We start from the raw sequence: 144179 nt of genomic DNA, 5'->3' as shown, positions 1-144179 counted from the left end.
CCCCTCCCCGCAGCCCCCCAATAATGTAACCCCATGGACAGGCACATTTGGGAGCTCCATGGCCCCACCCCTTGCCTGAGACACCAGAGTACCTTCACTGGCTAACATAAAACAAACACAAATTCCACCACTACCACTGCAGATGGTGCTCTTTCGCAAACACTACTTCCTGGCTGGAGGCCAACGGGTACAGCCCATTACAACATCTGCAGGCACAATAACATAGCACTCAGGAAGGAGAAAACTTTTGCGTAAATTCAGCTATCGTCATTGCCTGCATCACCCTGGCTAACCAGGAGGTCTTGAGTTGGTTCACGTGTCCAGCACATTACTATTGCAGCTGGCATTTGAGAAAGCTAACACACCAAAGCTATTTATAACCAAGGAAATATCAGAGTCTGCGTCACTCACCTATCACTCTCATCAGCTGCTGCTGGTACCCACCGCTGGAAGACTAGAGGACAGGTCACATCACTAGATCCCTTGCAAACATTCTCCAGCACCAGCATGGAGTCTGGCAGCTCCAGTGGGTAACTAGATCCAGAAAAGCAGCAGGATTCACAGTAGTCTGGCCCTGAGGGACTGCCATTCCTAGGGGAAGGGGGAGGGTACCACATTAAGGGAGCACCATGTGGGACAAAATAAACCAAAGTACAGGCCTTGAGTCCCTGAACTTTCCACTCATGGGAAGTTTCTTTCAGCAGAGACACAGGTACAGTGTTGGGATCGGTGAGGAAAGTGTGTAGCTTTAACCCAACAGTCAGGCAGCCCTGGTGCTTGTAAAGGGTATTGGAGAAGAGGACTTCTCCCTCTCACCCACCACTGCAGACAAAGCTCTGACTTCTCCCATGGGAGTTCTGCCTGGGTGCATCTGTAGACAGCCTTTCTGGAACACTGCATCCCCACAGGATGGGTGCCCTCCAGGTTCAGGCTTGCATAAGAGGTAAAGTCACAACCCCTCTCTACGCAGAACATCAGAATTCTTGGAGAGGAAAAGAGGTGACTGTCCAATCAAAATAGCCAGGACGCTGTGTCAGGAGTGTGACTGGGAAGCAGATTGTTTTCCTGCTAGCCTGGAGGGAGAACTGTGGTAGCTTCCTCCCTTCCCTCAGAAAAGACCTTAGTGCATTTCACTGAGAGCTCCCCCAACCACCTCTGTCAAGGCTGGGACCTCTGCCAACCACTGGAGTATTGCATTTACCTATTTACTTTAGCCACAGCTAGTTTTTACCCATGGGCACTTTCTACTGTCCCGAAGCCTGAATTGTTCAACCCAGTTAATAAAAGACAGAGGGAAAAAAATTTTTTAAGTGCACACCACTGGGGTATGAAATAAGCTTCTTGAGATTTCTGCCTTTCCAACCTCACAGGAGATGTGAAACTGCTCACACACCCAGCACATCACTGCTGCGACCAGCATGTGAGAAAGCTGTCACATAAAGATTTTTTTTTTTTTTTGGAAACAGAGTCTCACTCTGTCACCCAGGCTGGAGTGCAGTGGCATAATCTCAGCTCACTGCAACCTCTGCCTTCTGGATTCAAGTGATTCTCCTGCCTCAGCCTTCCAAGTAGCTGGGATTACAGGTATGTGCTACCATGCTCAGCTAACATGGTGTTTCACCATGTTAGCCAGGCTCGTCTTGAACTTCTGACCTCAGGTGACCCACCTGCCTTGGTCTCCCAAAGTGTTGGGATTACAGGTATGAGCCAAGATTCTTTATAACCAAGGAACTCATCCAGAGTCTTCATCACTGAAAGCACTCAGAGCTGAAGCTAGGTGACAATAAACTATAAACATTAAAGTCACATCTTCAAGGGGGCAAAAAAGAAATTAAAGTCTAATAAAAAAATTTAAAAAATTAGAAGAAAGAGTCCACCAAATGAGAAAGAGCCAGAAAAATAATTCTGGAACTATGAAAAAATGAGATTCTATAAAACCTCCAAAAGATCACACTAACTCTCCAGCGGTGGATCCAAAACAAGATGAAATGCTTGAAATACTAGATAAAACATTCAAAAGATTATTAAGTTACTCAAGCAGATACAAGAGAAAGGTGAAAACTAATATAAAGAAATTTAAAAAAGATTCAGGATATAAATGAAAATTTTTCTAAAAAGATAGATATTTTAAAGAAAAACCAATCAGAACATCTGGAAATGAAATATACATTTAGGGAACTACAAAATGCAGTGGAAAGTTTTTAACAATAGACTAGACCAAATAGAAGAAAGAATTTCAGAGCTTAAAGACAAGGCTTTTGATTTAACTCAATCAGACAAAAATAAAGAAAAAGAATGAAAAAAAATCCAAGAAATATGGGATTATATAAAACAGCCAAATCTAATAATTATAAGTGTTCTTTGTTCTTTGGTACAAAGTAAATAGCTACTGTTTAAACAAATTTGGATTTATTTAAACAGTTTGGAAAAGCAAACAGTTTGGGAAACCTATTTGAGGGAATAACAGAGGAAAATTTCCTGGCCCTGCTAGAGATTTAGACATTCAAATATAAGAAGCTCAAAGAACTCCTGGGATTCCTTGCAAAAAGGACATCATCAAGGCGTATAGTCATCAGGCTACCTAAAGTCAACATAAAGGAAATAATTCTAAGAGGAGTTAGACAAAAACATCAGGTAACCTGTAAAGGAAAACCTATCAGACTAACAGCAGGCTTCTCAGCAGAAATCTTATAAGCCCGAAGGGATTGGGGTTCTATCTTTAGTCTCCTTAAACAGAATTACTTTCAGCCAAGAATTTTGTATCCAGCAAAACTAAGTTTCAGAAATGAAGGAGAAATAAAGTCTTTCTCAGACAAGCAAATGCTGAGGGAATTTATCAATAGTGGACCAGCCCTATAAGAAATGCTAAAAGGACCTCTAAATCTTGAAACAAAAAGTTAATACAAACCAGAATAGAAACTCCTGAAAGCATAAAATTCATATGTATTATAAAAAATAACACAATGAAGATAACAAATTCACTAGGTAACAATCAACATAATGACTGGAACAGTACCTCACATCTCAATACTAATGTTGACTGTAAATGGTTTAAATGTTCCACTTAAAAGGTGCAGATTGGCAGAATGGATAAAAAAAAATCACAAACTAAATAGCTACTGTTTAAATAAATTTGGATTTTTTTTTCCATATCTGCCATTGTTTCTCCGTCACCCCATCCATGGTCTTACTGAATGTCTTTTTGTCCATCATGATATCCCATACAACCTTGATTTGGAGCAAGGAACTCATTTTACCACAAAAGAAAGAAGATTAAGTGGTTGAATTCCATGTGGTTTTGTTTTACTTATTTTTACCATGTATCTAATTGCTTAGAAGTAGCCAGATTTAGAGAAAGGCAGAAAGATCTATTGAAGACTCAGTTATTTTGGCAGCAGGGAAGCAACATTTTGCAAGGATGTAGTACTTTCTTACAGGATGCAATATATGTTCTGGCCATTTATCCCAGGCAGAAATAAATATGGAACAATATGTGTGTTCATAAATCTCACTACTATGCCCGCTGACCAACTAACAGATTTTTTGCTTCTTGTCCCAACAAGTCTGGGCTTTTCTGGTTTAGAAGTATTGACCTCCAAAGCAGGAATGCTTACACAGAATAACACAATAGCTCCTTTGAACTGAAAACTGAGATTGCCACATGGTCATTGCAGGTGTCTCATATCACTGGAAGAGTAAGTAAAAAAGGAGGATTAATATGTTAGCTGGGGTGATTGATCCTGACTATAAAGAGGAAATCGGTTGCTACTACACAATGGGGCAAGGATCAATATTACTAGGATGCATCAACCCAATGAACGTCTCTTAGAACTGCCAAGTTCAATGGTAAAAGGTAAAGAAAGAGTTTATCAATGCCATATATACAGGACCACCAAGGAATCAGATCTTTCAGGAAAGCAGGTTTGCATAACACCATGGCAAAGAGAAGGTGGAGTGGATAGTAGAGAAAAGCCATAAATACCTATTATACTTTGGGACAAATTGTACAAAAAAAGGGCAACAACCTCTGATTATGTTTTCTTATAGTGTCATGTTTATATTTTAATAATTTTTCCTCTTTTCTTTTTCTCCCATTGTCATACACAGAATGAGTTAATGGTAGTTTCAAGTTTAACATAGAATGTTATAGAAATTGTAGAACGTGAAAACAAGAAGACATACAAATGGATAATAAATATAGGAAAAAATGCTAAACATCACTAATCATTAGGAAAATGCAAATTAAAAGCACAGTGAGATATAATTTCACATTTGTTGGAATGGCTATTATAAAAAAGATGAAAGATGTTATCTTTTTATGAAAAACTTACTTTTATTGACTTGCTAAGTGTTGGTGAGGATGTGGAGAAAAGGGAACACTTGTATGCTGTTGGTAGGAATGTACATTATAACAGCCCCTGTGGAAATCTGTATGGAGGGTCCTCAAAAAACTAAAAGTAGAATTTTATATGATTTGGCCATCCCACTTCTGGGTATTCACCCCAAAGATTTGAAATCAGTTTCTTGAAGAGAGGTCTGCACTCCAATGTTTATTGCAGCACTGTTCACAATAGCCAAGACATGGAATCAATCTATGAGTCCATGAACAGATGAATGAGTAAAGAAAATGTGGCATGTGTACACAATGGAATACTATTCAGTGTTTTAAAAAAGAAATATATTTTGTGATTTGTAACAACATGTGGCAACATAGATTGGAGAACATTATGCTAAGTGAAATAAGCCAGGCACAGAAAGACAAATGCCACATGTTATCACTTCTATGTGGAATCTAAAATAGTCAAACTCAAATAAGCCAAAGAGTAGAGTGATGATTACAGAGGGAAGGGCGGGGGTGGTGGTGGTGGGAGAATGAGATGAGAGCCAAAGGATACAAAGCCTCATTTAGACAGGAGGAATAAGGTTTTTCTTTGAGCTCTATTGCATAGCATGGTGACCATCGTAAATAATAAATATATGGTGCATTTCAAAATCACTCAGAGTAAATGCCCGATGGTCTCACCACAAAAATGACAAGTATTTGAGGTAATGAATGTGTCAATTAGCTTGGTTTAACTATTACACATTGTATTCATAAATCATATCACTTTGCATCTCATAAATATATGCAACTATAATTTGTCAGTTTATAATTTTATGTTTTTGTTTTTTAGTTCATAATTTTAAAAATTAAAAAAAAGAGTATTAATACTCTTATAGGAAGAGAAAAGGGGCTCATTGAGAGATCTAGGACATGAAGCTGGGTGCAGTATCTGATGAGATTTGTGGTTGTTGCCTTTTTGAGAAGGGGGTGAGAAATTGCATAATTTTAGGAGAGTTGATTGCATTTTGTTAGGCAGGAGCATTTAAAGTATGAAGAAAAGTGTTAATGCTGGACAGAAAAGGGGGTGGACTGTGGTGGGCATTCACCATCTGTACTGACCAGACAGTATTGCAGACTCCTCACACATTCTGGAGCACTTGCAGTACCTAACGTCCAGCGGCTGAAGCACAGCGTCTTCACCACACCAGTCCTGAGGCATGATGTGGGGACTTGCTCTTGGCTAAGTTCTCAAACTTGTTTCTACAGCCATTCATGATTCCAAATATTGTAAATATAATTTTAATGAATTCATTTTCTACTTAAATCCACCATAGTTGTTTTCTACTCTACGTAACAAAGAATCCTAGCCAATCATCTCATTAAAACTATTACCTTCTGGCCATCATCATAAAGGAAGAGGATTCCTTGGGTAGTAGATAGAAGAATTGCTATCACTGTAAAGAGATATCTTCCACTATATATTAATAAATTGACATTCTGATTCAAGCATCGATCTCTTGTAAGTTTTGTTAGCATGAATCCATCCCTGCCAAGACTAGTGCCCCCTGGTTACACTAATACAATTCAGTAACTTTTTAACAGCTACCTACGAGGTTCTGGCTTAGTGGTTATCATTGATCCTCCATCTCTTCCCTCCTCATCTCAAAAATCCTGCCATTGTCCACCTCAAGGACTTCATATGTCTACAGTATATTCACATGCATTTCCTCATTTATTTTCCTACAAAAAATGAGGTAGGCAGGCATTTTTGTCTTCAACCCAAAAATAAAAGAACTAAAGAGAGAAGATACAGTCAACCAGCTAGTAAGAAGTGAATGAGAAACCAAAACCCAGGTCTGTGGACTCATAGACTAGCCAGCTTCAGAGTTCTCTGCCTCATTACCTAATCCAGAGGAACCACTTACACCGGGGATGCCTGTGTGTGAAGCCTGGTGCAATTGCGCCCATCAGCAAACACCTGTGGAAATCCTGGGAGAGACCCAAGTGGGTGAAATTCGTTTCTAGAATTGAGGGTTGAGGGTTTCTACGCTTTGTGTCTTCTGCTTGTTCGTGTTAGTGAACATTGTGTTTACTCCGGTGTCTGGTGTCTGGTATCTTTAATTCTCATTCTCATGTAACTTCAGGGCTGTCCTCCTCTTAGCCAGATTCAGACATATGTGAACGCAGTGTTCACACTGAGCCTATGTGTAATATGGGCGATTTAACTCTTTCCAGAACATGGGGTAGTGAGGCATACAGCCAGTTGGTTCAATGGGGTTTGTGTCAGCTGGTGAGAAAATTTTATTTGTTCACATATATAATGTATATTGCCAAGTAGATATTAGCAAGTTTTGCAGATCACTACAGGGACAAAATTCTCAGGAAAATAAACGTTTTATTGAAAAGCTCATTTTCTGAGAGGTACACAGAAAAGGGGCCTCAACCTTTTAGGCTGTTCATTTGTATGCTGTGCACATATGTAGTTTCATCTCTTTTAAGTCTGCTTTTTAATTCCTACTCTATGACTTTGTTCTGGGACCCAATTTGGTCTTCTAACCTGAAATTATCACTTAATTGACCTTTCCACCTCATCTGGAATTTACTGACAGACCCTACTGCTGATGGTGCCCTTTCAGAAACTTAGAAATCCAAAATATTTCATTTCTTATTTTGCTCTTTTCACAGCAAGTAAAAATCATTTCCAGGGTTTTGTATATTGTTGATACTTCAAAACCAAAATAAATAGGCTTCTACAATGCCTGAACTGTTAGTCATCCACTAAAGAGGACAAATCAAGGAATTGTAGTAACTTTTAACCCTTGTCACTCCCCTCACAATGGCAATGCTATGTATTCACTCATTCATTCATTCATTCATTCATTGAATAAGCATATATTAATCTACCGTCAAGTACTCAATCTGATATAAATGGCATTAATTATGTTTAAAAAGTAGACAACATGACCCCTTCTAATCAGGAGCTTGGGTTGTGAGAGACAGCTAGAGTTTATACATAATATAATGTAATTATAGAAACATGTCCGTATGTGTCCGGAGAAATACAAATTGTCTGTGGATGCTGTTTTATTATTTATTAGGTACACACTTTTTTTAGAAAAATGTAGAATTTCCTTACTTAGCAGAATTCTTGAAAGTCTAGAATAGGCTCAATTCTCTGAGCTGCATGCTGATCACTGACAACACTTGTAGTTATTATGGCCGTAAATTCTCTATCTACATGCCTGGGGATCCAAGACTTCCTTACTCAGCCGGTGATCTCTTCACATTCCTGCTAACTACTCTGTCTCTTTTCTCTTCAACTCGAATTAGTTGGGCAAACTTCCCAATGATGTGGCTGCAGATGACAGGAGAGAAAACCACAGAACCTCATCCCCATGAAATGCAGCAAAACCACATGGCTGTCTTGTTTCCAATTAGAGGGGAGTAATTTTATTTTTCCGAAAAGGAAAGGAATCATCTTTGTGAAGGAATGTACTAAAGATCTTTTTGATATCTTCTGGATGAACTGCTTTTCTCATTTACATTAAATATTAGCATTTCTCTTAGCAGCAAAAGTTACAACCTGCATTTTAGATGAACTTGATCGAGGAACACACTCTGTTAATTTGAAATCTCTGAAATCGACATGGGTGGAAGTGGAAAAACTGTGTATTCACATCTGAGGATTTTATACCACACACTTTAGGCAGAAAATTTACTAGCTTAAACAGAGCCTTAAAGAACCCTAGTACATTCTCCTCTAATATTATGGGTAATATGTTACTTTTATTTATGAGCTCATCAACCCATCTTTCCTCTCCTTAAAGTAAAAGTCAAACCATGGGGTATGTAAATGGCCTGCGGTTTACCACCTGAGTCTGTTTCTTTCCAAGGGTTGACTCATGTAGGAAGATTAAATTGTTTCAGACTTGGAATCTATGTTTTTCAAGTAAGAAAGTCTTCTGTTCATTTTTATAGTCTCCCTAAAAATGATGATCGAAGCCAGAAATCCTGGGCCTCTGCTACCAGATTTTCCATGCAGCTGTTAGAGGCTGTTATATACTACCTGGGAGAATCTCACAGCACATGCCTCAGTTCCAGCAAAGGTGAAGTCTGTCTGTCTGTCTGTCTCTATCTATCTATCTGTCTATCTATCTATCCATCCATCCATCTCCATCTTTTCATTCTCCGCTCAAACACTTACTTGCCAAGCATAGTGCTAGGCACAAAGATACATAGACGAAAACAGACGTAATAGTGTCATGTGGGAGACAGTGGTTTAAGTAGACTAATTACAATACGGCATAGGTGTATGTTTTTGGTTATATCTTCACCATTATATTTCTAGTCCTGAGAGTGGTGCCTAGCACAGAATAGGCACTCAAATACTTACTGACCAAACTGAACGAATAAACCACAGAGACCAGCATGGCTGAAGCAGAGTGAGTGAGAGAGAGAGCAGTGGATGAGGTCAACGAGATTTCAGAGTTGGGGCTGGGCAGGTGGGGTATGGACTGTGAGGCCCTGTGAGGACTGTGGCTTTTACTCTGAGAAAGATGGGAAGCCATAGGAAAGTTTGGGCAGGGAAGCGTCATGATCTGACCGAAATTTGAAAAGGATCCCCTGGCTGTGGTGGGGAGAGACCCAGCAGGGGGTACAGGCAGAAGCAGCCAGAAGTTAGGAGGCTACTGCAATCACGCAGAGGGAGATGATGAGGCTTGGACCAGAGGAGGAGGAGGAGGCAGTGAGCAGTGGTCAAATCGGGACCATTATAAAGGTCTAGCCAATGGGATTTGCTGATGGGTTGTACGTGGGTTGTGAAAGGCAGAGAAAGCGTCAAGGATGACCCTAAGCTGTTTGGGATGGGAAGCCAGAGAAATGAGTCCCATCTTCTATCTACCAGCTAACTCCTCACTCTCTCGAGGTTTCTGTTCAAATGTCTCTTTATCAGAAAGGACTTCCTTGATTATGTGTATAGCAATCATTAGGGCTATTCATACACGTTTGGTTCTCTTGCCTCTCGGGAAAATAGTAGAATTGCTCTTCCATGTCCTATTGAATGCAGGTGTGGCCATGTAACTCATTTTGGCTAAAGAAATGTGAGCAGATGTGATGTGCCATTTTCAGGTAAAACCTTTAACAGCTGGTGCATGCTTTGCTTCATTTTCTTTAGTCTCTGCTGGGGCAACTAGAAATGTTTGCTCAGGCCTATTTCTCGAGTGGGGCTAAGCCTCAGCTGACCTTCAGTGGTCATGAAGCATGAGCTAGAGGCAAATCTTTGTTGTTATAAACTACTTAGATTTTAGAGAATTGTTTGCTATTGCAACATAACCTAGTCTATTCTGCTAATACATCATAGTTTACATAAATGAGATGGCTCCCTCATCCTCTTCCCCAGATTTCCATCCTCTTCATTTTTGCCATTCCCTAACATCGTATATATTGTCTTTCTTTCATTTTTAGTCCCCTCCATTAGAATAAATACTCCATGAGGGAAGAGACTTAGTCTGATTTGTTCACTGCTATGTCCAGGACCTAGAACAGGGTCTAATTCATAGTGGGTGCAAAGGAAATACTTGTTCTATGAATAAATGCCTGGGGACATCAGGGAACACTTTCACAGCAGGAAGCATTGATGCTATACCCTGAAAGATGCATAGAACTTTTCCAGGGAGAGGAAACAGCTAGTGAAAAGACCTAGCATATCTCAGGGACTCTAAGAAGTTCAGCACCATTAGAAGATAGGATAAGTTAAGACAACTGTGGAAGAACTGGGGTTTGGGGAGATGGTGTAATGGGAGATGAGACCAGAGAGAAAGGTTGGATCCAGCTTATGAAGGACTTTCTATGCCCTACTAATGTGCTTGGGTTTTATTTTTGAGTGATGAAGAGCCTCAGAGTTTTAAAATCAGGAAGTGTCAAGATGAGTTTTGATTCTGCCTGAACAAATTACTTCCAGAGAACAATCTCTGCTCAACTAATATTCTTGTTTCTCTCTAGCTGCTGTAGCTCTGTCACCCTTCATCAAATCATTCATTCATTTTTTTCCCCCAACAAATGTTTACTGCTTGCTATAAACAATATACCATGTAGTGTGTGTGTGGGGGGAAAAAAAGCAAAAGACAGTCCTTGCCTTAGATGGATTTCTCTAATCTGCAGTTCAAAACTAACACACATAAAGGATAACTAATTACACAAGCCATGTGAGCAAAATCCTGCTTTGGGGCCTCTCTTCTGTGCACTCTTTTTTTCCTGTCAGCACAGATACCCCTGTTCCACAGCTGAACATCTGTAAAGTTCACTCACCACTTCAAACCATTTTTTCTAAAAGAAACCCGTCATTATCATTGTTATCTTTGTCATCACCATCATCAAAAAAACAGCAAAGGCTAACATTTATTATAGCACTCCACAGTTTACAAATCACTTCAATATATATTATCTCATTTAATCTTTTCAAGAACCAGATAAGTATAATCTTCACCTTTCAGATGAAAACAAAACTAAATAAAATGAAAACCAAAAAAAAAAGTTCTGAGAAGTTGTAAATTATCCAAAGTCACATACTCAGAAAGGCCTGGAATCTGGATCACACAGAATAGAGGTAAGTAAGACATGGTCCATGCTCACTTGCAGATTTTCTACCCTGTAGTTTTCCACTCCATTTGTTTCTCCTGCAGGACAACTAATATTTTCTGAGTATCTGTAATGTTTCAGATACTGTCTTGGGACTGCAGACACAGTGGTTAAACACACACACACACACACACACACACACACACACACACACACACACACACAGTCTCTGCTTTCTGGGAACTTAATAGTAGGCAGTAGAGCTTTTAGTCTAGTCTGTACCACAAGTGAGCCCTTCCTCTCCAATGTTTCATGGACAGAAGGGGTGCCTGCCACAGTGACTCTACCTCTGCAGCAGCCCCTTCTTGAGCTGATGTGTTTTCTTCTGGTTGAGCACAAACATGTCGGGCTCAGTTATTCCTGCCCAGGTCCTGCAGTTGGCCTGCCTCACTAGCTGCTGGATAGTAGCCCTTCCTTGCTGGCAGGGGACATTAAGCTGACAACCTTCAGATGTCCTGACTGTTCCAGGCAACAGACAGAAGCTCCTCAGAAAGTCTGTGTTAATTCTCCCTTTCTTCAACACAGCTTCCTCTCTGTGGTCTTGGCAACCTCCAGGGCTAATATGCATCTAGTTAAGGTGCTAAGCTCAGACAGGGACTAGAAGCACCACAGGCAGCCGATAGGCTTACTATTCACACTGGGCGCCCACCTGAATGCATGTGGCAGTTTTTACCTTACAAGTGCCTCCCTGTCAGGGCTCAATGCCTCATGTGTTCTCATTTGTAAACTCAATATGTCTTGTTCCTTAGTGTGCTTGTCCTCCTGCTCTTTCCATCTGGGCCTAGGCTTCCAGAGGGTGCTACATTCTGTAGCTGCCCAATCAACAATTCCTTGTCACTAACAGGGGTATTCTTTTTTTTTTTTTTCTGACACAACATATAGATCATTTATTTTCCTTCTAGTCCTGGGTTCAGTACATAGATGGCTTCTTTTCACCCTTTGGGTTGACAATTTTCTCCAGGTTGCTGTTGATGATATGATAAAGCTCAGCATAGAAGGCCCTCAGGTCCAGCACCATGGCCCTGAGCTCCCCATAGGCTGCCTCATCTCGCTCATGCACCAAGGCCCGGTAATCCATTACATGAGTCTCCTCGGAGGCCTTGGCCGCAGCATCCCCACGTTCTGAGAATTACTTGGAAATGGTTGTCTGGAAAGCTTCCACTTTGGTCTTGACAGCATTCACCCTCTCCAGCACCTTCTCCTGGATTGCTACCCCAAAATCATTTCCATCTTCAATCTTGGGGATTAGGTGCTGGATCCATGTAATCACCAGAATGAATTTCTCTTTGAGAGTCCAGAATTCTGGCTTAACCAGGGCAAGCAGGGACAGGACTTTCTTATTCCCAGGGAGAAATCCACACTTAGGGACTTCTTTCTTCTCCTACTTATCTGTTTCCATCTCATCATCCTTGGGTGGAGGGTCTGGGTTGGGGATGTCCAGTGGGGCCCGGAGGGAAGTCAGGTCAGCCACACTGAGGGAGCCCTCTCGCAAGAGCTGATTCAGGTATGTGATTTTCTGTGGCAAGAATCTGTAGAGGAATTCCTCAGCCTCCTGGAAAAGGAAGGAAGACCTCCACCTGTTTGCGCTCAGGCGCACCCTACATGGCTTGGCCGTGCTGCTTCAGTTGCTAGATCTCTGGTCTCTAACAGGGGTATTCTTGATACCCCTGGAGATGTCTGCCAGTGACAACACATCCTTCTGACTCTAGTTTGCAAGGAGCTCACTGCTCTGGTACTAGGATACTATAATATTTGTATTCATCAGGGTTCTCCAGAAAAACAGAACCAATAAGATATATATCTATAGATATATAGATAGATAAATAGACATAAATATAAGAGGAGATTTATCATAGGAATAGGCTCACAAAGTTATGGAGGCAGAGAATTCCTACAATCTATTGTCTGCAAGCTAGAGAACAAGGAAAGCCAGTGTGTAATTCAGTCTGGGTTCAAAGGCCTGAGAACCAGTGTGAAGTGGGGTGATGATGTAAGTCCTAACCTGAATCCAAAAACTTGAGAACCAGGAGCACTGACAGGAGAAGATGGATGTCTCAGCTCAAGCAGAGGGTGATTTTTTTCCTCCTTCCACCTTTCTGATGATTCAGGCCCTCAGTGGTTTGGATCTGCTTTACTTGGTTCATCAGTTCAAATATGAAACTCTTCTGGAAATACCCTCACACATATACCCAGAAATAATGTTTACCAGCTCTCTGGGCATCCTTTGGCTCAGTCAAGTTAATACCTAAAATTAATCGTCAAACTATGTAAACTCAAAATAGGAACACAAAATGTCTAACTATGAACTGGGATTTTGATTCAGAAAGGTCAAATTCACAATGACCAAGTAGGCATGAATTCCCAGATCGCAGTGGATCTGTCCTAGTGAACTTAAATGATAGTAGCAGAGTAGACCTGGGGGTAATAGGGGGATCCATGAGTATCCTTGAGGGGAGGCAGTCTCATAGTGATCCCAGCTCATACCATCTCACTATTTGATCTACTTAATGACTCTTGGGTGGCCTTTGAAGCTAGGAATTGGGAACTCAGCTGGATAGCACTGGATATCTCCTGACAGGGAAGGTGACATAGGTATCTGTGGGGTTCAGACCATGCTTCTGCATACAGCTCTGCTCCAAATATGCCCTCCCACCACCCACCCATGGCCTTTGGCAGTGGGGTTAACGTTGAGCACCTGAAAACCTTCCATCTCAAAGTTCTAACAGCCTGATCGTTCCCTGGTGCAGGGGTGAGGAGTGGGAGGGAAGAATCAAGCTACCCTCAACAGAAGCAAAATGACTTCAGATGTGAAGAACAAGATGGAAACAGGTAGTTGGTAACATAAATTTTTGTCTTAAAAAAGAAATCAAACTCAAACCATTGGCGTCAAAAGTAGTGGAAGATGAGGATCATGAGAAAGAAAAAGTGTGTGTGTTTCTTTTTTTTTTTTTTTTTTACTGTGCTTCTGATTATAAAAATCAGAGGAGAAACATCAGGAAAAGGGCAGGACGGAAAGCCTTAGTCTCTTCTTCTCCCACGGGACACAAAATTAGCAACAACAGTCAGACCAAATGCCTCTGTAAGAAAACCAAAAGTCAGTTAAAAGGTTCTTATACTGATCACGAAGCCAACCACATTGAAGCCCAGTAGAAAAACCTGTGGCATTCTCCATTCTTTCTCATCAGAACATCCCTCCCACTCCAACATGTGATTGGGAGGAAACCCTCAACTCTTGTCTTCTCCTTGAGGTGAGAAAGGAGTGGAAGGGGTATCAGACCTCCTGATTTTTAGAGATGCTGCCCAAGGGACTTTTGTGTGCCTGAGACTGCACTGACTGGAATAGGTCACCTAAGGATTGCCAAGAACAATGATCAACTATGCACCAGAGTCAGTAGTACCAAAGATAGACACTGGGTGGAGCTCCAGTACCACTATTTACTACAGCACCAGAGAGGCTGCAGTATCACAGACAAACACCAGGGAGAGCTCCTGAATAGATGTTGGGAAACGTCTTCAAACAGATTACACCCACAAGCCGAGGAAAGACTTATACCCAGAAAATGCTTGAGAAGTTTCCAGAATTTCTAGCCTGGCTGACTGGAGAAATTCCTGTATGTATAAAACCAGATAATAGGAGAGTTGGCTGATTCTTAAAATGCTGAAACTGCAGCAACAAAACAACAAAACATGCAAAGACAGAGAACCATGACACTTTTAAAGGAACAAGTTAAATCTCCAGAAACTGACTTTAAAGAAACAGAGATATGTAAATTACCAGACAATTCAAAATTACTATCTTCAGGATGCTCAATGAATAAAAAGAGAGCACGGACTGACAACTAAACAAACTTAGAAAAGAAATGCATGAACAATGTGAAAATATCAATAAAGAGAATTTATGAAGAAGAATAAAACAGAAATCCTGGAATACAATAATTGAATTGAAAAATTTACTAGATGGTCTCAACAGCAGGCTTGACTAGGCAGAAGAAACAATCAACAAACTTGAAGATAGAAAACTTTTAAAAGGCAGAACAACAACAACAACAACAAAAGAACAATGAAGAGAGTCTAAGAGATTTCTGAGACACCATCAGGTAGAATAACATGTGCATTATGGGAGTTCCAAAAGGATAAGAAAAAGAAAAAGGGGTAGAGAATCTATTTGAAAAAATAATGGCACCCTGTTTTCCAAATCTATGAGAGAAATGAATGTGCAAATTCAAGAAGCTCAGAGAACTCCAAACAGAATAAATCTACACTGACATGCATCACAATCAAATTTTCAAAAGTCACAGATAAAGAGAGAATTTTGAAAGCATCAGGGGAAAAGTACTCATGATGTACAAGGGAGCACCAATATTATCAGCAGATTTCCCAGCGGAAACCTTGCAAACTAGAAGAGAGTGGGGTAATATATTCAACGTACCAAAAGAAAAAAACCCTGCCAACTAAAAATACTATGTCTGGCCAAGCTGTCCTTCAAAACTGAAGGAGAAATAAAGACCTTCTCAGATAAACAAAAGCTGAGGGAATCCGTAACCACTTGCCTTACCCTATAAAAAATGCAAAAGGAAGTCCTACAAATTGATACAAAAGAGTGATAAACAGCTGCAAAAAGCCCTATGAAAATGTTAAATTCCCTGGTAATGGTAAATATATAGAGATATATAGAATCCCGTAGTATTATTATACAGTTGAGTAAATCACTTATAAATCTGGTGTGAAAGCAAACTAAATATAGCCTGAGAAGGACTCTGTACTTTACATTTGAGTCCTTGTGGATGAACTATAACCTAGCTTAATAGACAGAAACAATTGTAAACCTAAGTTAGTGGTATGTAGTTGTAACAATAGCTAAGTCTTGGCCAATCCCAGTGGCCATACTTCAGCCATTCATATACTACTGAGTGTTCAAACTGTGTTCAAATAAGGCATACGCTGAGCTGTAACAAATCCAGCCACTCTGTACCTCACTGCTGATTTCTGTACATCATTTCCTTCTTTTTTTTTGGTCTATAAATCTTCTTACACCACATGGCTGCACTGGAGTCTCTGTGAATCTCCTATGATTCTGAAAGCTGCCCAATTCACGAACTGTTCATTGCTCAATTAAACTCCTTCAAATTTAATTTGGCTGAAGTTTTTATTTTATCACTGGTATAGAATAATTTTTAGCAAGCAAAAATATAATTATAAATATGTTAATGGATATATAATATAAAAAGGTATTTTGTGTCATCCACAACATAAAAGGGGACAGAAATGTAATGCAGTAATGTTTTTTTACATGATCATATATGCAAATGAGTTTATCAATGTAAAATAGATTGTTATAACTTTAAGATGTTTTATGTAATTGCATTTGTAACCACAAAGAAAATATTTATAGAGTATACACAAAAGGTAATGAGAAGGGACTCAAACATGACACTACAGTATGAAAGGAAAATAAATCTTAAGACCCCAAAAATCACCAAGCCAAGGGAAAAGTCAAGCTGGGAATTATGTCAGGCAAACCTGCCTCCTATTTTATTTCTAAATAAGATAGCTACAAAGGTAAGAAGCTACATACCTCTCTCACAATTTGCCCATAAGGAAATTCCTTATGGACAAAGGACAGAACTCAAAGTCATCCCTCCAAGGCTCACCTGAGGCAAATGCATATCCGATTGCTTCCTCTGCCCTATTGTTTATGTAAAAATGCAGATTCACTGAGCCAGACTAAATTGGATATTCAGTGGAAGGCTGATCAAGGACTCAAAAGAATACAACCTTTTGTCTCTTATCTACATGTGACCTAGAAGCTCCCACTTCTAGTTGTCCTGCCCTAGTGGAATGAACCAATGTACATCTTATACATATTGATTGATGTCTCATGTCTCCCTGAAATGTATAAAAGCAAGTTGTACCCTGAACACCTTGGGCACTTGTCATTAGGACCTCCTGAGGCTGTGTCACAGGCACATCCTTAACCTTGGCAAAATAAACTTTCTAAATTGACTGAGACCTGTCTCAGATATTTTGGGTTAACAACAACAACAAATCAACAAAATGCAAAGGAAATAAGCAAGAGATGAAAAGAAGTACAAAAAAGCTATAAGACAGACAGAAAATGATTTAACAAAATGGTAATAGCATATCCTTCCCTATCAGTAATTACTTTAAATGTAAGCAGATTAAATGCACCGATTAAAAGACATTGACAGGCTTAATGGATAAAAAACAAGATCCCACCATATGCTGTCTAAAAGAGACTCACTTTAGATCTAAGAACACACATAGGCTAAAAGAGTGGGAAAAGATATTCCATATAATGAGAACCTAGAGAGAGCAGAGGTGGCCATACTTACACTAGACAAAATAGACTTTAAGAAAAAACTCACAAGAGATGAAGAAGGACATTATATAAAGATTAAAGGGCTGATTCACCCAGAAGATATAACAATTATTAATGTATATCCACCTAGCAGCGGAGAACCCATATGAAGCAAACATCCACAGAAATAAAGACATAAAATTATACAAAGTATTTTTCTCTTACCACAATGAAATAAAATTAATCAATAGCAGAAGGAAAACAGAAAAATCTATAAATGTGGAAATTTGGCAATACACTCTCAAACAACCAATAGATCAAAGAATAAATCAGAGGAGAATTTAGAAAATATCTGGAGCCAAATAAAAATGAAAATACAACATGCCAAAACTTACAGGATGCAGCAAAAGCTCTACTAAGAAGGGAGTTTATAGTGATAAATGTTTACATTAAAAAAAAGAGTTCAAGTTAATAACCTAAACTTCCACCTCATGAAACTAGAAAAAGAACAAACTAAACCTAAGTTAGAAGAAAGGAGATAATAAGATTACAGTAGAGATAAATGAGATAGAGAATAGCAAAACAATAGAGAAACCAATGAAACTGAGTTTTTTTAAGATCAACAAAATTGACAAATGATTAGTTGACTAAGAGAAAAGACTCAAATAGATACAACTAGAAATGAAAGAGAAGGCATTACAACTGATATTGCAAAAGTTAAAAGGATTACAAAAGACTACTATGAACAATTACACCCAATAAGTTGTATAACCTAGCAGAAATGGATAAATTGCTAGACACAACCTACCAAGACTGAATCCTGAAGAAATAAAATATCTGGACAGGCTTATAACTAGCAAGGAGATTGAAGCACTAGTCAAAAACCTCCAAACCTCCAAACAAACAAACAAACCCAGGACTAGTGGCTTCACTGAAGAATTCTACCATACATTCTTTAAAACTTATCAATCCTTCTCAAACTCTTCTAAAGAATTGAAGAGGAGGTAACACTTCCAAACTCATTATATTAGGCTAATATTACTCTGACACCGTGGACAAAGATATTAAAAACAAGAAAAGAAAATTACAGACTAACATTCTTGATGAATATCAGTGCAAAAATCCTCAAAGAAATACCGGTAAACTGAATTCAACAGCACATTAAAAGGGTCATGCACCATGACTAAGTGGCACTTATACCTGGAATGCAAGGATGGTTCACCATATAAAAATCAATCAATGAAATATACCACATTAACAAATTGAAGGACAAAATCACATTATCATCTCAATCAATTCAGAAAAAGCATTTGACAAAATTCAATGCCCTTTTATGATAATAACACTGAACAAACTAGGAAGAGAAGAAAACTACCTTCAATATATATAATAAACAATATAATAAAATCCATATATGAAAAGCCCACAGCTAACATTATACTCCCATCCAAGTACTAACCAGGCCCGACCTTTCTTAGCTTCTGAGATCAGATGAGGTCAGGCATGTTCAGGGTGGTATGGCTGTAGACCATCATACTCAATAGGAAAAGACTGAAGGCTTTTCATCTAAGATAAAGAATAAGACAAGGATACCCACTCTCACCATTACTATTCAACATAATACTGGGAGTTCTAGTCAGAGCAATTAGACAAAAATTAAATTAAACTGAAGGCATACAAATTGGAAGGAAGAAGTCACATGATCTATTCACAGATGATATAATTTTATCTGTAGAAATCCCAAAAGATTCCACCAAAAAACTGCTAGGGCTAATAAACGATTTCAAGAAAGTGGCAGGATACAAAGCTGATGCACAAAAATCAGTTGCATTTCTAGATACATTTTTAAATAACTTAAATGAATTATGAAAACAATTCACTTATAATAGCACCAAATAGATGCTTCTTTCATGGGGCTGTCTTTCAACAGGTTAGATAGAGGAGTAGCACCCTGGGGAGGATAACAGAAATGTCAGAGTTCATAAAAGTTCAAGATCTTTTGCATGGCTTCTTTCTCTTGTGTGCTTATACCATTGCAGTTTCAGATTATAGTTGACTTCATAGAGAAAGAAGTTATATAAAAATCCATGTGATTCACAATTCTATCATTTTCCTTTAACCTGATTTTATTTGGAAATTTGGCCAAAGTATTTATTGCCTGAATTATTATTGTGTGTATTGAGAGCTCAGCATGCAGCCCAACCCTTTTCTATGATAGCAAGGGGAGGGTAGAAAGCTAAAACTGACATTTCCAGACTTCCTTGTAGTTAGGCTTCTGGATATGGGTTAGAGTCTGCCAATCAGATATGCTCATGGTAGAATGAGGTTTGAAACTGAACCAGGAAGAAGAGAGGGAGAAAAGGAGGAAGGAAGCATTCATTTTGCATTACAAATAAGGCTCAAATTCCCTTTGCCCACTCCCTGCAATCCTGGTCCATTTCCTACCCCAACAATGAAGGTAACCACTGCTATTAGATTGGTCTGTATCCTTCCATTCTCTTTCCATCAATTTTGCAAATATACATATATGCATATATGCTAATGTTTTAAGATGTGGATTTTGTGTAGTATTTTATTGTATCATACTACCATCTGCTACCTCTACAGCAACATTATGTCTTTGAGAACTTGACAGGTATGCATTATTCCATAGCATGGATACAGTATCACTTTTTAAAGTGATTTTCCTTTGGAAGGACATAAACCTAAAAATTGTTTCCAGTTTTCTGCTATCACAAACAATTTTGTACACATGTGCAAGAATTTTTCTTGAGCTAACACTAAGAAGTAGAATTTTTGAGTTGTAGGGTATGCACATTTAAATTTTCATAGATGCTGACAATGTATTTTAAAAGGGCTGTCACAGTTAACACCCCCACTATTTTTACTGTCTTTTGGTGTTAGTAGAGAAGCTTAAATTTTGGTGTCAGTCTAAGACTGCAAGAGTCATTTACAAGCAGTGGGACTAAGAGAAGTCATTTAACCTCCCTAAACCCCTGCTTCTTTATACTCAAAATGAGGATAAGTGTCTATGTCATGGAGTTCTTGCAGGGAATCGAGCTGAGGCCAGTAATACTTAGCACAGTCCCTGGCATATAGTAAGTGCTGATGAAAGGTGACTCCTACTCCTCCTCACCTTCCTTCTCTAAGATCTAAGCTTATCTATAAATGGGGCTATTCTATTATAATCTTTGCTAGGTTGAGATCACTTTGTTATTATTACTGTAGGATGTTTCTCCTTTTGAGAGGTACTGACACATCCTGGGCTGCATTTCTAAACTGGTCCTCTGAAAGAAACTTACCATGACATGGATTCCTATGTAATGAAACCACTTAATACTTTTAATTTAATGATGACACTGAATATGTGCATGGGCCATACTCAAATTTTTCCTGAAAGAACCACTTCCCTGTGCACTTAAGGATACTTACACTCTTCAAAAGTTTTGCATATGAGAGACTAAAATTAAGTTAATATCTTCAGAATGGCAATTTCCAAATGAAGTGATTTGTGCTCGTTAGCATGTTCTATTTAAGGCAAATGAATATATTGTTCTTTTTTACAGGAAGCTTTTAAGGTAACTCAGCTTACCGTGGAGTGGAGAGAGAATGTGATTGGGAGTCAAAGAGATCCAGGTTTGACTTTCAGCCCTGTCTCTTATTACCTAAGGGTCTTATTAAGATCCTTACTACTTCTGAGTCCCAATAATCATATTTATATTTATCTTGGAAGGTTGTTGAGAAGATTTAATGAGATAATATGTGCAAGTGCTGGACACATGGGGCATCCTTAAGAAATGCTGATTCCTGTCTATCCCCCCAGTGTTATTTACATAGGCTTCTGAATTCACCATCTATTGATTGAGTACAAGCTATGTGTCATCAGGAACTTCTATAGGCTGTGAGAGAGGGACAAATAAGAGAGACAGTCTCACCTTAAGGGGTTTTTAGTCTAGTGAGAAAGCTAGGCCATGGCTAAGTGACCTCAAGAGAACAATAAACACAATAACATTATGTCCAGGGCTCTCATCTCCCGATATGAGAAGTCAGAGGAACCTTCACAGAAGTATCTCTTGAGCTGGACCTTGAAGGATGAGGATGAGTTCACCAGGCAGGGAAGAAGAGCAGGTGGAAAAGCAAAGATAGAAAGAGCTGGGAGTGTTCTAACACTGGTGAGCATTAATCTTTCATCTCTAAAATATTTGGCCCGACATTCTTACAGTCTCTCCTGTGGCTGACATCTCCTGTGGTTCAAATGGACATTGGACTCACTAAAGAAGGGCACTGGACTCACTAAAGAAATCAAGAATTATTAATGTTCATTGCAGACTGGAACTTGGAACGCTGTAAATAACCCCAGCTCTACAAATCTGTCTGGAAAATGCTTAGTTCATGTTTGCTCTTTGTTACTTTTTCAAGGGAGTACTGAGGAAATCACAATTGTGGTTTCTGGCTGGAAATAGGTCCTATCTGTCACTATTGATCCTAAACAATTTGTCTCTCTGGAATCAGATTAAAATAGGTCCTATCTGTCACTATTGACCCTAAACGATTTGTCTCTCCGGAATCAGATTATTTAACCTCATTTCTAAAAGTTGTACTCAGGTGCTGGGTTAGGTGGATACTGCTAATAACAGCAGATGATCAATGATTCTTCCAGCAAACAGAGGAGTAAGTCACCTAGTGGGCAGAAAAGCCTGTTCCTCTGTGCCCATTTAATAAAAAAAATTATCCAGAGCACAAATTAATTTGTCATTAAAAGTGGCCATTCTCAGATATAGTTCTTACATCTTTTGTACTATTTTATAAACTATAGGCATCTGCCAGCAGCTGCTGGAACAGGAAAGTTTATATCCAGGCAGAGGGAAAAAAACATGGTAGAAAATGAGCAGGCTGAAACCAATATGAAGAAATGCCAGAAGAAAAAATGCACAATCAACTTTTGTCGTGTATTTTAAAATAAACTCTCTGGTCCAGTTGTAGCCGAGAATGACTCATCCCATCCACAGAAGCACCAAAGGGAATGGGGCAGGAAGGATGAACAGAAACAAGATTCTGTTTTACATAATTCTTATTTTCATGCAAAAAGGTATTCAAATAGCACATGAAATTGGCCAGTAATGTACCTCACTATTTACCTCACTATTTACAATGTCAGACAAAATGCAGGAGAGTTTGCTAGATAAGAATTATGACAGCCAGTCAATTAAAAGACTGTCATAGATCATATCCTACCATCCAGAACACCACAGTGTAAGGTTCTTGTATCGGTTTGAACCCCAAGAGCACGCCAAAAGATAACACGAGGCGGTGTGGGGTAACATGCTGTTTTAATGAGCGCCTGGGTGCAGGGGGGCTGACTAGGCCTCAGCCCCAAGTGAGGACAGGGCAAAGGCTTTAGAGTCTCCTGTAAACAGGAAGTGTCCTAGTCTGAAGTAACTGCTACGTTGTACCCGGATGGCCTCTTTTTCGATCTTCAGGTGTACGTGTCTTTCCACCTGGGTAAGTGTCTTCCAGCGGCTCTTTTCCTGCTTCTGCTATCTTGCTGGGGCACGCTACTGGCAAAAGTAGCCTTGCGGCTTGGGACTGGGCCTGAGAAAGGAGGAGTTATTTATCTCTTTAAGCTTTCAGGCTCCGGGGAAAATCTTACACACAGAAGTGTCAAAGTCCCTTTGGGAAGAGTGATGCATAAGGATCTACTGGTTGCAACAGAGACCTGCTCAAATGACTTCCAAAAACGGGGAAAGGACTATCAGTGATTTTCAAACTTGGTGACACATTGACCTCACCTGAGGAGTTTCTTAAAAAACTACTGAGATCCAGTTGTCACCCCAGAGATTCTGAATTAATCAGTCTGGAATGTGACTTGGAAATCAAGACTTTTGAAAACATTCTAATGCCCAGCAAAGTTTAGCCACTGATAGAGATATATAGCAATTGGAACTGGAACAGAAAGATGCCAGGAAGCAAGACGATCAGGGCTACTGCATTGCACTGCTTCAGGACGCGCCAGTCACAGGTGTCCTATGTGAATGGCCCCCCCCTGCAGCACAACTCCAGATGTGCAATCCTGTGGCGCTGTCGATGACTGCTATTTTCTCCAACTCCTTCCATTGGGGGAACTCACAGATTGTTACTTAAATTTTAAATGCTGCCTCGTACCCTTTCATTATAGCTACGTTCCTAACCATCCAAGTGTCTTGATTTCCCAAGTTCAAATTCTTGAGAGAAGAATTTAATAGATCTAGCTCATCTTTTTGAGAGATATGAAAAAAATCTTCTGTAGTTGATTATGAATGGGTATACCTGAGGTCGGTGGCCACTGGTGGGGGCACTGATGGTCTTGACCATGGAGGGATAAGAGCTCTCAGCATGGTATATCCCCTCAGGAAGTGTGAGTAGGAAGGTGATATGGTTTGGATTTGTGTCCCTGCCCAAATCTCATGTTGAATTGTAATCCCCAGTGTTGGGGGAAGGGCCTGGTAGAAGGTGATTGGATCATAGGGGCAGACATCCCCCTTGCTGTTCTCATGATAGTGAGTGAGTTCTCCTGAGAGGTGGTTGTATAAAAGTGTATGACCCCTCCCCCAACTCACTCTTTTTTCCTCCTGCTCTAGCCTTGTAAGAAGTGCCTGCCTCCTCTTTGCCTTCTGCCATGATTGTAAGCTTCCTGAGTCCTCCCCAGTCATGCCTCCTGTACACCCTGCAAAACTGTCAGCCAATTAAACCTCTTTTCTTTAAAAATTATCCAGTCTCAGGTATTTCTTTATAGCAGTACAAGAACAAACTAATACAGAAGGTGATGACTGACATCTTAAACACAGTGAGTTTGGCAAGAGGCTGACCAAATTCATTAACAGAAGTGATCATAGAATTAATTGTCCAAATCAGGACATTTATGATAGTGAGAAGTGGGCTATTAATAAGAGCATTAGGACAGTAGGTGCAAACTGGAAGAGTCCCAGGCCAAGTGGCACATATGTCCACCCTGGACCAGCGAATTTTGATAGAAAAAGAGAGAAAAGGGCCTAGGTGAATTTCAAAACCTGATGACATGAAAATTAATCACATGTTATAGATATGGAGAGAAGAACCATAGTGAAGGTGGCTTTGAAGAAATGCACTCAGGCAACTTCTCCTACGTAGGATAGAAGTCCGTGGAGATGAGAGTCCCCTTGTCCTGGCAGTTCTACATATGCAAATTGCCAGCCTAAGACAAGTGTATTTGTTTCCTAGGGTTTCTATAAAAAATTACCACAAACTTAGTGGCTTAAAACAACAGAAATTTATTCTATCACAGTTCTGGAAGCTAGAAGTCCAAAAATCAAAGTGTCCTTCAGGCCACACTCTCTCCAGAGGCCCTGGTGGAGAAACTTTCCTTCCATCTCTTGCATCTTTTGGAGGCTGCAGGCGTTCCATGGGACATGGCTGCATAACTATAATATCTGCCTCCATTTTCATACAGAATTCCTCTCTTCTCATCCATGTCTTAACCTCTTCTGTCTCTTATAGGACATTCATCATTGGATTTAGGGTTCATCTGGTTAATTCCATATGATCTCATCTTAATTACTTAATTACCTCTGCAAAGACCCTTTTTTCCAAAGAAGGTCATATTCACAGGTTTTGGATGGACGTATCTTTTGGTGAACAATATTCAACCCACTATAATAGGTAACAATCTTAGAGCCGGCTTCACTTAGAACAATATGACCTGAAGAAGAGGGGGTGCTCAAGAATCCACTTTCAGATCCTGTGTGTTAGACTGTATGTTACAAATAACAGAAAACCTAAACTCTAAATAATAGAGGAAATGGATAGGTTCATAAGAAGTTAAGATACTGGTCTAGCTTTAGGTAAGGCTTGAGCCATCAGCTCAAGCATGTCACCAAGGATCAGATCCACTCCAGCCTCCACTGTGACCTCCACAGAATTGTTTCACTTATGGTCCTACACTGGCAATCTGTGGGCTGCAAATATTCTTGATCATGACCTTCAGGGAAAGAGTCTACTTGCCAATGATGCAAACAGAACCAATGAAATCAAAACTATTGTCTCTCATTGGTCTGACTTGGCTATGGGGATGGGATACTATGGTGGGTTTAAGTCAATTGGGACTCATTCTCAGAGCTGGTGTGGAGTCAATCCAACCCAAACCACATGCCTAGGATTTAAGATACTATTAAGAAACAAAGTGATAAGTATGCTAGAGACACAACCAACATGAGAGAACCACTGCAGCTATCATCAAATAATGAAAATGAGAAACCAATACTAGAAGTAATATTAACAGAGACTGTCCATCATGCACCTTGTGCTATGCATGAATTATCTTACATGTTTGCAGCAGCTATAAGTGATACTGGGATTATCCCATTTTACAGATCAGGAAACAGAGGCACAAGATGTTAAATAGTTTACCAAAGACACACAGCTAGCAAGTGGGATACCTGGGATTTAATTTAAACAATTTTTTTGTACTCCTAAGACTATACTGACGTGTGTGTGTGTCTGATGGAAGGGGCAGCAGTGTCTGGGGAGAAGGAGTGAGGAAAGTAGAAACATGGTTCATGGAAATAGTGGATAGTTGAGTGTGATTAGAACAAAGAGGATGCTGAGAAACCAAGCTCAAGGCTGGAGAGGTGAGCTGTGGTGGGGGAAGGGGGGCAAGAAAGACAAATATATTAACAAATCACTGTGTTTTTCTAAGGGCAATGAGGACTGTCACAATCACATTTATTTTAGAAATTTCATTCTGGCAATACCATGGAGAAAGAATCAGAAGAGAACAGGAGTACTGCCAGGAGGCCAGTAATCCAGATGAGCACTGAAGAGGACCTGAGCCCAGGCATGGGCAGCAGGGACAGGGAGAAATAACAGGAGTAAGAAATATCAAGGAAGCAGAATCAGTGGGCTTGGTGACTGCATATGGAAGGATAATATAGAAATCAATGATGAGCCCCAGGTCTCCCACTTGAATGACTCAGCTCATTAACTGCCATTAACTAAAATTGCAATAATAGCTTGCCTATGTAGAGTACTTGCTTTCTACCAAGCACTTCACAGGGACATGGTCATTTAATCTGCACAATATCTTTATAATGCTACATAGGAAACAACTACAAAAATCTCAGTAGTACTCATCAATAAGAATTTATTTAGCTAGTGTACATGTGCAACTGGGAGGCAGAAGTCAGCTGAGGAGGGCTGGCTCTGTCCCACACATCTCTCATACTCCTCTTGAAACCAGCAGGAAAAAGAGACCTGCCTTGCCAGATAACAACACTTCTTGCAAAGATGCATCTAATCTAAGAAAATGTGATATTGGCTGAGGGATAGATAAATAAATCAGTGGAATTTTTCCCCCAAAAGTGTTGGTGAGTGTATTAGTTCATTTTCATGCTGCTGAGAAGGACATACTCAAGACTGGATAATTTACAACGAAAAAGAGGTTTAATGGACTCACAGTTCCACATGGCTGGGAAGTCATCACAATCATGGTGGAAGGTGAAAGGCACATCTCACATGGTGGCAAACAAGAGAAGAGAATGTGTGCAGGGAAACTCCCCTTTATAAAACCATCAGATCTCATGAGATTTATTCACTATCATGAGAACAGCATGGGAAAGATCTGCCCCCATGATTCAATAACCTCCCACTGGGTACCTCCCACAACACGTGGGAATTATGGGAGTTATAATTCAAGTTGAGATTTGGGTGGGGACACAGCCAAACTATGTCATTCTGCTCCTGGCCCCTCCCAAATCTCATGTCCTTACATTTCAAAACAAATCATGCTTTCTCAACAGTCCCCCAAAGTCTTAACTCATTTCAGCATTAACTCAAAAATCCACAGTCCAAAGTCTCATCTTAGACAAGGCAAGTCCTTTCTGCCTATAAGCCTGTAAAATCAAAAGCAAGTTAGCTACTTCCTAGATACAATGGGGGTACAGACATTGGGTAAATATAGCCATTCCAAATGGGAAAAATTGGCCAAAACAATGGGGTTACTGGTCCCATGCAAGTCCAAAATACAGAAGGGCAGTCAAATCTTAAAGCTCCAAAATGATCTCCTTTGACTCCATGTCTCACTTCCAGGTCACACTGATGCAAGAGGTGGGTTCCTATGGTCTTGGGCAGTTCCATTCCTGTGGGTTTGCAGGGTACAGCCTCCCTCCTGGCTGCTTTCATGGGCTGGCATTGAGTGTCTGTGGCTTTTCGAGGTGCATGGTGCAAGCTGTTGGTGGAGCTACCTTTCTGGGGTCTGGAGGACAGTGGCCCTCTTCTCACAGCTCCACTAAGGCAGTGCCCCAGTGGGAACTCTGTGTGGGAGCTTCAATCCCACATTTCCCTTCCACACTGCCTTAACAGGGGCTCTCTATGAGCACCCCACCCCTGAAGCACACTTCTGCCTGAACATCAAAGCATTTCCATAAATCCTCTGAAATCTACGTGGAGGTTCCCAAACCTCAATTCTTGACTTCCATGCACCTGCAAGCTCAACACAATGTGAAGCTGCCAAGGCTTGGGGCTTGCACCCTCTGAAGCCACAGCCTGAGTTGTACCTTGGCCCCTTTTAGTCACAGCTGGAGCAACTGGGACACAGGGTACCAAGTCCCTAGACTGCACACAGCAGAGGGACCCTGGGTCTGGCCCACAAAACCATTTTTTCCTCCTAGGCTCCAGGATCTGTGATGGGAGGGGCTGCTGTGAAGACCTGAGGACATTTTCCCCATTGTCTTGGGGATTAACATTTGGCTCTTCATTACTTATGCAAATTTCTGTAGCCGGCTTGAATTTCTCCTCAGAAAATGGGATTTTCCTTTCTATCCATTGTCAGGCTGCAAATTTTCTGAACTTTTATGCTCTGCTTCCCTTATAAAACTGAATGCCTTTAACAGCACCCAAGTCACCTCTTGAATGATTTGCTGCTTAGAAATTTCTTCTGCCAGATATTCTAAATCATCTCTTTCAAGTTCAAAGTTTCACAAATCTCTAGAGCAGGGGCAAAATGCCACCAGTCTCTTTGCTAAAACATAACAAGAGTCACCTTTGCTCCAGTTCCCAACAAGTTCCTCATTTCCATCTGAGACCACCTCAGCCTGGATTTTATTGTCCATACCATTATCAGCATTTTGGTCAAAGCCATTCAACAAGTCTCTAGGGAGTTCCAAACTTTCCCACGTTTTCCTGTCTCCTTCTGAGCCCTCCGAACTGTTCCAACCTGTGCCTGTTACCCAGTTCTAAAGTCACTTCTGCATTTTCAGATATCTTTTCAGCAGCGCCCCACTCTACTAGTACCAATTTACTGTATTAGTCCATTTTCATGCTGCTGATAAAGACATACCCAAGACTGGATAATTTATAAGGAAAAAGAGGTTTAATGGACTCACAGTTCCACATGGCTAGGGAGGCCTCACAAACATGGTGGAAGGTGAAAGGCACATCTTACATGGTGACAGACAAGAGAAGAAAACTTGTGCAGGGAAACTCCCCTTTATAAACCATCAGATCTAGTGAGACTTATTCACTATCATGAGAATAGCATGGGAAAGACCCGTCCCCATGATTAAATTATCTCCCACTGGGTCCCTCCCACAACACATGGGAATTGTGGGAGCTACAATTCAAGGTGAGATTTGAATGGGGACACAGCCAAACCATATCAGTGAAGGTATGAAGAAATGGAAACTTTGTTATTGTTATTGGCAATATAAATAAATATGAACACTTTTGAGAGCAATTTGGCAATATTTAGTAAAGTTAAAGATGTCTGTAAGCTATGATCCACCAATTCCACTCTTGAGTCGAATGAGCAGAATGCTAGAATAAATATAGAAACTCAATATATGACAGAGATGGCATTATGAATCAGTGGGGAAAGAACAAACTCTTGGATAAATGGCACTAGGATATTACATATGGAAAAAGCTTAACTAGAACCCTATCACACACTATCACAAAAATAGATTTCAAGTATATTCAAGATTTAAATTATATTTATCTTTATGAGAATATCTTATGACCTTAGGGTGGAGAAGGATTTCTTACAAAGATTACAAATTATTAAGGGAAAATTAGATATATTTGAATATCAAATTAAACACCTCTGCTGTGTAGCCAAACATTACAGCTAAAATTGCCTTTAACTGGCAATTGTTTAGTATCCAGAATATATCTAGAGCTTTTATATACCTATAAAAATTGTAAACAATATAATAATAAAGCAGGCAAAAGATATTAAAGAGAAAATTTTTAAGAAGGAAATTTTAATTGCCAATATGCATATGAAAAACATCTCAACTTCACTAGTAATCAAAGGAAAACAAATTAAAGCCACGATGAGATGTTATTTCACCCTGATCAATTTGGCAAAGATTAAAATGTCTGACATTATCAAGAGATGGCAAGGATAACAAATGTCAATGTTATGAAACATTCTTTTAAAAGACTGGGGAATTTTCTAGATTAAAGAAGATTAAAGGAGACTAAAGATACATGACAATTAAATGCAACACAGTATTTGATCCCTGATTGAATTCTGGACTGGGGAAAAATCTATAAAAGGCATTATTAGGTCAGTGGAAAAATTTGAAACTGGCCTGCATAATAGTAGAATTGTATCAATGTTCAATTTCTGAGTGTGATGACTGCATTATTTTATGTAGGAGAATGTCCTTGTTTTAGGATATATATTTAATTATATATTTTATTATATGTATACATGTTGAAATATGGGATACCAAAGGCCAAGAAAATTTTTGAGAGAATAAAAAAGCAAATGTAGCAAAAGGTTAATAACATTGAATCTAGATGAAGTATATACATGTGTTCATTGTACCTTTCTGGCAACTTTTCTGTAAATTTGAAATGTTTCTCATAAAGAAGAGGCAAGAGCATGGAAAAATTAAAACTTTACCATTGTTACTGATGGTATAAATTGATACAACCATGTTAGAGAACAATTTGACAGCGTCTAGTACATTTCAAAGGTGTCTAATCCTGTAACCCACCAGGTCTACTCTTGAGACAGTTCTCAAAAGTGCACAAGTGGACATGTATAATTCTCTGTGGCATTGTTTCTACAGAGAAAAAATGGAGAATAACTAAATGTCTACCAACTACAAAATAGATAAAGAAAGCATTTACTACCATAAAGTGAATGAACTAGATCTATGTGTATCAATATTTTAAAATCTCAACAATAATACTGTTGAGTGAGGAAAAACAACGGAAGGATCAGTATAGTAGGATATCATCTCTATACTATTAAAATAGTTCAAAGCAATAACATATCTGTTTAGGAATGTATACATATGTAGTGAGTATTTTAAAATATTGGTGATGATAGGCTGGGTGCGGTGGCTCACACCTGTAATCCCAGCACTTAGGGAGGCCGAGGCAGGTGGATTACCTGAGGTCAGGAGTTCGAGACCAGCCTGGCAAACATGGTGAAACCCCATCTCTACTAAAAATACAAAAATTAGCCGGGCGTGGTGGCACACACTGTAGTCCCAGCTACTCGGGAGGCTGAAGCAGGAGAATTGCTTGAGCCCGGGAGACGGAGGTTGCAGTGAGCTCAGATCATGCCACTGCACTCCAGCCTGACTGACAGAGCAAGACTCTGTCTCAAAAAAAAAAAAAAAAAAATTGGGGATGGTAAACATCAAAATTCAATAGAGTGAAGAGAGAGAGAGAAATGTGATTGTGGGCCCCTCCCTACCCCCAACTGCAGGCATCAACTGTGCCTATGATTTACCCCTTTAAAAAAGAATCTGGGAACAATATAGCAAAATTTTCACATGTGACAAATCTGGGTGGAGAAGAACAGATTTTTGTGATATTATTCTCTCTGCTTCACTGTAAGCATAAAATATTGACAATATATATTTGAAATTTTTGGCAAGACAAGACCTGGAAATATGCATTTCACTTTAGTTTTACAGGAAGCATGCTCTAAAGTCAGGGGCTGCAGCTCTCAGCGGAGGCTGACTGCAGAAGGTATTTCTTGCAAAACAGCAAGAGCACTGCTGTGGTTTTGTGCCCAAGGAGGGCACTAAATTGACACTGTGAACATTGAGTTGACATGAAAATGCTACAGCTCTATAGTTTGAAAAATGTGTGCACCTGTATCTGCAAGGGACTTAAGACAGTGAATGCAAGCTCTAGCCTTGTAGCTGCACAGCTAAAGGAAAACAGCCCAAAAGTTCATTGTGAAAAAAAATAAAATGTGCTGTGGCCTGGTGTCCTCTTGGGAAGAACCCCTTGCTATTAGGTTGCTGCAAAAGTAATTGTGGGTTTTGCCATTAAAAGTAATGGCAAAACCACAATTAGAACCAGAGGAAGCACCAAGGCAGGGGCTGGAGGGACTGCTCCCCTGGTTCCTTGCTATAAACAGGGATCTTGAGTCAGGCACCCACAGGCTCTTGAGGAAACCCCACGGGTAATGTTTGAAGACTTCCTTTTATTTTCTATTTATTTATTTTTAAGAGACAGGGTCTCACTCTATTATCCAGGCTGGAGTGCAGTGCTGCAATCATGGCTCACTACAACCCCAAACTCCTGGGCTCAAGTGATCCTCCTGCCTTGGCCTCTCGAGCAACTAGAACTACAGGCCTGCCTAATTAAAAAAAAATTTCAGAGACCGTGTCTCGCTTTGTTGCCTAGGCTGGTCTCAAACTCCTGGCCTCAAGCGATCCTCCTGCCTCAGCCTCCCAAAGCACTGGGATCACGGGCAAGAGTCACCACGCCGGGCCAGGGCCGCAGACTTCCTTTTAATAGCCTCAGTAGTAGTGTGTCCCAGACTCTTGTCTAGCCTTGGAACATAGCTGCTCAGATTCTGACTCTAACTGGGAGTGCATAGAGCCTGCTCCTGCTTTTAAGCAGGAACTAATTTTATGGCCTAAGGTGTTGCACTGCGTAACCAGAGAGCAGACAGGGTATTTCAGAATCCATTCATTTGGTAAACATGAAATGGACCTCTCTTTCATTCCAGGCACTGGGCTGGACTGAGCAGCTAAAGGTGAACAAGAGTGAGTCCGGCCCTCAGGGAGCTCATAGTCTAGTGCTGAAGTCTGACAAATAGGTGAACAACAGTAAGAGAAGTGCTCCGTGCTGGCTTTTACAGAGTCCTCTGAGGGTGAAGAGAGCACATGGAACTCTGAGTGTGGCCGGTGTGGTTCTGCAAAGGAAGCAATGTCTGAGCTAAGTTTAAAAGGCATATCTGCCATGATAACACTGCCAAGAAGGCACGTGCCAGGCCTCAGAGTAAGAGAGAGTGTGGGGAACGCAGGGCCCTGCCCTTGAAAGAAGAAAGCTGGAGAAGAGAGATTCCCAAAGCTTTCAAGGCAAGGAGGACTGCATTTTATTAATAATAACCATGGGCTGAAGCCTGTTTAGGCTGGGAATTTCTATCTGTGGAGGCTTCTATCTTGGAATAGTGAAAGTCTTGGCTGGTACTCAGCCATGGAGGGCCCAGGGACGAATGCCTGTTTGATGGTGCTGTTTATCCTTTGGTCTCTTCTTGGTTCAGTGGAACCTCTCAGCTTCAGGAATGTTCAGCTCAACCCAGAAAGCTGCTTTTCTGCAGCTCTTTAGCTCACCAAGCGTCCAGTTGGGAGGAGTGAAGGCAAAAAGGAAGGAACATACCAGAGCACTCAGGAGTCCTGCCAAGCTCCTCGGATGTCCTTGTGATCGCTCCAATGTCAGACTGCTGAGGTCTGAATCCTGTCTCTGGATTCTAGCTATGTGCCTTTAGACAAATCATTTAATCTCTCTGAGCCTCAGTTTCCCTAGTTGTCAAGTGGGAATATTAATAATTCCTACCTCATGGGCTGATTTTAAGGACTAAATGAGATAAAGCCCGTAAGGTAGATAGCACAGTGCATATCAGGTACTTAATACATGTTAATTAACATTATTGTTATTAGTATGCCCATGTTTCTGATGCCTTTTTGAAAATCCATGTCCTTTCCATGCCTTTTCACTCTATCATCTGCATATTAGCACCAGATAGAGTCCATCAAGCTTTACTCTCTGCAGTTTGTATTATGAAAATAGGAGGTGTATTGAATGTTTCTTTTTTTATGCTCCCCTGTAGAGTCTGACACCGGTCTTACCCCCCGTGCAACCCACACAGGCAGTGATTGAGAAACCCGGTGGGGCAGTGAAGGCTTTTAAGCAGGAGAGACACACGACTAGATGAGGCTGCTCACAATATCACTTAATTATCTTGGGATCAAATTTATTACAAGCACCTAAAATGGTTTAGAAGCTTTTGTCTTCATTTGTCAACAGCCCTAATTCTTTTATTTCTGGGGAGATTACTCTTGGGCTTACTGGGTCTATTGTACTCCTCTGGGCATGGGGATGTGATATTTTACACGTTGTTGAATTAAGCCCTTGTCATTTCTGGGCTAACACTCCCCAGATGAGTCAGATGTTCGCTTCTCAGCGGTGTGGCCTCTGGTAGCGGCTCTGCCTTCAAAGGTCAGTTCGCTCTTTTCTCTGAGGGCCCCCGGCTCGGCTGCCACCTAATGGTGAGTTTTGTGATGAGTAAGAAATGACTCTTAAGAAACAGTTCGAATGCGCCCTTGGACATGAGACCCTCTGATGCTGTGAGTCATTCTGGATGACAGCGTGAGAGATATTACTCATCGTTGTGAAAGATGATTGTCTTAAGTGCTTCTGCTGGATGGGAATCTGCCTTTGAAAAACAATTCCATTTTATTTTCATCAAATCTAATAATTTTTTCTCTTCAAAATGGACTCTAGCAGAAGAACCTGGCATCGGGGGAGGAGAGGTGTATTGCTAATAGTCGCCCAGCCTTTGGAATGTGCTAAGGTCTATTTTAAGCACTTAGAATATCTCACTTAATCCTTATTTAAATCCTGAGGTAGGTAGTGCAATCATAACAAAATTAGTAAGTATTATCATTGTTGTGGTTGTTATTTTACGAATGAGAGAATTCAGCTTTGGGCTGGTCTAACAACACTTAGCTACTAAGTGGCAGAACTAGAATTGTAGCCCAGGCCTGTCTGACATCAGTAACTGTTCTTGAGCACACTGCTCCTGAATGATGCACGAGTCTGCACACCCGCTAGGTTCCAGCATGAGCTCATCCCACAAGGCATTTGTTGAGGCCCAGAATTGGGCACTGGTTATCAGCCATGACCTAGACACAGTCCCTTTCCTCCGGAGTGTACAGTCTAGTAGGAGAGAAAATAAAAGTAAACAAGCAATTGCAATAGAGCTTGATAAATCCTATAGTGAAGTGAACAGGAGGTGCTGAGGGACCACATATGTATAAATGGCCTACCCTGTAACCTTGAGGCAGGCAGACAGACTTCCCAAGGAAGGTCACCAAGGTAATTCCTATGGGATGAATGGGAATCAGGCAGGTCCAAGGAAGGAGGGGGTTAGAGCAGAGGGCAGGACATGTCCCACAGAACAAGCAGCAGGTGTGAGGGGCCAGAGGTCCCAGATGGGTGCTGAGTTCTGGGAAAACACTCTCATGACTGAATGGTGTCATGAAGGGACCATGGAGTTGACTCATTTGGCTGCTGACTTTTGCCCTCTATCCCTGGCAGGGCGCTGGCTATCCCATTTTGAAAAAAACACTGCTTTGCAGAGAAAAGGCTCTGAGAAGGAGGAGAGAAGACAGATTTTTTTTTTTATCATCCTTTCTGTGGCCTGAAACGGGCATATGACAGCTGTCCTGGGCCCTGGGGGGAAGCCTGGGTATGCAATCTGTTTTAGCTCCAGGCTCAGCCCTGCCTGGCCTGGTGAACTGGCCAGGGTGGCATGGTCAGGACATCGCAGCACCACATGTTAGATCCTGGTGCAATCTCAAAGCTAAAATTTCAGAGGATACATTGCATTTTCCTATTAAACATAACAGCAGAGAAGAAGGAAACCACTGTAATGGAACAGACTGAAGAGAAGGCTACCAGTTGTGTGCTTGCTAGTACCTTCCACAGGCGGTATGAAGGAATTAGGGGCTCTTCTCTAACCTCTATGACCTTGGGAGGGCCTCCTTTCCCTTTGCTTCTCTGAGACATTGCCCCTCTAATGGTCTTCAGTACAACTCTGTTAGTTGGGTGCTTAATGGGCAAAGCCATTTTACCAAAGGAGTAAACCATGAAGAAGGTAACTCACAGGGATGCAGCATATTTTTGTTAACTGGACTTGGCTTCATACCATGATTGGTCTATGGCCTGATCATTTTTGTTTCTTCTGTTCATTACCAGCCTAACAGGGTCACTTCACCTGGGCCCTTGGAGACACTTTGGACATTCTTGTTAGACTTTTCAGACCTAACCCTTTGGTTCAGGTTGAAATGATTGTTCCAGAGCTTCCTGAATCTCAGCCTGTTGTTTCTTCAGTATTCTGTTGTGCCTCTTAATCAAGTCTCCACTCCCAGGCTCTTTCTCTCCTCAGAAAAATTCTCCCTCAGTGATTGCATGCCTTTCTTTAGGTCTTTGTGACAAGTTAATACCACGGGAGTCTTCTAGTCTTGATGGCAGTGATGAGGACCATCTTGCAAGTCTAATACATGGGACATTGTTGTGGCACTTGCTATGGAAAGTGGAAGGACTTAGCACCAATTTTTCTATTCCCTGCCTGATGTGTAGCATTCTATTAAACCTCTTTCATAGTGTGGTAGTTACCACCTGTAATCCCAGCACCTTGGGAGGCCAAGGGGGGTGGATAACGAAGTCAGGAGTTCCAGACCAGCCTGACCAACATGATGAAACCCCATCTCTACTAAAAATACAAAAATTAGCTGGGCGTGGTGGCACGTGCCTGTAATCCCAGCTACTCAGGAGGCTGAGGAAGGAGAATTGCTTGAACCCGGGAGGCGGAGCTTGCAGTGAGAGGAGATTGCACCACTGCACTCCAGCCTGGCAACTGAGCTAGACTCCATCTCAAAAAAAAAAAAAAAAAATGTAAGAACCTGGACTCCAGTCCTACCATTGGCTAATCTGAATAATATTAGATAATTTATCTCACATCCTTGTGCCTCATTTTCTTCATGTATAAAACGGCATCATGATAATAATTAGTTCATGGGATTGTCCTCAGGGTTAATGGGTTGGCACCTGTACAGCACTGAGACCTGTGACTGGCCCAGAGCAAGTACTATCGAGCATTTGCTTTCTTTGGTCAGCAGCTGTTCTCTTTGCAGACCACTTCCTGTGGTCCCCCTAACCATGATCAAATCACCATTCATTTCTCCCATGTCTTATTTAGATAAGATTTGCTTCAGAAATGAATTGCCAAGACATTCACAATGTTCATTTGGGAAGTGGCATTTCTTCACAGTGACTTCCCCAAGACTTGAGAAAGCCCATATGGAGTAGGAAAGACTCTGGATACACCAGATCCCAGCTCATTCCTTTTACTCAACAAAATCACAGCTTTTTCCTACTGCCTCATTCCAAAAGCCCAGCTGTGGAATGTTCTGGCTGCTGTGCCCATTTCTTCCTCTAATATTAGTTCTGAATTCTCTCGAGTAGGCTCAAGTAATAGGTATAGTAAATTTATTTTCAATAACTTTCCATTAAAATTTGTAATGTATGCTTATGGAGATCAATGTTCTATTGCGTGCTATTTTATACTTTTTAGTCTTGGAGTCTGCTCCATCTATTTGAATGAGGTTTGGATAGATGTTTGCCTTGGTGTTTCTTAATATATTCCTTAAGCCTGAACAAAAGCCTGACATGACAATGCCCACTCATCATTTTCTTCTCTTCAGGAATTGTTTTGTGCAATAATAAAATGCTATTGCTTCTTAGTGATTTGTATGTGGCAAAAGAGCCAAAAATTATATCTGCTGGATCTTGTTTGCCTTAAAAACAAAATTCCGTTTCTTTCAGGTATGATATAATTTGACTTGTCTTATTCTTCATGGATATTACATTTTCATCTTTGTTTTTCTGAATTCTGACATAGTTGTCTCTGTTGCATCATGGGAAAGGTGAGAACTTAAAACAAAAATTCTTACTATTTGAGTTCAGTTTTATCTTCGCAAACATTACAAGACATAAAATGACCTTTGCTGATACTGGCTCCTGTGGCTCAATGCCGCATGGAAGGGACCACAATATATTTAACTGGGAGACATGCCCTACTGACTTTGCAGTTGGAAAAATGGTAAATAATCAAATTCTCTCTTTGTCTTTGTTCACCATCATGATTTTCTGGCAGCAAGGAGAAGTACTCTGAGATGGTTAAGAAGAACATATTAACACAGTGGGTGTGATAGGTGAACAGATTGGGATGAGCACACTTTCTATGATTGAATTTCTTTCTAAGTTGTTGGATAATTTTAAATTTATGTGTATCACCTTTCCATAGTTGAGTGGGAAACTGGGATCTCATATAGGGTCTTTTTGGTTAAAGGATTTGTGGGTTTCCTGCTTAAGAGATCACAAGCCTCTATTCCTCCCCTGAGCTGTTACTGGCCCTGGGTGTTCCTTGGCAATACTATGAAGTAGGGGAAGACCATCTGGGATATCCCCGCTACATCCCTTTCACAGACCCTTCACCCTCTTCTGGGCTCCCTTCTCTGTGGAGTATCTGGCTGCCCAGAGTCCTGTGCTGTCAAACCTCACCCTTGGCAGCTCTCACTTGTTTCCCTTCTTGTTGCCCTGGGGCAGGGGGAAAGATAAAATGTGCAGCATTGCTTTCGGTACCTAGATCCATTTCAAATCATTTGTTTTTTGTACCTGGTCCCATTTAAAAAGTTACAGATATATCTCTATACTTATCACCTATATCAATGACTTAAAATTACTTTATTCGATTTTTCAAGTAAAACGTGTACAAGATTTGTATACTGAAAACTACAAAATGCTGATGAAAGAAATCAAAGAAGCTCTAAATAAATGGAAAGACTTACATATTCACAGATTGGAAGACTCAACATAATAAAGATGTCAGTTTTCCCCGTACAGATTTATAGATTTAATGCAGTTTCTATCAAAATCCCAGTGAGAATTTTTTTATAGTTATAGACTAGTTTATTCTAAAATTCATATGGAAAGACAAATGAATTAGCATAGCTAAAACAATTTTGAAAAAGAATAAATTGGAAGGAATCACTCTACTTTATTTTAAGACCATGTACACTACAGTAATCTTGACAGTGTGGTGTAGGTGAAGGAATAGAAACAAACATAGATCAATGGAACAGAATAAAGCTTCAAGAAATAAACTCGCATAAATATGCTCAACTTATTTTTTATTGTTCTAAGTAAAGTACATATAACATAAAATTTACTATATAAACCATTTTTAAATGTACAGTTTAGCAGTATTAAATACATTCATAATGTACAAATATCACCACCATTCATCTCCATAACTATTTTCATAGTATAAAACTGGAACCCTATACCCATTAAATAATTAATAATTATTTAATAATAATTAGTTATTAAATAATAACTCCCTCCCCTCAGTCTGTAGCATCCACCCTTTTACTTTCTGTCTCTATGATTTTGACTACTCATATTCCTTCATATAAGTTGAATCATATAGTACTTGTATTTTTGTGACTGACTTATTTCACTGAACATAAGGTTCATCCATGTTATAGCATATTGGAGAATTTCTTTCCTTTTAAAGGGCAATATTCCATTGGATAGTGTTTTAGTCAAATTTATGCTACTATCACAAAATATCACAGACTAGGTAAATTATAATGAACTGAAATTTATTTGACGTACAGTTATGGAGGCTGGGAAGTCCCAGAACATGGCACTGGCATTTGGTGAAGGCCTTTGTGTTGTGTCATTCCATCACAGAAGGCAGAAAAACAAGAGAGAGTGAGAGTGAGGGAAAGAGGGCTCATACTTTACCTGGGAACCCTAATTGGATGATCATGCGATTACTCAATTGGTTATTGGATAATCCTGCAATACGCCAATCCTTATTATAACAGCATAAATCTATTTATGATGGCTGGCAGAGTCTTCATGACCTAATCATCTCTTTAAAAGTCCCACCTTTCAACACCGTTGCATTGGGGATTAAATTCCCAACACATGAACTTTGGGGGGCACAGTCAAACCATAGCATGTGGGTATACCACATTTTGCTTTTCCATTCATTCATTGATGTACATTTGGGTTACTTCAACATTTTAGCTACTGTAAATAATGCTGCTATGAGAATGGGTGTACAAATACCTCTTTGAGACCCTGCTTTCAGTTCTTTTTGGTATATACCAAGAAGTGGAATTGCTAGATCATACGGCAATCCTATTTTTCACTTTTTGAGGAAATACTATACTGTTTTTCACAGCGGCTGTGCCATTTTATATTCCCACAAACAGTGCACAAGTGTTCCTATTTTTCCACGTCTTCACCAATCCTTGCTATTTTTGATATTTTTGATAGGAGTCATCCTAATGTGTGTGAGGTGGTATCTTATTGTAGTTTGATTTGCATCTCATATTGACCATTTTTACATGTACTTTGGTGAAATGTCTATTCAAGTCCTTTGCCCAGTTTTGAATCAGTCTGTGTTATTGTTGCTGAGTTTTAGGAGTTCTCTATATATTCTGGATTTTTATCTCTTGTAAGCTATGTGATTTCCAAATGCTTTCTCCCATTCTGTGGTGTATTAAGCCGTTCTTGTATTGCTATAAAGAAATACCTGAGGTTGTGTAATTTATAAGGTAAAGAGGTTTAATTGGCTCATAGTTCTGCAGGCTGTACAGGAAGCATGACATCGGCAACTGGTCAGCTTCTGGGGAGGTTTCAGGAAGCTTACAATCATGGCAGAAGGTGACGGGGGAGCAGACAGTCACATGGTGAGAGTGGAAGCAAGAGGTGGGGAGGGGGGAGGTGCCACACACTTAAACAACCAGATCTCATAATTGCTTGCTATCTTGACGACACCTCCAAACCATAAAGGATCTGTCCCCATGACCCAAACACCCATCCCCGTCTCCAACAGGGGATTATAATTAGACATGAGATTTAGAGGGGACAACATCAAAACTGTATCATGTAGGCTGCCTATTTATTCTGTTAGTAGTGTCTTTTGATGCACAAATTAACTGATTTTTGACAGATCCAAAAGCAATTCAATGGAGGAAGAATAATCTTTTCAGCAAATGGTACTGAAGTAGTTACACCCATAGGCCAATAAAAAGAACTTTAAAATAAACCTCACGTTTTTAAATGAAAAAATAACTCAGAATGAATTTATATACTTAAATATAAAGCACAAAGTTATAAAAAATTCAAAAGAAAACATAGGAGAAAATCTTCAGGACCTAGGGTTAGTGAAAAGTTCTTAAATGTGATATGAAAAACCATGATTTATGGAAGAAAATCAATAAGTTGGACATCATCAAAATGAAAAACTTTTGCTCTACAATGAACTTTATTAAAAAGATGAAAAGACAATATCTGGACTGGAAGAAAGTATTTTCAAACCAAATATCTGACAAAAGAGTTATATCTAAAATATATAAAGGACTCACAAAGCTCAACAATAAAAAATATCAAAGATCAAATTAGAAAATGGGCAAAAGATAGACATCTCACCAAAGGGTATACAGATGGCAAAAAAAGAACATGAAAATTTGTTCAACATCATTAGCCATCAGGGAAATGCAAATTAAATATCACTATACACCTATTAAAATAGCTACCATTTAAAAAATAGGAGTAATATCAAATGTTGACAAGAACTGAGGAATTGGCACATCCATACATTGCTGATAGGAATGTAAAATGGTACTGTCTTCCTGGAAAATAGTCCGGCAGTTTCTTAAAAAAATTAAACATACACTTACCTCATAAGCCAGCAGTTGAACTCCTGGACATTTGTACCAGAGAAATGAAAGGCTATGGCTACACAAAAATGTGTACACAAATGTTCACAGCAGCTTTACTTTTAATGGCCCAGAATTGGAAACAACCCACATGTCCTTCAATGGGTAAATGGTTAAACAAACAGTGCTACCTCTGTGCCATGAAATACTACTCAGCAATAAAAAGAAATGAACTATTGATACATGCAAGAACTTGAATGGATCTCAAGGAAGTTATGCTAAATGAAAAGAAAGCCAGTTCCAAGAGGTTACATACTATATACTTTCATTTATGTAACATTCTTGAAATACAAAATTCTAGAAATGAAGAACAGATTACTGGTTGCCAGGGAACAGGAAGTAGGAGCGGGGAGGGGTGTGAATGTAAAGGGGTAGCATGAGGGATCTTTGTGGTGATAGAACCATTGTGTATCTTGACAGTGGTGGAGGATACATAAATCTACACATGTGATAGTTTTGCATTAACTGTATATGCACTCAGGCACACACACATGAGTGGATATAAAACAAGTGAGATCTGAACAATGTGTATGAATTATACCAATGTTAATTTCCTAGCTTTTATCATCATGTAAGATGTTACCACTGGGGAAAGTGGATGAATGGAACACAGGATTCTCTGTACTATTTTTGCAACTTCTGATGAATCTATACTTATTCCTAACTAAAAAGTATAAAAGAAAAATACAGGCTCATAGTAGCTACTTATACAATACAAAAGTCTCTCTTTAAAAATCTGGTAATTATCTACCCTCTTTTAATTCCTGTGCCTGAAGAAGCCAAAGTCTGGTGTGGAGCCCTTCTTGTCTTATCTTTCATATCAACACATAAGAAAATTCATAGGATTATTTTTCCTTTTTTTTGTTTCACATGTATCATCTACATTATCCTGAAACTTGCTTCTGCCCTTTCCCAGTACGACACAGACATCCTCTGATGTTAACTCAGCTTACATGCATAGATCTTGCTGATTATGTTTTCCAGCTGCACTGTTCACAGCAGCCATGCTGTGGTTTACTCACATGTTCCTTTATGGATGGACTGTTGCCAGTAATAATGCCTCTGCTTTTATTTCCGGTAGGCCAAATCTGCCATTCATTTTCAAACTTTACTTTAGTAGCAGAACCCTTTCTTCAAACTCAATCCTATCACATCACAAAGTTCAATAAGTAAAAAACCTGTTAGGTTGAATGGGAATGAGGGAGCTTGGAGCTCCTCTGCCCCTTCAGCAGCCCCAGATGCATCTTGGCGAACCATTAGGGTTTAGAGAACAACAACAAAACCATTGACCTCCACCTTCTGATGCCTGCTCTTCTCCTGGCCTGAACTCTGATCCTGTCTGCTCCCTCTAGTTCTTTCTGGGATCCTGTTTTAGATGGACAGACCCTCAGAAGCCAAGATCCTTGAAGTCCAGCCTTCTGACTACATGAGTTCTGCCCCAGCCCACCTGCTTAGACACCTCCATGTCAGTAACAATCTGAACCAGTCTTACATTTGCCACAACCCTAGGAGGCCAGCCTTAAGCCAAAATAGGTACCTAGCCGGTCCTTTCCTGGCTTACTGCCCTTTCTCCCTCACCCCCACCTCATCCTGCTACCAAGAGCCCAGTGTACCTTGTTACAGAGCCCTCCTTTCCAAGATTAAAACCCCAGCCTATTCTCTTCATCCCATCGCTCCTGGCTTTTCAACCTTGCTCTTTCCATTCTCCTTAATCTCTCTTAGGAGTGCAGTATCTCCTTCAGTCTTCCCCTTTGTTTTAAATCTCACACAGGCACACACAACTGGAGAAAAGCCATCACACCTGCAGCTATCCTTTCCAATCAAATCACACCCAGATCACGTTCGCAGCCTGGAATTCAGTCCAGTGCTCTGCCTCAAATCTCAAGCAATTTACCAGCCATTTTGACCTTTCACTTGCTGACTGTCTCCACAGACCACAGATTTGACTTGTTTAAGCAGACAATGCATTGTCCTGCCAACAAGCTCCAGATTTTCTGCCTTTGACCTATGATGTCGTTGCTTCTCCTGTCATTCCTTCAAGTTCATATCTGCTTGTTATCCAATTTGTGTTGAACCCATCCTTTATTTCCCTTTTCCTCTATTGTCATCCTAGTTAGAGTCCTAATGATTTCATATCAGTTCTTTGCAAGCACTCTAACGATTCTCACTACCTGAAGTCTCTTCTTTTACTCCTTAATGTCACCCCCTCCAAACACCACTGCTGATAAAATTTTTCTGAAACACCACTTTCAGCGTGCCATTTGTCTTCTCAAAAACTTTCAGTGACTTCACTACCTAAAGGAGTAAGATCAAGCTCTTTAGCTTAGAAGTCAACCTCTCCAGTTGTCTTTACAAACTTGACTCCTACTATTCTCCTAAAATAAACAGACCAAGTAGGCTGGTAGCCTTTCAGTGCCTTAAAGATGCCAGGCCAATTTCCACCTCTGTCTTTGCTCGAGCTGTTTCTTTCGCCAAGAATGCTTCTCCATGTTACCCTGATTTCTTAATCCCTATAGATTCTTGAACACCCCTCACTTCATTCTCAGCTCTGAGAAACCTTCCACAGACTGCACATATGCTGACTGACCTCTCATTTGCCACGTTGCAAACACTGACCAGGTTTACTGTCTCCATTTCAGGGCGTTACGTCATTGTGTGTGGCACTCCTGCAGGCAGGGTGCATGCCATATATACACTGCATGTATTTGCTACCTCACTTAGCCCGGGCTTCTGCATGTAGCCAGAACTCAGGATTTGGCTCGGGCTCACTTATGTGCTTGAATGATAGACATTATCTAGGGGCCAATTGCTTTATCACGTTTCCTTCTTTCTCTAATTTTGGGTCCATAGAGACTGTAACAACACCACAGAAAGTTGGAGATAAAGTGATGAACACTCACGCTGATGAGCTGGTGCTTTCAGGGAATTATTTAAACAGGAAGTGCCGTGGTTTGGCCAAATAGGGCCTGTATCTATCCAGACTGAGAAGGCAGCAACCCGTGTTCCCAGAGCATTGGCAAGAGAAGAAAAGCTTTTGGCGGAAATCAATTTGATAATGATGCAGGACTTAAAAGCTGCACTTTCAGCAATTGCATAAGAAAAGACTAAGAAGTCAGCATTCTCAGCTCTGAAACAGGGAGTGGACATTCCAGAAGAAGCAATGAGGGAAAATTGAACATAAGATGTAAGAGGGCCTGGAGGACTTGGCAGACATTATGGTGTGGGCCTCTATATAGCTTCCGCCACACCAGGGCAACCCCTGGTCCTTAGTGAGGAGAGACAGGAGTTTGATACCAGAATCTTGCAGGGGTCACCAGACAGAAGTGTCTGAACGTTGTTCTCTTTTATGCATGCAGGTTCAGCCATTTTTATCAAGTCGCTTTGTCGTCTTCATCAGTTCCTGAGCTGAAGAACATGTGCGGGTGAGATTTCGGAACTGGGCGGACCCAGGGGACTCTTCCAGAGCAGGCAGAGCCCCTTGTTCTTGACAGAGCCTTTTTGACAGAATGCACCTCTGCCTGAGTGTCTGTTACAAATGAACACCTCTAAATGTGGGCCTGAGGGAGAGAGGGCAGAAGAGAAACAGGAGAACTAACACTCACTGAATCTCCACTTTAGACCAGGTCCTTCGTTAGGCATTTCATTAACATTATCTGCAATCTTTACAGGAGCCCTGAAATATGGACATTGGTAACTGCATTATACAAATAAGGACATGGAGGCTTAGGTGAGGCCAACCTTGCCAATATCACAGCCAGGAAAGTATGAAGCTGGACTCCATCCACATCAGGTAGCCCCCTGTAAATCCTACACAAGGAGCCCCAGAATCTGCAGTGACATGCTGGCTTCCTTCCACTGGTGCCATCGGGGCCTGTAGAGCAGGAGCTATTTCTGGGATTAGCAAAGTTGTTTCTTAACACAAACAATGGCCTTTTCATTTAAGGCAGCTTCTCCATGAAGAGCCTTGGAAGCGCCTGCAGGAAATGACAGGTGCATCTCTTTTGCAGCAAAAGGCCTTCAGAACAGCAGGGCAGCACGGCAAAGCTGCTTGCTGTGTGCGTGCCCCGGCAGTCATTACTGTGTTCCTTGGAGCTATGGGGCTGAGAAAGGGGAAGCAGAGGAGCCTTGACTCGCTGGAAGAGAACACAAAAGTGTACCTTCTTTTTCCTGGCCTTGCAGTCCACACACACATTACCTCATTTAATCCCTGTTTTTCAAGGAAGATAGCAGAGTCCCTAAGAGGGTCAGGAAGTTGTCAAGGTCACACAGCTCCTAAAGAGCAGGGCTCCTCAGACTCAGGTGTTCTGCCTCCAGAACTCATAGTTTCCCTGCTGTGTTGCTAATGCAGCACTCTCACGATGAACCTGTTCAGTTCCCCAGAGGGTTGAAGTTGTGCTACCAGCAGCTCTATAGGCTGATTTTCAGAGACACTAGGGGGGCTACCCATTGCTCTCTAGACTCTCTCTCCTACTTATTTCTTGATGCTTGGAACTATTTTAAGACCAGGGAACAAGTCCTTTAATTCTATAATTAGAGACATAGTAAAATGCAAATACTATACAAAAGGTAGCAGCAATGACTTAAATTTTCACTAAAGTGAAAATGACTTATAGGTAGCCTAGCCAAATGAAAAGAACATGTGTTTAGGATTCAGAAAGAGCTGAGTCCACAATTGGCTTCACCAGATGTGAGGCTTTGTGGCCTGGGCTTGTTTCACCTTGCTGAGCCTCAGACTCCTCATCTATAAAATGAGAATTAAGCTACTTACCTCTAAGAGTAAGCATAAAGATTACACAGAAGTGCACATAAGTGCTCCAAACAGTGTTTGGCATAAGGTATATGCTGAAAAAATGATAATTATTCTTTTCATAACTATTACGATTTCTCCATAGTTTTGAGCTACCAAGAGATGTAATCATACACAAGAAATAGCAAATGTGGGGTTTTTCAACCGTTATTTTAAGTTCCGGGGTACATGTGCAGGATGTGCAGGTTTGTTACATAGGTAAATGTGTGCCATGGTGGTTTGCTGCACAGATCAACCCATCACCTTGGTATTAAGCCCAGCTTCCATTAGCTATTCTTCCTGATGCTCTCCCTCTCCCCCAACAGGCCCCAGTGTGTGTTGTACCACCCACCATGTGTCCATGTAGTTCTCATCATTTAGCTCCCATTTATAAGTGAGAACATGCAGTGTTTGGTTTTCTGTTCCTGTATTAGTTTGCTGAGGATAACAGCTTCCAGCTCCATCTATGCCCCCACAAAGGACAAGACCTTGTGATTTTTTATGGCTGCAAAGTGTTCCATGGTGTATATGCACCACATTTTCTTTATCCAGTCTATCATTGATGGGTATTTAGGTCGATTCCATGCCTTTGCTACTGCAAATAGTGCTGCAATGAACATACACATGTGTGTATCTTTATAATAGAATGATTTATGTTCCTTTGGATATATACCCAGTAATGGGATTGCTGGGTCAAATGGTATTTCTGCCTCTAGATCTTTGAGGAATCACCACACTGCCTTCCACAATGGTTGAACTAATTTACACTCCCACCAAAACTGTAAAAGCATTCTTTTTACTCTGCAACCTTGCTAGCATCTGTTTTTTTAAAAATTTTTTAATAATCACCATTCCGACTGCCGTGAGATGGTATCTCATTGTGGTTTTGATTTGCAAGAAATAGCAAATGTCGATTGGGAAGACCTGGCTGATGCCAGCTCTACCCAGTTGGGAACTCCCCAATCTTGGACACATTACACTCTTAGCCTTAGACTTTTCACTTTAAAACCAGGCTATTGCGAGGATCAAGTGAAATAATGCATGTGAAAGTGCTTTGTAACCTGTGAAGTTATATATCAATATCCAGTTATGGTGGATGTTGAAAAATATAGGGTGAATACAAAGGTATTAGTCTCCAATTATAACCTTATTGGCCAGAGTACTGATTACAGGTTATAAAGTGTTGACAGTACAATCTTGCTGGAGCTGTAAAGAAATTGCACCTTAATGCTATGTCTCTATGGGTGTGTATATATGTAAATAGACACATAAATTTTATAGACACTTATGATCATACGTTGTATGATAGATATCACTCTAATTATGTATCACATAAACCCAACAATAGGCTTGTCCTTTTATTTTGAAGCACTTTCTAGAACAACCTTGGGCCAATCTGGGCATACATGCTGCTGTCCATGTCAATGCATAAAAATAAAATGTCAGACCCCCAAACACCCTGATGGGGGTCTAAGGAAGTTAACCCTGAAGGCAGCATTCAGGAGATCTGAAATGGTCAGGGTTGGCACAAAAGCATCCTCAGACATGGGCTTCCTCTAGGGCAATGGGCAAAGAAATATGGAAAGCTATGTGCAAGGTTCCCCACACAAATAAGGCCAGACATAGGCTCTGCAGAGTGAAAGGCACCTTTAAAGTTGTTTGAGGGCAGATGCTGTGTGCAACTGTTTCTGCTCTGGGGTCTGGCAGCCCAGAACGCTTTTCAGGATCTTAAGGGAAAGGCGCTGTCTCCTTCACAGATGCCTTCTCCCTTCCATTCTCTCCCATCAGCTAAAACAATGTTCTGAGTGTGCATCTGTTTGCCACTAATTCTTGAGCTGTGCTTTACTAGTGGGTTCTCCTTCACAGATGCCTTCTTCCTTCCATTCTCTCCCATCAGCTAAAACAATGTTCTGAGTGTGCATCTGTTTGCCACTAATTCTTGAGCTGTGCTTTACTAGTGGGTTCTCTTCTCTCCAGCGAATTTGCCAATACGACCTGGCACACAGAGCAGTTTTACTCTAGAGAAGTAAACGTAGCCTTTTATGATGCAAATAAATGCAAGAGGGAAAAACACAGATTGTTTCACAGAACTATTGGCCAAGTGTATATAGTTTGCAGCTATGAAGCTCTTGAATTATGAAAATTAATTAAATTCAATTTGATGAATGAGAATAATCACTTCAAATAGGATAATGTGATAAATAGCCCCTTCCATAAGGAAAACAATAATTTCAATGCCACAGGTGCTTCATTTTGAGGACTGCTAAAATGCAAAATTCCAAGTTTATGAAGCAAACAGTGCTAATGATAATGAAAAGCTGGCTTCTGGCTCTGATGCACTCTTGTGAGGGACAGGGGGCAAGATCTTCAGTTTGTCTCAGCACCTCTGCCCAAAATTACTGGATCTAAAAATGGATGAGAAGGTGAAGCCTGGGGTTCCCACACAGCTCCCCATACTGTTGGCTTCTGGCACCTCATCCCAGCCTCAGCCCTTTAGGAGCAATGGCTTCAGATTCTCTTTGTGACCCTCAGAGACCCTGCAGTCCCAGCCCTTCCCAGCCATCTAACTGCACCCTCTTTCCCCTAAAACACACAGAGATTTTCCCACCCCAACGGCCAGGACTTCAGTATGGCCTCTTGCTGGGGATGCTTCCTGCCTACCACAGATAAAAACAGCAGCAAGCACAGACTGAATGCCTCCCATGTCCCAGGATTACTCCAGGCCATTTCTACCCCAACCCTGTCTGCTCAGCCCTACTCTAAGTAGTACCCATTGGGAGCTCCCTGTGAACCAGGTACTGTGCAAAGAGCTTTAGATACTATGCCATTTGACCCTTATAGCAACCCCATTCAGACAATAAAACATGATCCTCATCATACAGATGAATAAACTGAAGTATAGAGAGATTAAATATGTAGCTTCATGTCATATAGCTTATAAGAGGCTGAGCCAGGATTCAAATATGAGTAGTTATCCTCCCAAACCCTCACTTTTAACTACCACTCTACTTCTTCTAAAGAGAAATATTATTTTCCCAATAGGACACATGAGAAACAAAGGCTTACAGGGGTTAAGTTACCAGGCTGAGGGTACAGAGTAGTAGGACTGGATCTGAACACAAGTCTTGCTCTCGTCAAACTTCATGTTCTTTCTACAACAGTTGATTAAAAAAAATGGGGGAGGAGGAGGCATTGAGCAGACAGAAGTCAAGATCTTTTATTTGCTAGTTTTTGCTCTTGGTCAAAATTAACCATGGAAAGTCTCAGTGTCTTCACCAGTAAGATGGGAATAATAATAGTGTCTACCTCTTAGAATCATTGTGAAGATTCTATGGGACAGGGCGGGCACTGCTAGCACAGCTCGCAGCACACAGAGCTCAGCAAATGTCAGCCACCATTCCTATCAGTACCCTGTGTGGCCTCCATTGCACGCCTTTGGTAATGGCCTGTCTTCTCCTGAATCTTCACCCTGACCCTCTCTGTCACCTCTGAGAACTCCAGGGTCTCAGAACAGCCAAAGCCATTCCTCTGGCTTTATCGCCACATCGCTGCAGCATTCATTGCACCGTTCCTCATCTGGGAGTCTTTGTGTGGCCCAAAGTTGCTGACAGTGTGGTTCCTCACTTGTGGTCATCACAGCTAATCAAACTGGCAGTAGCCATGAGTCACCTCACAGCCCAAGTGACCATGCTAAGGCTCCCAACAACCCTCACAGAGCTCAGCCAACGTCTGCTGCTGCTGCCCTGAAGGCCCCAGCTTCTCTCTTCTGGGTTTGCTCTCACATTCCAGCCAACCAGGAATGCTGTGAGCTCCAGAGGTACATGCCTCTCTGAGCCTGTATTAGCTTCTTATTGCTGCTATAACAAAACACCACCAATCAGTAGCTTAAAATAAAGCAAATTCATTCTCTTACATTTCTGGAGGGCAGAAGTCCAACCTGTATCTCACTGGGCTAAAATCAACATGCTGGCCGGACTGTGTTCCTTTGGGAGGCTCTCAAGGGGAATCCAATTTCTCTGCCTTTCCCAGCTCCTAGAGGCCACCTGCATTCCTGGCTCATGGTCCCCTTCTCCATTTTCAAAGCCAGCAGCCTGACAGCTTCAGATTTGTCTTTGACTCTGACCCTTGCTTCTGTCATCATAGACCCTTCTCAGACTCGCCTCTATCCTAGTGTCACTTGTAAGGACCCTGGTGATGACATTGCCCGCCCCCCCACCTGGATAATCCAAGATAATCTCTGCATCTCAAACTCCTTAACTTCATCACATCTGCGAAGTTTCTCTTGCCATGTAAGGTTCTGGAGATTAGAACATGGACGTCCTTTTTGGAGGCTGGATTATTTTGCTTATGGCAGAGTCTCTTCTATGAAAGAGCTCCATGTAACCCACTTCCTGTACTAGAAATACATGTGGCTAAGAAGCGGGAGCCACCATAAGGCCCACCAAAAGCAGGTTTTCTGCCAGGGAGTCCCTGGGATGAATCACCGCCCAGATGGTGCCATCAGGCTGAAGTGAGATTACCCACCACCTGTACCCATGGGCATTTATCTGGGCCAGACTAGTGGGTGCACCTCCAAGGAAAGACATACAATTTAGCATGTTCAATAGTCTTTTAATGGTGGACACATGTCATACATTTGTCCAAACCCATAGAATGAACAACACCAAGACTGAGCCTGAATGTAAACTATGGACTCTGGATGATAAGGAGGTGTCTTGGGGTCAATATCCCCGTCTGCTTGGGGATGTTGAGAATGACTGTGTGGAGGGAGGGAGTAAATGGGAAATCTCTGTACTTTCCATTCAATTTTGCTGTGAACCTAAAACTGCTCCAAAAATAATATTGTTTAAAAAGTCTCTTAAGGGAAGAATGATCTGAGAAATGTTCTAGCAAAGTTTGGGTATCACCATGTTAAACTGTAAGCCCCTTGAGAGAAAACACCATAACATCCTTTAACATTATGTCCTGAGAGTCTCACAAGCGCCTGCCCTGTAGTGGGAGCTGAATGGCTGACGACCAGAAGGAAACCAGGCTTGTGGTGAGAATTCGTGCAGCTTAAGTGGCCCTCAGTGACAGTGACTCCATTTGAAGTGGAACGACTGTTCCTCCCGTAGCCCACAGCAGACATGGGAAACTGGAAACCAACACCGTTCATTCCTGTGCCAAGTGCTTTAGGCGCCCAATAACCCTACAAGGTAAATACTAGCATTTCCATTCTAAAACTGAGAAGAGTGGGGCTCAGAAAGGTTAAGTCATTTGCAGGGCAGAGGGCCTGGATTCAAATCTAGGTTTGTGTAAGTCTGAAGTTCACACCAGGCTTCCTTCTCAATGACAAGAGTGGAGAGGGCGGTTCTCTGTGTGTGTTCTGAGTTCTGGATGTGAAAAATAACGCAGAAAAGATGGAGCTGCAAACTAGGAGTGGCCCGCAGGGAGGGTTAGCTGTTGAGGGCAACCTTGTATATTTGTATAAAAGCCCAGTTGCCCCCAGAGGAATGCCCAAGCCCTAGTAAGATGCTGTGGTCCCTAGAGACGCTCACCAGAAAGCATCTAAAGGGAGCATCTAAGGTGGCCAGGCTAGACCAAGTGCCGGCTGGAGCAGAGAGGGGCCAACAGAGGGCGCTGTGCAGACGTGGCGCGCCCAGACCCAGCGACGCCTGGAACCCCGACACCCAGGGCTGAGCCGCGGACAGAGATCTCTCTTTTTGAACTAAATTAGTCTCCTTCTTTGGAGACCGAGGAGCACAGAGAATATTTTTCAGCAAGTATTGGAGAGTGAAGCTTGCCTCTTGCAAAATCTCTAATGTTTGCGGCTTGCTTTCTCTTCCATAAAACTTCTTTTTGCCACAATGGATGCTAAGAGACAGTGCAGCAAAATGGGTAGAGCAGAGAAAGTGATGTCCAATCCCAGCTTTATCCCTTATTAGAGGTGCGGCTTTACTCTGAGCCTCCTTTTTGCTTTCCATACGCTGGAAATCTAGGCTCTTACAGGTCTGCTCTGAAGGCTAAAGAGAATGAACAGAAAAGGTGAGAGTATGTCATCTTGCCCAAAGTAGGTCAGCAGATTGCGATCATTTTGGTCTTAAGACCTCTTTGCACTCTTAAAAATGATTGAGGACTCAAAGCAGATTGCGATCATTTTGGTCTTAAGACCTCTTTGCACTCTTAAAAATGATTGAGGACTCAAAGAGCTTCTGTTCATGTAGTTCTATCTAACAATAGATAGAACTCATAAGGATATGAGAGGAACTCATGAGGATATGAGAGGTTTTACTCAGCTTTCAGATAACCTGATGACAAATTGCATAAATGATGAAGTGAATCAGACGTGAAGTGAATCACAGCTGGAACAAGCCTAAGATCACAGGCCTCCTAATGTACGTCAGGGTGATGTCTGTCTCCAAATACCAAATCAAGAAGTCTTCAGAGAGCAGTCGGTTAAGCAAACATTTTATTTCAAATTAACATAAAACCTGCCTTTCAATGACTTCCAAAATGTTTCGTTTCCTTCCTGTTTTTGATGATGAGATGTATTGACTGTGTTTCCATCTCCTCCCCAGCAGGTGCCCAAGCCTGATGAATTCCCGTGCTAAAAAACTGCTGCCTCCTGTGGAGACCTGTGTGTCTCCCACAGGGCTGAATTGCCCTGTGTCTGCCCAGCACAGCTCTGGGCACCCAGGTGGCTCCTCCCTGGGCCTCAGCAGCAGCACAAGATGGGTTGTAGCCCTGCATCTCTGTTAAGGGTCTGCATTATGTCAGTTGCTAGATTCTTCTTCCTCCTCTTCCTATACTGCCCATCCTTGATTCTTTACAAAGCTCCTCTCCTTGATTCTTTGAACTCTCTCAGACCTCTTTTTAATCCTTTTTTTTCTCCACTAGTTTCCTCTGTCCACTCACCCTGCATCCTCCTCTCCACTGATTCAGTGCTTAATCCCGGTCTAAACCCACCTCTCCACTTAGGTCCTTCTTTCTTCCGTCTTTCTCCTCCATATGGTTTGTCATGTGTCAGGGCCATGATGCTCAATTGGTATATAATTAAGATATAATCTATAAAGTAAGTACCATTACACCCATTTTTCAGGTGAGAAAAATAAGGCACAAAAGAGTTAAGTTACTTGCCCAGGTTCCCCTAGCCAGTGATAGATGCAACCAAGGTGTGACCCCATTGTTGCCTGACTTTCCACCTCATCCCTGATGTCTCTTTTAAGTAGCCTTAAGCACCCTCTTTACTTGTCACTTCCCAGTTCACTTGCTTTCCAGTGTGCCTCCTTTGCTGGTCTCAACCCCACATCCCCCTACAATGTGCCTCCCCATAGCCTGAGCACCTGCCCTGGGTGCTGGGCGAGAGCAGTGAGCAAGACTTACTTCATGGGGCTTTCCATCTTGTCCTTTCTGCATTGATATTTGGGCTAGTTTGGGCTCTGCTGCTTTGTCTGTAGGCATCTGCCTTTTTCCCAGAAACAGTTTCATCTTGGGCAGATATGGCCTGGACAGAGTTTCACTTAGTATTTTGTCTTTGGCAACCCCTTCCTACCCTGTTCCCCTTCAAGGCCACGTTGCCTGCCATTCCCCATTGTGTTCCCAGCCTTTAAGAAGTGAGCTGGCCATGAGCCACTCTGTTTTTCCTCATCTATACTCTCCATGCTATTACATGAGGAAGCCACATCTCTTTAGAGAAGCTGACCTCTCTGGCATTGCTCATATACCCACACAGCCTCGCCCCTCACTATCTGCTGAACGCAGAGAACTGGCAAGGGTGTGCAAACAGCAGGGTGGTGGCACCTCGGGGCTCTGCCTGAGATACCAGGGCCCAGTGAGGCCAAGAGCAGGCCAGGGGCCCCTGAGGGATGGACCTGAGCAAGGGAGAGCCAAGTTATAGAAGAGGAAACTGAGGCCAAGTGCCCCATTAATTCATAGTCATTCCTTCAGTTCATTCAAAATATTTATTGAGTGCTTTCTTTGCTTCAGGGACTATTTGCATGGGATGCAGCAATAAATGAAACTAATAAACCTGCCCTAATGAAGCCTGCAATATATTGGGAAAGACAAACTATAAACAAATAAATATATAAATGGTCCCCAAGTTAAGATAGCTCGGCTTACGACTTTTTCACTTTACAATGGTGTGAAAGCAATTAGCGTTCAGTAGAAACTATACTTCAAGTACCCATACAGCCATTCTGCTTTTCACTTTCAGTAAAGTGTTGAACAAATATATATGAGATATTCAACATGTTACTGTAGAATAGGCTTTGTGTTAGATGATTGTGATTGTGCCCAACTGTATGGTAAGTTTCTGATCACATTTAAGATAGGCCAGGCTGAGCTGTGAGGTTCAGGGGGTTAACTGTATTCAATGTATTTTTGACTTACAATATTTTCAACTTACAATAGGTTTATTGGGATGTAACCCCATCATAAATTGAGGAGCATCTGTATGCAGTAATGTCAGATAGTGATAAATACTGTAAAGAAAAATAAAGTACTGTCTGGGATATTGAGGTGTCTGATGGAGGTGGAGGGTGAGCACTGTTGTAGATAGCATGGTCAGAGAAGAACTTTCTAGAAGGGTGGCATTTAATTAAAATATTAAATGCAATAAGGAAGTAGTCCTAGTGGATATTTAAAGGAAAGCATTCCGGGCAAAGGTAATAGCCTTTGCCAAGTCCCTGGGATGGGAGCATGCTTGCTGGTTTCGAGTAGAGGCAGGAAGCCAGCATTGCTGGAGGGAGTAAGAGACATCATGGGGTTGGGGAACAGAGTCCTAGTCACATGGGAATGTATGCGCCATGGAAAACAGTTAGGGTTTGAATCCAGGACTTCTGAGGCCACGTATAGTGCTCTTTTCATTGCACTATGCTGTCTCTTCAAAAGGTTATCATACAAGAGAGTCCAGTTTTGAAGGTGGGCAAAAATGGTGGCTTGGACTCTCGATGTTTATGTTCACTTCCGTTTACTTGCAACCAACAAGCAGAGCCAAAATTATTCATAAGATCAAGAACAGAGACAAAGCCAAGTTTGAGTCAGTGTAACCCATGGGGAGTGAGGGATCTGCCATCAAGAGGAGCCCCCAACCATGAGGCAGAGGAGGGCCCTGTTGCCCCCCGGGGCTCAGCCTCTCAGGTATTGGTGCACTCTCTTTTGGGCTGAGTTGTGTTCCCCCAATTCACGTTGAAAACCTAATTCCCAGTGTGACTGTATTTGGAGATAGAGCCTTTAGGGAGGTAATTAAGGTGAAATGAAGTCACAGGGGTGAGACCCTAAAGTGATAGGACTGATGTCCTTATAAGAAGAGGAAGAGATACCAGAGAACGCTCTCTGTTGCCAGGTGTGCCCACAGAGAAAAGGTCATGCAAGGACACAGTGAGAAGCTGCCATCTAAGAGTCAGGCTGAGGCCTCACTGGAAACCAACCCTGTCAGCACCTTGATCTTGGACTTCTAGCCACCAAAACTGTGAGAAAATAAATGTCTGCTATTTAAGCCACCTAGTTGTGTTATGATGTTGTAGCAACCTGATGAGAGTGACATATGCTCCAGTGAGTCCCTTCTGAGGTCCATTTCTTATTGCACCCTTGAGCCTCTAGCAAGCCTGGCCTTGGCCTACCTCAGCATCAAATTGGAGAGGGGATTCCCTCTGACTTCTAAGAGGGGTAGTCTGGTCTGCAGCAGTACTGGGTAGGGGTTGGTTTGGAATCCAAGATGCCTTAAATTGTTTATGCCTGAGCTTTTCATCTGCAATACAGGAAAGATAATATCAGTGCTTTTGAAGAAAGTTCTAAATATGCAATTATATTCAATAAATAATTGCTGACATCATCTATGCACAAAATATTGTACTGGGAAGGATGCAATACAATTTATCCCTCAAGATAAGTTTTTCTCAGTAATAACGTATGTGTGTAAAATAGTTGTGAAAGCATTTAGGAATGTGCCATTTTAAAATGGGGAGTTTTAAAAATAATATTACCTGCTTCCCAGAACCCTTAGCCTTACATACTTTATGTAAGCCATAGACTTGTCCTCACAATTCTGTGGCTTTCTCTTTCCTGCATCTTTGTGGCAAAATGGAAACAAACCAACATAAAATAAAATTCCAAACCTTTCATTTAAGGTAAGCGGATTTCAACCATCCATAAACAGTGGGAGGTCAGGACAGAATTCAATCAAGTTTGAGTTACTCATTATTTCTAGCACACAGTTTTGATAGTCTAATCATTCTCTTTTGAGATTATGGCATTATTTCCATATTTCTAAAAGTGACATATTTATGGAAGAAGTTGTTTATAAATGTCTGCATTGTTTATAAATGTCTACATATAAATGTCAAAGCAACTCTGGGTCTCCTTAACCTGCTTTGAGTCATAACAAGTTTGGTTTCCATGACATCACTTTTTACGCAGAGAGGATTAAAGTCATTTGTTGCATGAGCCCCAAGGGGCCATCTGGAGGAGTTTCAGGAGGCCCGCTTCTCCCTCATCACAAGGGCAGGACTGACTTCTGAGCTTCCTTCTGTCCAGGGCTGCATTATGCTGAGCATAATTAGTGTAAATCTTTTAAATAGGAACATGAGTATGCCCTATTTTCAGAACACTCAAAATAGCAAAATTCAAACACAAAGAACAGAGAAATTAGAGAACTACCTTAAACACAAAATAATAATTTGCTTAAAATAATGATTTACTGATTACTTCATTTGTGTGGCAAACTCCCTAAGGGCATTTAAAATATGGTTTGAATAATAAAAATCTTATTTGTATAACATGTCAAGTAGCATATGATAGTTTGCATTTGTGTAGAGTTTTGTTGATGTGTTTCATAATTTATTTTGTCCTCATGACACTTTGCAAGATGGGGCCTGTAGTGTTATTCCCATGTGACATGGTTGAGTGACGAAGACAAGTCCTTTGCCCAAGGTCACACAGCTGGAAAGCGTCAGAGGCAAGGCTAGACTTCAGTCCCTTGACTCTTTGTCAAATCACACTTTCCTCTAGATTCATACTTCTTTTTCAAATGTATGTTTTGGCTTGAAACAGAAGTCAGATATTTAAAAACTATTTTGGAATATATTCAAATTTGAAATGAAAAACTGTGTATAAAAATAATTTGACTTCCAAAGAGGGTAGTTGGAGATCTATAATGTTCTAAGAAGAGGATATAAAAATATTCTTCATCAGAATCACCAGTGAAGTCTTTTGTATTAGTCAGGATTCTCTAGAAAAGCAGAATCAATAGGATATATATCTGTTTCAGTATTTATATCTATATTTATCTATGCATATAAAGAGATTTATTATGAGGAATTGGTTCATGCAATTGTGGGGGCTGAGAAGTCCCACAGTATGCTGTTTGCAAGCTAGAGATACAGAAAAGCCAGTAGGATAGTTTTAGTGAGTCTGATGGCCTGAGAACCAGGAGAAATGATGGTATAAGTTTCAGTCTGAGGGCAGGAGAAGACCAGTGTTCCAGCTCAAGTAGTCAGATAAAGAGAGAAGGAATTCTCCCTTCCTCTGTCTTTTGGTTCTGTTCAGGCTGCCAACAGATTGGATGAAGGCCAATTACTTTGAAGTGGACCATGGGTTTTACTCAGTCCACTGATACAAATGTTAGTCTCTTCCAGAAACAACCTCACAGATACACTCAGAAATAATATTTAACCAGATATCTGGGCATCCTGTGGCCCAGGGCCCAGTCAAGTTGACACACACAAAATCAACCATAACACGTAAGAAAAACAAAACAAAACAAAAAACCCCAAAACAGATGGCCAAGCCAGACTACAAATATATTCAATAAGAATTTCCAGGTGTAGCTTTTGTTGTTTGCTTTAAAAAAATTTGTTTTAATTTTTTATTTTTCCATAGGGTATTGGGGTACAGGTGGTATTTAGTTACATGAGTGAGTTCTTTAGTGGTGATTTGTGAGATTTTGGTGCACCCATCACCCGGGCAGTAGACATTGCACCCTATTTGTAGCCTTTTATCCCTTGCTCCCCACCCTTACCCTCAAGTCCTCAAAGTTCATTGTATCATTCTTATGCCTTTGCATCCTCATAGCTTAGCTCCCACATATCAGTGAGAACATATGGTGTTTGATTTTCCATTCCTGTGTTACTTCACTTTGAATAATAGTCTCCAATCTCATCCAGGTCACTGCAAATGCTATTAATTCATTCCTTTTTATGGCTGAGTGTATTCCATGTATATATATACCACAGTTTCTTTATCCACTTGTTGATTGATGGGCATTTGGGTTGGTTCCATGATTTTGTGTTGTTTGCTTTTTTCAGAACTAGCAAGTTGACAGCCCAAACTAAAAAGCATGAACCCAAATGTGGCCAGACTAAGGCATGTTGAGAGAGTCATAGATTTTCAAAGTGAATGTCTTCTGTGCTCAAAGATGTTCCATTTCCTTGCAGGCAAACCTTATAAAATTAATGTGTGCTTATCTCCTCTAACAGAGAAGAAAGAATGAATTATATGCAATTGAAGATAATCAAGAATAAATTCTGTTTAACTTCAGGGCATGGTTGTATATTTTTATTGAAAATATGGTCCATATGTTCCTTCCAGAGTCATGTTCCTTATACACAACTCTAGTCATTATACTATTCCCCTAGGAAGTCTCCCATGGCTCCCCATTGCCCTCTGAATTACAGTGTGTTCCTTAGCATGGCATTCACATCCTCCATGACCCCACCCAACCTACTCTTACAGCATCTTTGTGCTGTGACTGTCCTTCTAGGGTCCTGCATGTCTGCCAGTCCACATCAGTGTGCTTACAACTTCCAAAAAGTACTAGATTTTATTTGTGTCTTTATGTATGTCCGTCAACTGAAATACCTTTCTCTCTTTTTTTTCCTCATTCCTCAATCTCTATCTGCTGACTTCTACCTATTCTTTAGGGGTTAAGCCAAGTAGTCCATTTTTTCACAAAGCCATCACTTGAATGAGAATTCTTCCTTTTCTGTGCTCTGCTGGTACTTCATCTTCACTTCCTGAGTTACATCTTGGTGTTTTATGTACATAGTTTAAGTCTTTTCTAGGCCATATGTTAGCCATCCTTATACCCCTAAGGTGGCCAGCACAGTGCCTGACACATAAATGGCAGGTACACACAGTAAAATAACTTGTGGAATTGAATTGAATGGTAGTTCTTGTATTTTGGAAGTTCATTTCAAATAAAATTATGAAGGCTTTCCCTAGAAGTATGACTTGGGAGAAGACAAAATTCTTTTCAATTTCTCTATTTTGTAGTCAAAAGAAGGCTGTGTCTAAACAGGCAAATGTGAAAAGTAGACTACTGTGGGTGACTTGGGAAACTGACCGAGCTGCTAAGGTTGGCAAAGAAAGAGGCAGCAGGGGAGACACAATCTTTGTCGTAACTACAGATCAGTTGATACCTAGGTATTCAAGTTTGCAGAGAGGACAAACCAGTGGTGGTGAAATTCTAAGAAAATATGTTCCTATCACTAGGATCCTTGGTTAACTTGATGAGTGAAATTAGGCAGAATTGAGCTGCCAAAATGGGAGTTAGCAAAAAGTAAGCAAGGTATGGGATCTCAAAGAATAGACTCCAAACCAGCCTATGGTCCTCACTGATAAATGGGCTGAACACACACACACACACACACACACACACACACACACACACACACACAGAGAGAGATGTATATGTCAGAGTCTGTTTGAAGGAGTAGATGAGGATATAGGAGAAAAACCAAGAGATTGTGTCACAAAGCCCAAGAAAAGAAAGTGTTATAAGAATAATTAGTGGTCAACTGTGTCTAATGCAATACAGATTGTGTAAATTGAGACTAGGGAAAAAAACCATTAGATTTGACAACATGGTGATCATTGATGACTTTAGCAAGGCCAGTTTGAGCACAGTGTTAGAAACAAAAATCTGGATTAGAGGGGATTGAAGAGTGAATGGGGCTAGGCATTCTCACTAGGAAAGCATGCCACAGATTCATACCAAATTTATAATAAAATCCCAGATAACTCAAAACCTTACTTCCTTTTCTACAAAGAGCTAAAAAGCTTTAATTTATGATCATATGGAGGACAATATTCTCTAAAATTCTGACCTTATAAAAGCTATGTAATCTTAATTTTTAAGTGCACTACAGAGTACAAAATAAAGGAAAAAATATAGAGAGGTGGAAAAACAAAGTAAAAGTTTGAACCCTGAGAAATAGTGGAGGGCCAACAAATGCTTTCACTATGAAATTACTTTCTAAACCCTAGTGAATTTATGTGTTGTTATTTTTGATGACCTCATAGGATGAGGGAAACTGGAGATAAAGTTTAGATCCCACCCAAAAAGGAAAGTCTAACAGAAAAGCTCTTGTTGTGTAACAAACCACCCCAATACTTAGTAACCTAAATCAACAATGCATTATTACATTCTATTGGTTCACTAGGCTCAGCTGGTAAGTTCTCACTTGGGGAGTATCATGGGGTTACAACCAGTGGAGGCTGAGGCAAGAGTCATCTGAAGACTTGACTGTCTACCCAGGAGGGCTCATTTACAGTTGAGCGGTTGATGGTGGCTGTTGTCTGGGAGCTCAGCAGGGGCTGCCAACCTAATCATCTTCACATTAGTTATCCAGATAGCTTGATCTTCTTGCAGAATGATTGTTGAATTTCAAGAAGAAACATCTCAAGAGTTACTTTGAAGAGGTCCGGGCAGAAACCACAAGGCTCGATATGACCTAGCCATAGAAGTCCGAGAATGTCACTTCTGCTGTATCCCATTGGCTAAACATACCATTAAGCCCAGCCCACATTCAAGAGGAGAGAAATTAGATTCCACTTCTTGATGTGATAAATAGCATGCACTTACAGGTAGAGGGGGAATCGATGGTAGCCATTTTTGGACAAGATCTACTATACCCCCTAAGTAAAGCTAGAATACTATAGGCTTCACTCTTAGTATAAGGGCATATGAGAAACAAACCTATTATACAGAAGAAAGCAACAATGCACCTTGCCTGTCTGGACCCCTTCATTAGGTAAGGGGAGAAAAATATCTATCTTGAAAATTTTGAATCACAATTTGATTATTGGAGAAGTTATGGTCAGAATTTACAAGGCCTATGTGATATTAAAAAATCAAGCAGTGAATTTAATTTAATGTAGCCCCAGGATTTTAATGTATCCCAAAACTTGGCAGAAATAAATGCAAAACATCTCTGGAGGAAAGTCAAGATAAGCCTTAAAAATTCCACTGATAGAGTTCCAAAGAACAGGGATTCATTGTTTAAAATGGCAAAATATACCAAGTCAGCATGGGCGACAGACAGCAAAAATGATATACAGCAGATCAGATAGACAAAGACTTTAAGATGAAATTATTAGACATGATCATAAAGTAAGCATATTTCAATAAATGAAGATGAGGCATGAAAAGATTAACAAGTACAAGAAATGATGAATTACAACTATGCCATTAGGAAAAAAATTTATTTCTAGAAATGAAAAGTAAAATTATTGAAATTTAAAATGCAAAACATGGGTTTAACATTGGATTAGACACAGCTAAGTGTAACTCAGGTTAATGGAAAAGAAATCTATACCTCCGCACGTCACAGAAATCTTTTAGAGCACAAAAGACAAAGAGAAAATCTTAAGACCAATCAGAACAAGAAGCATCTCATCTATGAGGCAGTGTCGCACTAAAGTTTAGTGTAGTAGATAGGAGGATAAGGGAGTTTAGTGTTAGGTGTGGTTGGTGAGAATGTGAGCTCTGGAACTGTACTGACTGGGTTTCCATACTGGTTCAATTATTTACAAGTACATCTTGACAAGTTGCTTCACCTCTATATGACTCAGTTTCCTCATATGCAAAATATGATTAATTATATTTTCAATTTCTCTTAACGAAAAATGAACACATATTTTTGGAAGAGTGTCTAGCATTAATAAATGCTAGCTACTATTATGGAAGTAATGTTACTTGAATAGCTGACATCTTATCAGCAACAACAAAAAGCAGAAGATGGTTAATCTAGCTATCAACCCGAATCCTACATTTACACACATAGTTATGCATATATTTGTTCACTGTTTCTTCTTGCATTTCAGACTGTTAATCTATTAACATTTTTCTTTTGCTGAAAATACAACCTTTGTTATTTTCTTTTGTGAGGGTTTATTTGTGTTTAATTCCCTACATTTTATTTATATAAAGACCACAGTGAAAGTCACTTGAAACCCACAGGTTTCAACAAGCTAAATGTCTGGCGATCTCAAATGTTTCCAAAAAGGTAGATCCTTAGGATTTTACATACATTGCTGGCAGAAGTATGAATTGGTGAAACCAATTTGAGAAAGACCTAGAAATGTTGATCGTGAACACATTCCTAACTGTATAATATGGAAAAGCTTTTACATGTGAGTATTGAGAGACATGTGTGAAAATATTCATAGCAGCATTGTTCCTAATAGCAAAAAGGGAAAATAACCTAAGTCATCATGAACAGACGTATGGATAAACTGTTACTATCACACAGGCTGCAGTATCATGATGAAATCTCAAAAAGATAAAGCTGAATAGAAATAGTTATATTATTCCATTTATGGAAAATGCAAAAGCAGGCAAAGCTGAATAATATTTTGCTTGCAAATACATTTATGCAGCAAAATTATAAATAAAAACAAAAGAATAATTAACACAAAATTCAGAATAACACCTATCTCTAAGATCAAGAACACATAAATGATTGTGGCATGTGAGACAAAGTAACAAGCACAAGAAGCCATGTTTGCTCATTTCTGCTTGCCAGCAGAATTTCACGAAGCCCCTGACTCTGTGATGACATGCAGCTCCCCAGAGGGATCTTTTGAAGACAAAATAGGATAGAGCACATGCCCCGCCGCATATCTCTTGCCTTAGTCACTATATTCCTTAAAGGATAAATGACCCTAATCCTTGCCTTTTCCTACACATCAGATAACATCTGACAGGGTTAGTGATTATGACTGTAATCTATAACTAGATGTACACTTACACTCAAACTTCGATGTGATTCTGCTTTAATGTAACATCTGGGCAAGTTGATGTGATTTTGCATGCACTAAACCTCCACAATCCATGTGTAAACTGTGAGCTAAAACACTGTTCTGGAGCACTCTGTCAGAACCTTTCTGAAAGACTTCTTCCAGGCTGTAATTCTCAGGCTATAGTTCTCAGCAAGATTTCTGAATGAAACAAACTTTAATTCCTTAAAAGCTTGATTTTTTTAAAGTCAACTATCATGGCAACCATGAAGGGACTCAGAAAGTAGATTTTCCCGGGTCCATTGAAAGGACCTGGCACCTCAGTACCGGCATGAACCCTCTGAGCCCCTCCAGGTCCTCCATGTTTGCAAACAACTGAGTGAGCCTCTTCTGAGTCTCAGAACCTCGATTTGATGGTGGTTCTAAGTTTTATTCAGCAAGTTGCTTTTACCCCTTGAGGAAGGGGCAAATTCTTCCTTGAGACTTTTTATTTCTCAAGAAGGGGAATTCTTCCAGTTAAAAAATACTAGGAAGAATTGGATATGTGTGGCTGTCTGATTGGCTAGGTTAAGCCAGTGTTTTCCCTTTCAATTTGATTCTATAAACAAGGCTCAGCAGGGAAGAAACTACTAAAAATCTTGAAGGTTTGACCTGAGTTAACTCCAAAGACAAGGAACACTTGCTTCTTCTAGCCGGGTTCTGATTTGGCATCCTGAGTGACTGGAGATCTCTTGGAAATGTCAGAGTACAGTCTTCATGACATGCAGTGGTCCCATAGGAAATTCTTCATCACAAGTAATTAAAAATTGGCTCATTCAGGGACACAGACATAAGAGTCTGTCACCCAGTGCTCCTAGCCCCCATAATTGCTTTAGGCAACCAGAAGAAACAACCAAGACACGTAAGACGAGTAACAGCATTGGCAATGCTTGAAGCAGCACATTTGACTCATTACACTTATCACTAGTGTTTCTGCTTTGCTGAGCTCTCACAATGGGAGACAAATAATCCCATACTGAAAGAACAGGGGAACTAAGCCCCCAAGATCCAGCAGGCTTCATGTCTAATACATACGGAGCCTATATTTGCAAGCATCTCCCTAGATGGGAGGCTTTACTAAAGGGAACTTAACATTGAAATGGCAAAAAATGAGACTTTTACACACAAAGGTATAGTATAGTAGGTTTTCTGGGACTCCAGTTAGCTACATATTATGGCCCATTCTTATGCACATTTTAAATGGGTGGGCAAATTACATCAAGAAAAATTCAGAACTCAAATGTTAATTATCCCTGCAACTATAGAGTTAACATGTAAAGCCTTCTAAATTCTCTATCTCTCTATTTTTTTCCTGCCTACTTTGAATCTGCTGACTTTTCTACTGATGTTGAGATAAAACACACTGTTTATGGTATTACTAATTCAAAGTTACTTGGAGATTTTTTCTTATACAATTCAGCCATGTAAACGTTGAAAATTTAACCATAAACTCATTTGACACTGAAAAAAAAAAGGTGTGAGAGGTTTTAAAAATCAAACTACCATGAAAACTGCTTTACCCAAAATTTTGTCCACAGCCCTCATCAGATTACCCATTGGGGCAAATAAAGTTTAGCCATATGAAAAGGTCCCAAATATAATTTGGACCCAACCATCTTTTATAATTCAGTGAGTTTGTATTACTACCTCATGGCTCAAATTCTAAAATGTAAGCAATGATCTTTATTTGTGTGTGTGTATGTTTAGATGTGTTTATGTATGCATACATGTATTATCTTATAGGTTGTGTCTACATGGTACCTAATTGATTTGTAAATAAATGAGCTAATAAATTAGTAAGCCCAAATATTTTCAAAGTTCATTGATTTAAGTACAACTTTAATAAATAAGCTGGTTTTAAAAATATTGAGAAAAGTAAAATAGAAATGTCTTCAAAATTGTCAGCATACTTTTTTGCCTGGGTTTCCTGATCACACAATTTTATGTTTGTTCTTCTATATATTTTAAAGTGCCATGGTTTGGCATGAAGTTTATAAACCCAGCCAAAACCAGAATGACATTTGTTTGTGTAATTTTTTTATAAATAAGAAACTAATATAATATTGTTGGTTTTGTGGAACCAAAAAAGAGTTCGAAAAGCTGAAGCAACCCTAAGCAAAAGGACAAAGTTGGAGGCATCATATTACCTGATTTTAAATTATAAGGCTACAATAATCAAAACAGCATGGTACTGGTATAAAAATAGACACATAGATCAATGGAACAGAAAAGAGAACCCAGAAATAAAGCCACATATTTGCAGCCAATGGATCTTTGACAAAGACAGCAAGAACATACTTTGGGAAAAGGACACCTTTTTCAATATATGGTTCTGGGATAATTGAATTGTCATATACAGAAGAATGAAACTGGATTCATATCTCTCATCATATACAAAAATAAACTCAAGATGGAGTAAAGACTTAAACATAAAACACCAAACTATACAAATACCAGGAAAAAAAACTAGGGAAAACTCTTCTGGACATTGATCTAGGCAAAAGACCTCAAAAATATGACTAAGACCTCAAAAATACAGGCAAGAAAAACAAAAATAGACAAATGAGACTTAATTAAACTGAAAAGCTTCTGTAGAGCAAAAGAAATAATCAGCAGAGTGAACAGACAACCTGTAGAATGCATCCAACAGGGGACTAATATCCAAACTGTACAAGAATTCAACTCAACAACAACAAAAGATCAAATAATTTTACTGAAAAGTGGTCAAAGATCATGAATAGACATTTTTCCAAAGAAGACATAGAAATAGCCAAGTATATGAAAAAATACTCAATATCACTAATCATCATCAAATGCAAATTAAAACCACAATTAGGCCAGTGTGGAGGCTGACACCTGTAATCCCAGCACTTTGGGAGGCTGATGGATAAAGATTTCTTGGGCGCAGGAGTTCAAGACCAGCTTGGGCAACACAGCAATACCTCATGGCCACAAAAAAGAAAAATAGAAATTTGAGCTTCCCTCATTACTACCTGCCCCTTAAAAAAAGCACACACAACAAAGATATCATCTTATCCCAGTCAGAATTACTATTATTAAAAAAGCAAAAAATAACAAATGTTGGCGAGGATGTGGAGAAAAGAAAACTCTTATACACTGTTGGTGGGAATTTAAATTAGTACAACGTCTATGGAAAACAGTATGAAGGTTCTGCAAAGAACTAAAATAGGATTATCATTCAATCTAACAATCCCACTACTGGATATCTACCAAAAGGAAAATAAATCAGTATATAAAAAACATATCCACATTCATATGTTTATCACAGTGCTATTCACAATAGCAAAAATATGGAATCAACCTGTGTCCACCAATGGTTGACTGGATAAAGAAGATGTGGTATATGTATACAATGGAATCCTATTCAGTCATAAAAAGAATGAAATCATGTCTTTTGCAGCAACATGGATGGAACTAGATTTCACTATCTTAAGTGAAACAAGGTAGACACAGGAAGTCAAATATTGCATGTTCTCAGTCATAAGTAGGTGCTAAAAATGTGTACACATGGACAGAAGAGAGTGGAGATAGACAATGGAGACTCAGAAGGGTGAGAGGGTGGAGGGGGATGGATGATTAGAAATTACTTAATAAGTACAATGCATGTTATTTGGGTAATGGATAACCTAAAAGCCCTGACTTGATCACTATGCAATCTAAGTATGTAACAAAATTGCACATGTACCCCATAAATGTATATAAATTAATAATAATAATAATATTGGCTTAGTGAAAACAGCCAAGTCTTCTGAGTTACCAGGAAAATACCCATATATTTCACTTTAAGGTTCTTATTTAGGTAAACACCTGATATTCACGGACTATAAAATGATTAACAGGGGAATATCTTGTAATGATGACTAGCTTTGTCTAATATTTCAGTTTTTATAAGTAATCTAGGTAAACTATTAAAAACTAAGTAAATTAAATAAATGTAAATGAGATAAATGCTTATAATGACCTTTTCATGTAGTTTAAAATCTTAATGTTATGTTAAATTAAATAATAGATACTCATTAAATGTTTGGGTCATTTCCAATTAAGAAAAACTTATAAGGAAAGGTGTTTTTAAGAAATTATAAAATGTTTCTCATCTATAAAATACTGACATGTGCCAGACAATTCAAGATTGCTTGGTTTCTAGTTTTATACTAAACTTTAAGTTTACTAAGAATAAAAATGCTAATTAATAGATATAATTCTATGCATAAAATGTACCCCCAAAATATGATGTGTTTTTAAGAAGAAAAGTTATAAGAAAGGCATAAAAATGTGCTCTTTATTGAGAAAAATAAAAATTTTGTCTAATTTGTAGATTATTTATGAAATAAGATAAAAAGGAAGCAGTCACTAGGGGAGAGATATGGGAAGAAAGTTATAGATATGAAGATGTAATTTTGGTAAGGAAGGTAGAAAATAAGAGAATAATATTTTATGAGAAAGGATCTTGTATGGTAAATTTTTCTTCTTAAACAAAATGACTGGTTATTTAAGAAAGAGAAAGGATTAGACAAAGCAGAAAGTCCAAGCATGTTATACATGGTTTGTGTAAGTCATAATAAAGTTTGTGAAAAGAGAATTTATAAAATGAATTTTGTATGTGATTAAGTTGGCTATAATTAAAAAAATAACAGTGTTTCTAAATATTGAGCTTTAATATTAAAAATACATTAATACAAAACTAAAAATTTTGATCTCGTATGTTAGAACAAGGTTTTCTTAAAGTATTAATTTGCTCTTTGTAAAATTACAAGAGGTTTTGGTTTTTAATCCTGAAATTTGTTTCTTTTTGAAACTTCTCAAACTTGTACCTCAGAAATTTTAACTTTTATTGTACCTCACTGCACATGATTTGCAGGTCATATATAATTGCCTTCTATTTTTGTCCCCCCTTGAGAAGGTATGTCTTTTTGCTTGGCTGGAATAATAACCATTTCTTTTAACCTTCTCATCAACTCCTGTAACACTTTTTTCTCCCGTTCTACCTTTGCCGCTGTGGCCTAATGCTGAAATGTTTATCTTAAAGGTCTAGAAAAGCAAGGTTTTCCTCCAGTATAACTTGATTTTGGGCTTTTGACTTTTTTTGGTATGTCTAAATTGTTCCATGTAACCGGGGAACTTTCCATGCTGTTACTAAGAGCATGTATTCCCTTGCTCAAGGTACTAGTTTACTTGTTTACATTCTTCTAAAATATAGTGTTTACTCATGACCCTGGACACACTCTTCCTGTGTCTGATTAAATTCAAATACTCTTTTCATCAGATTTGACTTCCAGGTTTTCTAAATGGGCTTCCCATAAGGGGAAGCAATCACACTGTAAGAGGTTTTTCTTTACCTTTTTGGGAACTGGCCTAAAAAACAAAGATTTTATATTCTATCAAGATAATTCCTACATTGTTTTTATTAGGTGTTTGGTTACATAAGAAAACAGAGCTTTAAAAGGATTAAGGTTTTTACATCCATGAAACTTTATGTATTACTTTTGAAACCTTTTGATTATTACTCTGGTTAAAAGAATAACTTATTTTATAATGCCTCATGATTCTGTTTTGATTAAATGTTTTAAATCTTTTGACATCTGAGTCAAGTTCCCCAAGATTAAAATCATAAATTAAGTCTTTTTTGGATGAAAGGATAAGAATTATTTGGTAAATTGTATGAGAGGCATTGTCAAATGATGACACTAGATTTTCTTTCAGTTACATTTATGAGTGTGTTATTGAAATAAATGTTCCAACAATTATATAAATTCATAAAAGTCTGTTTTCAGTAGTAAGTTTGGTTATCTTGTTAAATCTTTTCTAAAGTTATATTTGTATGAATATATTATTAATGTGATAAACTCTAGTCCAAAATTGTTTTTGTGAAAAAAAGGCTTTAATAAATATGGGTACAAAAAGAGAGAAAATAGTACAATTAATTTAAAGAATTCAAATATATGTTGCAGTTTTGTTAAATGGTTATCATATTTTTTTCTGTCTGTAACTCACTTTAATGCTATTAAGTATACACTGCTATGCATAATCTGTAGTATTCTTGTAATAGTCCTATTGAGGTGCTGTGTTAGGCACAGGAAAGGCAATGCCAGAAAAAAAAAAGGATCATACTCATTAGAAAAACAGATGCAACCCAAAGTGTTTTCCAATAAATAGGCAAGTATGCATGTTGGGCCTGATGCTCATTCCTTACAACTGCAACTGAGAAATTAGTGACCTTCTCAGGAAAGAGGCTTTCTAGCTATGTGGGACAATTGATGTTGGTCCTGTAAATGTAACCAAACAGTTGATTTATGAACAAAAGCAGAAACTTGCGGGATCAAATAGCAAATGTAAGAAGCCATGTTTGCTCATTTCTGCTTGCTAGCATAATTTCATAAAGTCCATGGCTCTGTGACAACATGCAGGTCTCTGGATGGGTGCTTTGAAGACAAAACAGCTTAGAGGACACAGCCTCCCATGTCTCCTGCCTGAGTCACTACATTCTTTAAAAGATAAATGACCCTAGTCCTTGCCTTTTCCTACACATAAGATAATGTCTAACAAGGTAATATGGTTTGGCTGTGTCCCCATGAAAATCTCATCTTGATTTGAAACTCGCACAATTCCCACATGTCGTGGGAGGAATCTTTGGTGGGAAGTAATTGAATCATGGGGTGGGTCTTTCCAGTGCTGTTCTCATGATAGTGAATAAGTCTCAGGAGATCTTATGGTTTTAAAAATGGAAGTTTCCCTGCACAAGCTCTCTTCTCTTGTCTGCTGCCATGTGAGACGTGCCTTTCACCTTTCACCATGATTGTGAGGCCTCCCCAGTCATGTGGAACTGTAAGTCCCATAAACCTTTTTCTTTTGTAAATTGCCAAGTCTTGGGTATGTCTTTATTAGCAGCATGAAAATGGACTGGCCAGGCATGGTGGCTCATGCCTGTAATCCCAGCACTTTGGAAGCCCGAGCTGGGTAGATCACCTAAGGTCAGGAGTTTAAGACCAGCCTGGCCAATGTGGTGAAACCCTGTCTCTACTAAAAGTACAAAAACTAGCTGGGTGTAGTGGCAGGCACCTGTAATCCCAGCTACTCAGGAGGCTGAGGCAGGAGAATCGCTTGAACCTGTGAGGTGGAGGTTGCAGTGAGCCGAGATCATGCCATTGCACTCCAGCCTGGGTGACAACAGCAAAACTCCATCTCAAAAAATAAAAAAAAATAAAAGAAAATGGACTAATACACAGGGTTAATAATTATGACTCTGTAATCTATAACCAGGTGCTCTTACACCTAAACATTCATGTGATTCTGCTTTGATATAACTTCTGAGCAAGTTTGATGTGATCTTCTACATACTAAATCTCCATAGTCCATATATAAACTGTGAGCTGAAACACTGTGCTGGAGCAGTCAGACAGAATCTCTCTGAAAAACTTCTCCAGGGTCATAGGCCCAGAATAAATAGAAACTTCTCACCCAGATGGCTCCAAGGCATCATACTTAATATTAAGAACATTAGTTTACATTAATTTATATCAAACTTTAAGCACCTGTCCCATTAAGCTAATGGGAAATTAAGTCTTCGTTGTTACAATGTCTCTCCAATTTGAGAGTAACATGGTGGTTTGTTTTCCCCTAACTTGAAGGTTATGCAAAGATCCTGAAGCCCTACATGAGCCAGCTCATTAGGGAGACTCCTCTGATAGTCAACCACTGTTCCACTGACCTAAGTGTCAGGTTATCCCTGCTGTCACCCCACACTCGGGATGTAGGGGTCTTCAGGGATTGGGGATGGAGGTTCTTGGGTTTAGAATTTAGCCTCCTCAGCACATCATGCAGCTACCCCTTCTGAGGCTTTTCAAACTCCCCAGATAAATTAGCATCTGTGTCCAAGCTATTTATTTAATCTCTCTGTAGATTCTTATGCCAATGCTATACTTTAAGGAAACTTATTAAAGCTTTAAAATATATATTAACATTCTAACAAGTTTTTTTCTCATTATATTTTTCTTGGTGGCTTTTATTAGCCCCAAGCAGCTGCCTTCATCTGCTTGGGGATGAGATGTCTTCAGAGTAAGGATCTTCCATCACCACATCCCTAGAGTTACCCCTGTGCCCACTCCCCACTCTCATTTTCCCTGATTGGGTTTCTATTTTCAAATTCTTTTCCAAACAGAAAAATAAATTCTCTACAGAAAGCCATGTCCTCTCCTAACCCATCTTTGGCCAGTTTGACATAATCTCTACTTCAGAATAAACTGAAAATCAGCTTAATCAAATCCAAAATAAAGAATTTAACACAGTTACAAAATATAATGGCATTTGCTTCTTAGGTCCCCAGTGAGAAAGCACAGTTCCAGTCTCATAATTCCACCAAAGTTTACACAACAAAAATCCTTTCTCCCAGTTGAACAAGGTATGTACTTGCTTGAGGAAATACCCACTCTAACAAAAAGAGCTGTGTCCAAAACCCCAGGACACTTTTGGCTTTTGCTATGGTAAGTAAAGAGTTCCATTTTGTTTCCTCTCCAAGGACATATTTCAACAAATAGGAGGCTTCACTCTGGCTGGAAAAAGGAAAAGTAAGCCATTACATCTCTGTCTCTGTCTGTCTCTCACATACACACACCATAGACATTAATAATTCACAACCCCTCTCTTATGCTCATCCTAAGGACCTTGGTTGCTCTGTTACTCCCAGCTTTATTTGGGCCATTTTGCCCTTGGAAAGTTGTTAAGGTTTCTCATTGACAATTGAAAATCCCTACGACTTCACAACCGAAATTCAAAATTTAACTTTTGCCCTTCTTCCTAGAGCCTGCATTTCCCCCCACCCTCCAAAGCTGCCCGGCTGCCTGCTCAGTTACATGCCACACCCAGCATGGATGCTTAGCTGGTTGGCAGCTCTCTCTCCACCTCATTTGCAGTACATATGTGGCCTCTGCAAGCCCCATTTCACCCCTTTCCCAGATGAGATTTCAGCGGGTTTCACCTCAACTACTTTAGGTGTGTACTGTCATCATCCTCATTCAGAGTAATCCATTCTTCATTAGTTTGCTTTAGAAACAAATAAGGAAGTGTGTAGTCTCAGGCTGCTTGCAGTCAGCTTGTTTCCATGAGAGGATTCACCCATGTGGCAGAGCCAACATCTGGGGAGGAAAGCCCACAGATGTCCTGGTTGAACAAGGCCTGAAGTCCAACTTCCCTCGGTATATTTCAGTTATATGAGATAATCAAATCCCTTTATTATGTAAGCCACTTGGGGTAGGGTTTTCTGTTACTTGCAACTAAAAATATCCCAAGTAACATATCAAAATCTCTCTAACCCCAGAAAGTGACTTTCCTCACCCCAAGAAAGGACTTGCCTCCCATGGCAGGACTAGATGGGCTTCTCTCAAGAACTGAAATACAACTCTGGTCCTTTCCTGCTTTCCTTTCTTCTGTCAATGTTCAGTTTCCATTTCTGATGGGCTTTCTTGTCTTTTTTTGTTTTTGTTTTAAAAAACAACTCAGAATTAGTTTGAATTTTAAAATTTAATTTTAACTTAATTTTTATTTTACTTCAGAAATACATATTCACAAGTTAGGCAATTACACAGTTCGTAAAATAAGTCCCCACCCTATCCTCCCACCCCAGCTTCTCCATAGAGGTAACCCCTGCCCATTCTTTCTTCTGCTTCTACCTGTATTTACCTCCTATTGCTAAATAATATGGTTGTACAGCTATTCATCATTTTCCAGATTTAGTTATTATGCATTTTCTGTGATAGAATATGGCAACCTAGGTCTCTTATACCTCTCCCACACACGTACACATCTTCTCCCTTCATTTCCTGAAAAAAAGGTTATATCACAGTATTTCACTCCAGCAGCACCCCCTTATCTGTGGGAGTTGCATTCCAAGACCCTGAATACGAATAGCACCAAACCCAAATAGTACCAAACCCGATTGCTGTCAATTGGAACACATTTCTGTTCATGTCTTCCACCCACAAATTTAATACCTTTTCATCTTAACTAAGTGTTTATCACACACCGTGGGGTGTAATAAATAATTTTTGCAGCTTGTGGTGCAACAGCAAAACTAGCACAAATTTCTTTTGCCTTCTTCACAATTTTACAGATGGATTTGTTCTTACTGTAGATCTTAGCAACTTCAGCATGTGTTTTTTTTCTTTCCTTATTAAGTCAAGAACTTTCACATTTTCTGTTAGAGGAAGCACTTTACAGCTTCTCTTTGGTGTATCTTATTTGCCAGCATCACTACTCTTATGCTTTGGGGACATTAGTAAGTAAAATAAGAGTGACTTTAACACAAGCACTGTTATACCACAACAGTTGATCTGAGCAACTGGATGATGACTAAGTGACTCATGGGTGGGTAGCATATACATTGTGGATCCACTGGAGAAATCTCACACCATCCCACTTTGCCCTGCCCAGAACATGGGTGGAGGGTGATAGTGCGAGATTTCAACATGCTACTCAAAACAGCACATGTTTTAAAACTTAAGAATTATTTCTGGAATTTTCCATTTAATATTTTCAGACTGGCTGGCTGTAACTGAACTGCAGAAAGCAAAACCACAGATAATGGGAGACTATTATATTCACATTATCCTCTATGTAAATATTATTCACAGCTGAGCCATGTAGTGTACTGTGGTTATATTTCCTCTCTAATACAAAAGTTTCTTTTCCTCTAGCACTTAAAAACTGTATTGCGTTTTTACTTGCTTATTTTTCTATGTATTTACGACTAGTTTATCTCAATCTCTGCAAGAGAAATCTAAATCCCTCTCAATGTGTATGAATCAATTAATTTCTTCTTTTTCTGGGAGACATCTCTCCTAGAGTCCTTTAAGAGTCCTGCTCCAACATGAATGACTTGCTTTCTAAGCCTGCTACACACCAACATCCTGGGAATTCTCTTCACTTTCTCCTGCGTTGGATTCCTTGTTTCCCAGCTACTGTGTTTTCCTCTATCTTGGTTTAATCTCTTATTTTGGAGGATCTTTTATACTCAAAAGGTCTCTATCTACTCTCACATTTATTTGTTGGTGCCTTTCATGTTACGGCCTTTCCCTCAAATGTATTGTGTTCATTGACTACTTTTCATAATTAAGAATGAGGCTCTGACAGGTTGACCAAATGCTGTGAGTGGAAGGGATTTGTTGCATTGTGGGCTTCATCGTCAGGTGAGTAATAGGGCAGACACGCAGCTTTTGTGTTGAAGGATCCTCAACTATTTGTATCTGTCAGCCTTTTTTTCAGATTATGCAGTTTCCCCATAGGAGGATCCTCCAGGGTCCTGTCTTGACAGGGTTTGAGTCTGTCTGTCATCATTCTGGTAGCTAAATAAGGAAAGGGTACTGGGATTTTTGTTTAGTATGATGACTGACTTAGTCCCTCCCTACTTTCAGAATGCCATATCACCTCCACCCTTTACTGTACTATGAGTCAACAACTCTGAAGAGAAACTTTTGGTTTTCTTGTGAGAGTGAGGAGGGGGAGGAAATTGGTAGGAAAGGACAGCTTTTATTCAGACTTTCAACCAATCTTCCTGGAAGTTTACAAGGGTAGTGGTGGGGAGAGCACCCAGCCAACACTTCTGCACAGAGATTTTTAAAACTCTTACTAGCTGTGTAAACTTAAACAAGCTTCTTAATTTCTCTAAGCTTCAATTTCTTCAGCTGTAAAATGGAACTCAGAGCTTTGGTGTGAATGTCAAATGGGATCAACAAATGTAAAGTGCCTGGCATAATCTGCCCTGCAGGGAGACTGCATTCAATTGTTGTCAGTACAATGGTCATGGTGATAGTAGTTGGTAGTATCCTTAGCCTTGTTTCAGTGGACAGAAAGGAACCTCTCACACTATCTAGTGTTTTTCTACACTATCTCAAAAGGGAAGGCAGCATCTCCCTACTCATCTTCTGCGGAAATGTTAATAGAATTTCAGGAGTGCAACAACTTTTGCTATTTGCCCTCTACTCCATCTTTCCCTTGAGTGCTCAACCCTAATCCTCAGAGGCACCTCTTTTATTTTTGGCTTCCATCCCAATGAATTAATGGGAAGGAGAACTGCAGCAAGGTCAACTAACCTGCATCTCAAAGAAAATTTGAGATACATGTCCTTGATGATCCCCCTTCCATTCTATACACAATTCTTTCATTTCCTAGGGCAATGCCCCAGATCCTCCTCCTACTTTTCCTGTCCTTCCTAATACCCTGGCAAGAGAGAAACAGTAGAAATAGGGTTGCCTTCAGTGTGTTAGAACCTCTCTCCCAATGCAAAATGAAATTCTTCCTTCCCCTACTTATTGCCAGTTCTCTTTTGCTCCAATCCTTCTCCCCCTTTTCTCTCACTGTCCTTACTTGGGACTTGATGCTGCTTTGTTATAGGACAGCCTTCCTTTTCACAGTTAGTCTTTCCCTGAATCTTAGGATGTGCTTCTTTTCTGCTCTGGGGCTTCCAGTAGCGTCGTTAGTTGGCTATATCTCAAGGGATTGAAGAGGACAGGGGAGCTGGAGAAGCTGGGGAAGTTGTGGCTCTTTTGAAGAATTTAGAAAGCCTGATGGGCCAGAGATCTGGTTCAATATCTGAAGAAAAGTAGGATCCAATGTGCTTTGCATTTTTTCCCAGTCTGATATTTCAGCCCACAGGACTCTAGTAGGGATTTTTCCTCCTGTATCCCTCATTAAGACTCAACAACTGAAAATACACTGAATAAAATTTTTGAAGTAGGTCTTATTAACAAAAGTAATGGTCAACTAAATATTAAGAATCAACATTTGTTGGGAGTGATGTAAATACAAAGTCATTTGGAGACTATGAGTGAATGAAGATGGACACAAGGATACAAGAACAGGTCTCATCTAAGAGCTCCTTATACTCTTGTTTCCTTTCTCAACCACACACTAACAGGGAAAACACACTTTGTCTTTGCCTTCTGTGGATGGCCTTTTCTGAGTGCAGACTTTAGTCTGTCCTTAAAATTCTCCCCAGCAAAGTAATAGAGCAGAGGATTGAAGCAGGCATTGGCTGCTGCCAAGGCCAGTGTGATAACCAAAGCTTTATGCAGTCTGTCTTTGCATAAACCCACTTTCCATGTCGTCAAGTGGACGGTCCTCAGTGTGTGATAGGGCAGGAAACACAAGAAGAAGATGATCAAGGTGATGATGATGGTGGTCAGTGCCTTCCTGTGAGAAACCCGCAGCCCCGATTCTGGGACCTCCACTTTTAACAGAACCCGAATGATCAGCAGATAACAGATGCTGAGTGTGAAAAATGGCAGCAGGCAGCCCACCACCAAGGCAATATAGTTCATGGTCTGCAGCTTAGCAATTTTATAGAGATTCAGCTCTAAGCATGATGTGACACTGCCGTTCTGCTCAGAGCCACTGTCCAGGAGCATTATTGAGGAAGCCATGATAAGGATCCATATGATCCCACAGAGGATCCAGGCACTCCTGATGCTGGTGACATGCAGAAGCCGAAAGGGGTGAACCATTGCCAGGAAACGCACAACACTCAGCACGGTCAGGAAATAAATACTGCTGTACATGTTGACATACAAGGAATAAGACATAATCCTGCAGGCCAGGTCTCCAAATATCCAATTGGAGCCTCTAAGATAATAGTCAGCCCTGAAGGGAAGCGTGCTTATGAACAGGAGATCTGAAATGGCCAGATTTAGCATGAAAACGTTCACAGATGTGGACTTCTTATAAGGCTGCAGGAAAACATATATGGACAACCCATTTCCCAAGACTCCCCAGAAAAATATTATCAGATATACAATTGGGAAAAATTCTCTCTTGAAGTTTTCAATTGTGCAGTTCCTGCTGTTGTTATTGCTGAAGGTGCCATTTGGTTCCATTTCTGATACGGAGATGGATGGTTGCAAGGACATAAATTTTCTCTCCATGCTGGGTTAAAAAGAAACAGACACAAAAAGTTACTTTGTGAATTTCCCTTTTTCCTTCTTGCTTACTGATTACATCTCTCTAGGTTTTAATGAAACAGGGAGCAATACTATCTTTTCTTTGAAAGTTGAGTTTTAAAACACTGGTTAAGTCTTTACTACATGCTGCATTACATTTCATAATAAATTTAAATTTCCTGATTTTTGAATGTAGAATAGCCATTAATTTGTTTGGTTGAAGCTGACGCTTCAAACTTAGAGAACTTGTGACCTACTGACCCTGTTGACATGAATACCTTACTATGATATTGCAGCCTAAAACTACTGAATAGCAGATTTCTCATCAGAAACTATGGAGGACAGAAAGAAATGGCACATTTCTCAAATGCTGAAAGAAAAGACCTGCCAAACTAGTATTCTATGTCCAGCAAAAATATCCTTCAAGTACAAAGAGAAAAATCAAGACTTTTTCAGACGGAAAACTAAGACTTTGCTGCCAGCAGACCTATCTTAAAAGAATGACTAGGCTGGGTTTGGTGGCTCACGCCCGTAATCCCAGCAGTTTGGGAAGCTGAGGCTGGCAGATCACCTGAGGTCAGGAGTTCAAGACCAGTCTGGCCAACATGGTGAAACTCCGTCTCTACTAAAAATACAAAAATTAGCGGGCCCAGTGGCAGGCACCTGTCACCTCTGCTACCCGGGAGGCTGAGGCAGGAGAATTGCCTGAACCTGGGAGGCAGAAGTTGCAATGAGCCGAGATCATGCCATTGCACTCCAGCTGGGGCAACAAGAGCGAAACTCCATCTCAAAAAAAAAAAAAACAACAACAAAACAAAACAAAAAACAAACAAACAAAGAATGACTAAAGGAAGTTCTCTAAACAGAAAGGAATTTATAAAAGAAGGAAACTTAGAATATTAGAAAATAAGAAAGAACATGGTAAGCCAAAATATGTGTAAATACAATAGGCTGTCCTTCCCTTTTAGAGTCTAAGTTACATTTAATGTTTTGAAACAAAAACATTAATGCTGCCTGATGTGGTTTTAAATGGATGTAGAGGAATTATTGAGATAGTTATATTATAAATGAGGGAAGGCAAAGAGACATAAGAGGAAATAAGAAGTTTTCTATACTTCACTTGAACTGGTAGAATGATGATGCTAATAGACTATCATAAGATATATATATATGTATATCTTTATATACATATATATTATATATATAGAGAGAAATACCTAGAGCTTCCACTAAAATGATATACAAAGGGATACACTCAAAAACATTACAGATAAATAAAAATGGAATTCTAAAAAGTGTTCAGATAACCAACAACAAGGCAGGAAAAAGAAAACAGATAATAAAAACAGAAAAAAAATAAAATGGCAGACATCCCTCATTCATCAATAATTACATTAAATATAAGTAGTCTAAATATACCAATTAAAAGATAGAGGAATGGAATATATTTTTTAAATGACCGAATTATGTACCGCCTATAACAAACACTTCAAATAGCAGTATTGGCTGGTTGAAAGTAAAAGGATGGAAAAATGCATGTTATTCAAATCAAAGGAAATAAGGAATGGCTCTTTCAGTATTAACTAAAATGGACTTCAAAGCAAATGACATTGCCAGAGACAGTGAGGGACACTATATAAAAATAACAGGGTTTAACCACTAAGAAGACGTACCAATTCTAAATGGGTATGCGCCAAACAACAGAGTTGCAAAACTGAAGCAAAACTGATAAAACTGAAAGGAGAGATATTTAGTGACTTCAAGGACCTCTCTCAGCAATTGATGAAGCAAATAGACAAAAACTCAGCAAAGGTATAGAAAAACTAAAAACACCATCAACCAACAGGATCAAATTGACATGTATAAAACACTTCACCCAACAAAAGCAGAATACTTATGCTTTTATGTGTTCACAAAACTTATACCAAGATAAACCACATCCTGGGACATAAAACAAACCTCGATAGATTTCAAATAATTGAAATAATATAGAATGTGTTCTCTAACTACAAGGGAATCAAACTAGAAATCAACAGCAGCAAGATAACAGGAAACCCTCAAAACACTTGAAAACTAAACAACACACTTCTGAATAATCCATGGGTCAAAAAGGAAATCTCAAGGGAAACAAAAAATATATTAAACTGAATAAAAGTGAAAATATAAATTTGTGAGATGTAGCAAATGCAGTATTAGGACAAAACTGTATAACACTAAATTCATACATTACAAAAAGGAAAAGTCACGAAATAAGAATATAAGCTCCATCCTCAAGAAAAAAAAAAAGCAAGCAAAAGGAAGGAGATAGTAAAGAGCAGAAATCAAGAAATTGAAAACAGAAAAAAATAGAGAAAAAAATGAAATGAAAAACTGGTTATTTGAAAAAAGTCAATACAATCGATTGCAGGTGCATGCCACCATGCCCAGCTATTTTTTCTTTTTTGTAGAGATGCTGTATCTCCATGTTGCACAGGCTGGTCTTGAACTTCTGAGCTCAAGTGATCCTCCCACCTTGGCCTTCAAACCGTGAGATTATAGGCGTGGGCCACCATGCCTGGCCAGGTAACTTTCTTATAGTAGCAGAATAGACAAAGTCAATAATGAATTAAAATTTGCATATATTAAATAAAATGTTACATCTCCTGATACAATTGACAAATCTCTAGCAAGAGGTACGAAAAAAAAGTAGAACAGACATAAATTTCCATTGTCAGGAATAAAACAGGAGATAACACTATCGATAGATACCTGAGGCATCAAAAGGATAATGAGAAAATGCTTTGAATAACCCTACAAACATAAGTTTCACAACTTAGAGGAACTAGACTAATTCCTCATAAAATGAAAAATAACTCACCGAACATTAAATAGATAATTTGAATATCCCCATAACTATTAAGGAAATTAAATTCTCAATTGAAAAACTCTCAAAAAAGAAACCTCCAGATCCAGATGGCTTCACTGGAGAATTCTGCCAACTATTTAAATAAGAATTAACACCAATTCCATACAGTGTCTTCCAGAAAATAGAAGAGAAAGGTATTTCCCAATTTATTTTATTGAAGCTAAGTATTACCCTGATACCAAAACGAGGCAAAGTTAATACAGAACAAAACAAAAGACTATGGATGAATATCCCCTGTGAATGTAGGTGCAAAATACTCTTAGCAAAATACCATCAAATAAAATTTAGCAATATATGAAAAGAATTATACCATGACCAAGTAATCATATCAATTAATATTTTTAAAAGTGCATGACAAAATTCAATATCCATTCACAATCAAAACTCTCAGAAATATAGCAGTAAAGAGGAACTTCCTCAACTTGATAAAGAGCATATACAAAAAACCTACAGATAACATTATACTTCATAGTAAAAGACTGAGTGTCTCCCCCATAAGATCAGGAGCAATGCAAGGATGCCCATTCTCACTGTCTTATTCAACATAGTGCTATAAGTTCTAACCAGTGAAATGAGGCAAAAACACAAAAAGGAAATAAATATCATATAGATTAGAAAGGAAGAGATAAAATGCTTCCTATCTGTAGATGACATAGTTACATAGAAAACCCCAAGAGACCTACAAACATACACATACGTGCACACACACAAAGAAAACAAAAATCTCATAGAGCTAATAAGTGAATTTAACAAAGTGGCAGAATACAAAATAAACAGAAAATATATTATATTTTATAAACTAGTAATACACATATGAGCACACTGGAGTTAAAATGCAATACTATTTATATTCAATAAAAATTAAAATGAAAGACAGGTGTAAATCTCACAAGACATGTACAGGACTTGCATGCTGAAAACTACAAATTATTGGTGAAAGAAATCAAAGTTTTAAAGAAATGGAGAAACATGCCATGTCATAGATTAGAAGACAATGGAATAAAGATGTCAATTCTCCCCAGATTTATATACAAAATTATGAAATTCCCAGTAAAATCCTTGTAAGTTTTTTTGTAGATATAGATAGGATTATTCTAAATCTTAAATGACAAGGCAGAGGAACTAGAACAGCAAAAACACTTTGAAAAAGAAGATTGAAGTGGGAAGAATCAGTCCATCTAATTTCAAGACTTATTTTATAGTTAAAGTAATTAAGAATGTATGGTATTGGCTGAAGGACAAACAGATAGATCAACAGAAAAGAATAGAAACCCAGAAACAGACCCACATAACTATGCCCAACTTAATTGTTTACAGAAGTGCAAAAACAATACAGTGGAGGAAAGATAGGCTTTTCAGAGGCACTGGAGCAATTGGATAGCCATAGGCAAAAAAACAAACCTTGAACTAAATCTCACACCTTATACAAAAATTAACTAAAATGCAGCATGGACTTCATGTAGAATGTAAAGTTTTTATTATTATTATTATTTTACTTTAAGTTCTAGGGTACGTGTGCACAACGTGCAGTTTTGTTACATATGTATACATGTGCCATGTTGGTGTGCTGCACCCATTAACTACTCATTTACATTAGGTATATCTCCTAATGCTATCCCTCCCCCTCCCCCCACCCCATGACAGACGCCGGTGTGTGATGTTCCCCACCCTGTGTCCAAGTGTTCTCATTGTTCAATTCCCACCTATGAGTGAGAACATGCAGTGTTTGGTTTTCTGTCCTTGCGATAGTTTGCTCAGAATGATGGTTTCCAGGTCATTCATGTCCCTACAAAGGACATGAACTCATCCTTTTTTATGGCTGCATAGTATTCCATGGTGTATATGTGTCACATTTTCTTAATCCAGTCTATCATTGATGGACATTTGGGTTGGTTCCAAGTCTTTGCTATTGTGAATAGTGCCACAATAAACATACGTGTGCATGTGTCTCTATAGTAGCATGATTTATAATCCTTTGGGTATATGCCCAGTAATGGGATGGCTGGGTCAAATGGTATTTCTAGTTCTAGATCCTTGAGGAATTGGCACACTCTCTTCCACAATGGTTGAACTAGTTTACAGTCCCACCAACAGTGTAAAAGCGTTCCTATTTCTCCACATCCTCTCCAGTACCTGTTGTTTCCTGACTTTTTAATGATTGCCATTCTAACTGGTGTGAGATGGTATCTCATTGTGGTTTTGATTTGCATTCCTCTGATGGCCAGTGATGATGAGCATTTTTTCATGTGTCTGTTGGTTGCATAAATGTCTTCTTTTGAGAAGTGTCTGTTCATATCCTTTGCCCACTTTTTGATGGGGTTGTTTGATTTTTCTTGTAAATTTGTTTAAGTTCTTTGTAGCTTCTGGATATTAGCCAGATTTTAGGTTTTACATTTAAGTCTTTGATCTTTCTTGAATTAATTTTTGTGTAAGGTGTAAGGAAGAGATCCAGTTTCAGCTTTCTACATATGGCTAGCCAGTTTTCCCAGCACCATTTATTAAATAGGGAATCCTTTCCCCATTGCTTGTTTTTGTCAGGTTTGTCAAAGTTGAGATGCTTGTAGATGTATGGTATTACTTCTGGAGGCTCTATTCTGTTCCATTGGTCTATATCTCTGTTTTGGTACCAGTACCGTGATGTTTTGGTTACTGTAGCCTTGTAGTATAGCTTGAAGTCAGGTAGCATGATGCCTCCAGCCTTGTTCTTTCGGCTTAGGATTGTCTTGGCAATGCGGGCTCTTTTTTGGTTCCATTTGAACTTTAAAGTAGTTTTTTCCAATTCTGTGAAGAAAGTCATTGGTAGCTTGATGGGGATGGCATTGATCTATAAATTACCTTGGGCAGTATGGCCATTTTCACAATATTGAATGTTCTTCCATTTGTTTGTGTCCTCTTTTATTTCATTGAGCAGTGGTTTGTAGTTCTCCTTGAAGAGGCCCTTCACATCCCTTGTAAGTTGGATTCCTAGGTATTTTATTCTCTTTGAAGCAATTGTGAATGGGAGTTCATTCATGATTTGGCTCTTTGTTTGTCTGTTATTAGCATATAGGAATGCTTGTGATTTTTGCACTTGATTTTGTGTCCTGAGACTTTGCTGAAGTTGCTTATCAGCTTAAGGAGATTTTGGGCTGAGACGATGGGGTTTTCTAAATGTCATCTGCAAACAGTGACAATTTGACTTCCTCTTTTCCTAATTTAATACCCTTTATTTCTTTCTCTTGCCTGATTGCCCTGGCCAGAACGTCCAACACTATGTTGAATAGGAGTGGTGAGAGAGGGCATCCCTGTCTTGTGCCAGTTTTCAAAGGGAATGCTTCCAATTTTTGCCCATTCAGTATGATATTGGCTGTGGGTTTGTCATAAATAGCTCTTATTATTTTGAGATACGTCCAAATACCTAGTTTATTGACACTTTTTAGCATGAAGGGTTGTTGAATTTTGTTGAAGGCCTTTTCTGCATCTATGGAGATAATCATGTGGTTTTTGTCTTTGGTTCTGTTTACATGATGGATTACGTTTATTGATTTGCATATGTTGAACCAGCCTTGCATCCCAGGGATGAAGCCAACTTGATCGTGGTGGATAAGCTTTTTGATGTGCTGCTGGATTTGGTTTGCCAGTATTTTATTTAGGATTTTTGCATCAATGTTCATGAAGGACATCAGTCTAAAATTCTCTTTTGTTGTTGTGTCTCTGCCAGGCTTTGGTATCAGGATGATGTTGGCCTCATAAAATGAATTAGGGAGGATTCCCTCTTTTTCTATTGATTGGAATAGTTTCAGAAGGAATGGTACCAGCTCCTCTTTGTACCTCTGGTAGAATTCGGCTGTGAATCCATCTGGTCCTGGACTTTTTTTGGTTGGTAGGATATTAATTATTCCCTCAATTTCAGAACCTGTTATTGGTCTATTCAGGGATTCAACTTCTTTCTGATTTAGTCTTGGGAGGGTATATGTGTCCAGGAATTTATCCATTTCTTCTAGATTTTCTAGTTTATTTGCTTAGAGGTGTGTATAGTATTCTCTGATGGTAGTTTGTATTTCTGTTGGATCAGTGGTGATATCCCCTTTATTATTTTTTATTGCATCTATTTGATTCTTCTCTCTTTTCTTCTTTATTAGTCTTGCTAGCAGTCTATCAATTTTGTTGATCTTTTCAAAAAGCCAGCTCCTGGATTCATTGATTTTTTTTAAGGGTTTTTGTGTCTCTATTTCCTTCAGTTTTACTTTGATCTTAGTTATTTCTTGCCTTCTGCTAGCTTTTGAATGTGTTTGCTCTTGCATCTCTAGTTCTTTTAATTGTGATGTTAGGGTGTAAATTTTAGATCTTTCCTGCCTTCTCTTGTGTGCATTTAGTGCTATAAATTTCCCTCTACACACTGCTTTAAATTGTCCCAGAGATTCTGGTGTGTTGTGTCTTTGCTCTCATTGGTTTCAAAGAACATCTTTATTTCTGCCTTCATTTTGTTATGTACCCAGTAGTCATTCAGGAACAGATTGTTCAGTTTCCACGTAGTTGCGAAGTTTTGAGTAAGTTTAACCCTGAATTCTAGTTTGATTGCACTGTGGTCTGAGAGACAGTTTGTTATAATTTCTGTTCTTTTATATTTGCTGAGGAGTGCTTTACTTCCAACTATGTGGTAAACTTTGGAATAAGTGTGATGTGGTGCTGAGAAGAATGTATATTCTGTTGACTTGGGGTGGAGAGTTCTGTAGATGTCTATTAGGTTCACTTTGCGCAGAGCTGAGTTCAACTCCTGGATATCCTGGTTAACTTTCTGTCTTGTTGATCTGTCTAATGTTGACAGTGGGGTGTTAAAGTCTCCCATTATTATTGTGTGGGAGTCTAAGTCTCTTTGTAGGTCTCTAAGGACTTGCTTTATGAATCTGGGTGCTCCTGTATTGGGTGCATATATATTTAGGATAGTTAGCTCTTCTTGTTGAGTCGATCCCTTTACCATTATGTAGCAGCCTTCTTTGTCTCTTTTGATCTTTGTTGGTTTAAAGTCTGCTTTATCAGAGACTAGGATTGCAACCCCTGCTTTTTTTTGTTTTCCATTTGCTTGGTAGATCTTCCTCCATCCCTTTATTTTGAGCCTATGTGTGTTTCTGCATGTGAGGTGGGTCTCCTGAATACAGCACGCTGATGGGTCTTGACTCTTTATCTGATTTGCCAGTCTGTGTCTTTTAATTAGAGCACTTAGCCCATTTACATTTGAGGTTAATATTGTTATGTGTGAATTTGATCTTGTTATTATGATGTTAGCTGGTTATTTTGCTTGTTAGTTGATGCAGTTTCTTCCTAGCATTGATGGTCTTTACAATTTGGCATGTTTTTGCAGTGGCTGGAACTGGTTGTTCCTTTCCATGTTTAGTGCTTCCTTCAGGAGCTCTTGTAAGGCAGGCTTGGTGGTGACAAAATCTCTCAGCATTTGCTTGTCTGTAAAGGATTTTATTTCTCCTTCACTTATGAAGCTTAGTTTGGCTGGATATGAAATTCTGGGTTGAAAATTCTTTTCTTTAAGAATGTTGAAAATTGGCCCCCACTCTCTTCTGGCTTGTAGAGTTTCTGCCAAGGGATCTGCTGTTAGTCTGATGGGCTTCCCTTTGTGGGTAACCCTACCTTTCTCTCTGGGTGCCTTTAACATTTTTTCCTTCATTTCAACTTTGGTGAATCTGACAATTATGTGTCTTGGAGTTGCTCTTCTCGAGGAGTATCTTAGTGGTGTTCTCTGTATTTCCTGAATTTCAATGTTGGCCTGCCTCGCTAGGTTGGGGAAGTTCTCCTGGATAATATCCTGAAGAGTGTTTTCCAACTTGGTTCCATTCTCCCCGTCACTTGCAGGTACACCAATCAGACGTAGTTTTGGTCTTTTCACATAGTCCTCCCATATTTCTTGGAGGCTTTTTTCATTTCTTTTTACTTTTTTCTCTCTATGCTTCTCTTCTTGCTTCATTTCACTCATTTGATCTTAAATCACTGATAACCTTTCTTCCACTTGATCAAATCAGCTACTGAAGCTTGTGCATGCGTCACATAGTTCTTGTGCTGTGGTTTTCAGCTCCATCAGGTCATTTAAGGACTTCTCTACACAGTTTATTCTAGTTAGCTATTTGTCTAATCTTTTTTCAAGGTTTTTAGCTTCTTTGTGATGGGTTAGAACATCCTCCTTTAACTTGGAGAAGTTTGTTATTACCAATGGTCTAAAGCCTTCTTCTCTCAACTCTTCAAAGTCATTCTCCGTCCAGCTTTGTTCCGTTGCTGGCAAGGAGCTGCATTCCTTTGGAGGAGAAGAGGCGCTCTGATTTTTAGAATTTTCAGCTTTTCTGCTCTGGTTTCTCCCCATCTTTGTGGTTTTATCTACCTTTGGTCTTTTATGATGGTGACGTACAGATGGGGTATTGGTGTGGATGTCCTTTCTGTTTGTTAGTTTTCCTTCTAACAGTCAGGACCCTCAGCTGCAGGTCTGTTGGAATTTGCTGGAGGTCCACTCCAGACCCTGTTTGCCTGAGTATCACCAGTGGAAGCGGCAGAACAGCAAATATAGAAGAACGGCAAATGTTGCTGCCTGATCCTTCCTCTGGAAGCTTCATCTCAGAGGGTCACCCAGCTGTATGAGGTGTCAGTCGGCCCCTACTGGGAGGTTTTTCCCAGTTAGGCTACTCGGGGGTCAGGGACCCACTTGAGGAGGCAGTCTGTCCATTCTCAGATCTCAAACTCCGTGCTGGGAGAAGTACTACTCTCTTCAAAGCTGTCAGACAGGGACGTTTAAGTCTGCAGAAGTTTCTGCTGCCTTTTGTTCAGCTATGCCCTGCCCCCAGAGGTGGAGTCTACAAAGGCAGACAGGCCTCCTTGAGCTGTGGTGGGCTCCACCCAGTTAGAGCTTCCCAACTGCTTTGTTTACCTACTCAAGCCTCAGCAATGGTGGATGCCCCTCCCCAAGCCTGGCTGCCACCTTGCAGTTCAATCTCAGACTGTTATGCTAGCAGTGAGCGAGGCTCCGTGGGCGTGGGACCCTCCGAGCCGGGCGTGGGACCCTCCGAGCCATGTGCGGGATATAATCTCCTGGTGTGCCGTTTGCTAAGGCAGTTGGAAAAGCACAGTATTAGGGTGGGAGTGTCCCAATTTTCCAGGTACCATCTGTCATGGCTTCCCTTTGCTAGGAAAGGGAATTCCCTGACCCCTTGTGCTTCCTGGGTGACGCGATGCTCCGCCCTGCTCCATGGGCTGCACCCACTGTCTGACAAGCCCCAGTGAGATGAACCCAGTACCTCAGTTGGAAATGCAGAAATCACCCGTCTTCCACGTTGCTCACACTGGGATCTGCAGATTGGAGCTCTTCCTATTCAGCCATCTTGGAACCTAGTTTTCCCTAGAATGTAAAATTATAAAATTTTTAGGAAAAAAATTTTTGGGATCTAGGACTGACAAAGAGTTCTTAGAATTGACACCAAAAACATGATCCATAAAAGAAAAAATTGATAAATTGGAGCTTGTCAAGATGATAAATTTTTGCTCCACAAAATACTCTGCTAAGAGGATGAAAATACAAGCTACAGACTGGGAGAGAATATTTGCAAATCACTTATCAAAACAGGGTTATTTAGAATATATAAAGAACTCTTGAATATCAACAGTAAAACAAGCAAACAAATGAAAAACTCCAATTAGAAAATGTGCAAAAGATAGAAACAAACATTTCAGGGGATATACAGATAGCATATAAGCACATAAAAAATTGTTCAACATTGTTGGTCATTAGGGAAATGCAAATTAAAACCACAGTGAGGTATTACTACATACTTATTAGAATGGCTAAATAAAACATAGCGACTACATCAAATACAGAGAAACTGGATCACTCAGACATTGCTGGTGAGAGTGTAAAATGATACGGTCATTCTGGAAAACAATTTGGCTGTTTCCTAAAAAACTATACATGCAACTACCATGCATTCCAGTAATTATACTCCTGGGCATTTATCCCAGGGAAATGAAAACATATGGTTACATAAAAACCTATAAGTCAGTGATTACTGCAGTTTTATTTGTAATAGCCCCAAACTGGAAATAACTCAGATAGCCTTCAATAGTTAAACAGTGGTACATGCATACCATGGAATTCTGCTCAGCAATGAAAGGAGTGAACCATTAATACATTTGGTAACTTGAATAAATCTCTAGGGAGCTATGCTATGTGAAAATAAAAACTAATCATACAGAGTGATCCCATTTATATAACATCCTTGAATGACAAAATTATAGAAATGGAGAACACAGATTTGTAATTGCCGGGGATTAAGAATGTGGTGGGGGTTGGAGGGAAGTAGAGGTAGCTAAAGAGTGGAGTTTGAGGCATCCTTATGGTGACAAAAATGTTCTACATCATAACTGTATTAATGTCAATATTTGGGCTGTGCAGGAGTTTGAGATGAGCCTAGGCAACATAGTGAGACCTGAGACCCTATCTCTATGAGAGAGAGAGAGAGAAAGAGAGAGAGAGAGAAAGAAAGAAAGAAAGAATAAAGAGAAAGGAAAAAGAAAGGGAAAGAAAGAGAAAAAAGAGAAAGAAAAGAAAAAGAGAGAGAAAGAAAGAAGAAAGAGAAGAAGGAAAGAAGGAAAAAAAGAAAAGGAAAAAAAAAGAAAATGAAAAAGATTAGCTGGGCGTGGTGGCGCATGCCTGTAGTCCCAGCTCCTCAGGAGGCTGAGATGAGAGGATCATTTGAACCCAGGAGATCAAGGCTGAAGTGAACTGTGATCACACAGTTGCACTCCAGCCTGGGTGATGGAGTGAGACTCTGACAAAAAAAAAAAAAAAAAAAAAAAAAATGCCAGGTTCTGATATACCATGGTCTTGCAAGATGTTACCATTGCGGGAAGGGGTACAAGAGATTTTTCTATTTTTTTTTTACATGTGCATGGGAATTTTTAATTATCTCCAAATGGAGGGGAAAAAAAGGTGTGGCTTGAACAGAATACCCTGCAATTTTGATTGCAAAATTCCATCTACAAACTGCTCAGTGGTGCTTGTGTTTAGGAAAACACTTAGGTTTTCACTTAGGGAAGCTCCCCTTCCTCTCCATTCCCCCACAACCTACCTATGCTGTCTCTGTACACCTGAAGAGGTGATCCCCAGGAAGATGACAGAAGGCTTTCAAAAGCCTTGTTGCAATTAGTAATAAAGCCAACTTGTTCCATTACAGGAGGGTTTCTGGTGGTCTTGGGCTCTGAAGGATTGACAAAAATGGAGTTTCACAAGATTCTTCAAAAGTCCTTGCTGCCTTAAGCAAGTACCCTTGACTCAGTAATGATGCATACATGTGGGACCCTGTTCATGGCTAGGCTCTGATATTTTGTTGAGAACTGTCAGCAATGTGTTTATTTTGTTTTCCTAGGAATAGATCCTTGGAGTCTTTCTAGTCTGTAAAACTTATTGCAAATCTAGTCAGTTGGAAATATTGTTTTCTAGCCTCTAACATCTGTTCTATGATCTGTCTATTGTCCTAAGTGTTGTTTGTCTATACAAGGAAAAGTCCATAAGGAAAGGACAAGCCAAGTCCCCATAAGTCTGTCCTCTGGCTCCAGGGACTGAGAATTCAGGACTGACATGCTTTAGACAAACTTTGGCCTTTGGATAAACTTTGCGTCAGGTCACCATTTCAATACTTGTAAGGACTTCCTCTGTCTTATCTTTGTGAGCTTGAGAACTACTGTTTTTTTCGTTTCTCAGCCCTCATTGTAGACAATTGACCTTTGCCCAAATTCTGGAGACTCAAGATCGGAGAATCAAGGTCAGACAAGTGCCACCCTTACAGACCATTGCATCTCTGATGGGCTCCACTCAACCTAAAACTGCACTTCTTCCAGGCCAGATACCTGTTTCTTTGAGATTTCTGCAATGTAACACAAACGTGCATGTTTATCTCTACAGTGGGCACAGTTTCACCAAGGACAATCTGGAATTGCAATGGCCACCTTGAGGAACTTTTAATATAAACACGATGGTTTACTTTAGAGGCACTTTATAAAAGTGAAGAAACCTTCAAGAGGAGATTGTTCTGTTTGTCTAACAGTGATTCTTTTGTTTAAAGTTGGTGATAGCCCCTCCTTTTATTTCCATACTTTAGGAATTAGTAAGTGCTAGTTAATTGATAAAATCGCCAGGGGCTTAAACCAATTTTAATGTCACTCTTTTTATATTCCAAAATCTATTCTTTTACATATAAACCTTCCTCCCTCTCTTTTCAGAGGGAACATCATTAGCCTTTTTTTTTTTGGTGTTGATTTATTATTCACCTGCAGCGGGCTCCCTTTTCTTTCTTTTTTTCCCTCTATTCCCCCTCCTCTCTTTCTCTCTTTTCCCCTGTCTTCAGAAATTAATCGTTACCTTATCAAATGACCCATTCACTTTTTGTGTGCACATTCAAGGGATATCTAGTTCAGACAAGTAGTCAAAATGTCTGAAAAAAAGGGGAAAAAATGTTATTAAACTGTGTTTCTTTCTGTGGGCACAAACAGTATATTTACATAGTAGCCTTTATTATAATTAAGAGAAAAGAAAAGGCATTATATATAAGTTAAAAGATTACATGTTTGGCATGATTCAGAGTCTTCAAAAAATTACTTTAATACAAAAACTAGTGACAGCCCAATCTTTTGGTTTCTATAAGGCCAAAGTTAAATTTTTTTTTGTTAAACTGAATTTTCTACATTAGTTGTATGAGTTCAACAAGATTCCACTAGTTCTATAACTTGTCTAAATTTAGAATTTTATTTTAATATATATAAAATTGTATTAAACTAAAGTGAATGATAATAATAAATGCCTTTATAATTTTTATAAAATTCTTACAATGCTACAAATTATAAGTTTCATTTGTTAACTAAAATTGTAATTTCCTGATCCTTAACTAACTTTAAGGACTTAGACAATGGTTAATTGATAATAATCCTTTGGATGCCTACACAATTTCTAAATAAACATAAAAACACTGATCATTAAATACAATTATGTTTATTTCTTAAAATGACAATAGATTAACAAAACATGCAAATTCCTTTGAATGACATCATATATTTATATATTGAAACTGTTTAAATTGTATGAAATAAATGCTAGTAGACCAAAAAATATCTAAGTAAATCATGTTTTCTCTCCTTTTTCTTTCTTGCCTAAAGAAAAGGAAGGTTGATTACTTTGATTAAAGATGATAATTAATATAAATGTTTAATACAGAGAAACACAAATATGTATACAGAATAAATATCCTGTTGATTTCCTGTTTATTAGGAAAGTTGAAACCATTTATTCAGAGGGTAAATTTTATTTTGACATACATATTATTTTATCTAATAGATTTAATTTTAAAGCTACAGTTAAAATGTAAAATTTGAAATGTATTTTCTATTTGTATATTTACATATCTGTGTATGCCTAAATGCATACATGTAAAGCCATATTAATAAATTCTGTACTGTAGAATGTTACATGAATGATGTACAAAAAGAGTAAAATTAGAATTGGAGTCTTTTTAATATACAAAAATTAAGTTATGCTATGCCCATATTAGTGAATATTTCTTTTGTCAATAAAATATTCTGTTAACTTTCAGTGCTTTTGACACTTTTACATCATTTTTAAAAGACTCCTTGCTTTAATAAAATGTTGTTTCTAGTGACTATTGTTAATTGCTAACACATAGCAATTTTTTTACAATGTCATCTATAATTATTTCTGGACCCTAGATACTTATGACTTACATCTTGTCTCCTGGAACAACTATTCTTGATTCTTTCCAAAATTCAGGACCCAAATTCAGAATAATCAAGCTATTAATATGTCTTTTGTGTCTAAACTATCTTTGGGTTTACTGTAATGGCTATTAGGTAACACAAGATTTGTTTTGTCATCTATGAAAGGAAAGACAATGGGAATAATTAGATTTTCCAATATCCTTTGAATTTAAATTAATTTAAAATTATTATGAGAGCTCTTTTATTTACCAAACTTACTAATAAAAAGCTGATAAAAATATTTTTATTTTTCTGTTAATTATATTTAAGTAAAATATGCTAATATAAATATCTTTCAAGGATTAAACCCTTTTTTGAGTTAAAAAAAGAATGCTCATGTTTAAGCACAAAGATTACTGTAATAACTGTGTATCAAAATATCTTTTTCCAAGATTCTCGATTAGCAACCCCACTTTTCTTTTTTGTCATGAGAAGTCTGAACAAACACTAGGGGCTTTGACTCAATGACATGGGACTCATCAAAAAATCTATTGTTTATTTCAGTCTTTCATTAGCTCTAGTAGTCACAGCATAGTTGTCTTGTCTAAGAGTTCTAGAAGCTGCAGCAAAGCTTGTGGAAGCTGGAGTGACTTTGTCAAACTAGTTCTGGGGTCTACACTAAACCTAATAATTCCCCTGATGTTTTATTGATAGACGTAACTCAAAATTTTTCAGCTAGTCACTTAATCTCCTAGGAAATATTGTTGGTTTCCCTTCAAATATCACCATTCATCACTGTAACACCCTAAACCCAGTGACCCTCTTTCCTTCATCTGTAGAAAAAGAAGCTGATGATTGATTACCTCTGTTGAGGAACTCTCCATACCTTGCATGGACCTTCTATAGACTCCCTTGGATATCCATAATTTAACTTTGCTTGTTGTTGGTTCAGACTGAAAAAACAAACAAACGAACAAAAAGTAAAATTTGCCTAGTAGGATATGCTATCACTGACTTTGTGATAGCAAGTCTAGGTAAAGCTTATATTTCAAAAGTAATATAAGCTTTACCTAGATATAAAATAAGTTCAGATGGCAAAATAAATTGCCCTCATCCAGACCTGCAAGCTGACAAAAGAAAAAAAGAATACTTATACACTGATATAGGCATTTGATTTGGGATTAGTCCTGAATTCCAAATGCATTGCAAAAGAGGAGGTCTCCAATAACAAGTTCTTAAATTGAGGCAGTAATTAATAGCCTACCAACCAAAAAAAGCCCAGGAGCAGATGGATTCACAGCCGATATCTACCAGAGGTACAAAGAAGAGCTGGTACCATTCCTTCTGAATCTATTCCAAACAATAGAAAAAGAGGGACTCCTCCCTAACTCATTTTATGAGGCCAGTATCATCCTGATACCAAAACCTGACAGAGACACAACAAAAAAAGAAAATTTCAGGCCAATTTCCCTGATGAACATCAATGTAAAAATCCTCAATAAAATAGTGGCAAACTGAATCCAGCAGCACATCAAAAAGCTTATACATTACGATCCAGTTGGCTTCAGCCCTGGCATGCAAGACTGGTTCAACATATGCAAATCAATAAACGTAATCCATCACAGAAACAGAACCAATAACAAAAACCACATGAATATCTTAATAGATGCAGAAAAGGCCTTTGATATAATTCAACACCCCTTTATGCTAAAAACTCTCAATAAACTAGATATTGATGAAACATAATCTCAAAATAATAAGAGCTATTTATGACAAACCCACAGCCAATATCATACTGAATGGGCAAAAGCTGGGAGCACTCCCTTTGAAAATACACATAAGACAAGGATGCCCTCTCTCACCACTCCTATTCAACATAGTATTGGACGTTCTGGCCAGGACAATCAGGCAAGAGAAAGAAATAAAGGGTATCCAAATAGGAAGAGAGGAAGTCAAATTGTCTGTGTTTGCAGATGACATGACTGTATATTTACAAAACCCCATCATCTCAGCCCAAAAACTCCTTCAGCAAAGCAAATTCAGCAAAGTCTCAGGATACAAAATCAATGTGCAAAAATTACAAGCATTCCTATACACCAATAATAAACAAGCAGAGAGCTAAATCATGAGTGAACTCCCAGTCACAATTGCTACAAAGAGAATAAAATACCTAGGAATAAAACTTATAAGGGATGTGAAGGACCTCCTCAAGGAGAACTACAAACCACTGCTCAAGGAAATAAGAGAGGACACAAACAAATGGAAAAACATTCCATGCTCATGGATAGGAAGAATCAGTATCATGAAAATGGCCATACTGCCCAAAGTAATTTACACATTCAGTGCTATGCCCATCAAGCTACTATTGAGTTTCTTTGCAGAATTAGAAAAAAAACTACTTTAAATTTCATATGGAACCAAAAAAGAGCCCATATAGCCAAGACAATCCTAAGCAAAAAGAACAAAGCTGGAGGCATCATGCTACCTAACTTCAAACTATACTACAAAGCTACAGTAACCAAAACAGAGTGGTACTGGCACAAAAACAGATATATAGACCAATGGAACAGAACAGAGGCCTCAGAAATAACACCACACATCTACAACCATCTGATCTTTGACAACTTGACAAAAACAAGCAATGGGGAAAGAATTCCCTACTTAATAAATGGTGTTGGAAAAACTGGCTAGCCATATACAGAAAACTGAACCTGGACTCCTTCCTTACACATTAAACAAAAATTAACTCAAGATGGATTAAAGACTTAAATGTAAAATCTAAAATCATAAAAACCCTAGAAGAAAACCTAGGCAATACATTCAGGACACAGGCATGGACAAAGACTTCATGACTGAAACACCAAAGCAAGAGCAACGAAAGCCAAAATGACAAATGGGATCTAATTAAACTAAAGAGCTTCTGCACAGCAAAAGCAACTATCATCAGAGTGAACAGGCAACCTACAGAATGGGAGAAAATTTTTGCAATTTATCCATCTGACAAAGGGCTAATATCCAGAATCTACAAGGAACTTAAACAAATTTACGAGAATAAACAAACAACCCCATCAAAAGTGGGCAAAGGATATGAACAGACACTTCTCAAAAGAAGACATTTATGCGGCCAACAAACATATGAAGAAAAGCTCATCATCACTGGTCATTAGAAACATGCAAATCAAAACCACATTGAGGTACCATCTCATGCCAGTTAGAATGGTGATCATTAAAAAGTCAGGAAGCAACAGATGCTGGAGAGGATGTGGAGAAATAGGAATGCTTTTACACTGTTGGTGGGAGTGTAAATTAGTTTAGCCATTGTGGAAGGCAGTGCGGCGATTCCTCAAGGATTTAGAACCAGAAATACCTTTTGACCCAGCCATCCCATTACTGGGTATACACCCAAAGGATTATAAGTCATTGTACTATAAAGACACATTCACAAGTATGTTTATTGAAGCACTACTCAAAATAGCAAAGACTTGGAACCAACCCAAATGTCCATCAATGATAGACTAGATAAAGAAAATGTGGCACATATACGCCATGGAATACTATGCAGCCATAAGAAAGGATGAGTTCACGACATTTGCAGGGATGTGGATGAAGCTGGAAACCATCATTCTCAGCAAACTAACACAGGAACAGAAAAGCAAACACCACATCTTCTCACTCATAAGTGGGAGTTGAATAATGAGAACACACGGACACAGGGAGGGGAACATCACACATCAGGGCCTATTGGCCAGTGGGTGGCTAGAGGACGGATAGCCTTAGGAGAAATACCTAATGTAGATGACAGGTTGATGGGTGCAGCAAACCACCATGGCCTTTGCATACCTATGTAACAAACCTGCACATGTAGCCCATAACTTAAAAGTATAATTAAAAAAAAAGAAGAAGAGGTATCTTGACACTACAAGAACCCCTATAAAAAAGACGAAATCTCAGATACTTGGGAAGCTGAGGCAGGAGGATTGCTTGAACCCAGGAAGTTGAGGCTACTGTTAGCCATGATTGCACCATTGCACTCCAGAAAAATACATCTGCTGAGGTCCTCACAAGCCTATCAGCAAACTCTGATCCTTGAGGAGTGAGAACAAAGATTGGGCCTATCCTGGGTAAGAACAGTTACTTCAGAGACACTCCAGCCTGCTTAGCAGGACTTGTTTGACTTCACTGAAGGGATTTTCCCACCTCTAGTGACACACCCCCACAACCACGACCAAATAAAGAAAAAGGCAAATTCCTGTTGTAATTAACAATTTTTAAATTGCCAATATTAATACAGTTTCTGCTTCATCAGGACAGTCCTTCTTATGTGGACATAAGGCTTACGGCCACCTGCCACACACTAACTTTACTGTATATTCAGGAAAATTGTTAGAGAATTTCAGTTGTTTAAAACTACCACCCCTCCAGTGGATCATGTTTCCCTAAAAAGAATGCAAAGAAATCTCCAAAAAAGTCAAGCACAGGCTACTTGAGAGAACTCTTCAGATGGAGGGCTGCATTCTTGTGTTGCATACTATGTGTTTTAGTTAGGGTTCTCCAGACAGACAGAACCAATAGGATATTATAGAATTATAGATGATAGATAGATGATAGATAATTGATAGATGATAGATAATTGATAGATAATAGATGATTGATAGATGATAGATTATAGATAATTGATAGATGATAAATATTTGATAGATGATGGATAATTGATAGATGATAATCGATAGATAATACATAGATGATTGATAGATGATAATCTACCAATTATCATCTATCAATCATCTACATAATAAGTAGATAGATGATAATAGATAGATAGATAGATAGATGAGAGGAGATTTATTAGGGGAATTGGCTCACACAGTTATGGAGGCTGAGAAGTCCCACAACAGGCCGTCGGCAAGATAGAGACCCTGGAATGCTAACAGTGTGGCTCAGTCCCTGTTTGATGGCCTCAGAACCAGGTGTAATTCTCAGGCTGAGTTTGAAGGCCTGAGAACCCGGGGGCCCACTGGTGAAAGCCCTAGAGTCCTAAGGCCAGAGAGCCTGGAGTTCTAATGTCAAAGGGCAGAAGGAGAAGAATGTCCCAGCTCCAGGAGCAAGAGAGCAAATCCCTTTTTCTTATTTTTTGCTCTATTCTGGCCCCAAGCCAATTAGACAGTGCCCATCCATTGAGAGCAGAAGTTCCCCACACAGTCCACTGATTTACACAATAATCTCCTCTGGAAACACCCTCACAGACATACGCAGAAGTCATGCTTTACAAGTTCTCCAGGTATTCCTTAATCCAGTCAAGTTGACTTGACTATGCAAGCAATGACTATTACAGCTGGAAAGTATCATCTAAAACTTGTCTCTGAGCCTGAAAAAAGTCATAAATTATACTACTTCTGTTCTGGAAGCCTAGGTTTACACTTAAATTTGTAAGGCAAAGTTGTCACGGATAATAACATAGCCTTAAATCTCTTCTTAGCTAGCCAAAGAGAAATTTGTGCTAACCACTTCTTGCTGCACCTGTATAAATACTACGGAGCAGCCCATGACTGTGGGAGGAAAGCCCATTGGACATCTAGAAAAGAACACACAGATTTTGCGGGACATATTTTCATTGCTTGGGTATGATAATCTGGGTCCCTGTTTTCAGAGTCTATTAGAAGAACTAAAAACCACTTTTGCTTCTGCAAAGTCCTGCTTCCTGGAATCTTATCCTCAAATTACCTAACATGAGCACAAATCTTATAATATATGTAATTCCTGACTAACACCCTTTCCTGAGACACTGCAATTTCCAATGGTGTGCAAGAAGTCCATGAATCCAATTCTGTTAACTACAGCCATGTCTCTAATGGCCTTTGACTAGAAGACTTTGACCCTGAGAATCCATATAATGATCTAAAGAATAAAAGAGGTATGGTAAAGCAGTAGTTAATTTAACCTACCCCAAAAGGTGGTTTGTCAACATATTTCTGATGCAGCAAGAATATTTTTCAATTCTTCTTTAGAAATCTATGTGAAGATAATACTCAAAAAACATGGTTGGCATGTAAATGATGTCAAAAAAAAGAAAAGAGTTATTAATCCTTCAAGTTAGCACTTCCCACAGTATCTTCCACTAAACACGAATCCATGAGATGTTCTGTAAAAGAAAAGTTTTCTTGGTCAAATTAACCTGAGAAACATGGCAAGCTCTAATACGCCCCTCTTGGAGAGTCACAGTACATTTTGAAGTTTCTATGAGGTCCTACAGAAAACAAACAAACAAAAAGCCTGATATACACAGAATTTCCCTCTCTTTTTTTAACCTTGAAAACTTTTTTTGCATGCTAACACAGTCTAACATCTCACAGAACTAATGTTCTGCATAATCAGACTTGGGGGAATGATGATGTTGTTATGTAATTTATCTAGAAGATGTCATTTATCTAGAATATAATGTTAACAGAAGAGAAAGGGAACTATCACCTAATAGGCTAGATCAACCAGCAAGGGAGTAAAGGAACATGAGTTCAAGAGTTTGCAGTCAGGGAGCTCTAAGAAATTGCAACTGGGTACATCAGCATTTCCAAGCATACCTTACTTCATTTGGAAAATGGAGGTTGTACTAGTTTCCTAGGGCTATCTTAACAAAGTATCACAAACAGGGTAGCTTAAAACAACAGAAATTTATTCTCTGACAGTTCTGGAGGCCAGAAGTCTGTAATCAAGGTGTCAGCAGGGGATATGGTTTGGATCTGTGTTCACCCAAATCTTATGTTCAATTGTAATCTCCAGTGTTGGAGGTGGGGCCTGGTGGGAGGTGATTGAATCATGGGAACAATTTCACGTGATTGGTTTAGCACCGTCCCCTCGGTGCTGTTCTCATGATAGTGAGTGAGTTCTCGTGAGTGAGTTCTCGTGAGTGTTTAAAAGTGTATAGCACCTCCCCCTTCTCTCTTCCTCCTGCTCCTGCCATGTAAGACAACTGCTCCTGCTTCACCTTCCACCATGAGTAAAAGCTCCCCGAGGCCTCCCCAGAAGCAGATGCCGCCATGCTTCCTGTACAGCCTATGGAACCATGAGCCAATTAAACCTCTTTTATTTATAAATTACCCAGTCTCAGGTATTTCTTTATAGCAGTGTGAGAATGGACTAATACAGCAGGGCTGTGCTTCCTTCGAAGGCTCTGGGGAAGAATCCCTCCTTGTCTCTTCTAGCTTCAGGTATTTACCAGCAATCCTTGGCACTTCTTGCCTTACAGAATGTGACTCCAATCTCTTGACTCTGTCATTATTGGCATTTTCCTTCTGTCTCTTCACATTGTCTTTTCTCTGTGTTTCTGTGTCTTCTCCTTTTCTTATAAGGACACTAGTCATATTGGGCTTAGGGTCCACCATATCCAGTATGACTTCTTCTTAACATTACATCTGCAAAGAACTTATTTCCAAATAAGGCCACTTTCACAGGTACCTGGGGTTAGGACTTGGACATATTGTTTGGGGGTACATAACTCAACCACAACAAGGATACGTAACATCTATTTCATAGAGTTGTTGTATTATATGAGAGGTTGAGACACTGTGTGTGCTTCACAGGGTACTTGGCACTAAGTGCTCCCTCATTGTTCCAGCTTTGTGAATGAATGTAGGGATGATCTAACTTCAACACCTGTCATCCCATTAGCTACCAAGGATGAGCTGATGACATAAACTCTCACATTCACATAAGGTATAAAAAGTAAACTCCTCTTGATGCTTGCTAGAAAGACATCAAGAGGAGTTTACTTTTTATACCTTATGGGAATGTGAGAGTTGATGCCATCTCTCTATAGAAACATGGATTACTCTGATTACTCTGACATGTTCATAATGAGAATCTCTCAAGATTACCCCACTCCTTTACTCAAAGCCTATTTCTTCCATGGAACCCCTGATAACTCATCCAGTCAGTGAAGTTTCTCTGGAAGAGGGACTATGGACCTGTCATCCCAGCATTTTGGGAGGCCAAGGTGGGAGGATCACTTGAGGCTCAGAGTTCAAGATCAGCCTGGCCAACATAGTGAGACCCCCCCCGATCTCTACAAAAAGTAATTTAAAAAAATTAGCCAGGTATGGTGGTGTGCACCTATAGTCCTGGCTACTCAGGAGGCTGAGGCAAGAGGATTGCTTGAGCCCAGGAGTTTGAGGTGGCAATGAGGTATGCTCATGCCACTATACTTCAGTCTGGATGACAGAGTGAGACTGTCTGTAAAATAATTTTTTTAAAAAGTGACTATGGATTATGAACTGGAAGAATGCAATAAAAGGAAAGTTGAATACCCCATTATAATCCTCTAAATTTACAAAACAGAATTCTGGGTTAAAAATTAGTTCCCTGTCTGGCAAAGATTTCATGATGAAAATGCCAAAAGCAATTGCAACAAAAGCAAAAATTGATAAATAGGATGTAATTAAACTTAAAAGCTTCTGCACAGCAAAAGAAACTATCAACAGAGTAAACAGACAACCTACAGAATAGGAGAAAATTTTTGCAAGCTATGCATCTGACAAAGGTCTAATATCCAGCATCTATAAAGAACTTAAACCAACCTATAAGAAAAAAAAACTCCGTTAAAAAGTAGACAAAGGACACGAACAGAAACTTTTCAAAAGAAGACATATTATTCATGTGGCCAATAAACATATGAAAAAAAAGCTCAATATCACTGATCATTAGATAAATGCAAATCAAAAACACAAATGAGATAACATTTCACACCAGTCAGAATGGCTATTATTAAAAAGTCAAAGAAAAACAGATGCTGGCAAGGTTGCAGAGAAAAGAAAATGCTTATACACTGTTTGTGAGAGTGTAAATTTGTTCAGACATTGTGGAAAGCTGTCTGAGGATTCTTCAGAGAGCTAAAAACAGAACTACCATTTGACCCAGCAATTCCACTACTGGGTATATACCCAAAGGAATATAAATCATTTTATCATAAAGACACATGCACCCATATGTTCATTGCAGCACTATTCACAATAGCAAAGACATGGAATCAACCTAAATGCCCATCAATGGTAGACTGGATAAAGAAAATATGGTACATATACACCATGGAATACTATGTAACCATAAAAAAGAATGAGATCGTGTCCTTTGCAGGAACACGGATGGAGCTGGGGGCCATTATCCTTAGCAAACTTACATAGGAAGAGAAAACCAAATACCACAAGTTCTCACTTATAAGTGGGAGCTAAATTATGAGAACAGATGGACACAAAGAGAAGAACAACAGACACTGGCATCTACTTGAGGGTGGATGGTGGGAGAAGGGAGAGAATCAGAAAAAATAGTTATTGGGTACTAAGCTTAGTACTTGACTGACAAAATACTCTATACAAGAAATCCCTGTGACACGAATTTACCTATATAACAAACCTGCACATGTACCCCTGAATCTACAATAAAAGGTAAAAAAAATTAGTTCCCTATTAGTTCTGTGGGTGTAGTTCCCTATGAGTTCTATGGGTGTAAGTTGATTTCTTAAGAACTGATATGATGAAATTTCTCATGTGCAGAGCTAAGCATCCAAACCTATTTCTGAGTTGACTGCTGGGGCCTTAGTTCTGATTACATGGATAATGGCTCTCTCGTTTTGATGGATCTCAACAGCAAATCTGAGGTTCCTAGCTTAGATTGTAAGGTGAATTGTGAGGCCATTAGCTGGAATGGGGAGCACATACTTTAGAACTAAGGAGACAGGTCAGGGTGGCAGATATAATTCAGGGAAATAGTCATATAGAGGCTGGAACTCTGTGAGCCTGACTCAGGAAAGCGAATACAACAAAATTAGAAGCTTGGAGAGAGTGTCTTAACTCAATCTTACAGTGAATTATACTTTCTATCAGTTGGCAGGGCCAGGACAGCAGGACTAAATGCACAATCAGAAGGTACTCCAATGGAATACTAGAGGTGGTACAGGCAGCTTGCACAAGCCAGGTCAATAAAGCAAATGTGGAGAGGGATTAATGTCACAATTATGTGTCAGCTCTGGATGGGCAGGGCACTAGAACCAGCGTTAACACACAGAGCCTAGGGCACAAGGAGACAAGGCATGAGAACTAAGGCTGATATGGAATCAGTCAGAGGAATTTTTACATAAAGGTTTCATTACAAATGGCCTTTTATTGAAAAGGACAGTCTTGCCCTTTTCACATGGCCATATAGAACCTACTTTAGTCTTAAAGAACCTAACTTTAAAGCCAAGATTCTGTTAGAATCTTAGGGAAAGCTTACAGTTTAAGAAGTTAGAGAAGGGGCCGAAAAAGTAGAAATAGATTTGAAAGCAATCAAGTCCTTAACTTTTTGACCATGAAGACCACCGCTTGTTCCATCTCAAGATCAACAGGGCTGTGAATTGCAGGGAGAGGGCAGCTCGAGAGAGGCAGGACCAAGCCCTGGACTCCTCCCTTGCTGGGATGTAGCAGGCCCTCAGGGACACTGTCAGTTACAGATGCTGGGGTAAGTTCCTTGTCAAAGGTAGGGCATGAAATCCGGCAGGCATGACCACAGACAAGAGATCACCAAAAACAATAGTAATAGGTGGTCCACCATGGATTTGAGGGGAGCAGGTAGACCAAAAACAGACCCCAGCAATAAGGACCTCTTAAGCAACTGGGGAGGAAGGCAGACCTCATTGGGGAAGTCCATCTGTAAGAAGCAAGGCACTTACTACCAGGCCACAGTGCAAGGAGAAAACTTTAGACTTAGGAGGAGGTATGACTAGTGCAGGTGGGCTGTGAGTCCCGAATTCTGAATTAGACAAAGCCTTGAGCGCAGAGACTCAGACCAAGAACGCCAAGACAAGGGTCCGTTTCCCCTAATGAACTGGGAACAACATCTCAGGAACAAAAGAGAAGTTTAATGTTAGAATTGAGGCACAAGATCAAGATCAGAGCAACGCCAAGGGCAACACTGAGTTCTAGAATTGTTTCAGTTCCTCTGCTTGAGGTTGGGGTTGGTTTTAGGTTGGGGTTGGTTTTAGGCCCCACAGGGGGCTACATGGGAATGGGAAATGGGAGTGATAGATGGTTGTCAAGCAGCCACAGTTGTAGGGAGAGTATAATCACAGAAGCCAGAGGCATTGATACTGAGAGCATCTTATTCCCCAGAAAGCTAAAGGAAAAAAATATATATACAAACATCCTTCCTAGAAACCTCATATAGCTAAAGGCTACCAGCAAAAAGCAGGGCCAGCCCACATTCAAAATTCCATTTAGTTCGACACTTTCTCTTGAGAAACCTTTAAAATATTTTGATTGTGCATTCCTGCCAATATAAAATACATTTGACTACACCACACTGCAACATTTCACTAGACTGCAAAAAAAAAAAAAAAAAAAAGAAAAGAAAAGAAAAGAAAGAAAGAAAAGAAAATCGTCTGCTAGATGTGACTATAAAAATTAGCCAGACCAATGAAGTATGCGACAGGAAGCTGAGAAATATATGAAGACGCAAATTCAAGGGAAACTGGGAAATTATTTGGCAGCATAATTTCCACGGCCTTAATGGGAGAGGAGTGAGCATGTGCACAGCTTACTGTACTGAAAGGGGATTCAGAACAAATACAGAATGAAGACTTCATCTCCTGCAGCTTTGCTGGTAATTAAACAACAAAGAAGGGACAGGGAGCAGCAGCAGCAGATGGAGATTCCATATTTGAGTTAGGAAGAAAACGAAACATGCTGCGTGACCAGTTAAAGTCTGATGAGGGTGAATAGCTTACGTCGATGCTTAGAATGTTGTCACAGTGATAGCAAAGCTGCAACTGTTCCTGATTTCACAGATGCTATTTTTATTTATACTTAGAAAAATACATCTTTTGATAGATTCTCACGGGATCATTAGACATTGGCACAGACTCCTCCCCCACTAACCCCTCTCCGTCAACACTGACTATGGTCAGATGGGTTTGCCCACCTTTGGTTCCCAGATTTGAATCTGTGTCCTGCCCGCAGAGTCTGAAGACACATTGACTCAAACAAATCCAGAATAGCCGCAAGCAGTGTGCAATTAGACAATGAGCTGCCCTGACCTTGTGGCAAATTGCTACAGTGCAAATAACCTGGAGAACAGAGGTTGGTGCACTTTGCATCATCTTTACAAGGAAATAATGGTAGGCTTCTGTGTAGAGCAGTCCTGAGACAGAGGGGGAAAACTGGTAGACCTGCCATGCGGAAGCCTCCCTAGTTGCTACTCAGTGACCTTCTGAGTATACTATTTGCCCACTGTCTCTGCCACCTGTAACTCCCACATTGGAAACCCTTCTGGTAAATTGGCATCGGGGTTCTTGACTTTCTGATTGCTACTCTCATGGCTCCTCACTTCAAGCCATCTGTCTTGGCCAAACCTGCCCAAGGGCTCCGGGGAAAGGCATTTCCTTTATCAGCTCCCCCAACCTCAAGCCACAGATGCTCCTTCATCCAACAAGGGGCAGCAACAGTGAGTTGTACTGCAGTTACTCTGTGCCGGGCACTCTGCTATGCTCCTTATGCTATTAACTCAATTAGTCCTCAAACAATCCTTGCTACTCTTACTTGATAACAGCTCTAGGTACTCTGATTTGATCATTTTATAGATAAGAAGACCAAAGTGCACAGGCATGGAATAGCTTGTGTGCCCAAATTCCCTTGCAAGTTAGTGGTAGGATGTGGCTTGAACCCAGTTGTCTGCTCAATCAAAACACTGCCCTGCTTCTCTGTGCCACATATACTCAGCCCTGTGTATATGACAGTGAAGAAAACATAATCTTAGACCAAAAAGAACCTCTGGGGTGATGAATGGGTCAAGCAAGTCAACAGGACAAAGCTCTATGAGGAAGAAGGGCCCACAGAAAGAAACCTCAAGAGTGCTATGAGAATGCAGGGGAGGGGCCACACCAGCCTTGGGGAATGAGGGGAGTTTTTTTAAGGTTCTGGGGGAGAGAGATTGACTAAGGAGAGAGGGACAGGGACTCTGGGCAGTGGAAAACGATTTACAAAGGCCCCAAGTTGAGAGCACATGGCAAGTTTGGGGAAGTGTAAGTAATATAGTAGAGCCTAGGTGAAGCATGCAAGGAGGATGGGTGGGCAGAGAGTGCTTCCAGAGGGGCCTTTCTCCATACCAAGGAATTGGGATTTCATCCTGAGGGCAGTGAGAGCCTCTGAAATGTGGAGAGCAGATCTGCATTTTAGAGAGGTGACACTGGCAGCAGATGAGGACAGTTTGGTGGAGGCAAGCCCAAGTACAGAGAGGTGAGTAGGGGTGCTCTTGTGATTGTGCAGAACAGAGAGGCTGCACAGACCTGGATGGGACTGAGAGCTATAAAGGAGTGAGAACTGACCAGACTGTGGATGGACTAAATATAGAGGGTCAGGGAAAAGGGAAGTCAAGGTTCCTCTCAGGTATTAGGGGAAGGAAGTGGTGCCTTTCATTAATAAAAGGAACCTATGAAGAAGATGCTGATTGGGCTGAAGAAATGGGGAGTTTAATTTGGGGCATTTTGGATTTGAGGCATTCAAGAAATAGGCAAATGGAGCTGTCCTGTTGCTCTGTATAGCTGGGGAGGAGGAACTAGGTGAACCTGATAAATGTAAGGCTGTCAGCACGTGATAGTAACTGAAGCCAGAGGAGTGGAGAGGCTCGCACAGCGGGGGTGTGAGAACAAAGGAGGATAGAACCCTGGGGAACACCAACAATTAAGGGACAGGCAGAGAGAAGAGGCTGGAATGATGATTGAGAAAGACTGGCCAAATGATACAAGGAGAGTAAAGAACACAATGCCAAGACTTGCTTTAAGGAGAAAAAGATTGCTTTAAGGAGAAGTGAGTGTTCAATGGGAATAAAAAGTAACAGGTGGACCCAGTCCGGTGGTCATGCCTGTAATTCCAGCACTTTGGGAGGCTGAGGTGGGCAGATCACTTGAGGCCAGGAGTTTGAGACCAGCCTTGCCAACATGGTGAAACCTCATCTCTACTAAAAATACAAAAATTAGCCTCTCTGTACTTGGGCTTGCCTCCACCAAACTGTCCTCATCTACTGCCAGTGTCACCTCTCTAAAATGCAGATCTCCTCTCCACATTTCAGAGGCTCTCACTGCCCTCAGGATGAAACCCCAATTCCTTGGTATGGAGAAATGTGGTGGTGCTTGCCTGTAATCCCAGATACTCAGGAGGCTGAGGCACGAGAAGAGCTTGAACCCTGAAGGCGGAGGTTGCAGCAGTGAGCCAAGATTGCGCCACTGCACTCCAGCCTGGGTGATGAAGTGAGACTCTGTCCCAAAAAAAAAAAAAAAAAATAGTACCAGGCGATTCAGTAACAGGAAAGTTATCAGTAGAGGGGTGGTGTAGAAAGCTGAAGGCAGGAAGCTAATAATAAAAAAAGAAAAGCAGCAGTTGAGACAGTGACCTCAGGAAGGAGAGAGGATGCTTTTGAGTTCTGCAGCTACTGCAAAAGGTTTGTTGCTGGAGAAAGAATTTGAGTCAGGGAGAGAGGATGTGTACTTCTCTCTGGGTCACCTTGACTCTTACTCTCAGTGCATCTTTCTCATGTAACTTTAGTTTCTTCCTCGGTTCATCTCTCCTCCTCTCTGAACATCATACACTTGAGCCATAGTATGGTAGAATGTACAGTCTACCAGAAATCCAGGAGAACGGGCTTGACTCTCAACCTTCCCACTCTGTAGCTGTGTAACCTTTGCTCTCTGAGCATCAAATGCTAGTGATTCCTCCTACCAAACTCTGTGACCAACTGAAATTCTGTACCATTTCTTCTTGTTCTTTTGCACCTAGACACCCTGAACCAGAGGACTCTGGTGTCGTTTTTTGGTCATTATCTTCTTCCTAATCTACAGCAATATGCCTTCCCTGCCCCATGCCCTCCACCTCAGAGGAGACCCTCCTTAGAATTTTACATGACTAAGATTAAGATCATTCATTCCTGCTCAGCAGCCTGTTCTACTGTTCTCTTCTCAAACTTCCTTTTCAGTCACTCTGTAGACTTCAATTCTCATGTCTTTGAAACCTCCACTCATCTGACTTCTGTAGCCCTGAGGCCTCATGGTTTTCCATTTCCTGACTGCTCACCCTTCTGACCCCCAGTCACTTCACCTTTACCCTATTGTGGACACCCACTGGAGCCCCATCTTTGTCCTCGGCTCACCTCTGCCTATATTTCCTCAAAGGCTTTACCCACCATGGAAACTTTGCACTGTTTCTTTGCCTCTGCCTCCCAGATATGCCTTTTGACAGCCCATATTTTCGTCTTATAGTTTGCAAAGAATTTTCTTTTCAGATATCTCATTTGCTCCACTAGCTATCCTTGAGACAGGCTAAATTGGCATTGTTATCTCTATTTTACAAATAAAGAAACAAATCTGGGACTAGGAGAGCTCAAATGGCTTTTCCTAAATTCTAACCTGAGCTATAGTTCCAACATTTTTAGTTGCCTACAGGATAGTCTTATTTGGAGATTCTGCCTCTACCTCAAACTCTGTCTGAATTTATCCATCTCCTCAAACTGATCTCACTCAGTTGGTAACCACTATTGGGAAGTTTTCTTTAATTCTTTTCTCTTCTATACTTCACATTCAATCAATTGGCTGAGTTATCTCCATTGTTTTTATATCATATTTCTTATACTTTGTCCCTACTCTATATGTACAATATCACTTTCCTAACCTCAGACTTTGTTAGCTGATGCCTAGAAACCATAGCATCATCTGTTTTTAGAGATTTAACCAGTAAAATCTATACATCATTGCTAGATGTAACCAATTAAAATGCAATTTTCATTTCACTCAGAGAGTGTAATTGCCTATCAGACCAAATGGAAATTCCTCAACCACAAATATGACTTTCCACCACTTGGTCCCAATCGTATCTGTATTCTCATATATGAGAGTCAGCACCAACTAGTGGAGCTGTACAATCAGGGAACAGATGGCAGAAAGAGCACAGAGACCTGGGTTCTGGTCTGCCTTTTCTAAGTAGGTGACCTTGGATAGACAAATTACTTAGCTTCTTTGAGGGAAGCTTATCTATAAAATGAGGATAGGGTGACTGGCAAGATGGCTGAACAGGAACAGCTCCGGTTTGCAGCTCCCAGTAAGACCAATGCAGAAAGTGGGTGATTTCTGCATTTCCAACTGAGGTACCCAGCTCATCTCATTGGGACTGGTTAGACAGTGGGCACAGCCCATGGGGGGTGAGCAGAAGCAGAGTGGGGTATCGCCTCACCTGGGAAGTGCAAGGGGTTGAGGAACTCCCTCCCCTAGCCAAGGGAAGCCTTGAGGGACTGTGCCATGGGGGATGATGCTATTTGGCCCAGATACTATGCTTTTTCCATGGTTTTTGCAACCTGCGGACTAGGAGAATCCCTCGGGTGCCTATACCACCAGGGCCCTGGGTTTCAACCACAAAACTTGGCTGCTGTTTGGGCAGACACTGAGCTAGCTGCAGGAGTTTTTTGCTATGCCTCGGTGGAGCCTGGAATGCCAGCAAGACAGAACCATTCACTTTTCTGGAAAGGGGGCTGAAGCCAGGGAGCCAAGTGATCTTGCAGGTCACTTGCAGATGCACCCCCACAAAGCCCAGCAAGCTAAGATCCACTGGCTTGAAATTCTTGCTGCCAGCACAGCAGCAGTCTGAAGTCAACCTGAGATGTGTGAGCTTGATGGGGGAGGGGTGTCCACCATTACTGAGGCTTGGGTAGGCAGTTTTCCCCTCACAGTGTAAACAAAGCTGACAGGAAGTTCGAACTGGCAGAGCCCACCATAGCACAGCAAAGTTGCTATAGCCAGACTGCCTGTCTAGATTCCTCATCTCTGGGCAGGGCATCTCTGAAAGAAAGGCAGAAGCCCCTGTTAGGGGCTTATAGATAAAGCTCCCATCTCTCTGGGACAGAGCACCTGGGGGAAGGGGTGGCTGTGGGCACAACTTCAGCAGACTTAAACGTTCCTGCCTGCCAGCTCTGAAGAGAGCAGCGGATCTTTCAGCACAGCACTTGACCTCTGCTAAGGGACAGACTGCCTCCTCAAGTGGATCCCTGAACCCCATGGGTCCTTAAACCCCATGCCCCCTGACTGGGAGACACTCCCAGCAGGGGTCAACAGACACCTCATACAGGAGAGCTCTGGCTGGCATCTGGCAGGTGTCCCTCTGGGACAAAGCTTCCAGAGGAAGGAGCAGGCAGCAATCTTTGCTGTTCTGCAGCCTCTGCTGGTGATACCCAGGCAAACGGGGTATGGAATAGACCTCCAGCAAACTCCAGCACACCTGCAGAAGACAGGCCTGACTGTTAGAAGGAAAACTAACAAACAGAAAGTAATAACATCAACATTAACAAAAAGGATGCCCGTGCAAAAATCCCATCCAAAGGTCACCAGCATCAAAGACCAAAGGTACATAAATCCATGAAGATGAGGAAAAACCAGTGCAAAAATGCCCCAAATTCCAAAAACCAGAATGACTCTTCACCTCCAAAGGATCACAGCTCCTCACCAGCAAGGGAACAAAACTGAATGGTGAATGGGTTTGACGAATTGACAGAAGTAGGCTTCAGAAGGTGGGTAACAACAAACTCCTCCTAGCTAAAGGATCATGTTCTAGCCCAATGCAAGAAATCTAAGAACATTGATAACAGGTTAAAGAAACTGCTAACTAGAATAACCAGTTTAGAGCAGAACATAAAAGACCTGATGGAGCTGAAGAACACAGCACGAGAACTTTATGAAGCATATACAAGTATCAATAGCAGAATCGATCAAATGGAAGAAAGGATATCAGAGATTGAAGATCTACTTAATGAAATAAAGCATGAAGACAAGATTAAAGAAAAAATAATGAAAAGGAACAAACAAAGCCTCAAAATATGTGACTATATGAAAAGACCAAACCTACATCTGATTGGTGTACCTGAAAGTGACGGGGAGAATGGATCTAAGTTGGGAAACACACTTCCAGATATTATCCAAGAGAACTTCCCTACCCTAGCAAGACAGGCCAACATTCAAATTCAGGAAATACAGAGAACACCACTAAGATACTCCTCAATAAGAGCAACCCCAAGACACATAATCATCAGATTCACCAGGGCTGAAGTGAAGGAAAAAATGTTAAGGACAGTCAGACAGAAAGGTTGGGTTACCCACAAAGGGAAGCCCATCAGACTAACCGCAGATCTCTCCGCAGAAACTCTACAAGCCAGAAAAGAGTGGGGGCCAATATTCAACATTCTTAAAGAAAAGAATTTTCAACCCGGAATTTCACGTCCTGCTAAAATAAGCTTCACAGGTGAAGGAGAAATAAAATCGTTTACAGACAAGCAAATGGTGAGGGATTTTGTCACCACCAGGCCTGCCTTACAAGAGCTCCAAAGGAAGCACTAAATATGGAAAAGAAAAACCGGTACCAGCTAGTGCAAAAACATACCAAAATGTAAAGACCGTCGACACTATAAAGAAACTGCATCAACTAATGTGCAAAATAACCAGCTGGCATCATAATAACAGGATCAAATTCACACATAACAATATTAACCTTAAATGTAAATGGGCTAAATGCCCCAATTAAAAGACAAAGACTGGCAAATTGGATAAAGAGTCAAGACCCATTGGGGTGCTGTATTCAGGAAACCAGTCCCATATGCAAAGACACACATAGGCTCAAACTAAAGGGATGAAGGAATATTTACCAAGCAAATGGAAAGCAAAAAAAAAAAAAAAAAAAAAAAAAGCCGGGGTTACAATCCTAGTCTCTGATAAGACAGACTTTAAACCAACAAAGATCAAAAAAGGCAAAGAAGGGAATCACATAATGATAAAGCGATCAATGCAACAAGAATAGCTAACTATGCTAAATATATATGCACCCAATACAGGAGCACCCGGATTCATAAAGCAAGTTCTTAGAGGCCTACAAAGAGACTTAGACTCCCACACAATAATAGTGGGAGACTTTAACACCCCACTGTCAATATTAGAAAGATAAATGAGACAGAAAATTAACAAGGATATTCAGGACTTGAACTCAGCTCTGGACCAAGTGGACCTAATAGACATCTACAGAACTCTCCACCCCAAATCAACAGAATAGACATTCTTCTCAGCACCACATTGCACTTATTCTAAAATTGACCACATAATTGGAAGTAAAACACTCCTCAGCAAATGCAAAAGAACAGAAATCATAACAAACTGTGTCTCAGACCACATTGCAATCTACTAGAACTCAGGATTGAGAAACTCACTCCAGGCCAGGTGCAGTGGCTCATGCCTGTAATCCCAGTACTTTGGGAGGCCAAGGCAGGCAGATCACAAGGTCAGGAGATCAAGACCATCCTGGCTAACACAGTGAAACCCCGCCTCTACTAAAAATAATAAAATTAGCCGGGCGTGGTGGCAGGCGTCTGTAGTCCCAACTACTTAGGAGGCTGAGGCAGGAGAATGACATGAACCCAGGAGGCGGAGGTTGCAGTGAGCTGAAATTGTGCCACTGCAGTCCAACCTGAATGACAGAGCAAGATTCTGTCTCAAAAAAAAAAAAAAAAAAAGAAAAGAAAAGAAAAGAAACTCACTCAAAACCACACAACTACATGGAAACTGAACAACCTGCTCCTGAATGACTACTGGGTAAATAATGAAATTAAGGCAGAAATAAATAAATTCTTTGAAACCAATGAGAACAAAGACACAATGTATCAGAACCTCTGGGACACAGTTAAAGCACTGTTTAGAAGGAAATTTATAGCACTAAATGCCCACAGGAGAAAGCAGGACAGGTCTAATATAGAAATCCTAACATCACAATTATAAGAACTAGAGAAGCAAGAGCAAACAAATTCAAAAGCCAGCAGAAGACAAGAAATAACTAAGATCAGAGCAGAACTGAAAGAGATAGAGACACAAAAAACCCTTTAAAAAATGAATTCAAAAGCTGCGTTTTTGAAAAGATTAACAAAATAGATAGACTGCTAGCCAGACAAATAAAGAAGAAAAGACAGAAGAATCAAATAGACACAATAAAAAATGATAAAGAGGATATCACCACTGATCCCATAGAAATACAAACTACCGTCAGAGAATGCTAAAACACCTCTATGCAAATAAACTAGAAAATCTAGAAGAAATGGATAAATTCCTGGACACATACACCCTCCCAAGACTAAACCAGGAAGAAGTGGAATCCCTGAATAGACCAATAACAAGTTCTGAAATTGAGTCAGTATAATTAATAGCCTACGAACCAAAAAAAAAAAATCCAGGACCAGATGGATTCTAAGCCAAATTCTACCAGAGGTACAAAGAGGAGCTGGTACCATACCTTCTGAAACTGTTCCAAAAAATAGAAAAAGAAGGACTCTCCCTAACTCATTTTATGAGTCCAGCATCATCCTGATGCTAAAACCTGGCAGAGACACAACAAAAAAAAGAAAATTTCAGGCCAATATCCCTGGTGAACATTGGTGTGAAAATCCTCAATAAAACACTGGCAAACCAACTTCAGCAGCACATTAAAAAGCTTATCCACCACGATCAAGTTGGCTTCATTCCTGGAATGCAAGGCTGGTTCAACATACGCAAATCAATAAACATAATTCATCACATAAACAGAACCAATGACAAAAACCACATGAATATCTCAATAGATGCAGAAAAGGCCTTTGATAAAATTCAACACCCTTTCATGCTAAAAGCACTCAATAAACTAGATGTTGAAGGAACATATGTCAAAATAATAAGAGCTATTTATGACAAACCCACAGCCAATACCATACTGAATGGGCAAAAGCTGGAAGCATTCCCTTTGAAAATACACACAAGACAAGGATGCCCTCTCTCACCACTCCTATTCAACATAGTATTGGAAATTCTGGCCAGGGCAATCAGGCAAGAGAAAGAAACAAAGTGTATTCAAATAGGAAGAGAGGAAGTCCAATTGTTTCTGTTCGCAGATGACATGATTGTATATTTACAAAACCCTATAATCTCAGCCAAAAACTCTTTAAGCTGATAAGCACCTTCAGCAAAGTCTCAGGAAACAAATCAATGTGCAAAAATCACAAGCATTCCTACACCCAAATAATAGACAAACAGAGAGCCAAATCATGAGTGAACTCCTATTCACAATTGCTACAAAGAGAATAAGATACCTAGGAATACAACTTACAAGAGATGTGAAAGACCTCCTCAAGGAGAACTACAAACCACTGCTCAAGGAAATAAGAGAGGACACAAACAAATGGAAGAACATTCCATGCTCATGGATAGGAAGAATCAATATCATGAGAATGGCCATACTGCGCAAAGTAATTTATAGATTCAATGCTATCCCCATCAAGCTACCACTGACTTTTTTCAAATAATTAGAAAAAACTACTTTAAATTTCAGATGGAGCCATAAAAGAGCCTATGTAGCCAAGAGAATCCTAAGCAAAAAGAACAAAGCTGGAGGCATAACACTATCTGACTTCAAACTATACTACAAGGCTACAGTAACCAAAACAGCATGGTATGGGTACCAAGACAGATGTATAGACCAATGGAACAGAACATAGGCCTCAGAAATAACACCACACATCTGCTCCCATCTGATCTTTGACAAAACTGACAAAAACAAGCAATGGGGAAGGGATTTCCTATTTAATAAATAGTGTTGAGAAAACTGGTTAGCCATATGCAGAAAACTGAAACTGAGCCCCTCCCTTACACCTTATACAAAAATTAACTCAAGATAGATTAAAAACTTAAACATAAGACCTAAAACCATAAAAACCCTAAAGGAAAACCTAGGCTATATCATTCAGGACATAGGCATGGACAAAGACTTCATGACTAAAACACCAAAAGCAATGGCAACAAAAGCCAAAATTGACAAATGGGATCTAATTAAACTAAAGAGCTTCTGCACAGCAAAAGAAACTATCTTCAGAGTGAACAGGCAACCTACAGAATGGGAGAAAATTTTTGCAATTTATCCATCTGACAAAGGGCTAATATCCAGAATCTACAAGGAACTTAAACAAGTTTACAAGAAAAAACAAAAAACCCCATCAAAAAGTGGGCAAAGCATATGAACAGACACTTCTCAAAAGAAGATATTTATGCGGCCAACAAACATATGAAGAAAAGCTCATCATCACTGGTCATTAGAGAAATGCAAATCAAAACCACAATGAGATACTATCTCACGCCAGTTAGAATGGCGATCATTGAAAAGTCAGGAAGCAACAGATGCTGGAGAGGATATGGAGAAATAGGAATGCTTTTACACTGTTGGTGGGAGTGTAAATTAGTTCAACCATTGTGGAAGACACTGTGGCAACTCCTCAAGGATCTAGAACCAGAAATACCATTCAATCCAGCAATCCCATTACTGGGTATATACCCAAAGGATTATAAATCATTGTACTATAAAGACACATACACATGTATGTTTATTGCAGCTTATTCACAATAGCAAAGACTTGGAACCAACCCAAAAGCCCATCAATGATAGACTGGATAAAGAAAACGTGGTACATATACACCATGGAATACTATGCAGCCATAAAAAATAATGAGTTCATGTCCTTTGCAGGGACATGGATGAAGCTGGAAACCATCATTCTCAGCAGACTAACACAGGAACAGAAAATCAAACACCATTATGTTCTCACTCATAAGTGGGAGTTGAACAATGAGAACACATGGACACAGGGAGGGGAACATCACACACTGGGGCCTTTCAGGGGGTGGGAGGCTAGGGGAGGGATAGCATTAGGAGAAATACCTAATGTAGAGGATGGGTTGATGAGTGCAGCAAACAATCATGGCATGTGTATGCCTTTGTAAAAAATCTGCACGTTCTGCACATGTATCCCTGAACTTAAATTAAAAAAAAAAAAGTCAGGAAACAACAGATGCTGGAGAGGATGTGGAGAAATAGGAATGCTCTTACACTGTTGGTGGGAGTGAAAATTAGTTTAACCATTGTGGAAGACAGTGTGGCGATTCCTCAAGTATATAGAACCAGAAATACAATTTGACCCAGTAATCCCATTACGGGGTATATACCCAAGGGATTATAAATTATTCTACTATAAAGACACATTCACACACATGTTTATTGCAGCATTTTTCACAATAGGAAAGACTTGGAACAAACCCAAATGCCCATCAATGATAGACTGGATAAAGAAAATGTGACACATGTACACTATGGAATACTACGCAGCCATAAAAAAGAATGAGTTCATGTCCTTTGCAGGGAGATAGATGAAGCTGGAAACTATCATTCTCAGCAAACTAATACAGGAACAGAAAACCAAACACCGCATGTTCTCACTCAGAAGTGGGAGTTGAACAATGGGAACACATGGACACAGGGGAGTGGGAACATCACACATCAGAGCCTGTCGGGGGTTGGGGGACAAGGGGAGGGATAGCATTAGGAGAAATTCCTAATGTAGATGACAGGTTGATGGGTGCAGCAAACCACCATGGCACATATATACCTATGTATCAAACCTGTACATTCTGCACATGTATCCCAGAACTTAAAGTATAATAAAAAAATAAGTAAATAAAAATAAAATAAAATGAGGATAATGATGCCCCCCAACCCCATATCTGATGAGGGCTCCAAGAGAAGCAAATATAGTAATGCATGTAAAGACACTTTGAAACTATGAAACTGGTATTATTGTTATTATTTTACTGTTCTTCAAGACCAGGTAGCCAAGACCTGGGTTTGCACTTCTTTATGCCTATTCCTGTGCCTTTCACGCCACTCTCTCTGATCTCTAACCTGCCCCTCTTCCTATTCCCCCCTCTTCCTCAACCTGCAATGTGCCTAACTCTTGCCAATCCAAATAACCTTCTTCAACATCTACATTGCCTTCTGCAGATCACCTTAGCAACTGACATTTCCCGTGGGTCTCTCTTTTTTTTTTTTATCCCTATGGCACTTGTATAAAAACTACTGCAGCCTAAAATTAGTTCTCCTTGCTCTTTGGGGGATATATGTCAGGCAGACACATCATGTCTGCCTCTCCAGATAATCAGATTTTCATGGGGAATGGACAGTCTTCTACTGATTTTGCATACCCTATTCTGACAAGCACATATTTGAGGGAACTTGGTAAACATCATCACTAGGCAAACAAGTGTTACTGCAATGTGCTCTTAAAGCACAAGTATTAGACATGGAACCATAGGATTTGATGGTCTAGGCAAATTTGCAGCCACATTAGGCTTCCTCTTCTCCTCACTTTCATCTAACCACTCTGTTGCGGTTTTTAATTCTCCACACTAAGAGGCTCCTACTTTAATACCCCACCCTGCAATCTGCAGCTCTTCCCACAATAGTACTGTATGTTTATCTAATAACTTTAGAGATTGTCTTGAATGTTAGCTCCAAGAGCTAGCACATACTGTGCAAGGGCAAATAGGATGCTTTTTATAAATCATAGAAATGTTCACAGGAAACATGCTCCCAGGCCAAGTGAGCAGCTGTGCAGTTGAGTCTTGGCCCTGAGAAACATCCCCATAGGTCATGCCCAGCAAACCAGTCTTAGGCTAGCTTTGCAATTGTGCACCCATATAACAGTCCTGAAAAACAGCCCTGTGGGGCACCCCTGGAAGGCATGTCCCCAGGCAAGCCAAGCAGACGTTCTGAGCCAGAGAAACAGCCTAATGGGTTGCCCCAGCAGATGTTCCCTCAGGCCATCCAAGCAGCTATGTACCTGCATCCTGAGACTGAGAAATATCCCTGCAAGCCACTCCTGGCAGGCATGCCCTCCACCCCCCAGGCTGACTGAGCAACCGCATTGACATACTCCCAGCCAGGGTAACAGCCCCATGGCCTTAACCCTAGCAAACTTAACCCATAGTTCGTTGACCCATCATGTGTACACACATTCCCTTTACCTGAGAAACAGCCCAGGAAGCCCACATCTGGCTATCACTACAAATTCTTACAGCCTAGGCCACTGAGAGACTTGCAAATGCCACTAATGTGGATTACAGCCAAAGAAACCACATGAAGACTACACTAAAATGTCTACGTAGAACCAAGGTCTGCTCACCTCACTGAACTGATACTCCAGGACACATTTATATGAATAAGCTTTGCCCTGTGAAACCTACTCCATAAAATTGAAAGAGACAACTTTTCCACCAGATGTGTAGAAATCAACATAGGAACACATCAAATATTTAAAAGCATGGAAACATGACACCCCATAAGGAAAATAATAATTCTAGTAACAGACCCAAATCATAGGGAAATACATGAAATGCAAATAAAGGAACTCAAAATAATAATCTGAAGGTGACTCAGTGAGATATAAGAGAATACAGATAGACAATTCAATGAAATCAGGAAAATGATTCATAATTTGAATGAGAAATTCAACAAAAAAAGATAGTTATCATAAAAAAGAACCAAAAAGAAATCCTAGAGATGAAGAATTCATTGAATGAAATAAAAATATAATAGAGAGCTTCAACAACAGACTGGCCAAGAAGAAAGAATTTCTAAGCACGAAGACAGGTCTTTTGAAATAACACAGGCAGACAAACAAAAAAGGCATAAAAGAGAACGAAAAAAGCTTACAGGATTTATCGGACACAGTTCAGGAAAGAAATGCTCATATTATGGGTGTTTCAGAAGGCAAAGAGAGGAGAAAAGTGTAGGAAAATATATTTAATAAAATGATAGCAGAGAACTTCCCAAGTCTTGAGAGAGAGATGGGCATCCAGGTCCAAGAAGCTAAAAAATTTCCAAATAGATTCAATGCAAAAAGATCCTCCCCAAGTCACATTACACTTACACTGTCAAAAGTCAAAGACAAGAAAAAATTTTAAAAGCAGCAAGAGAAGAGCATCAAGCCACATATAAGGGAATCTTCATTGGCCTAAGGGTGGATTTCCCAGCAGAAACCTTAGAGGTCAAGAGAGAATTGGGATGATAAATTCAACATACCAAAAGAAAAAACCTGTCCATGAAGAATATTATACCAAGCAAAGCTATCCTTCCGAAATGAAGAGGAGATAAAATCTTTCCCAGACAAGCAAAAATTAAGAGAATGTATCACCACTAGACCAGCCTTAAAAGAAATGCTCAAAGGAGTCATATCTGGAAGTGAAAAGATGATAACCATTTTCATGAAAACATGCGAAACTATAAAACTTACTAGTAGAGCTGATACACAAAGGAGAATCAGAAAGGAATCAAGCCTTATCACCACAGGAAACCATTCAATTGCAAAGATAAACAATAAGAAAAGAAGTAAGGAACAAAAGATACACAAAACAAGCAGAAAAGAATCAATACAATGATAGAAGTAAGTCCTCACCTCCCAAGAAATAATAACCTTGAATGTAAATGGATTAAATTCCCCATTTAAAAGATATAGACTGGCCTAATAGATTTTAAAAACACAAGACCTAACTATATGCTGCCTATAAGAAAATCACCTAACCTGTAAAGATATACATAGACTAAATGTGAAGGGACGAAAAAAGATATTCCATGCAAATGGAAATCAAAAGTGAGCAGGAATAGCTATGCTTATATCAGACAAAACAGACTTTGGGTTAAGCTGTAAAAAGAGAAAAGAAGGACATTATATAATAATAGAAAGATGAATTCACCAAAAAATAACAGTTGTAAGTATATATGCACCCAACACTAGACCACCCAAATATATAAAGCAAATATTAAATCTAAAGGAAGAGATAGATCCCAATACAACAATATCTGGGGACTCAGCAGCCAATTCTTGGCACTGGACAGATCATCTAATCAGGAAATCAACAAAGAAACATCAGATTTAAATGGCCCCATACACCAGATGGACCTAACAGACATTTACAGAACATTTCACCCAACAGCTGCAGAATACATATTTATTTTTCATCAGCGTGTGAAACATTCTCCATGATTTACAATATATTAGGACACAAAACAAGTCTCAAAAAAATTTTTTTAAGAATCAAAATCATACCGAGTAACTTATTTGACCACAAGGGAACAAAAATAGATAGCAATAACAAGGGGAACATTCAAAACTATACAAATACATGGAAATTAAGCAACATGCTTCTGAATAACCAATGGGTAAAGAAAGAAATTAAGAATATAATTTTAAAATTCCTTGAAACAAACTAAAATAGAAACACAATATACCAAAAACTATGGGGCACAGCAAAAGCAGTGTTAAGAGGCAAGCTTATAGCAATAAATGCCTACATTAGAAATTAAAAAGATTTCAAATAAGCAACCTAAAAATGCCCCTCAAGGAACTAGAAAAGCAAGAGCAAACTAAGCCCAAAATTAGTAGAAGAAGTAATAAAGAGCAGAATAGAAATATAAAATTGATACTTAAAAAAATACAAAAGGTGAACAGCTGGTTTTTTGAAAAGGTAAACAAAATGGACAAACCACTAGCTAAACTAAGAAAAAAAGAGAGAAGAACCAAATAAATAAAATCAGAAATGAAAAAGGAAACATCACATCAGATCCCACAGAAATACAAAGGATCATTAGAGACTACCATACTACCATGAACAATTATATGCCAATATATTTGAAACCTACAGGAAATGGGTAAATTCCTAGACACATACAACCTACCAAGATTGAACCATGAAGAAAACAGAACCTGGATAAGCCAAAAACATATAATAAGATTGAATCAGTAATAAAGAGTCTCCCAAAAAGAAACACCAGATGGCTTCACTGATGAATTTTACTGAATCTTTAAAGAAGAATTCATATCGGTTCATCTAAAACTATTCCAAAAAATTGAAGCAGAAGGAATTAATTCTTCCTAATTCATTCTATGAAGCCAGCATAACCCTGATACCAAAACTGAATAGGGACATAACAACAACAACAAAAAAAACTACAGGCTAATATCCCTGATACGTATAGAAGCAAAAATGCCAAACAAAATACTAGCAAACCAAATCAAACAACATATCAAAAACACAATACACCATGATCAAGTGGGATTTATCTCAGGATGCAAGGATGGTTCGACATATGCAAATAAATAAACATCATACATCACATCAATAGAGTGAAAGACAAAAGCCATATGATCCTCAATAGATGCAGAAAAATCTTTTGATAAAATTTAAGCTCACTTCATGATAGAAACTTCTTACAATTAGGTATAGAAGGAAAGTACTTCAATATAACAAAGGCCACATGTGACAAACTCACAGCAAACATCTTACTAAATTAGAAAAAGTTGGAAGTTTTTCTTCCAAGAACAGGGACAGACAATGATGCTTACTCTCACCACTCTTATTCAATATAGCACTGGAAATCCTAGTCAGAGTCATTAGGCAAGAGAAATAAATAAATGGCATTCATATTCAAGAGAAAGAAGTCAAATTGTTCCTGTTTACAGATGATAATCTCATATATAGAAAGACTCTACCAAAAACTCTTAGAACTAATAAATCATTCAATAAAGTTGCAGGAAACAAAATTAATATACAAACATCAGTAGTGTTTTCTACACAAACAATGAACTAGCTGGAAAAAAAATATCAAGAGGGCAATCCCATTACAACAGCTACAAACAAACAAAAAACAACCTTAGGAAGAAATGTAACCAAGGAGGTGAAAGACCTCTACAAGGAAAACTACAAGACACTGATGAAATAAATGGAAGAGGATACAAACAAATGGAAAGACAACCCATGCTCATGGAGGAGAACTAATATTGTCAAAATGACAACACTATTCAAAGCAACCTACAGATTCAATGCAATTCCTATCAAAATACCCATGACATTCTTCACATAAATAGAAAAAAGTTCTAAACTTTGTATGGAGCCACAAAAGAACCCAAATAGCTAAAGCAAACCTGAGCAAAAAGAACAAAGCTGGAAGTATCACACCACCAAACCTCAAAATACACTACAGAGTTATAGTAACCAAAATAGCATGTTACTAACAAAAGCAGACACATAGGCCAATGGAACAGAATAGAGAATCCAGAAATTAATCCAAATATCTACAGCAAACTGATTTTTGACAAAGGTGCCAAGAATACTCATTGGGGAAAAGACAGTCTCCTGAATAAATGGTTCTGGGCAAACTGGATGTCTATAGAAGAATGAAACTAGGCCCAAACCTCTCACTCTACAAAATTTAACTCAAAATGGATCAAAGACTTAAATATAAGACCCAAAATGATAAAAACTACTAGAAGGAAACATGGGACACACATTTCAGAACACTGGTCTGGGAAATGATTTTGTGAATAAAACCTCAAAAGCACAGGCAACAAAAGCAAAAATAAACAAATGGGATTATCAAACTAGAAAGTTTCTGCACAGCAAAGGAAGCAATCAACAGAGTGAAAAGATAACCTACAGAATTTGAGAAAATATTTGCAAGCTACTAATCTGACAGGTGACTAATATTCAGAATATACAAGGTACTCAAACATCTCAACAGCAAAATATTCAATTTTAAAATGGGTAAATGATTTAAACAGACATTTCACAAAGAAGACATTCAAATGGTCAACAGGTATATGAAAAAATGTTCAACATCACTAATCATCAGTGATGATTTTGCAACTCAAAACCACGATGAGGTATCATCTCACCCCAGTTAGGATGGCTATTATCAAAAAGATGAAAAAACAAATGTTGGCAAGGATGTGGAGTAAAGGGAACTCATGTGTTGTTGGTGGGACTGTAAAGTAGTATAGCCACCATGGAGAACTATATGGAGGTTCCTCAAGAAACTAAAAGTAGAATTACCATATGATCCATCAGTCTCACTTGTGGGTACTTGCCCAAAAGCTTTGAAACCAGTTTGCCTAAGAGATGTCTGCACTGACATGTTTACTGCAGCACTATTCACAATAGCCAAGTTATGGAATCAACCTAAGTGTTCAACAACAGATGAATGGATAAAGAAAATGTGGTATATATACATAATGGAATACTATTCAGCCATAAAATGGAATGAAATCTTGTCATCTGTGGCAACAAGGGTGGAAATGGAGGACATTATGTTAAGTCCATTGTATTTCCTAAACCAGAAACAGAAAGTCAAACACCATATGTTCTCACTCATATGTGGAATAGTAAAAAAAGTTGATCTCATAGAAGTAAAAAGTAGAACAGAGGAAACCAGAGGCCTGGAAGAGTGGGGGAAAGGGAGAGATTTGGTAAAGGATACAAAATTACCACTAGATGAGAGGAATAAGTTCTAATGTTCTATACCACTGTAAGATGGCTCTAATTAACAATAATGTATTAAATAGTTTCAACTAGTTCAAAGGAGGATATTGAACGATCCCAACAAAAGGAAATGATAAATATTTGAGATGATGGATATGCTAATTACCCTGATCTGATCAATATACATTACATGTATAGAAACATCAATATATACCCCATGAATATGCAATTATTATTTGTCAATTTGACAAATAAATTAAAATAAATAGAAGTGTTCACAGGAGACAGTTGGTGTAAGGTAGCAGGCCACATCTGCCACTTACTGGCTGTGAGATTTTGCAGAAGTGACCTATCTTCTCTGAGCCTCAGTTATGCCATCTATAAATGGCATAATAAATGTGAGTTGTCTCATACAGGGTGAGCGCTCAGTGATGTTAACTATTATTATTAAACCTCAGAATTGGGACCTAGAACAAGCATTAAGGAGGCAAAATTTTTGCAGGGCACTAGTAAATATATAAAAACAAGGCTGAGAAATGATTTAATGATAAAAAATGGTGAGAAGCATGACAGGTGTTGCTCTCAGCTGCAGGGAAGCAGTAACAGAGCAGCAACCTCAGGATTTAAATCCTGATTTGTTCACGGACTACCTCTATGACCATGGGAAAATGACTTTATCTCCCTCGGCGTCAGCTCCTTATCAGTAAAAGGGGGTAATGCGGCCAGGCAAAGTGGCTCATGTCTGTAATCCTAGCACTTTGGGAGGCTGAGGCAGGAAGATCGCTTGAGCCCAGGAATTCAAGAGCAGCCTGGGCAATAGAGCAAGACACTGTCTCAATAAAAAAGAAAAATTAAAAAAAAAGATTAATTTAAATAAATAAATAAAAGAAAGGGGTAATGCTAATAATAGTTCTTACTTCATAGGGTTGTAAGGATGAAGTGAGATAATACATGAATGGCACTTAGGTCAGGGCCTGGACCAGAGAAAGTGCCATATTAAGTGTTAGCTGTTGTTATTGCAAAGGCTGACAGAATAAGCTCTCTGAAGTTGTGCAGAGAGGATTCTGCAACACATTTGTTCCTCAAAATCCCAGAGGCCTCAGAGTGCTGAATTAACACGGCCCTCCAGAACAGGGAAGTATCACTGAGAGTTTACTCTTGAGACCCAAGCTGACAACTCAGAGTTTATTTGTAACAGGCTCCAAATGTCATGTCAGAAATGCCAAGCTTTCTAGACCTTCCTGGCCTTCCAAGAACGGTCTTGTGCTTTCAGAATTTTTTTTTCAAAAAGTCAAGGTGAATTAAGTTCTTGGAGATCAAAACAGAAACACAGATAAAAGGAACTGAAATTGTGACATATTTTGAATGTGAAACGGAGCTGGTCTCTGAGCTTCCAGAGGAAGTGGGATGGAGGGGAATGAATCTCACAGGGCCTTGTTTTCATGGACTCAGTGCCTTGGAGAATTTTGCTGCACTGATTTTTCCTCTACCCGGTCACCCACAAAGTGCCTCAAGGAGCCCCCAAAGTATGAGTCACTTCATTGGCCACCAGGCTGGTGACCCTTTGCTTTCTGAATGCCATTTATTTCCACATGCCACTTAACCATGAAGTCAGCACTTTGGGCCATTGGTGAAGAGTTTTCTGGCAGATCTACTGTTATCTCCCAGAGAACAACTTATCCCCAGGGATGTAGCAGGGATTGAAACCTAGCAGAAGTTTGGCATCCAAACATGCCAGGGGACACCTCTGCCCTCAAGAACAAGATGTACAGCATTACCTCAGACCTCCTTCTTCCCACCTCTGTCTTTACTAATTCTCCTTGTTTCCTTCTTTAATAGACTCCAAAAGCTAGCTTCTCTTGCACATTCATCCTACCACTAACATTCAGCCACCAAATAAACAAACAAAAATTCAACTCAACAAAAACATCATATATGAAGAGCCCTGAGCTGCTTAGAGATATGGCTTCATTTTGTTTAAAAACATTATTTTGACTAAATGTTGCCCTCTCTCTGGCTCTCAAAACTTTCCTCAGCTCTCCTTGGTTAATATAACACATGAGTCTATGATGCTGATTATGAATTTAATTTTCGTAAAAATCTCAACAATATGTTTTTCATTTTCTAATGCACTTCATCCTTGTATTTAGAAAGGTTGGCGGTATCTATTATTCACCAAATGTCTGATCTAAGGAAGACCACAGAATCACAGAATTGTTTTTTATCTGAGTCTCTGATTTCCAAGACAGAAGAACAGCAAGTGTTATCATAGAAACATTGTCCTGTTTATTCCAATAAATCCCTACGGATTGATCAACATTAGGGTCCTCCCTGTCCATAATCAAGGTAACTAAATGACATGACTCAGGAGCTCCTCACAAGCCCATTTATTCAAATTAAAACTCCCTCTCATTCTCATTTCCCCTAGACAGCATTTCATATTCCATTATTAAATTCAATTCTTAGAGAAAAGAAATTATTTACAAAGGTAGTTTGTTAAACATCATGTGTATTTCCTAAAATGACATAGAGACATTGCGATATCATGGAAAACCTCTGGAATAAATCCCAACTGAACCCAAATCCTAGCTCTTCCTTGTGCAAACTGTGTGACCATCAGAAAGTACTCAACATCTCAGAGTTATTGAGAGGACCCCAGGAGGCAGCACAGGTGACAGCCAGGGATGCAGCTACACTTTGCCTGGCACCATGCATTGTCATTCCTGTTGCCACCCCACCTGCTGCCAGTGGCATGGGGGCAGTGGGTATCTGAAATCTAAAGGAGAGAGGGCCAGGAGCAAAAGTAAACCATGGGCTCTCCTCCTCTCCTGCTTGTCCTGCTGCCCAGTGTCTCCTCTGTGGCAGACCTGGCCTGTTTACCCAGCAGCCTCCATCAACTTCCTCCTTTCATCTCAGTGGTCAGCTCAAGACCGGCCTAGTACAGGCTGTCATCTTTCACCTGCACAATGGGCACAGCCTCCTCAATGGCTCCCTATCTCCACTCTGGCTGTTCTCAATTCATTTTTCACACAGTGGCCAGAGTGACCTTTCCAAAATGCATATCTGACCACATTACTCTTCCACTTAAAACCCATTATCATCTCAGAGTCAAGTTCATCTCCAGGCTTTTCATAGTATTGATCTTGTTGTCCAGCATATTCTCTCCCCACCATCCCCTCAGTAAAGGACACTCAGTCTCATGAAGCTTATTTCAAAACCCCCAACACTGCAGGCTCTCTCTTGCCCATTTCTTCTGAGCTCCAGCTCATTTCCTGGCTATTGCTTACCCAGTCTCAGGTTTCTTTCTAAACATCACTTTCTTCAGAAAAAGTCTTCTCTGATCCCTCCATGTCTTGGCTGTTTGCAGACCCTTGGGTTTCCCATCCAGCATTTACTCCAGGGGCAGCAGTTGTCTCCTGTCTATCCCTACCCACCAGACTGTTTGCCCATGGAAGGCAAGCACGTGTCTACTGCTGTACCCCAGGCCCTAGCACAGCGTGAAGCACATGAATGTGCTCAGATCAATAAATGAGCTAATGAAGCTGTTATCCAACACCCTCATTTTATGCCTTACAATTAATATCTTTTTGGGGGGCGGGAAAGAACTCACATGGTTTTTATAATGAAATGATGTTAATGTGTTTTTCCTTGAAAATTTTCTTTTCCTGAAATTCAAATCTAAAGTCTGGGAAGAGGAATATAGGGTAAATGGTCAATGGCATGGCATGGGAGCAGAAGGCAGCCACAGAGGGTACCCAGATGGTGCTCTGTTCTAAACACTGTAGGAAGCAGCACCCTTTATATCTTGGAGGGTAGCAGACTGTTTCTCTGACTCTGTGCCAACAAGTTCCCAATAGGGATTTGTGCCTCTTACAACTAAAAGGGAGTCACCTTCATATCTCTCAGTGAATTTACAAAGGAACAGTGAATTTACAAGAGATTTACATATCTCTCAGCGAATTTACCTTATTTTTAAGGTAAGACTCAAAATAAAGAGAAACCAGCTTACTTAAAAGAATCTGGGATACAATGTTATTCAGGTGATGGTTACCCTAAAAGCCTTGACTTGACCACTACACAATTTATGCAATCTATACGTCTAATAAAATTGCATGTGTAATCCATAAATTTATACAAATTTAAAATACTTTAAAAATAATAATTTGACAAAAGAGAAAAAAGAATCTAGGATGCCTTCAAATACTCTTTAGATGATTGTTTTTCTGTACTAGAGGTACAAACAAGGTACGATGCTGTTTCTACAGCCTCATGGCAGGAGACTTACGTGGGAAATTATCTTTTTTATAATAAATTCTTATTTATATAATGTACAATGTAGGTAATAATGGTGGACTAAATTATTTTAATTTCTCCCAGCTTAATTAATATTTAAACTTCCAGAGTAAACCAGCTCCCTTCCCCTCTTTTCCTCTCTCCTTTTCCATCTCTTTCCCTCCTCTCCCCTCTCCTCTACTTCCCTCCTTTCTCTCCTTTCTTCTGTTCTTTCTATAGTCTGCTTCCTGTACTTTTTTGAAACCTCTCCGTTAAGGACTTTACACTAAAGAGGCAAAAAAAACTCTGCCTCTGGTCCCAGCTCTTCCTAAGGACCCTTCCGACTTTGGAATTTCTTGACTCCAACTCACTGCTTAGACCCTTATCCTGGGCCTCTCGAATAATAACTAGATTTCTTTGTCAAAAGACTGACTGTACTGCCACAAAGTCATCAATCCATTGGAAGAGGTTTTCCTTTAAATTCTGTCAAGATTATATTTTCTCCATGGGTCAATTAATATAAAGAGGTTAATAAAGTTCAACAGAGATAAACATTAGCTGTAACTAATAAAGTCTGCATTCATTGGGTGAATTGATTTATTTACACAATGCCTTTATTCTCAATGGAGTTTATGTGCTAGGTTCTATGCAATGACTCCAATGTCAGAGTCTTGGTCCAATAGAACATACTGTACATAAGTAACTGCAGTACAAAGGAGGCAGTGGCCAATACCCTGAGAAATAAAGAAATACAGTGCTAGGGGTTTCTGACATGGATTTCAAAAAGCTCTCTAGCAACGCTGAGCACCCACAGCAAAATGCTTGCCTTTCTTTGTATTATCCAATTTGGCTGCCGCATTAGCCAGAGTTCATTGGGTAATTGCACAATCCCTTGTGAGGCTTTTATCTTAAAGGCTTACCCTTGGGGAACTAGAGTGCCTCAGATATCTGGTGCACAGAGCAAACTATAGAAAAGCAGAAAGGATCTTTGATTCTGGAGTACACAGGAAATGCTAACGATGCCCAAGGTAACCATCATGTACTCATGTACACAGCAATGAGTACACTGAAAAAATATATCATCTTTCCTCCAAAATGGAGGCTGCTCATGTGATCCCAGGTGGATAGGAGGCAGAGTGATATAATGAATGAAAGCATGTGCTTTTGAGTTAAAAGGGACCTGGGTTTAAGTTTCAACTCTGCCTTTTAGTCTCTTTTATTACTGCAGCCGTCTGAGCTTCAAACTCTCATCTGCCAAAGGAGCACTGGAGTGAGTATTGATGAAAAAAAAATGGATGTTAAGTGATTAACTTGGTGCCCAACACATGTGAAGAGTTCAGTCAGTACTAGCTAACAATCACAATAAGATTTGTGACAATAATGTACAAAACTCAGATAATTAAACAGGAGCCTTCTTTATGGTCAAGTGAAAGAAGATGGGGCCATTTCATCTGGAGAAGAGCCAACCAGAAACACATGAACAATTCTATTTATTTTTATTACACAAGTAGTACACATTCATGGTAAAAAAAAATTACAATGTAATACAAGCTGAAATAAACTTAAATAATGAACTTTACCACCAACCAGACATAGCTAAAATTTTGCATATATGGTTTTTTTATCTTTCTTGAAATATATACAAATATTTTTGAACAAAAATGAGCACACTTATAATGCTGTTTGTATCTTGCTTTTTTCTTATTTCGTGTCATGATCACCTTTCTTTGCCAACTAACAACATCAATGTCATCATTTAACTGGATACAGAATAGCCAATTATATAAACATTATGAAATTTGTTTAACCAATTTCCCACAATAGCTATTATTTAAGTTGTAAGAAAGGACCATGTGCCCTGGGCTCAACCAGATTGGACCAGTTCTGGTTCCACCTGGGAAAGATCCTATGTTCTCTTGGTCTCATCTTTACCATCTTTAAAATAAGAATTACATCCTCCAGTTCTTAAGGCTAGTATGTGGATCAAATGAACTGATGCCTGTAAACATGTTTTGTAAATAGTAAAGTACTATGTGAATGTTTACATTCATTAAAGAAGGTACTAAACAGGTGTTCTCCACTGAGTCAAAACAAGAAGAAATTAGATTAACATGCTGTTGGTCTCATTGGGATGATTCCTAGCCTGTAGCAGGCTGAGTGCAACAGCAAATGCTTCAGTGTGGTTTAGGCGCTGTGGCTCTGTTTTCAGTCCCTGATGGGAGAAACCAGAACGCAGCCCTGGCATAAACTCTATCCACTTTCCTCCTGAGGATATGAGGTCCAGAGAAGGTAAATGCCATGTCTATGTGGCTCCTGAAAGCCAGAGTGAGCCACCTTCTGCCTCCAAATCCAATCCCATCGATCTTCGCTGTGCCCACAGTGTGTTAGTGAACTGGCCAGCTATTAAATGCCCACCTTGTGTTTAATCTTGAAGAGTTTTAAAAGGAAGCCTGGCTGCCTTGGTAGATTCTAGCAGATATGGGCGTGATTCAGATACATTTAGAACACACTTGAGCCTCAACTTCTCTAACTTTTAACCACCGAAGCACTGGAAACAAATCCATCTCTTTAAAACATTAGTAAATCGAAACACAAGTAGATTCTTATCTCAAGAGTTTATGTGGCTGAGTAGATGATAGAAATTTCTAGAAGTCTTATGTTTCCCACAAATTATTTTATAATTTGCATTATTTATGTAGTGTTGAAAGGGAGATTTGGTTGGCTTGCCTTAAATTATACCTCCCTTTCTCCTAATACATATTACTCTCAGGTATATTTCAGAGACAGAAAAATATTTTGAATGACCTAGGTCATCTGTTTTTATGCTGACCACCCATTAGAACCACCTGAGAAGTTTCTGGAAAACAAGATAAAATACTGCAGATGACTCACTGATCTCCAAAAGTTAAGCTTCAGTTATTCTAGGGGTAATTTTCTAATCTCCTCAGAGTCGGGTGATTCTGGCCAGATGTGCAGCCAGGGTTGAGAAACACTGATTAGGGTCCCAGTGGGGTAAGGAACAGATTATATGCTCATGATCTCACATACTCTTTCATTCTCATTGTGCCTCTGAGCAAAACCATTGAAATATATGTGCTCAGATTTAACTTCTTCTACCCCTAAAACAAGACACTGAATGGAAAAAATATATCTTATATAATAGAAGGACCCAAACTATGAAAAAGAGGATAACAGCCAAAAATGGAGGAAGTATAGTAAAGTTCCTCAATGCAATAATATGCAGCAGCTTTAATTTATGATTACAAAGAATTCACAGCAACATGGAAAAACCATAGACTGATATGGAGGAAATGAATACAAACTTGTCCATAGTGTAGGGACGCAACTATGAAAACTAAAGTTATATGTGCATACACACACACACACACACACTCACACACACACACACACACACACACACACACACACACACACACACACACACACAAAGGGACGATCCCCAAAATATCAATAGAGGCTATTTTGGTGGAGAATTTGGCTTCTTTCAACATTTTTATACTTCCACAGTATTTTTTAAACTACCATGTACATGATAGGAAAATAACATTTATAGTAGAACAAAACAAATTTACTTTTAAAAAATTACTCCTCTGACTATTATGTGATCATCAAGTCATGATGCTCAACACTGAATTAACAAAACAAAGATTAAAATGCCCACCTGAAGGTCTCTGTCTTTCAGCTGCCCTGGCTTCTGCTGCCTCTATCTCTCCTGCCTTTCTCCTCCGAGTAATTCAGGTTGCTCATTTCAAAGAAAAGTGAAAGAGCAAATTATATTTATGAACAGTGCCAACCAATAGCAAGCAAGTCAGGAAGTGTAGCAGGTCATCTGTGCTTTTTAGAAGCCATTGTAGATGTTAGTGCAAGCTCCCTTCTCAAGAAGGGTGAAAATTTCCAGTTAGGGGCTATGTCTAAAAAGAAGAAACCTAAAATTGCCCTGCCCCTCTAATGACTGGTTTTTTGTCATTATCTTTCTCAAGAGATCAAGCGGATATGATGGGTTAGAGTCAGGAATTTTAAGTGGCTTTTAGTTCTCCTAAATGGTTTCTGTTTCCATGGCAACAGAAATAGCAACATTGCCTTACACACATAGCACTTTAGACTTTTTTAAAGCACTTCCCTCACTCACTTGCATTTTCAGCTCACTTGCACTCAGGCAGAGACCTTATCCAGTCTGCTGAAAATGTTCTGTCAGAGGTCACCAAAAACCTCCTTGTTGCTTACATAAAAAATCCTTTCTCAGTCCTCACCTTCCTTCCCCTCTTGTTTGCATAGTTGACCATTGCCACTTTCCTGAAACTTTTCCCTTTTTTCTCTGACTTTCCTGGTTCTTTTTCTACCCCTCAGATTGCTCTTCTTTGCCTCTCTTTCTGATGCCTCTTCTTCCACCCCTTTTCTACGTGTGAGCTTTCCCCAGAGGTCTGTGTTCTGACTTCTTCCCTCCTTCTCTTGCTTTTACCTATCTGATCCACAATCATGGCCAAATTTAATGTGGCCCAGGTGGAGCTTTTCTCTTCCTCTCTTAGTCCTGCATCCCCCCATCTACCCTGTCTAAGCAAATGGCACCACAATAATTTAGCCAGTTCATCCATCCATAAACCTAGAAGTCACTTTTAACTTCCCTCTTTCTTCCACCACCCACTTCTGAGCCAACAAGTTCCATTTGTTCTGCCCATAAAATATGTTCCAAATCGAACCATTACTCATCTCTCCATCACTGTTCAAATCCTCGTTTCCTGCATAGAAAGCTGCAGTAACATTAAGCAAGAAAAATAAGTAAAAGGGATCCAAATTGGAAATAAATAAGTAAAATTTTGTCTGTTTGCAAATGATAAAATCTTATATGTAGAAAAACCTGAAGATACCATGCACACACACACACACAAAACCCCAATAGAACTAATAAGCAAGCAAATTGAGCAAAGTTGCAGGACAGGAAATCAATACACAAAAATCAGTTGCATTTATATACACTAACAATAAACAATCCAAAAATGGAAACTAAGGAAACTATTCCATTTATAATAGCATCAAAATGAATAAAATACTTTGGATATATACTCAGTAGTAAGGTTACTGAATCTTGTTGAGATCTCTGCACTCTCATGTTTACTGTAGCACTATTCACAATAGCCAAAATATGGATCACCCGAAATGTTCATCAACAGAAAGATGGATGAAAAATGTGGTATATATTCACAATTGAATACTATTTACTGATTTAAAAAGAACAAAATTTGTCATTTGTGGCAACATGGATGAGCTTGGGAGACATTATGTTAAGTGAACTAAGCCAGGCATAGAAAGATAAATACTGCATGTTCTCACTCACATGTGGAAGCTAAAAAATTTGATCCTATAGAAGTGGAGAGTAGAATAGTGGTTACTAGGGGCTGGGAAGAGTACTTTCTAGGGGTGAGGGTGAGTGGTTTTCTGTGCAGCTTCTTCATGCAGCTGTGGAGAAGGGGCTGGGACCAAGGTTGCTCCTCTGAAGACAAGGTTCTTCCTGGGTCTGGGATTCTATTTCTAGTATTTTATTTATCCCAATTAGAACTCACAGTACACAAATGTTATATTACCATTCTCATCTTTAGGGGGCAAAAAGCTTGAAACAACATTTCATTCTACAAGCAGTCACTATAGATATTCATTCTTCTCCAATAAAAGCCCAATTGGCCAGGCGCAGTGACCTCACGCCTGTAATCCCAGCACTTTGGGAGGCCAAAGTGGGCAGATCACGAGGTCGGGAGTTGGAGACCAGCCTAGCCAATATGGTGAAACCCTGTCTCTACTAAAAATACAAAAATTAGCCAGGCATGGTGGCACGCGCCAGTAGTCCCAGCTACTTGGGAGGCTGAGGCAGGAAAATCATTTGAACCCGGAAGGTGGAGGTTGCAGTGAGCCAAAAAGCCCAATTAATTGACTAATGTTCATCTCATTAAAATGAATAAAGTGGGCTGGATGGAGTGGCTCACCCCTATAACCCTAGCACTTTGGGAGGCTGAGGCAGGAAGATCTCGAGTCCAGAACAGACTGAAAGCAGTCTGAGTGACACAGGGAGACCCCATCTCTAAAAAAAAAAATACAAAAATTAGCTGGACATGGTGGCATGTGCCTATAGTCTCAGCTACTCAGGAAGCTAAAGTGGAAGGATTGCTTGAGCTGGGGATGTTGTGGCTGCAGTGAGCTGGGATCACACCACTGCACTCCAGCCTGGGTGACAGAGCAAGACTGCCTCAGAAAAAAAAAAAAAAGGCTCATGCCTAATCCCAGCACTTTGGTGGGCTGAGGCGGGTGGATCACGAGGTCAGGAGTTCGAGACCAGCCTGGCCAAGATGGTGAAACCCCGTCTCTACTAAAAACACAAAAATTAGCCTGGCGTGGTGACAGGCACCTGTAATCCCAGCTACTTGGGAGGCTAAGGCAGGGAATTGCTTGAACCCGGGAGGCGCAGGTTGCAGTGAACTGAGATCGTGCCACTGCACTCCAGCCTGGGTGACAGAGTGAGACTCTGTCTCCAAAAAATAAAAAATAAAAATAAAAATAAAAAAAATTAAAAACTTTAAAATAAAATAAACAGTGAAAAAAAATCGATCCTACACTCCGAGAGCTAACTTTTGAATATTAGGTTTTCAAGGAGCAGAATATGTTTCAAGAGTATTAGAAAGATAATGAGGGAAATGCTTTCTCCCTACTCCCTGCTTCTGAATCTGTAAACCTCAGAGAAAGGAGAAACCTATTCAAGACTTTCTTTTATTTTTAGGACAGCCTGGGATCTCTAAGCACTCCATAGGCAGTAAATTTGCTGGAGAGTGCCCATTAGACACTCTTTCTTTGTACAATTTGGACAGATGATATAAAGAGATGCAATGTCATTTTAACCGGATTTGTCAGGATGGAGCAAGAAATCATTCATTTAGAGTAGATAGGGAAAGGGTCGATGACTTTAAAAAGAAGATAATCCTAGGGAGCAGAGAAAGGAATAAACACATTATCCTATGTGCTGCTCTTGATGATTTAAAGGAAAACATGGAAGCGTGTTTAATGTATATGGCACACAGAGAACTTCTCCGGAACTTTCAAAGGCCTGCAGAAGTAATCAAGAGATGAGAATCAACTCCAGTTTTGTAGGAGACTTCCAAGTTTGTTCTCAGTTGAACAAAGTGAGTTTAAGAGAATCAGGGCCAGTTTCTTGCTGATTACAGTAATGTACCAGCCACAAGGCCTTTAGTTAGACTTTTAGAGACATAAGCTTGAGTCTAGAGGATATATTCCTATAAGCACAAACCTGTGATTTTCAAAAGATCAGAAGCACTATTAAGTTACTAAGGCATCAGAGACAGTAGTTTGTTTTCATAGTGCAAGGTTAAATACAAAGGAAGAAGTCAGCGTGAATCATGTTTCTATTTAGGTCATTAAGAAAGTGGAAGAACAGGCTGGGCGCAGTGGCTCACGCCTGTAATCCCAGCACTTTGGGAGGCCGAAGTGGGCAGATGACGAGGTCAGGAGTTCAAGACCAGCCTGGCCAACATGGTGAAACCCTATCTCTACTAAAAATACAAAAATTAGCTGGGCATGGTGGCAGGTGCCTGTAATCCCAGCTACTTGGGATGCTGAGGCAGGAGAATCGTTTGAACCTGGGAGGTGAAAGTTGCGGCGAGCTGAGATTATACCGTTGAGCTCCTCAGCCTGGGCAACAAGAGCGAAACTCCATCTCAAAAAAAAAAAAAAGAAAGAAAGGGGAACAATGGAAACAAACTTGAAACCTCATGGAATTTAGAAAGCAACCAACTTTATGTGTAAGAGAGCCTGTTCTGTGATAAGACAGAGAAAAGAATTACGTAGTGTAGTGGGCTACACATTGGCACCAAAGACATGCCCATATTCAAATCCTGGATTCTGTAAATGTGACCTTATGTGGCACAAATGGTGGTTAATTAAGGATCTTGAGGCAACGAGTTTATTTTTCATTATCCAGGTGAGCCCAAAATACAATTACATGTATCCTTGTAAGAGAGACGACAAAGGAGTGTCAACAAGCTCACACAGGGGAGAAGGCCATGTAAAATGATTAAAGTGATGCAGCTATAAGCCAAGGAACACCTGGAGCCACTAGAACTGGTAAATCAATGAAAGACTCCCCCTAGAGCCTTCAGAAGAGGGAGTGCAGCCCTGCTGGCATCTTGATTTCTGACTTCTGCCCTCCAGAACTGTGAGAGAATGAATTTCTGTTGCTTTAATTTAAGCCATCAAGTTTGCAGTACTTTGTTATGGTAGTCCTAGGGAACACATCTACATTTCCCTTCTCCAACCAAGGGAACCCAAAATTCAGGGAGAAAGTTATAAACTTGCCATAAGATAACGCAATAGACTTAACTAATTCATAGTGAGCTTGCATCCTTTTTAGTTTGTTTCGATTTTCAGTCTCTCATATGTAATTCTCCCTTCAAAAAGAACAATTTAGCTTCCCAAGCAGTGTCAGCTCTCTGGAGAGGTGATGAGGCTGGAGTGAGCATTAATGTCCGCTCCAGTCCAATCAGAGTTGGGAGAGAAAGTAGCCGGAGAACTGTGCAGTGCGTGGGCCACATGACACCCTCTCCCCACTCATCCCTGGCGTCCCCCCACATACACATACATACACACTTACCTCTTTAATTTTTTTTTAGTATGTTGAGCAAATTGGAAGATTGCCAAATTAAGGATTCCAGAAGGGGGTTTTTCCAAAAGGGAGTTTTTCTTTGCATAATATCGTATGAGAGTGAGAATCAGGAGATTCTGGTTTGAACCCTAAGAGGCCCAGCCAACGGCCCTTGGAGAGGAGCAGGCCCATGTCCCACGGCATGATTTATATCACAAGTTTCAGGCAGAGCAGTCTTTGTGGAGATCATTGAGGACTGAACTCTGACCTCTTTCTCTTTGCTAAAAATTCTCTCCAAAAAGGCCTGGAGAGAGTCATACCTACAGACCATCAATCTGGCTAAACATGTCATTTTGACCCAATATATTGTATCTTGCTCTCATAACCCGACTCTGGCATAGCATCACATGATGACTAGCAAACTTCCTTCCTTTCATGTAAACATTTCTTTAAGCTGACTTTACACAGAGCTTTGTTCCTTTAACCAATTACAAATTAAAGAATCTTTGATCCCACCTATGACCTGTAAGTCCCCCAATTCATGATATCCCACCTCTTGGGGCTGAACCAATGTATAAACCTCCATGTATCAATTTACAACTTTGCCTGTAGTTTCTGCTGCCCTGAAATGCTTAAAACAGAGTTACAGTCCGACTGCCTTGGGACTCCTTTCTCATGGCCTCTTGGGTTTGTGTTTTCCCTGGGCCGTGGTCACTCATATTGGCCTAGAATAAACCTCTTTGAAATGTTGTGCAGAGTTTGGTTTTTCTGCTGACAGCATAAACATGGAGAAGGGAGCCAAAGTTACGTTAACACTCTTCACTCCCCTATCAGATCCTTCCCTTTCTTTCAGCCACCTTTTCTCAGACCCCAAAAATTTCCTGCTGCTCATGTAAGGCCTTTCCCATCCTGAGGGTACTAATTAGTCAAGTCACATAAGGCAAATTAGTGACTAAGAACATAGCATTCTGGAAAAAGACCACAGAATTAGAGCCTCCACAAAACCCATGGTACAGAAGAGACCCTAAACCCGCCAGCTTAGTTTCAAATCTGCAATTCCTCATCATCCCCTTTTGTTTTCTTCTAAATCCTAGCAGTAAGTCTGAGCACTGCTTGACTGGACCTTGAGGCTGGCTCCCTGGATTCTGTGGCTTCAGTCTGGGCAGGTGAGTCCTTCTTCACTCCCGCCTCTGTAGCCCTAGCTTCAGGCAGCAGGTGGCCACCAAGACCATGAGATGGAGATTTGAGAGATGATCTGGTCCTGTTTCAGCCAGGCTGGTGTAGGGTCTTGGAAACACACCTTGGGAACTTCCAGGGCTTCTTGCATATTGAGTGTATACAAGGCTCTGGGGATGAGGAAGGAAGAAAGATACAAAGATAAATAAGACCAGTTCTAGAACTCAAGGGATCTCTGGAGTAAACTTAATTTCTTCACATGAAAATCATTCATAGTACCATCTCCCAAAAGACAAATTTTTGGTGCATTCTCTGCCAGACAGTTTTCTAAGCTGTTGCTTGCTCATTTGTTGCTTCATTTGACAAAAATTTGCATCCTGCATTTTTCCCATTTACACTGCAACACAACGTTTTACCACATCGGCATGAATGTTTTAATTATTGAATTATATTCCTATATTCCATCAACAGGATGCGCCGTAGTGGGGAGAATAAACTACACTTCTTGTTATTTTTTCCCCTTATGCATGCAGCTTTTCCCTAATCTAGGATCTAGGTTAGTTTCACTAATAGAATGTAAGAGGGAGTTTGCAAACAGTAAGTTTCACATGGCAGGTCAGGGAAGAAGGACTTCTTGAAAAAAATGGCAACTGAGCTATAAAAATACTAAAGAAAGTTCTATTTTCCACCTACCCTGGGTTGAGACTGAGTTTGAAGCTAGAGCTTTAAGCACTAATGTAGGTGACTCAAGGGGAGGGTCCTCCCTGATAACACATGTGGTGGCCAGGCTCAGGGCCAGAGCACTGTGGCACAGCTACAGCACCTACCAGGGAGGTCTGCTGAGCACTGGGCAGAGCACATGCAAGGCAGGAGCAGCATCATCACCTGGCTGCCCTCTAGGCGTGGCTCAGTGCAGGCACATGCTCGGACATCTAGCAGTGCGGGTGGTAGCTGCAGTGGGGCTGGTGTCTTTCCTCCTTTCCCACCTGTGGATAGGAGATGACCCAGCTGGAGCAGAAGACTCAAGAGAATTTGGAAAATAGGCATGAGGAAGGTTGGGGTCAAGGACAGCAGGAGAGGAGATAGGTTGGAAACAAAATGTCACCCCAAATGAAGACCTCCAAGCCAGATAATTTCATTTGGTACCTTTACTGCCCAGGCTTGCGGGCCCACTGGGTGGGCTCAGTTCCCTTCCTCACCTCTACCCTGCTCTACTCTCTATAGGGTGCGGTGAGGGCTCACCCCTAAAGCTCAGACTCCCATATCAGCCCAGCTTCTGGCTGGATTTGGCACTGGTGGGAGGTGGGAAGGTGGAAAAAAAGGAGAAAAAAGCCAGAGCATTTCTCCCTGTATTAGTCCATTCTCACACTGCTATAAAGAACTTCCTGAGACTGGGTAATTTATAAAGGAAAGAGGCTTAACTAACTTATAGTTCCGTATGATTGGGGAAGTTTCAGGAAACTTACAATCATGGTGGAAGGCGAAGGGTAAGCAGACACCTTCTTCACAAGGCTGCAGGAGAGAGAAGTGAGGGAAAGAGCCCCTTATAAAACCATCAGATCTCATGAAAACTCACTCATTATCATGAGAACAGCATGGGGGAACCATCCCCATGATTCAATTACCTCCACCTGGTCTCTCCCTTGACGTGGGGATTATGATGATTATAATTCAAGATGAGATTTGAGTGCGGACAAAAAGCCTAACGATATCACTCCCCATCTGTTCTGCAGGTGGCATTTCTGATGGCAACTGTGTGTTCTGTGGGGCCCCAGCTTCTGTTGTGTGACTCCCAGGCTTGGGGAAACCTGTCTCCTCCCTGTATCTCTGCAGCCCAGGCATGGTGATGGCTTCTTGCTGTGTTAAACTCTGTGTTATCTCAGTTCCCTGCTTGTCTCTCAGCCCTTCCATCACCTGAGTAAACCTTCCCTGCTTTAAATATTCAGAATGAATTCCCAGGTCCCTGTGACCTGAAGGGTGGGTTACTCTAGTGAGCTTCTAGCTCTATGAGGAGCACATGTTCACTATGTCCAAATACTCCAACAGCCAGGTCCTGGGATTCATCCAGGTGCCAGTTCTGTGCTAGGCATCTCACACAGATCTCATGTAGCCATTGCAATGACCCTTTGCATTTGTTATTGTCCCATTTTGAAAATACCTAAATGATGAGAAACTTGCATTTCCAAGATGCTAAATAACTATGCGCCCTTTCTACCATTAGCCAATACTAGGGATACTAACAATAGATCCCTTTGACATTATAAATATATCTTCCTCATATTAGGGACTTTCTACTTACTAGCAGAAACTATGGGCTCCTCTTGGCATTGATGAGCATTTACGTGATGCTCACGTTAATTTGGCGCCACTAATGCCTTAGTTTATCTGGCTTTTCTCCATTTAACAGAGCTGAAGATAGGGGCGGTAAGTGCCTCTTAAAGTGAGCATGTGCAATCAAATATGCACAAGCTCATGAACCGAGAAAACAACATCGTGAAATGTACCATGCATTTAGTATCTAAGAGTGCTTTGTAGTGGTTTTAATAGCTGGAGACTCCAGAATTCCACAGAGCCCAGGAAATTGTATTATTTCATCCAGGTCATTAGGAACCAAGGGTTATTAGTCATTAATCCACTTAGGAACTGCTCAGACCAGACAATTCACTTTGCTTCTCAGAGATGCTCCTCTGGATGATGGTCCCAGGTGCAGTTAGCATTGCCTTCTGCTCTGGTGGGGAGGGGCAGATGCTGTGGAAAAGAGCCCTGCCTGGAGGCCAGCCTGAGCTCCATGCTGGTGAGGTGCAATGGGTGTTTTGGAAAAACAAACAAATGGGAAACATGTGGCAGTGGAGAAGAAATTCTGAAATTTGGATTTCCCACTTTCCAGGGATGTCAGTGTTTTTCCATTTCTTCTCCTGGTGCACATAAAAAGATTCTTCTGTTTTGAATGTGTTAAGTAATCAGGGGCCTAGAAGCATGAAACCTCAGGAAACCTAGTAGGGTATTTTAAAGAACCAGCTTGATACAAGACTGTTGCTTTCCTCTATGTATGACATGGTAGGAAAATAATAAATCAGCTTCTCGTGTGCCAGAACCAGAACACCTTAAGTATCAGTAACCCCATTGTCTAAACTGTGACTGCCACATAGCAAGTGCTCAATAAATATTTGTTGTGTGAAGAAAGGAATTGAATCACCTTGCCAACTTTAAGAAATACACCTGATTTTCCTCTTTCCTTCAGTCTTCCCTCTATCCATTTGCTAACAAACACTAAGCAGAAGTGTGCCAGTCCCTGTCCTGGACAAGAAGTAAGCAACAACACCTAAGACGTGGCTCCTGCACTTCAGAGGATCACTAGTGGTAGAGAGAGGCAGGAGGTGAACGTTCCTGAGCACTTGTGCTTGCAGGGCGTGGAGGAGGGAATGGCCAGTCCCAGGGCCCAGCTACTGCCTACAAGTGTCTCTGTGTGAAGGCTGACCCTTCTGGGTGTTAGGATTACCATAAGGTTTTCCTTTCATTGTTAGCCATAGCCTGGGGCAAAGACTCACCAGTTGCCAGGAACAGTAGCTGAATTTCCATCCTACCCCTTTCTCGGTCCAGAGCACAACTAGCACCGCTGTCTTGCCTTGCCCTGGTCAGGTCTTCCCAAGGAAGAGCACATCAGAAAACACTTCTGTGGGGCAGTGGGGCAGGAACTGACTCTGGAAGAGAAGCAGGTGCCCCAGGTGAAGGGAGGGCCTTTGTGGCAGAGGGAACCACGGAAAAAATGCCAAGGCATTCTGCAGAGGGCCACATGGGCATGAGCCACAGGCCAATCTGAGCTCTAATTTATGTCATCATTTCCAGCTCTGTGTCCACAGGTACATGACTTACCCTCTCTGCTGTACACTGAATGTTTGTGTCCCCCAATAATTCATCTGTTGAAATCCTCACCCACAAGGTGATAGTATTAGGAGGTGGGGCTTTGGGAGGTGGTCAGGTTATGAGAGCAGAGCACTCGTGAATGGGATTAGTGCTCTAATAAAAATGACCCCAGAGAACTCCCATAGGATTTCAGACTTCTAGCCTCTACATTTGTGAGAAATAAATTTCTGTTGTTTCTGTTCCACCCAGTCTATGGTATTTTGTTACAGCAGCCCAAGTGGACTAAGAGACGCTCTGAGCCCCTTTGCTCCCCATGAAATGGTGGTGGAGTGCACAGCGGGGTTGTTCTGAAGGCTGAGTGAGTTCCTGCGCATGAAGTGCTTAGCACAGAACCTGCTAACACACAGCAAATTCTGCTGTTTTGGGGGAGGATAAAAAATGAATTATAAATAGAGCCTCTCCTTCCAACAAATCTATAATCCTAAAAAAATATATATATGATTGTTCTCATTTTATATTTGAGGACACAGAGTTGGAACACTTAATAAACTGCTTAAAATTACTTTGATTTCAAGAATATCTGACTCCGGAGCCTGTGCTCTTATTTTTATCCTCATCCCCTTGTCACTTACTGGCACCTGGGGACTGGTGTAAGGCACTGCAATGGATATAAAGGCAATGTAAACTGCTTTAAAGAAATGGAGCCTACCAGAAAGGAGCCTAAAGTCTAGTACTTCAGAAAAGGCATGAACACAAAATTTGGACTCTAGATAGATGAAAATTTCACAGAGGAAGCTGATGAGTTTAGACTCCTATAATGTTGATTATCTTATAGGCAGGTGTGATGGTTAATTGTATGTGTCACTTTGTCTAGGCCCAACTGTTTGGTCAATCACCAGTGTAGATGTTGCTATGAAGGTATTTTTAAGATGAGATTAATATTTAAGAACATTGAGTAAAGCAGATTAGACTTCGTAATCCTTGATTAAGAGCAAAGACTGAGGTTCCCCAAAAGTAGAAAAAATTCTCAAGACTTCAACATGGAAACCCTTCCTGAGTTTCAAATCTGTTGCCTGCAAAATTTGGACTCAAGACTACAACATCAACTTGTCAATCGAAGAAAATGATGAGACAAGTCTCAATCATTTTTGGAGATTTATTTGCCAAAGTTAAGGACATTGCCTGGGAGACAGGTCTATGCCTTTCTCTGAAGATGATTTTGAGGGCTCCAAATTTAAAGGGGAAATGGCAAAGGGTGGGGATATTGAGAAGCACACAGTTTTCACATAAACAAAAGGGGCAGAGGAAAAATGGGGGGAAATCTGCATTTTACATAAGATAACACAGACAAAATGGGGTAGGGGAGCAATCAGATATGTATCTGTGTCTGGCAGGCTGGGTGACTACACCTGTAAGCTATCAATTTGCATTGCCATGGTGAAGTTTTAACAGCTCACTAGCAATTTCCTTGTGGGTAAAATATGGGGCAGGCGGGTAGCTCTTCATCTTGTAGACATCTTATTTGGTATCCAATAGGTGGAGGCAGGTTTGCATGACCCAGTTCCCAGCTTGACTTTTCCCTTTGGCTAAATGAGTTTGCGGTCCCCAAATTTAATTTCCTTTCACAAACTCTTCCTGGGATTTCCAGCTTACCAGCCTGCCCTATGGTTTTTTAACTTGCCAGCACCCACCACATGAGCAATTTATTAAATTAAACAGATCAGGCCCCATGTGCATGTGTGTGTGTGCGTGTGTGTGTATGCGTGCGCGTGTGTCCTTTTGGTTTGGTTTCTCCAGAAAACGCTGACTAATACTGTATGGTTTGGGAAACATTTCAGGAAAACTTTGGCAGGGAGAGGGGCACAAAGGATAATTACCAACTAAATATCCAACTCTCTCACTTTGCAAGTTTCTAATTTGTGGCTTCCTCAGTCTCAGTTCCACATTATATTAAAACAGGCCTTCCTGAGAGTCCACAATTTCAAACAAACCTCTCAAGGAATTCGATTCACTGACCCAGAGGAGGCAAAGCGAATTATTTACTATTTGGCTTGTAGCAGAAGCTACCTGACATTTTTATGCATGCTTTACGCCCTCTATCCAACTAGACTATACCTTCACTAGGGACTCTTAGCACCTAGCCTGACATTCTAAACGTAATGCTCAATAAATGGTCAAATTGAATTGAGTCAAACATGTCGTTCTCAGATTGCTCCATTACAGTATGTCAACCTCCACAAATGGGAGCATTCTAGGCAGACCCAAGGGGATGGGAGAGCATTTAGAGATAGCTCTTATCTCTTACTTCTCTTCTCCCTCCCCTCCACACACATTTCTAAATCTCATTTCTGCTCCCTGTTCTTCTCTCTGTGCCTGGCCTCATGCCCAAAATTTAGTCAGCAATTCTCAAGAACCAATTGGAGGTAGAGCCCTGCGCTTGATACCTGGTGGGGGAAAAAAGGAACAGACTGCAGCTTCTTGGTTTCTTGGCCTCTTAGTGTAGTGGTCACTTTCTCCACCCACTTCAGCCATCTGTCCCCATGGACACAGCCTGCCTGGACTGTCTTCACTAATAAACCACAGCATCTCTAAAGTCTCTATTTCAAACATCCTGCTTATTCTTTTTTTTTTTTTTTTGAGACAGGGTCTTCCTATGTTGCTCAGGCTGGTCTCGATCTCCTGAGCTCAAGCAATCCTCCTGCCTTGGTCCCCTAAAGTGCTGGGATTATAGGCGTGAGCCACTCTACCTAGCCAGTCCTTCTCATTCTTGGCCACCATCTCCTCACCTCCTGATTCACTCACTCAATTCCCCCACCCAGCTACACTGCAAACAAACTCACAATGTCCTCTACTCCCCTGTACACACACCGCGTCATACAAAAAACCACTCACTGACTTCTCTCTTCCCTTGCTTAGAGCCCGTGGTCCTTTAGCCCCTTTCCTACAATCTGCCTCTTCTCTTCCTCCACTAGATTCACCTGGTAAAACTCTACCCCCGATTAAATGCAACTGTCTGCCTCCTTCACGCCACCACTTCAGGGGAGGAAACCGGATGATGTCAATCAAACAATCTTACTGCTTGTTTTTCTCTTTGAATTCATGACAGTTCCTAATGGACGCTACATTTCCCTGGTAGATCCAGTCCCCTCTCTTTGAGGAGACTATTTGGCACCTTCTCCTCCCTTCTCAAACCCCTGAAAACCTTCTTTCTTTGCTTTTAGCTTGTGACCACATTTCACACTTCACTGAGAAAATACTTACAATCAGATGAGAACTACTTCATCCCACTACCAAACTCCAGAAACCTGTGTCCAGACCCACATATTTTGTCCTCTCACCTGATACAGAGGAAGAAAGACCCTGATCCTCTGCAAGGCCAGCCCCTGTCCTAGTGCTGTCCATCCAATGAGCTCTCTCTACTCAAGATCTTGCTGCCACAGCATCAGTTTCTTCCTTGCTGCCTCATTCCAATCAACATACCTCTATGCCTTAATGGGACCTATTTAAATAAATTCCTTGACTCCATGCCCCTCTCTAGCTGTCTCTCAATTTCTCTGTTCTCCTCTAGAGCAGAAAAATCATCTATCTTTCCCTTTCTACTCCCTCATTGTCCATTCTTTATACAACACCCTCCCACCAGGCTTTGTCCTCATCAGTCCACTGAATGACTCTTAGCAAGATCATCAATGACAGCTGCTTTGTCAAATCCAATGGTCAATTCTCTGTCCAAATCCTGCTTGCCCTCAGCAGCACTAGACATTGACCACTGTCTCCTCTGGGAAACACATTCTTCACTAGGTTTCATGACAGCACAATATCCTGGAGGTCATCCTACTTGAGTGGTTACACATTTCTTTTTCTATTTTACTTTTATATCATGGAACATTTTTAATGTATATAAAAGCATTCAGAAAAGTATAATAGCTGAAGCTATTATACTTTGACCTAACTTCAGCTCATGACCCATTTTGTTTTCTCTATTCCTTACCTACTTTCCCTCCCAAATTATTTATAAGTCCCAAACATATTTCATCTATAAATATTTCAGTATGTATCTCTAAATAAGGATTCTTTTATAAGAGATGTAAGCACACTATCATTATAACATCTGAAAAAATAATCTTTAATATCATCATCAAATACCAATGGCTACTTCCTCTTAGCCTTTTTGCTGGCTCTCTCTTCTATCTGCCTTCTAAATTTTGGAGCCTCAGGCTGTGTCCTCTGTTTTTTTGTTTGTTTGTTTGTTTTGTTTGAGACAGAGTCTCGCTCTGTCGCCCAGGCTGGAGTGCAGTGGCGTGATCTTGGCTCATTGCAATCTCCACCTCCCAGGTTCACGCCATTCTCCTGCCTCAGCCTCCCGAGTAGCTGGGACTACAGGCACTTGCCACCACACCCGGCTAATTTTTCTATTTCTTAGTAGAGACGGGGTTTCGCCGTGTTAGCCAGGATGGTCTTGATCTCCTCACCTTGTGAACCG

At 40.0% G+C, this 144179-nt stretch overlaps 1 protein-coding gene and 1 pseudogene across 11 annotated transcripts, besides 1 other annotated feature; both read right to left on the bottom strand.

Moving 5' to 3' along the window:
* On the bottom strand, positions 11830-12604 carry PSME2P2 (proteasome activator subunit 2 pseudogene 2; annotated as a pseudogene).
* Positions 33127-34326: an enhancer, noted in NCBI's record as "P300/CBP strongly-dependent group 1 enhancer chr13:49323510-49324709 (GRCh37/hg19 assembly coordinates)". NCBI's record gives its function as "activates an origin of replication core promoter dependent on BRD2, BRD4, P300/CBP, MED14 and CDK7 cofactors, with strong dependence on P300/CBP, by STARR-seq in HCT116 cells {active_cell/tissue: HCT116}" and the evidence as "EXISTENCE:reporter gene assay evidence [ECO:0000049][PMID:35650434]".
* CYSLTR2 (cysteinyl leukotriene receptor 2) lies at positions 72474-129771 on the bottom strand. 11 transcript variants are annotated; one of them, NM_001308465.3, is made up of 6 exons: positions 129683-129771; positions 92399-92488; positions 90190-90262; positions 88901-89029; positions 87074-87174; positions 72474-76883 (listed from the first exon to the last, which is right to left on the bottom strand). In NM_001308465.3, the coding sequence occupies exon 6, from the start codon at positions 76880-76882 to the stop codon at positions 75842-75844; it is 1041 nt and encodes a 346-aa protein (NP_001295394.1). In that variant the 5' UTR covers position 76883; positions 87074-87174; positions 88901-89029; positions 90190-90262; positions 92399-92488; positions 129683-129771; the 3' UTR covers positions 72474-75841. The 11 variants fall into 11 exon arrangements, with proteins under 11 accessions (NP_001295394.1, NP_001295396.1, NP_001295405.1 ...); NM_001308467.3 differs by having other exon boundaries at positions 92422-92488; NM_001308476.3 differs by lacking the exon at positions 88901-89029.

The sequence above is a fragment of the Homo sapiens genome, chromosome 13 (assembly GCF_000001405.40).
Source record: "Homo sapiens chromosome 13, GRCh38.p14 Primary Assembly".
Classification (NCBI taxonomy): Eukaryota; Metazoa; Chordata; class Mammalia; order Primates; family Hominidae; genus Homo; species Homo sapiens.
The sequence above is the reverse complement of the archived record's forward strand: the minus strand, read 5'-3'. Positions and strand labels throughout refer to the sequence as shown.

Coding starts and splice junctions, on each gene's coding strand:
- CYSLTR2 (NM_001308465.3), bottom strand. CDS start 76,882: ATGGAGAGAAAATTTATGTCCTTGCAACCATCCATCTCCGTATCAGAA.